Source organism: Mirounga angustirostris, unplaced genomic scaffold (assembly GCF_029215605.1).
Source record: "Mirounga angustirostris isolate CCGP_5_RB_7025 unplaced genomic scaffold, mMirAng1.0.hap1 SCAF_9, whole genome shotgun sequence".
NCBI lineage: Eukaryota > Metazoa > Chordata > Mammalia > Carnivora > Phocidae > Mirounga > Mirounga angustirostris.
In genome coordinates this window covers 130,763,702-130,907,880 of record NW_026991717.1, presented here as the reverse complement: position 1 = coordinate 130,907,880, position 144,179 = coordinate 130,763,702, and the positions used below count along the sequence as shown (strand labels likewise).

Sequence of the window (144,179 nt, the reverse complement as noted above, 5' to 3'; positions counted from 1 at the left end):
ATAATAATGACAGTTGACTTGTGTTAAGTGATTACCACACGCTGGGTGCTTGGCCTGCGTTATCTCATTTACGTCAGCGAGTACTTTTATACCCATTTTACAGATGAGGAAACTGAGGCACAAAGAGGTTGAGTAACTTACCAAAGGCACATAATACGTGGGAAAGTTCAGATCTTTCTGACACAGAGCCCCTGCTCTCAAATGTGAAAGCAGCATAAACGTCAAAAAATACAGGCTCGTATACATGATAGCATCTGACAACCAAAATATCACATTATTGCCTGTCTCTTTCCCTCCCAGAGTTCCGCTACATGAGGCTGGGGACCTGGACCTCCTCTGACTTGTTCCCCAGTGCCTAAAATAGTGCTCGGCACATTGTAGATGTTCAATAAATATTTAGTGAATGAAGGAAATAAACCCATGTAATAGAATATTACAGATTATTAAAATTCATTTCTTTCAAGGAGTAGTTAATGACATGAGAAACATATTCATGATAAATGATGGTGATATTATTTTAAGTAAAAAGGGAAGATATAACACTAAATATATAGTACAGTCCCAATTTTGCTTACGGGCTTACTATACATAAGGGGAAAAAAAAGGTTAAGGAAACACACCAAACTGTTAGCTGGGGTTTTTATCTATCTAAGTGGTAGAACAATTTCTTTTCAAAAGATTATTTATTTATTTCAGAGAGAGAGAGTGTGAGCAGGGGAAGCAGCAGAGGGAGAGGGAGAAAGAGAATCCCAAGCAGACTCCCTACTGAAAACCCTGGAGGGGAGTGGAGGTGATTTCAGTGTAAATGTCTCTGCACGTGGCCAGACACAGTGCAGAACAGTTGAGCAGGACACCCCATTCCTTCAATCAGTAAACAAGGAGGCCCCACCAGGTACCTGGGGCAGGGACACAGTGATACAGGGATATGGGGAGTGAGCAGGAGATGTGGCAGCCAAAAGACAGTGTCTGGGCATTATAAACCTTTGTCCCCAGTAATAATCATCTAACTCTTGTGGGATAAGTGCTCAGAGAGTAGGGTGAGGAGATATGGCCAGGGTAGAGAGCAGATGTGAGGGTCAGGGACAAGAGGTCCTGGGGTAGATGCTGTTGTGGGAGAGGAAGAACTTTGCCTCTACCCTCTTAGATTCAGTCAATGGGGACATGCAAATTAAACTGAAAAGAGACATTAACAGGAGAAAAAAAGGCTTATTTGTATGCATAGCAAAAGGAGCTAACAGAAGAAGTAGGTATCCATGTAGCTCAATACATGGATAAAGTTAGAGGCTTATATACTTAAGCTTAGTAGGAGAAAGTGGGGGGAGAGGCTTCTATGGGAAGAGCAAATAGGTTTCTTTAGAAAAGACAAATGGATTTTTAGGAAAACAAATGGGAGATAGGAAGTTTGTGATGATGTTTGTCTATATGGGTACACGTAGCCTTTCCATCTTCTTCAGGGGCGTGAAACTCCCCCAGAGAGGACTTTACTGTAGGTTTACCTTTGGTCTCTCTCCTGGAAGTAGACTTGTCCCAAAGAGGGAATTCATGGAAGCCTCATTTCCTAGAAGTTGCAGCTGTTAGTCAGATAAGGGAGGCTCTGAGAAGGTTTCTTTCTGCATCTGTTGAGTTTCAAATGTTTTCAGCTTAATCTTCGTACCAACTCTGGGGTTCTGAGTGGATCCCCACAGTGTTGAAGATGAAATCTGAAAGGAGGAGGGAGCCAGGCAGAGATGTTCCCAAGCAAAGGTCGTGGGGTCCCCAGCATCTAAGCAGAGGTACAGAACAACTGGATGGGAAGTTGTAGAATGTGAACTTAGGGTGCATCCCAGTCTGAAAACGCTCTGGATTTTCTAGAGACAAAAAGGCAAAGAAAATACAGGTTGGGAGCCAGAATGTCTAAGTTAGACCCGACGGCCCATCAGCTGTGTGGTCTTTATGTCTCTGAGCGCCAATTTCTCACCAGCAAACTGGGAGTAATTTACCAAAGACCAAGAGCACTTGGCTCTGGGGGGGCCCAAACGGACCGGGTTCGGCCACTTGTCCTAGTAAATCCAGAAGCAGAGAGAGAGCAGTGGTGAAATGAGAAAGGGATTTATTTCGGTGAGGCCGGCTCAGGGAAGAACAGCAGACTAGTGTCCCAAAGGCTGTCTCCAAAGTGCTGTAAATACTTGTAGGGTTCTCTAAGAAAATGGTGGGACGAAGGTCAGTGGATGCAGGCAGCTGGACAGCACAGGTCAGGTCAGTCATTGTCTTGGGGTCAATCACACGGGGTCCTGCTGGCGTCAGTGTAGTCCTTACTGCTGGAGGGGGCAGTTTTGGTTCCCACCACGGGAGGCTTTGCCTGCCTAGCCCCGAGTTAAGAGATGAGCTGGGGAGAAGAACTTAATCAGTCAGAAAGTACAGACTGAGGTAAAAATGGAGGTAGTTAAGGCAACCACTGGGTCCCGTTTACAGGCACACTCATTTTCCTCCCCACCCCCAAGCCCTAGCAACCACAAATCTGTTCTGATTTCCATAATTTTGTCATTTCAAGCACGCTTAACAAATAGAATCATACAGGTTGTTACCTTGGGGGATTTTTTTTTTTTTCATTCAGCGTATACATTAGTTTTCTAGGACTACTGTGGAACCAGGTACCACCAACTGGGTGCCTTAAAATGCCAGAAATGTCCTGTCTCACGATTCTGAAGGTGAAAAGTCCAAAATCAAGGCGTTGGAGGGGCCTTGCTCTCTGGGAGGCTGTGGGAGAAGCTGTTCTATGTCCCTCCCTTAGCCTCCAGCATCCCCTGGCTTGAGGCTGCACAGCTTCTGTCTCCGTCTTCCCATGGCCATCTTGTTAGAAGGACACCAGTCATAGTGGGGTAGAGGCCCACCCTCGTCCAGCCTGGCCTCGCCTTAACGAATTATATCTGCAATGATTCTATTTCCAAGTAAGGCCACATCCGGAGGTATTGGGAGTTAAGACTTAAACATATCTTTTTTGGGAAGGGAACACAGTTCAACCTATAACAACGTCATTCCCTAGAGACTCACTATTCGCTTTTTCTCAAAGACAAAACACAACACACCACACTTTATATAGAATTCTCTGTTCAGGGCGCCTGGGTGGCTCAGTTGGTTAAGCGACTGCCTTCGGCTCAGGTCATGATCCTGGAGTCCCGGGATAGAGTCCCGCATCGGGCTCCCTGCTCAGCGGGGAGTCTGCTTCTCCCTCTCCCGCTCCCCCCTCTTGTGTTCTTTCTCTCTCTCACTCTCTCTCTCAAATAAATAAATAAAATCTTAAAAAAAAAAAAAGAATTCTCTGTTCATGCACCTCTCTCTCCTCACAGATCGTCAGCTACGGAGCTCTCCCTCCTCTGGGCCAGCAGCACTTCCAGCATGCAGGAGGCACTCGGTAAGTGTCTGTGGAGGAGGCATGGCTGAGGCCTCCCCAGACCCATCGTGTCTGTGTCCCGCCCACCAAGCTCGGGAAGGCCCTCGTCAGCTGCCATTCCCAGTGTTGCTGCGGGGCGGGGCACTGGGGATGTGTGCCACCCATCCTTTGTCCTGCCCTCCTTCTTTCCATTTTCCCTCGGACTTCTCCCTCCCTGGCCTCTGTCTTCTCTCTCCCTCCCCAATCTGACCAGTCTCCAAAAGCAGGGGCTGAAATGGAATAGAAAGTAGAAAGAGAGAAGAAATGTGGATGAAAATCAATTTTTTAAAAATAGAAGGAATAAGGGCACCTGGGTGGCTCAGTCGGTTGAGCGTCCGACTCTTGATTTCGGCTCAGGTCTGCTCTCAGGGTGGTGAGATCGAGCCTCTGTGTCGGGCTCCGTGCTCAGCGGGGAGTCTGCTTCAGGATTCTCTCCCTCTTCCTCTGCTCCTCCACTCCCTCACTCTCTCTCTCTCTCTAAATAAATAAATATATATAAAATCTTTATAAAAAATAGAATGAATAACTATAAAAACAACAAATAAAGAAATTTAGGGTATAAAGGCATTCTGCATCCATTTTACAAGTGAACAAAGCATGAATCTGATGCTGATTGTAGGGTGATTACTATGAGGGGCTACATGAGAGTTTGATCCTAAATCTTTCACTTCCAGGTTGGTTTTCATGGCACAATCAGGCCATTCTTGTCAAAGCTCTTGTCCTGGGGTGTTAGCTGGTCTGCCCTCACCACATCCTCTGGGGCCAGGCATTTGCTTGAGGCGAGAGCAGCTCTCTATCACCCCTGTCATAGACTTCCCACAGTCCTGCATTGTTGGCACTATTTGTGGTTCTCCTTGTGCATCTGGATGGCAGCATCTGACAATCACACATCAGCAAGAGACTGAGGATAGACTTATTGACTTGACAGACTGGGAAGAGGCTACAGAGGGGTGGTGACTGGGTGGGGACTGGTTTTATAAGGGCCGCACTCATTAGTAAAATGGTAGCGTGACTTCCCATAGCCTGGGACTGGTGGATGCTGGGATATCAATCACTGGCATAATGAGGACCCCTCTGAGCCCCTACTCAGGGCTTTGTGGTCCAGGTTGCTGGCAGGATGGATCTGCCACGAGCTTCATGTAATCAGAGCAGGGGTTCAGAACATGGCATTCCTGAGACCACCTTGGTTCATGGCCTGGCCCCTCGACCTCTCAGCTGGGTGACCTTGGGCAAGTCACCTGACCTCTTTGGGTCTCAATTTCCTTCTCCATAAAATTAGGTTGTAACTGAGATGATGCATTGGAAGCCCATCCTGTAGAATTTAGTGCATAAAAACCACTTACTCTATATATTCCAGGATTCTAGCTGACTCATTTACTCTCATCTACTCTACATACACCCTGACTTCTGGGCTCAGAGATCTACTTACAGTTTCCCAAAGAACTGTGTTTATTCATTCATTTGTAAAGGGAAGCGGAAAAAGGCATATGGTGGCTGTTTCAGAAGTTAGGAGAAACCCTAAAATGGAGAACAGACACACTCTTCCACCTGCTGGGAGAGATAGACCCCGCAGGGCTGAATCCTATCCACTCCCACCAGCAGCCATAATGGCCCCTCTCCAAGACTAGACATTGGAGAGAGGAGGGCACACGTGGAAGCAGAAAGCACTCCAGATTTTCCCTTCCCCCATTCAAGTCAAGTGAGCAAAACCCAAGTAGTTAGAGACGCGGGCGTTCCTATAATAACAGGGACCGGTGTCTTGCTCCCCAGCTGCAGGTGTGCTAAGTTGCAGACGTGTGTGGGCACCAGGTTGCAGCCTGGGAGGGAGTAATTTTGGTGGGAACTTACATGTGTGCCTGGAGTTGGAGGACCCACTTGGGAGCATGCCCGGGGCAGCTTGCGGTGGCAGTTGGAATGAGAGGACAGTCACAGACAGCCCGTATGTCTGTTGCTCATCATGGAACAAGAGGACGCCACAGAAAGTAGCTGGCTTGAACCTTTAGTGCATCCGGACCAAGATGCTGTCTGCAAGCATGAGGAAACCCTGGCAGGAAGAGAGAGTCTTTGTGACAGCCTCCCAGGGGCAGGAGCTAGGGGTCACGAGAGGTCAGCTGGAGAATGCAAAGCCAAAGTCAGGGGGCAGGGCACTGTGGAGGTATCCGCGGGGAGCCTTGGCAGAACCCTGCTGTGCTTCATAGAAGAGCTGGCATGTTGACCAGGGGATATCAGCCAAAAGAGAATGACAAATAGCCCCAGCCAAGACTCAGTTCTCAAAATGAGATAATATCACTCCCTAGGGGAGCATCTGTAAGTGTGAGGGGCTCCTTTTGTCACAATTATGGGGAGGGAGGCCGTCCTGGCATTTAGTGGGCTGGGATGCTGGACTTCTTGTGATACACAAAACCATCCAGCTTAAGGAAGAATGGCCCTTCCAAAATGCAACATACTCTGGAACCACAAAAGATACCAAATAGCCAAAGCAATCATGAGAAAGAGGAACAAAGCTGGAGGCATCACTCTTCCCGATTTCAAGATACATGACAAAGCAATAGTATTCAAAACAGTATGGTATTGGCATAAAAGCAGACACGTAGATCAACAGAACAGAATAGAAAGCCCAGAAATAAACCCATGCATATGTGGTCAATTAATTTAGCTTCATCAAAGCAGTTAGGAAAACACAATGAGCAAAGGACAGTCTCTTAAATAAATGGTGCTGGGAAAACTGGACAGACACATGCAAAAGAAGGAAACTGGAACACTTACCTTATGCCATACACAACAATGTACTCAAAGATTTGAAAGCAAAAAAAAAAAAAAAAAATTGAATACAAGACCTGAAACCTAAAACTCCTAGAAGAAATGATAGGTGGTTAAGTTCTTTGGCATTAGTTTTGGTAATGATTATTTGGATTTGACACCAAAAACAAAGGCCACAAAAGCAAGACTAAGCAGGCAAAAGGACATAAACCGAAAGTTTCTGCACAGTGAAGAAAACCATCAACAAGATGAAAAGGCAGCCTAGTGAATGGGAGAAAATACTTACAAACAACCTCTGATAAAAGGTTAATATCTAAAATGTATATAGAGGGCGCCTGGGTGGCTCAGTTGGTTAAGCGACTGCCTTCGGCTCAGGTCATGATCCTGGAGTCCCGGGATCGAGTCCTGCATTGGGCTCCCTGCTCGGTGGGGAGTTTGCTTCTCCCTCTGACCCTCCTCCCTCTCATGCTCTCTGTCTCTCATTCTCTCTGTCTCAAATAAATAAATAAAATCTTTAAAATAAAAATAAATAAATAAATAAAATGTATATAGAACTTATACAACTCAATATCAAAAACAAGCAAGCCGATGAAGAATGGGCAAATAATCTGAATAGACATTTTTTCCAAAGAAGACATACAGATGACCAACAGGTACATAACAGGTACTCAACATCACTCATCTTCAGGGAAATGCACATCAAAACCACAATGAGATATCGTCATGCATCTGCTAGAAGGGCCAGTATCAAAAAGACGACAGATGACAACTGCTGGGGAAGATGTGAATAGGGAAGCTTTGTGCACTGCTGATGGGAATGCGAATTCATGCAGCCACTGTGGAGAACAGTACAGAGGTTCCTCAAAAATTTAAAAATAGAGCTACCCCATGATCTGGCAATTCCACTTCTGGTTATTTTTCTGAAGGAAATGAAAACACTAACTCGAAAAGATATCTGTGCCCCCATCTTCATTGCAGCCTTATTTACAATAGCCAAGACACAGAAGCAACCTAAATGTCCACTGATGGATGAGGGGATAAAGATGTATTTATAGTACAATGTGTACACACACAAACATACACAGAGGAATATTATTCAGCCATAAAAAAAGAAGGAAATCTTGCCATTTGGGATAACATGGATGGGCTTTGAGAGTATTATGCTGAGTGAAATAGAAAAAGATAAATACAATTTGATCTCACTTATATGTGGATTCTTAAAAAAAGCCAAACCACCTGAACCCAGATATCCAGAGAACAGATTGGGGGTTGTCAGAGGCAGGGGGTGGGGAACGGGGGCTGTGAAATGAGTGAAGGTGGTCACAAGGTACAAACTTCAGTTATAAAATAAGAAAGTCCTAAGGAGGTAATGCACAGCATGGCGACTGTAGTTAATAATACTGTATTGCATATTTGAAAGTTGCTAAGAGAGTAGATCCCAAAAGTTCTCACCATAAGAAAAGAAAATAATTTTGTCTTTACAGTGGTGATCACCTCACAATATATACAGGTAGAGAATCATTATGTTCTACACCTGAAACTAATACAATGTTATATGTCCATTTTATCTCAATAAAAAGAATAAAATGCAACACACTCCCTTGAGGAGCTCAGATTCAGTAACAGACTTTTGCAGCATCTCTAATCCCTCCGGCAAGGTGCTGTCAGAGCCACAGACTGGGGAGGGTTCTGGAAGGGCAGGAAAGGAGAGGCCCCGCCCCTTAAAAACTGCTGTATGTTTGTGTGGGGTGGTGTCTTGAGCTGTGAATTGGGTCTGAGTTGGGGGATGAGGGATACTTTAGACTGGAGTAGACTTTAATTGGAGTGAGTCTTCTGAAAATGTGACTGTTCCTAATACTAGAAATGACCAAAAATGCTGGGATCTGCCCAAGATATCCAGGGGTGGGAAGGAGGATTTTTCAAGGCATGGGTGAAAGCACAGTTGGAGAAAAAATTTTTTTAAAGATTTACTTATTTATTTATTTATTTGGAGGGGAGGGGCAGAAGGAGAGGGAGAGAGAAGAAGAGAGGGAGAGAGAGAGAGAGAAGCTGAGTGCCAACGGGGGGTGGGGGACTCAATCCCACAACACTCAGATCAGGACCTGAGCTGAAATCAAGAGTCAGATGCTTAGCCGGCTGAGCCACCCAGACATCCCCAGGTTGGAGAAAATTAAAACTATTTCCGGTTTGAACTCAACCTGAATTGTAATAAACTAGTTGTTCATTCACTCATGCATTCATTCAATATCCACTGAGCAATGACCATGGGCCAGGCACTGGGCATATTGCTGGATAGACCAAGCTCCTATTCTGATGGAACATACACTCTAGTTAGTTTGCATTTCATTCCTTTGCACAGGCTGTTCCCTCTACCTGGAGTTCCTGGCTCTCTTCATCTTCCCCCTCCTGATGAGATTCTTCCAGACTCTGGGCAGGCTTCACTCCTGGAGCAGCATCAGGAGCCCCTTCTTCCCAATCCCCTCAGTAATTACAAGTATCAGCCTGCTCCAATCACTGGCTCATGTGCTCGTTCCTCCCCTAACCAAGTTACCTCCAGCTCGAGGAAAACACGCACCAAATTATGACAGAAAACTCTGAAATGACTGTCAGGTGACTGGGGAAAAATCTGCCTCTCTTTAGTTACCACCGGAAGATCCTAAGCATGTCATTCTCCACCATGAAACTCTGGGCCTCACTCTTCCCGTCTGTAAAGTGGGTTTATAATCCTTGCATTCTCAGGTGTCATGGGGATGGAATAGAGCTGGGTGGATGGAAAGCCCTTCCCGGGGGCTAGGCTGCTGGGTGCTTTACCCCTGTGGGTGCAGGTGTGTTCTAGCCGCGGCCTTGGTGGGACCTTGCTAAACAATTACTATGGCTTCTGAATTATCCCTCACACTGCAAAATCAGGACTCTGATGAGCTTGTAGACATTTTCTAGGGCTTGTAGGTTTACGGATTGACTCCTCAGAAGGATGATGATGATGATGATTTATCACCTCTCTAGTTGCTTCTCTCCTAATTTCCTGCTTTTCAGCCAAATGGGACCAGTTCTTGTTTCTTGTACATGCCCTGGGCTTCCCACCTTCCTGCCTTTACTCATACTTCTAACTCTGTCACTAGCTGTTGAACTCCTATTCAACCTTCAAGACCCACCTAGATGCCACCTGTCAATAAAGCTTTTCCTGACACTGTCCCCCCGCCCCCCAAAGTTGTGCTCCTGACTTAGAACCTTTTCATTTGTTGACTTAATTAGGGAGGTTGTGCATGTCTCATCTCTTTTTGGAACCTGGAAGCTCTGGGACTAAGGACCATAACCGTTTTTTGTCTGTGCCCTGCCACGTGTGCCTGACTCAGAGGCTTGTGTATGGGGGAAATGCAAGAAACTTCCCAGAGAATGGAACTGAGATCTTGGGCGACACAGTGGGTCCTGGGACAGAAGCCAAGCAGCCCAACATCTGAACTGACCTCTGTCAGACCATCGCAGTCTGCCTGGGCCTGGCTCCTCATCTTGGCAGCAGAGGCACCTGCCAATGCATGCCCATTTCATTCCCATAGGCTCCCCCCAGCTCCCAGGAGAAATCAGCCGTGCCCGGGGAAGCCCTCGCGGAGGTAAGATTAGGTACACTTTGTTAACAAGAGCGTTTGCTATATGTCAAAACTTGGCTTCCTCTGTCTCAGCAAAACCTTCTTGACAGAGTAGAGTCCCTGGGAAGGCAGCAGTCCCCGTGGCGTTTGAACAGCTGAAAAACCAGCTGCTGGAAAAATTCCAGCCAAACGGCTGCCAGCAGTGGATTGACTAATTTATGGAATCCAATTTGCCATATTAATGGTGAACCTCCTTACTCAGGTGTGTCGTCTCTATGCACCGGGCAGAGAGCAGTAAAATGAGGAACTGATTTCAAAGAGTGGAGAGGCAGGGAGCCAGCTTGCAGGCTGGAGCTGGAGAAAACCCTGACCGACGGGGGTCTCAGGCTCCAGACCCTCCAGGATCCTTTTCCTTTCAGCCTGGAGAGATCACAGAGCTCCACGGCTTGGTATATGCCCACCGGATTTCAGGGTGTTGTTATGGAGCATTTATGGAGCATCTACTGTATGCATGGCACACTGGCTCAGGAATTAGAGAACCTGGCTCTGCCATTTATGGGATGACAACCAATTTTTCCTATCTGGACCTCGTTTCCCTCACTGTAAAGTGGGGATGATGGTGACAGTGACATGAAAGCTTCCGTTTGGTGAGCACTTTCAGTGTGCCAGGCTCTGTGCCAAGAGCTTTCCTGCCGTACCCTAACACAGAACCACCAACAGCACCATTTTACAGATGGACAAGAAAAAACAAGGCTTAGAGAGCGTGCTGGGTTGGATAGTGTGTCTTCTGCCTGCCACCACCTCCTATTCATGTCCTTCCTGGAACTTCAGAACGTGACCTTATTTGGTTATTTGGAAATAGGGTTATTGCAGATGTCATTAGTTGAGTTGGGTGGGTGAACACTGGAGTTAATATTGGAGTGGGGTTGGCCTTTACTCCAGTATGACTGGTGTCCTTATAAAGAGAGGCTTTCTAGCCTCCTAGTTCTGGAGGCTAAATTTTGGTTATTTTAAGCCACCCAATTTGTGGTAATTTGTTATGGCAGCTCTAGGAAACTAACACAGAGAGGTTAAGTTGCCCAAGGCCACACAGCTGGGAAACAGAAACCCTGGGATTCCAAAGCAGATTCGGATTCCAGAGCCCCTGTGATGAGCCGTTAGTCTTGATTAAATGAGTCAGTTGTGTAAATCAGCTCCCTGGATGCAGCAAAAGCTAAAGAAGTGCTAGTTGCTGTTAACAGTTGCTGTTGCTATTAATTATACATTATCATGGGCTCTCTCCCTCCTCTGCACACTTCACAGGGTTGATGTGAAGATCGGGAAGATAATGAATGCTTTGAAATCTTTCAAGATCCAGACAACTGTAAATTATATTATTGTTCATATTCTCAGAGACAATGAGGTAAAGAAAAAATACAGCTAATATCCTTCCACGACCCACTGAAGTGTGTTTAGTCAAAGTGACACCAGTTCATCGTAATGAGAGGGAGGTGGGCGACAAACAATTCTGTTGTCTTCTGGAGAGAACTCGAGATTTTTCTGCTGCCTCATCCATGTTCCTCAGTGCTGCCAACTACAAGGAAAGAGGGTGAGGGAACAGCTCCCCCAAGCCCCACCCTGTGCCATGTGACTTTGCAGTTCTCACTTCCATGGCTGGTGCGTGTTCCCCCTTGGGGTTGGCCAGGTGACTTGCCGGTCAGTAGAATGAGATGGAGGCGATGAAGTGCTTAGTCTTTGGCATTTCTACCTGCCCTCTGGTGCCTCTGCCATCAGCACGAGAAGAGTGTTCCCGGGCAGCTTGCCGATTCCTGGTGGCGGATGAGAGACACCTGGTGCGGAGCCGCCTCCAGGGAGCACAGCCTGGCTCAGCCAATCCCCAGCCATGCACACCTGAGGGAAATCGGTGCTCCTCACTGATGGCCACTGAAGTTTTGAGGGTGTTTGTTAGGCAGTGTTATGATAGCCAAAGCAAACTGATACACACTCCCAAGGACTTTCTCCTTTACAAATCTAGCTGTGCAAATGATGCTATGGTCACCTGGAGCTTTGGCACACAGGGGGACTCTGGAGCTTTAACAGCATCTGGAATGGAGCCATAGTCATAGCCCTGCTCTGAGTCTTCCCTGCAACGGGCCTGTGCTTTTCCCAAACCAACCATCCATCCATCCATCCATCCATCCACCCAACCATCCATCCAACCATCCATCCATCCATCCACCCAACCCTCCATCCATCCATCCATCCACCCAAACATCCACCAACCATCCATCCAACCACCCATCCATCCATCCATCCATCCACCCAACCATCCATCCATCCAACCATCCATCCATCCATCCACCCAACCATCCATCCAACCATCCGTCTACCCATCCATTCACCCACTCATCCTATGTCTGTTTATGGAGAATATCCTATGTGTCAGATGCTCTGCTAGATACTAGCCTCATTGCAGTGAACAAGACAAAGAGCCCACCTTCACTAGAGCTCACATTCTGGTGGGGGGATACAACAGAGAGATAAACCCACCAATAAATACCATCAGGGTATGTGGAAGGCCAGATGTGATCTGTTGTTTCTTAGCTCCATTCCCTCACCTCCTCTTCCCAGTAATGACAGAAAGAGAAGAAAAAGGATGACGACAATAGAAATAATAGCCACCACTTACTGATGGCTCATGCTGTGCTGGACATTTCACATGCATTAGCTCATTGTACCATCATGACAGTCCTATGAGGCTGTGCTGTTGTTATCCCCATTTCACAGTTGCAGAGAAGTTGAATAACTAGCCCAGGGCCATACTGTTGGCGAATCAAGGATGGGAAGAAATTCAAACCCAGGTTTTCTGGACCCCAAAAGCTTTCCAACACATCCTCTCTCCAACCTTTGTGTGACTCATCCCTCCAACACGCCTTTATACATACCCTCAACTTCTTCTTTTTTTTTTTAAAGATTTTATTTATTTATTTGAAAGAGAGAGAATGAGAGAGAGCACATGAGAGGGGGGAGGGTCAGAGGGAGAAGCAGACTCCCTGCTGAGCAGGGAGCCTGACGCGGGACTCAATCCAGGGACTCCAGGATCATGACCTGAGCCGAAGGCAGTCGCTTAACCAACTGAGTCACCCAGGCGCCCCCATACACTCAACTTCTAATGCACCTTCTCCCCTCATGACTGCTAGAACGAAAAGCCTACTGGGCGCCAGGCAGCACCTAGATACTGTATGTACATTATTGTTTCTAATCCTCCCAAGGACACCTCATGTTAGGTATCTTATATGTGGAGTTGCTGAGTCTCAGAGGCTAAATAATTTGTCTCTGGTCACACAAATGGTAAACAATGGAGCTGGGATTGTAGCCTTGGTCTGCTTGGCTTCAACACCCACGTTCTTTCACCGTCTCACATTGATCCATCATCAGCAAACTCCTACACATCCATCAAGACCCAGTCTAAATGTAACCTCTTTGTGAAGTCAACCTTGACTCTCTGAGGCATGGTGTTTCTACTTCTGTACTCCCACTGTTCCTTTAATATGATATTAGTTTGTGGTTATTTGTTTACTTCTGTGTCTTTCTCCCTAGGCAGTGGGCTCCCCAAAGGCAGGGCTTGTCTGGCAGTGCTCCATTAACAATAATCTTGCCTCTTCCTCCAGAGACTGGGGCTCTGTGCATTTCATTTCACTTCTGATTTTAAACTAACTTCACCTGTTAGTCCATTTGTCCACTTATTTCTGCCATTTCCTACTAATCCAGTTAGTGTGGAATAAGGAGTCTGTCCCAGTGGAACTAATGGAAATGCTCAAGGTCAAGTCCAGCCCTTAGCAATATTGTGGACTCTGCCTTTGACCACTTCTGTCCCCACCCCTGTGGGCACCTCAGCCTCTCTGGCTGTATCTTTCCCCTCTTATTAGGAACACCGGCTGATAAACATTCACCCTCAAGTTAAAGTCCCTGGAATCCTGTTCCTCAGGGACCTGCATTATCCAGAGATAGCTAAGAGTGGAATTTCACTTGCCTGCACTTGGAGCAGGGCTGTGGTGTGACTTTCGGGATCTCTTTCCTCTATAAAACATCTCAGAAATTATATTTTATGACTGCATATTGGTATAAAGTCAAATACAATCCAGGGTGATTTATATTCCTTCTTCCCTCCCTCCCTCCCTCCCTCCCTCCCTCCCTCCCTCCCTCTCTCTCTCCCTCCCTTCTTTCCTTCCTTTTTTGGGACAAAAGATAAAACTTTGTTTTGGAAAATCTGAGTTGGTGGAAGTCTCTAACCAGAATGTTTGGCCCATCTATTTACATATGTATACAAGGGCTGGGGTTTCCCATGCACAGCTGGCCATGTCCCCCCTCAGCCTAGGATATATTTGTCTCCTTCAACAACTATCATTTCCTTCCTCTAGCCCTGGGACTGCCACTAGCCACAAAATAGACACAAAATAGACACAGCTTTTCAGGGTGATATCCCGTCATGTAATTCCTGGGCACCATCTCCTAATCTCTCAGGCTTCCTTTCCAGCCTACGGCTCCTGCAGAGCACTCTGGGGACCCGCCTGCTCGGTGGAGGGGTTTCAGTGGGTGTTGTGGGGACACCTCAGACATTGGCTCTTCCCCCAAACCCACAACTTCAGTCTTATTTCGGTCTAATTGTGAGAAAACAACAAAAAACTCAAACCGAGGGACCTTCTGTAAAATACCTGACTTCTTCAAAAACAGTCAAGGACATGAAAAGCAGGGAAAGACTGAGAAACCATCATAGATCAGAGCAGACGAGGGAGGCATGATGACTATATACAGTGTGATTTCAAGGACTTGCATTATGGACCAGAGAAGGGACCTCAGTCGAAAACCTAGTGAAACTAGTGAAACCCATGTAAAAGAGTTAACTGTAAAGTACCAATGCTGATTTCTTAGTTTTGATAATTGCACCAGGATTGGGTAAGACGTTACTATTCAGGGAAGCTGGCTGAGGGGTATATGGGAACGTTGTCCTATCTGGGCAACTTGTCTATAAACCTAAAATTATTCCAAAGCAGAACATTTATTTTTAAAAATATCAAAGAAATCCACAAGTAGGACATTTTTTTTTTTTTGACCTGGGATGCTACCGTTTCCAAAAGGAGTGTTGTATACCAAAAGCTAATCTTGTATGCATTGAATGTCAGGCTCTTTTGATGATTCTGGGCAGTTTGTGGTGTTTGGGGGCAGGGAGGAGCTCTATGACCCCATCCATACAACCCCTACCAGGTGGTATGTGATCACGAGAGCAAGCCTCACTCCAAATTCTGCCAAACATGCAGGCATTTATTAGTAAACTGTCCAGATCGTCTCACAAAAAGTTGAAATTTCAGGAAAGGTGTTTGCCTGTTTCAGGAACACAAATCTACCCCATTCACAAAAGCCTCGAACAATAGCATCCTTATGGCAGGGTAGGCAAGGCCTGTGATCAAACCAGAGGTCCAGAGGTTTCCTGATCATAAGGGCCGGTCAGTATTCATCCTTAATCACACAAGGGATCTCGATACTTCACTTATGACTCCACTAACCAAAATATGCTTCTGTCATTGCTTATGCAAATTAGATAACCCTAGAGAGTTGTTACAGGTTTGGATTAACTTGTGGATGTAGCCTCGCCCACTACACTTCTCCTACCCAAGTATTTTCAATATCACAGGGAGGCAATGTCTGCAAAGAAAGCATCTCCTACACAGGTTGAAACCTGCCTCTTTTTTCCACAACCAGCAGGACAAATGAATGCCATCAATGGGGCTCTAGGGTGCCACGGAGCAGAAGTGAAAGCCAGGTGGGTGCCTGTGAGCAAACCCTGGAGAATGTGTACATGATGGGTGAGGAAGAGAGCCTTGAGGGGCCCCGTGCCCAGAGAAGTAGGGACAAAATGGCAGACACAATTGTAGGGAGGCTGTGGCCCACGGAACTGAATACTTCCAGGAGACCGAGTAAGGTCTACGTCGAAGAATCCCTGGGATCTGGCAATATGGAGGCTGTTGGTAAGCATATTTCGTGGTGTTGGTGACCACAGTGCTGTGCTGGAGGCAAAGCCCGAGTGTGTAGGATGAGGGGAGACGGGTAGAGAAGAGGAATGGCAACCCCAAACCTTGCTTCAGGAAGTGTGGCTCTGAAGGGCAGGGGAGAGATGAAGTGGCATATCAAAGGAATTTCTTTTGTTTGTTTCTTTTTTACTTTGTTTTACTGGGAGCGGACTCGCATGTGGTGCAGTGGTTAAATGTGGTGCATGGTAAGTGCTTAAAGCTTTGGCATCAGCCAGATGTACCTCTTTGTTCCTCTCACTTTGGGCATCTTTAATTTCTTTCTTTCTTTTTTTTTTTTTAAGATTTTATTTATTCACTGGAGGGAGAGAGAGAGAGGGAGTCACGAGAGGGGCAGAGGGCGAGGGAGAAGCAGACTCCCCGCCAAGCGCAGAGCCCGATGCAGGACTCGATCCCAAGATCCTGAGATCATGACCTGAGCAGAAATCAAGAGTCGGACACTCAAGCGACTGAGGCACCCAGGTGTCCCAAGGGGACATTTAATTTCTGTAACCTTGGAAAAGTCTCTGAGTCACCCCAACTGAGTTCCTTGATTGTAAAGCAGGCAACATAACTGTTCTTACATCGTATGGTTATTCGGGGGACTGCATAAAGTAATGTACACAATGCAGTTAGCACTGTGTCTGACGCATAGCAAGAACTCAGTAAGCGTTAGCTGTCCTCACAGATAGAGCCAATCGAAGAAACCAAACGTGCAGGAGAGGAAGGAGGAAGGGATAATGATGGAGCCCAGTCCTCAGCCGTGCCCCTAGATGGTCTCGTGTCTGACCCAGAGATGCTGACCACCTGCTGCTGACTGTTGGTCCATTTCTCTTGCTGAATGTTTTATGTGGAGTGTGGGCAGAGAATGTGAAGGACAGGAGCTGGGACTTCATCACGCTCTCGGAACAGGCTGTATGAACTGGCTTGGGACCTGCATGCTACTAAGTGATTATTTAATAAATGTCTATATGTAGGGTGGCATTTGGTCTAAGAGTTGCTTTCATTAGTTCCCGGTGGTAAGGTTTGGTGGGTGGGGGGAATTAACTCTCTTTCATCTCAGAGTTTCAGGGGTTACTGTCTTTTTGCACAGAGACCTTAACCATTGTAAATGACCAAACTGGCTCAGGTCCGGTCACAGGAGGCACCAAACATGGGCTTTTGAAGTGAAGAGGGGAAATTAAGAGAGTGGAAGAAATGAGGGTTCACAGGGGCTAAGTTGAGTAAGAAAATGGGTCCAGGGGCACTTGGGTGGCTCAGTCAGTTAAGCATCTAACTCTTGATTTTGGCTCAGGTCATGATCTCAGGGTTGTGAGATCGAGCCCCATGTCGGGTTCCTTGCTGGGCGTGGAGCCTGCTTAAGATTCTCTCTCTCTCTCTCTCCCTTTCCCTCTGCCTCTCCCTCCTAAAAAAATCTTGAAAATGGAGTCCAGAGGTGGAAAGGTAACATCTGCCAATCAATCTCTTCATTGCCCTAGCAGCAACAGCCAGAGGATGCTCAGTGGCAGAAATGCACCCAACTGACTGGACTAAGAGTGATGGTGGGAACTGCCCTGTGGTGAGCCTGTCACTATGACTTAGGCTAAGGCACTTACCAAGTGACTGAATTATGACTGTCCAGTGAGTGGCATCCACTTCCCATTATAGCTTTTGTTCACGGAATAATTGAGGGTTCTAACTAAGGGTCCTCTTACATAAGGTTTTGAAAATGGAACTAATTGGGGGAATGTCCCCCAACTCCCCTCACTAATCAGAGAAAAATGTTAAATACGGAATGTTTTGAATCAACAGATAGTTGTAACTGGATATTCCCACCCCCGATAACCCCATATTCGAGAAAGATCTTTGACTTTTAATATATAATGGCATCCTTATGAGCAATAATTTTGAAGAACTCTTCTCCTTTGCGAGGCCAGTTAGAGATATTTATTAGATTCAGCAATATGCCCTTCTCTCACTGAAGGGGTAGAATTCAAAAGGGAAGGGCAATGAAGGAAAGTAACTATTACAATTCACAAAAGGTTAGAATAATTGGTAGTTCCCCAGAATAATCCAGAAAAGGATGAGAATGTGAGGTGGGAAGGAATATTAGTTAGGGTGTCCAGAGAAATGGAACCAATAGGAGATAGATGAATGATAGGTAGATATATAGATAATATATAAAACATACAAAGAGATTTAAAGATTTATTTATTTGTCAGAGAGAGAGAGAGAGAGAGCACACGAGTGGGGGGAGGGGCAGAGGGAGAGAGAGAAGCAGACTCCCTGCTGAGCAGGGAGGCCAACGTGGGGCTCCATCCCAGGACTCTGGGTTCATGACCTGAGCCGAAGGCAGATGCTTAACTGACTGAGACACCCAGGCCCCCCTAAAGAGATTTATCATGAAGAATTGGCACATGGGATCATGGAGGCTGAGAGTCCCACAGTCTGTCCGGTGCAAGCTGGAGACCCAGGAAAACAGTGTAATTTGAAGGCGAGAGAGCTAGGAACCCCGAGAGCAGGAGACTGATGTCCCAGCTCAGGTAAAAGAGAGCAAATCCAACATTCCTCCACCTTTTTGTTCCACTGGGACCTTCAAGGGATAAGATGGTGCCCACCCACATCGGGGAGGCCAGTCTACTTTACTCAGCCTATGGATTCAAATCCTAATCTCTTTTCCAGAAACCCCCTTGCAGATACACTCAGAAAAAATGTTTAACCAGATATCTGGGCATCAGGTGGCCCCATCAAGCTGACACATAAAATTAACCATCACAGAAGAAAGGAGGGAGAGAGAAGCCAGAAAAATACTACGTATGTGCTTGTGAGGGGCACACACAACAGGAACCACACATGTGTTCACACAGGAAGGCATTTAAAGATCCGTTAAAAAAGAAAACACTAATTCGATTACTAAGAGTCTCAGAGCCAGAGATGATCACACAAGCATTAGCACCTCTCGAATTCACAGCAGTCTTGGGGGTAGGAAGGGGAGGGCTTTGAACTGATCTTATCTAGATCTTAAGGGGCCAGAAAAATTCACATGAACATCAATCTAAGCATCTGCAGCCAATCTTTTGACAAGTTCCATACTGTAGAATAAAGTCTCAAGTCCATGAATCTCAAGTCACCCATTCATCTCAAGATGAATATCTTTCTTTTTTTTTTATTTTTTTAATTTTATTTATTTATTTATTTGAGAGAGAGAGAATGAGAGACAGAGAACATGAGAGGGAGGAGGGTCAGAGGGAGAAGCAGACTCCCTGCTGAGCAGGGAGCCTGATGCGGGACTCGATCCCGGGACTCCAGGATCACAACCTGAGCCGAAGGCAGTCGCTTAACCAACTGAGCCACCCAGGCGCCCCAAGATGAATATCTTTCTACCTCTCATGCCCAAGACAGTAGCTGGCAGGCGGTCGATGTTCAATAAATGTTTTCTAAATGAATGAGTGATTGCACGAACCTAGCAGCGCATAGATTTAGCCCTAAAGTCCTTCCTTGAATCAGCTGCCATAAAACCCCAACAGGAAAGCTAGTCATTCTTGCTTAGACCCTCGCTCAGTCTCTCATAACTCATATTTAATAAACAATTTAAAATATATTGGGTACACTGGATACTTGGGTAGGTGTCTATTTTAGGAGCACTAATTAGGGGAGGCACAGCGGAAAGTGGCTGGTCCAACAGGCACAGGGATAGCGGAGAAAGAGAGCTGCCAGGATGACTCTAAGGCAAGAGGGAGACAAATGTTCATAAACACAGCCTGGAGTCTTCCAGAACAGAGTAAGCTAATTCTTTTATTGAGTGCTTACTCTGAGCCAGGAATTTCTGGTCGTTTTATAGTCATTTAAGCTGTGCAACTCAGCTGTAAAGTTAGGGTAATTATTCTGTTTCACGGACGGGGACACTAAAAGTCAGAGAAATTAACAAACTTGCCAATATTCAAATCCAAATCTGTCTTATTTTTCCATTAGTCGGCACTGAACCCGTTGTATTTTATACTTTTAATTTTTGAATATTTTAAAACAGTAGATAACTACAAAGAAGCAATTAAGAGTGAACCATATAGCAACTTAGAATTAATTACCATTAGCATCACAGTCTATTTGTTTCTAGGGTTTTTTTTGTTTTGTTTCGTTGTCTCTTAAGAAAAGTCCCTCTACTGGATTTATAAAAATGATCTCTTCGCATTCACCAGTTTTGTATCTAATTGAGCAGTCTTACTCTGGCATCCTTTCTTCAACACATGGGCCCCATCAAGAAGAGTGTGTGAGGGGCCGCTGCAGGGAATGAGGGACCGATGTCTGATCTGAATCTCGTACTCACACTGTTCTTTCTAGGCTGTCAGGACAACACCACCTCCCTCCTCAGCCAGGCCAAAATTTTCCAAACAAATCTTGCAAAACATAGCTCAGGGAAAATTTAAAAATGTATACAAACACAGAATATAGAGTAAGTTAGAGAGCATAAACTTAGAACTTCATGAAAATCACTCTCGCAACAATTTTGGAAGCTGTTAAAAATCCTCATGACTGAGTACCATCCTAGACCGACGGAGCCAGAATCTCTGAGACAGGAATGGGGCATCACGTTTTCTTAAGGCTCTCAAATCATTCTAACATACGAGAGTAGGGAATGCCTGGTGCAAGGGGAAAGACTGGAGTAGGGAACTGTAGTTGGGAGTTTTCTCTCTTCCTTCCTTTCCCTCAGTCTCCCAGCTATCTCAGGGGAGGGAAAGATCGGACGCCATCGCCTTAGGGCTCTCCTCTGATTTACTTAGAGTCCATTTGGAGAGAGAAACCACACTGGCAGTTTGAACAGGGGAAATTGAACAGAAACAATTGTTAACCTGATGAGAGGTGGTTAACTACTCAAAGCAGAGCAAGAAGACTCGTGGGGGGTGAGGAGGCAGCAATGGAAAAAGCTGCTGTCACCCCTAGAACTGAGGGGGTGGTTGAGGGAGGTCCTTGGAAACTTAGAGGAGGGCTCCTCCCTCCCTCAAAGCTGACACCTGGTCCTCTTGGGCGAGAGTGTGCCATTTGGTGCATTTCTCCTGAAGCCTGACTAGAGAGGGATTTCAGGGCTTAGGATGGTTTCTGAATTTTTTTTTTTTTTTTCCCCAGCCTCTGAGGGGTTTAATGGGTGTGATGGTTAATTTTATGTGTCAAGTTGGCTAGACCAAGGTATCCAGATATTTGGTCAAACACCAGTCTGGATGTTACTATGAAAGTATTTTAAAGATGAGATTAGCATTCAAATGGGTGGACTTTGAGTAAAACAGATTGCTCTCCAGAGCGTGGGTGGGCCTCATCCAATCAGTTGAAGACACAGAACAAATAACTGAGGTCACTGGAGGACGAGACAAGGCAGCCTCTGGACTGTCTTTAGACAAGAGCTGTAATATCACCTCCTCCCTGGGTCTCTAGCCTGCTGGCCTAACCCTATAGATCTGGACTTGCCGGCCCCCACAATTGCAGGAGCCGATTCCTTAAAATAAATCTCTGTCTACGTATCTATCATACTATTGTTTTCTGTTCCTCTGCAGATCCCTGGCTAACACAATGTGCTGCTGCCTGTCCATTTTCCCCGGGTGGTGCCTCTCAGCTTGGCACTCCTCTGTCCCCCTCTTTCTCCTGCAGGAGAATGAGGCATTGGTGCTGGGTGCTGCCCTCCATTCCCACTAGGTAGAGCTTAAGCAGCGCAGGGGAAGTTTAAAGGGTCCTTGCAGTTAGTGAATATCCCAGAGCACCCAGGGTGACCAGGAAGAAAAGAACCAGAGATTCCAGTAAAGGGAGGAGAAGAGTCGGGGCAGATAATCCTTAGAGGAGGGAGAAACAGAATTCCAGAAAACTAGGAGCAAGCAGTTTCCCCCAGCTCTGGACTTGCTTCTCACTCCTGACTTCCCATGGGCATGGGAGGTGCTCACAAATACTCAATATTTAATGGAAGACGCAGTCTCTATCCTTGGAATCCTTGATCTCCCTTCTTCCTTTCTTACCTACCTATCCCTTCAGCAGAGAGCTTTTTACCTCTTGTATCCATTCTGCCAGTCCTAGCTCCCAGCCAAACTCTTCCATGCAGACCTCCCTGACTTTCCCAGGCCACATGGACTCCCACCCCTTCCTGACATAACCCTGGAAAATTTTTAATAGTTTGTTTCAGCCCTCAGTTATATAATGTGTTCTTGTGGTGTTCACTGTGTTCCGGAAGTCAGGAGCTGCCCTGAGATTTGTTCTGTACTTTCAAATAGCTCACCCAGGGCAGGCTTTGATATTTACTGAATATTGAACTGACTTACAAGAGCCTGTGAGAAAGCAGAGGTGAATGCTCGGACAAATGGGTGGGGGTGGTGCCCAGGTTCATGCACAGGTCAGAGAAAGTCAGGAATAAATCAAGTGGACAGGTGCACCATGCAGGTTTTGGATCATCTCAGTGGTCATCAGCCTAACCAACCTGGATGCAGAGAGCTATGCTATAATTATCTCAGGTGTCCATAAATCCTTCTCGCTAGATCTGAGGCAGGTCCTGCATCTTCTTTAAGGCTATCCCGTTTCTTCGACCCCCACCTCATCCCACAAAGCAGCGCTTCCCAAATGTGACTGTGCAGAACAACTGATTTTGTGAGAGGGTGGTGGAACTCCATATTAAAAACGCAGATTCCCTGGTCCGTAGAGATTCTGATTGAGAAGGTCGGGGAAAGGCCTGAAAATCTGCGTAAAAAGTCTCCCTAGGTGAATCTGATGATTTTGAGGAAGGTGGTACATACTTGATGCTCGGCTCCCACCGGCAGGTCATTCTGTAATGACTAAAATCCAAGGGCAGCTTCTGGGAAGACTCAACAAAATGCAATCATCAAATGCCCTAGGAATACACAGAAATCTACCCAAGGACAGCTAGGAGGTGATTAAAAAAAAAAAAAAATCCCTTAACCAAAAGTGCCACCTTCTGCATAAATCCAGGATGCTAAGTCATTACTTTCATCTAATAGCTTACTGGAAGCATAGTTATCAGAGTAGTTATTTTGTATCTGGGCAATTTAAAATAATTAGAATTGGTTCTAAGATGCAGACAAGAGATTCATTTCTGGGCGCCATTAGGATCCAGCAACAAGGGTATAGCCTAATGGCGATGCAGGCTGGACCCCAGGGGAGGGTCTCCTACCTGCCCTTGATAGTTCATGCTCAGGACAGCGTTCTTTACTGGAAAAAATTGCCCTGGAGGACTTGTTAAAATGCAGATTGCCTGGGCCTAACCTCGGAGATTCTGATTCCTGAAGCTGGGCTGAAGCCTGAGAATCTGCATGCCCGACAAGTTCCCAGGGACTCTGGGGTCCCCACCCACTGCTTTAGCTCAACGGGCCAACGCCTGCTTCGGATGTGAGACCTGAACTGGAGTCACAGACGTATGCTGAAATCACAGCCCACATTGAGGTGTGACAGGCTGTGTGCAATCTTGAGAAAAGTCTTGGCGTTTTTCTTCTTAATTTTTTACTTTGAGATAATTTTAGACACATAGCCGAGTTATAAAAATAGTACAAGAGTTTCCAAATATACCTTTTATCTAACTTCTCCTAACGTTAACCTCTTAACCACAGGACAATTGTCAAAACTAAGAATTTAACCTTGGTAGAAGACTATTAGACTACAAAATTAGCCTACAAAATTTATTGGGTTCCACCCCAGTTTTTCCACGAATGTCCTTGTTATGCGCCAGTATCTAATCCAGGATCCTATACTGTGTTTAGTCATCATGACTCCTTCCGCTCCCTGTAATCTATAACAATTCATCAGGGGCACTGGGGTGACTCAGTCGGTTAAGCGTCTGACTTCAGCACAGGTCATGATCTCAGGGTCCTGGGATCGAGCCCCGGGTCGTCAGGCTCCCTTCTCAGCGGGGAGCCTGCTTCTCCCTCTCCCTCTGCCCCTCCCCCTGCTCATGCTCTCTGTCTCTCTCTCCCTCAAATAAACAAAATCTTAAAAAAACAAACAGAACATTTCTTCAGTCTTGTCTTCTCTTTTGTGAGCTTGAGACCTGAAGATTTCTTCTTCCTTGTTTTGTAGGATATCCCTCGGTTTGGGTCTATCTGATGTTTTCTCTTGAGTAGAGTCGTGTTAGTGTGAGGGACGCCCCAGAGATGCTGTGTCCTTCTCTCTGTCTTTGCAGTGGTACCTGGCGTTGGGATGTACTGTTGTGGCTGTTAACTCTGCTCCCTTGATTAATCTGGTATCTGCCAGAACTCTCCACTGAAAAGTTGCTATTTTTCTCTTTGTAATTACTAAACATTTTGGTGAAGATCCTTTCAGATTGTAAATATCCTGATTCTGCTTCAACTTTTACGTCATTAATTTTAGCATCAACAGTGGATCTTCTCTGTGGTGATTCTTACTTTCTCAGGTTCTAAAGGTTAATTCTCTGTTTTCCTGATTCCTTCTATGTTTATTAACTGGAACTCTTCCATATGGAAGAGTTGGTTCTTCTCTCCTGTTGTTTAAAAATGTTAAAGAAAGTTCTTCAACATTTCTTGAACGGTGGGTTTGCTGAAAATGAATTTTCTCAGTTTTTGTTTGAGAAAGTGTTTCTCCCTCGTTTTTGAAATATATTTTTGATGAATGTAGAACTCTGGCTCAAAAGTGTTCTTTTTTAAAATTTCAGCATTCTAAAGATGTCTTTGGACTCTATGGTCCTATGACTTACATGGTTTCTGATGATAAGTCTGCTATAGTTCTTATCTTGTTCCTGTGAATGTAATGTTCTTTTTTTCCCCTCCAGCTGCCTTTATGATTTTCTTTTCCTTTTGTTTCTGCATTTTGAGTGTGATATGCCTAGATGTATGTGGCATGTGTGTGTGTGGTGGGGTGTATATTTATAGATACCACCTGCTAGGCATTCTTTTTTTTTTTTTCAAGGTTTTATTTATTTATCTGAGAGAGAGAATGGGAGACAGAGAGCATGAGAGGGGGAGAGTCAGAGGGAGAAGCAGACTCCCTGCTGAGCAGGGAGCCCGATGTGGGACTCGATCCCGGGACTCCAGGATCATGACCTGAGCCGAAGGCAGTCGCTTAACCAACTGAGCCACCCAGGTGCCCCCACCTACTAGGTATTCTATGAGCTCCTTGGATCTTGGTTTCTGTCATTAATTTTGGAAAATTCTCAGCTATTATTTCTTTGAATATTTCTTCTGCTCTGTTCTCTTTTCTCCTTGGATTCCAGTTACTTGTGTTCTAGTCCATTTGATATTGTCCTGAAGCTCTTGGATGTCATGGTTTGTTAACTTTTCACTCTTTCATCTCTTTGTGTTTTGTGTCTTTCGGGTAATTTCTACGGACCTGTCTTCAAGTTCGTGGATTCTCTTCTTGGCTGTGTCAGTTGACTGATGTACCTATTGAAGGCATTACTCATTTCTCTTATTAAGTTTTATATTTCTAGCATTTCCACTTGATTCTGTCTTGTTTCCATCTACTGAAATTACCCATCTGCTCTTGCATGATGCCCATTTTTTCCTTTTGCACTTTTAACATACCAATCATGGTTATTTTAAATTCCCTACCAGGGTGTTTCCAACATCTGTTTCAAGTCTGAATCTGGATCCAATGATTGCTTTGTTTCCGGAGAATGTTTTTTAATTGCATGCCTCATAATTTTTTGTTGTTGTTGAAAGCTGACATCTTGTGTATGTCAGCAGAGACTAGGGTGAAGAGTTCATGTGCCCAGGTATGAGCATGCCTTTCCTACTGATAAACACTTAATGTGGATATTTGAATTCATCTATTTAGGAGTTGGGCTGGATTTGAGGTTTGTTGGTGCTGTAGTTACCCTCCGTGCACCTCGGGCTTCATGTTCCCTCAGCAATATCTTATGCATAGGATATAACTGGATTTGCCAGAGCAATGTCTGTTGGAGTGAGCTTTCGGTCTTGCACTGTGTCTCAGAGAGGGGTTCTTGGTACACTCTTATCCTCTCTGCAGTATTCTGCTGTTACTTGTTATCTGCAGCTTGTTAGCTTGGTAGGGACGATGTTGGGAGTGTTTCTGTTGTTCTGATTCAGCTTTAGTTTTAGATAGGCACTGTGTCCTTGGGTGTCAGGGGCATGGTTTTCTCCCTTCTCCTGCCTGTCCGTTGGGCTTAGCTGTTGGTGCCACACGTACTCCTGCCTTTCTCCCAGGAGTAGGGATTATTCCCCCCCATTCTCGACCCCTAGCTGCCATGAATTTTCACCAGTGCCCAAAGGAAGCAGACTTTGTTGCCCATCCCTCCTCTCATTAAAGTTTCTGCTCCTTAGAAAAGACAGGAGAGCAAGGTCCTGGTAAAGTTTCTTTTCCCACATGGTGGCCATTCCCCTCCCCCAGGTTTGCACCATCATGGACACTTTCTTGGAGCTCATTCTGGATTTTCTGTGAGTGCCCAGTGAGGTTTATGAAGAAAAGACCTACAAGAAGGTGTAGGTTCCCAATTCTCTATGGCTCTCAGAGGCTTCACACTGTCCCACCAGGCTACATTCATCAATTCATAATTATCCATAATTCATGCTTACTCTAAACTCTTCCACCCCAGGTGAGTGAGCACTTGTGGTTCTTCCCTCTCTGCAGATGCCCGTTTCTCCTCATATTTTGGTCCAATTGGTTGCTGTGCAACCTCAGCTCACCAATGGTTTCCTCAAAAATGGTGAATTTGAAATTAATCCAGCTCTTTTTCATTGTTTGTTCAGAAGTGATGCTCCTTCCATCTCTACATCTAGGAAGAGAGGCCACACACGTCACCAAGTCATTAAATTTTCCTAAGCCTCACTTTCTTCATCAACAAAATGGAAGTGGTGATGTCTTCTTCACAGGACTGTTGTCAGAATTAACTGACTCATGGAACACATGGAGATTCTTCATAAAGTGTGAAAGATTATGCCAAGTAAAGTATTTTTCTCATTAGATCATCATTATCAATAAGATATAATAATTTCTGGAACCCAAGGTAATAAGCTCCCAAGCAGGGGATCTCAACCTTGGCTGCACATCAAAATCACCAATGAGAATTGTTTTTTTAAAAAAATTTTAAAGAGTTTATTTATTTATTTACTTACTTATTCTAGTTCTACCAGTGTGTGTGTGTGTGTGTGTGTGTGTGTGTGTAGTCTTGGATTTTCTACATATAAAATCATATCATCTACAGAGACAATTTTACGTCTTCCTTTCCAATTTGGATGCCTTTTTTTTTTCTTGCCTAATTGTTTTGGCTAGAACTTCCAGTACTATGTTGAACAGGAATAGTGAGAGTGGGAATCCTCATCTTGTTCCTGATCTTAGAGGATTAGCTTTCAACGTTTTGTTGTTGATATGATGGTAGGCTGTGGCCTTATCATATATGACATCTCACCATAGTCCTTCTGCATCCGTGATGTGGAAATGGTAAGAACATCAGATCAAATGAGGTGATGCTCAGGGCAGGGCTTTGTGGCCCCCCAGGAGCTGCCCCGGCAGTGGGCACAGGCTGTCCACATGCTGGGGGGACTGGGGACAGGGATGAGGAGGACATTAAATCCCACAGTGAAGGATTTTGTTTTGTTTTTGCACTGACATCCACTGCTTGCCACACTGTGCTTTACTCCTGGTTCTCGAGTATTAGATGGCATCACTCTTGGTGATGGTTTTATACTAAACCGGTAGACCGTATCAGCTTTATTTCTGTTCCACTGAGTCCTTTCATTTCAGAATTACTGAGTTAATTGTACGATTTGACACAGTGAAATGTTTGGGGAAAGCTGTAATACAGGACTGGGGCACAGAGAGACTTTTCCATCCTCTCTCACATTGGAACTGGTGTTCATGGGCAGGTATTCAAACCTAAGAACTCTTCTTCTCTATGCAGTTAGCCTCACCTCAGAAACTGCTGTACTTTGTGACTTCTACGTAGCCCCCAATGTGGGATGTGCACCAATGGTTTGGTGAACATGAAATGATTTTAGGGGCCCTCAGGCTTGGAATGAATTCACATCAAAGCACAGAGTGAGGAAGTTAACCCCGTTTTCATTCTCTTCCAGTTCTTGTGGTTACATCACCAAGTCTGTTTGGTGTTAGTGTCGTTCACACCTCCCGCACACATGCCAATCTGCATTTGTGACAGAGAGAAAAGGTCTCAGGTGTAGAGTCTTCTCTAGGATATAGGATCTGGCTAGAATTTAGTAACATAGTTTTGTCTTCATTTTATTGATTTTTACAGTGACTGTATTTTCTATTTAGAACAAGTGATACAAGCCCTCCATTTAGTGAGACAAATTTCCTTTTAAGACAAAATTAATTAAAAACTGAGTTGATTAAAATATTAAGAAGATATCATTTCAGGCAGTATGGAAATACCCCAAAACTTGTACAAACAGTATGGGATGAGGGCCCCATGAGACACTCCATGTCTTGACTCTGAGGCCCCCCCATGAAAGGCCAGTTCATATTCATAACATCATAGAGAACTAAAGACAGGCTGTGAGCCTAGCCATGGATGAAGCCCGAGAGCTTCATGGATGTTGAGCCAATGGGTCCCTTCATCACTTAGGGGAGACTCTGTGTTCCTGAACAGAGGGACTCAGGCCAACTTCAATGCCTTCTGCAAATAGTCACTCTCCTCTTGGCCAGTAAAGTGCAAGGGCAGAGGAATGTGATTTCTGATGGGGAGGCCATGTGACACAGTCCAGAGAAGGGGACAGAGAGAATTGGCTGGGAGGGTTAGGGACATGCAGAGTGGGGACAAAGGTGACATGAGGAAATAGCAATAAACATTCTAACTCTAGGGAAGATGGAAGAACTTCCTTGGAAACATGAAGAAAACGGTGAAGCTTAGTATGCAAGACAATGTACATGTATGTACATGTGTGCTCCCTCATTTTATTGCACCTCTCTTTCTTACTCTTTGCATATACCATGGTTTTTTAAAAAGATTTATTTATTTTTATTTTTAGTGAGAGAGAGAGAGCGCGAGCACGTGGCAGGGGCGGGGGGGGGGGGGCGCGGGAGAGGGCGGGAGTCTTGAGCAGACTCCCCGCTGAGTGTGGAGCCTGACACGGGCCTCGGTCCCACAACCCTGAGATCATGACCTGAGCCAAAATCAAGAGTCCGACACCTCACTGAGCCACCCATGTGCCCCAGATACCACATTTTTAATCAATTGAAAGTTTGTGGCAACCCTACATTGAGCAAGTCTATTGGCACCATTTTTCCAACAGCATTTGTTCACTTAGTGTCTCTGTGTCACATTTTGGTAATTTTTGCAATATTTCAAACCCTTTCATTATTATATTTGTGATGATGATCTGTGATCTTTTTTTTTAATATTTTATTTTATTTATTTGAGAGAGCGAGAATGAGAGAGAGAGAGAGCACATGAGAGGGGGGAGAGTCAGAGGGAGAAGCAGACTTCCCACTGAGCAGGGAGCCCGATGTGGGACTCGATCCCGGGACTCCAGGATCATGACCTGAGCCGAAGGCAGTTGCTTAACCAACTGAGCCACCCAGGCGTCCTGTGATCTATGATCTTTGACATTACTATTGTAATTGCCTATGGGTGTACAAACCGTGCCCATAGGAGATGGTGAACTTAATCAGTAGATATTGTGTGTGTTCTGGGTACAGATGTGGAATTGGCAAGAGAACCAGGATTAGAAGGGGGGCCTGAAGATGTGAGTGAATTGTTGCAATCTCATGATAAAAATTTAATGGGTGAGTGGCGCCTGGCTGGCTCAGTTGGTAGAGCAGGTGACTCCTGATCTCAGCATCATGACTTCAAGCCCCACATTGGGGGGAGAGTTTACTTAAAACTAAATAAAGTCTTTAAAAAAAGAAAAACTTAACGAATGAGGAGTGGCTTATGGATGAACAAAGAAAGACATTTCTGGAGATGGAATCTATTCCTGGTGAAGATGCTGTGAAACTTGTTGAAATGACAACAAAGGATTTAGAAACAGTTGATAAAGCAGCAGCAGGGTTTGGGAGGATTGACTCCAGTTTTGAAAGAAGTTCTACGGTGGGTAAAATGCTATCAAACAGCATCACGAGGCATCGGAAATCATTTGTGAAAAAAAGTCAATCCATGCAGCAAGCTTTATTGCTGTCTTATTTTAAGAAATTGTCACAGCGCCCCCTCCAACCTTTAGCAACCGCCACCCTGGTCAGTCAGTAGCCATCGACATCAAGGCAAGACCCTCCACTAGCAAAAAGATTATAACTCAAAGCTCAGATGACAGTCAGCATTTTTTAGCAATAAAGTATTTTTAAATTAGGGTACGTACTTTGTAAAAGGCACAGAGCCATTGCATACTTAACGTACGATAGTATGTTGTAAATATAACTTTCATCTGCACTGGGAAACCCAGAAGTTCATTAGACTGGCTTTATTGCAATATTTACTATATTGTGGTGTTCTAGAACCTAACCCCCAATACCTCCAAGGTGTACCTGTACATAGGCAACAATGTTAAAGGATTTGTGGCCTCCAGATTTTGAACTCCAGCTCTATATTACTACCTAGAAATTCCCTTGTTAACCAGTTCATGCCTAAGAGTAACTACAGAGAGGCTTAACTACATAAATTCCTAGTTTGCCATTTTGGGGGGCAAATGTTATTCCCATCATCCATTGTAAATGTACCACACTTCACTCCTTATGCTGGTTCTCAAATGTTTCCACCAGGGAACCTCAACCCAGAGCAAAACAAACTCATTCTCTAAGACCCTGAGAAGACTCCTCAGGAAAACTCAAAAGTTCAAAAATTTTTTTCATGGTAGCTCAAAAGTTTATTCCAGTTTTGGATCCTACTTAAATAGAGCCACGTGTTTTGATACAACATCTCTCTGCTAAAATCATTCAGTACACTGACCTTCTAGGAAGATGATGCTCACTTATACTGATGGTCCTTGGCGCCCTGGCACACCCCCGAGGTCTAGGGACCTGGGTTGGAGAAGCAAGGACCTTGGGCCAGTCCCTGTACCAAGAATGTGGAGCTCAAGACATCTCCTAGGGTAGGGACCCAGCTCCTCTCCCTATCCCCATGATGCTTCGAGCAGGGCAGAGCCTGGGCGGGGGCGGGGGGTGCTTGGTTTGCGATCAGAGTTTGTTTTTTTTTTTTTTAAAAGATTTTATTTATTTCTTTATCAGAGAGAGAGAGAGCACAAGCAGGGGGAGTGGCAGGCAGAGGGAGAAGCGGGCTCCTGACTCGGGGCTCAATCCCAGCGATCATGACCTGAGCCGCAGGCAGACGCTTAACCGACTGAGCCCCCCAGGCGTCCCTCGATCAGAGGTTCTTAATGAGGGCTTTGCAGTAGCTCCAGAAGGCTTCCCTTTAAGAGCGATACAAGGTAAGACATGAAGATCTCTGACTGTGGAGCCACACAGCCCTTCGTTCAAAGCCCAGGGTTGCTGCCTATTGGACCCCTGCTCTTGAGCACTTTTAGCATTATAAAGAAAATATTTGGGTTTGCCAGCTGGAAGAAAAGGCAACTCAGCCGAAGAAGGAGCAGCGGAGGGAGGTTCTGAAGTCTGAAGCTGTGTGGAGCATGGGCGACAAGCCAGGACATCCCCGTCAGGACACCTGGGTTCCCCTTGCTGTTCACTGTCAGCCTGAAGAGTTCAGACAAGGAGCAGTCCCTTCGTGCCTCTGTTTCCTCCTTGTCTAAAACAAAAGAAAGCTGTATGGGATGGTTCCCAAGGTCCTCCCAGCTCTGATGCTTTCTTCTCAATATCTCTGTTTCATTAGACATAGTTCTCTGCTTTCTTTTCTTTATGATGCCCAACCATCTTCATCGTTTCTAAAATAGCTGTGTGTACCATCCTTATCTTATAAAAACAACAGCTATCTCTTATTAGTGCTGCTCTCAGACCTCAAAATGTTCTCTCCTAAATATATGAAGAATCAACAGCCCTTGTTCCCAGGGATGTTTTACTGGCTCGGGAGGTTATGTAACTAGACTTGTTACAATCCCAGAAAGCAAAACCGAAACCAATTGACACAGGAGAAGCCAAATTTTCTTACCTGACTTAGAATGTTTCTCCAGCCAAGAATCCAAGACGATGCTCATATCCCTGAGGGTTAATTCCTTGTTTCCTTTTGCTCTAATTCTCTGTTTCCTTTTTCTCAATAAATGCCCATTTAATTAGGCACTCCTCCACCCCAGCCCCGCTGTCCATAATGAGCACTCATGTAATCTTAGTTAATAAAGTGAGGATTTATTCAATTTTCAGTTCTAGTAAATAGTCAGCCATTATCTCTGCAATGGGTCCCAAGCCCTGGTTAAAAAAAAAAAATGACATGGTCTCTGTGACCATTCAGAGGGAGAATGTTACGCTATATTCTTTCATTACAAAAGTGAGTCTCTCCACTACTTGGCAGCAATTTCAAGGCCTGAAGCTGACTTTAGCTTCTTACCACATGGAGGTCCCATAGACGCCTTAGCCTGGCATGAGGATCTTAAAAATTAAAGAAAGGAGAAACAAAAAGCAGAGAAGCAGACACAGAGAGTAAAACAGGTGACTTCCCTCTCTGTGGCATTAGGGACACATCCGTTCTGAAGGAAGCCCAGGGCCCAGATGCAGCGTGAAACATTCCCCCCGCTTGTTTGAAGGGGCTGGGACGGGCAGTGAAACTGGATTCACAGAATTAGGGCTCCAGGGGGAACAAGAGGATCTTCGTTTGGGATTTTTATTTCCAAATGAAGAACAGAGCAGCAGGAAATGGAGGCCTACTCAAGCCCTCCCTCCCTTAGGCAGTTAAAACCCTGGAGGAAGATGGGTCAAGAAATAGTGCCAATGTCTTGGGCTGATTTTGTGACTCATTCTTAGGACTGATTTAGACCTTAGAGGAGAAGAGCTTTCTAAGGCTGGGCCTGCAGAGGGTGACGGGACAGCTCCACAGTCAACCTGGGCCCTCGTGGTCCATCTCTGGTCTCCACGCCCAGCGTCTGCTCCTTGCTCCTACCTGTCCCCACTGGTCTCCGCCAGCCTGTTGTTCATGATCGCGAAGGCCCCCACCCCGTCTGAGAACTCATTGTCTTGGGACAGCACGCTGGCCTGGGGCGGGCAGCCGTTGGCCGTCTCCGACAGCTGCTTCTGGAGGATGGCCAGCGAGACCTTGTTGGCGGCCAAGAAGTCCTTCATGGAGATCATCTCCCCCGAGAGCCGCCGCCCATCCGTGTCGCTGTCCATCACCCTGTCTGTGTCTATGGAGATGTTACACTGGTTCTGGACATTGCCCGGCATGATCACGTTCCTCCGTGACCGCAGGAGTCTCCTTTGGCATTGTCGGCAGCACCCCCCCTCCATTTTCCTCAGGATCCAGTTCACGGACTGTTTGATGAGGATGGAGATGACATTGAACAAGGAGTAGATGCAGCAGACGCCCATGAGGATGAACATGAAGTTGGCGAAGCGGTAGAGACCTTGGCTCTCATACTGGGCGTTCTGGCTGCTGACAAGGTCCCCGAAGCCAATGGTGCTGAAAGCCACAAAGCAGAAGTAGAGCGAGTCGAAGTAGCTCCACCCTTCGATGGAGGTGTACATGGCCGAGGCACAGCAGGAGATGAGCAAGGAGGCCACACAGAGGATCAGCATCACGTAGTACACGGAGGGCTTCCAGCCGGCCAAGCTATCCACCTCGCACCTGCCCGGGTTCTTCAGGCTCTCCTGGGGCAGGGCCCCCTGTCTCTGGAGCTGCCGCTGGTGGCACGACTTCATGATGTAGGCGATGACGGTGATCAGGCGCTCCAGGAAGAGGTTGAAGAACAAGATGGTGCTTGCACACCCAATGAGGCCATAAAAGATCAGAAAGATTTTTCCTCCTACTGTCGCTGGAGTTGTCATCCCAAACCCTGCAGGAGACAAAAATCAGAGGAGAGAAGAGTGAGGGAATGCGGTCAGGGTCTTTGTTGTGATGGCTGGCAAAGGACCCGAAGAAACAGTTTCATAAAAGCGCTCAGTCCTAGCCTTTCTAGGAACTAGGGGGAGAACTCTCACTTCCTTTTGAAGACATGAAGTGTTGTTCAGAGCTGCATTGCTGAAAGCTTGTATGGTGCCCTTGCGCAAATCAGAAAAAAGGCACGTCTTCCTCCAGGTGGATACGGGCAGCAAAAAAAAAAAAAACGGCTGGGTGATGAGAACGTGAGCTGGATTTCAGGCCTCCCTTCCGGCCTTGACTAGATGTCCTGTACAGTACACAACAGGAACAACCATACTCAGCAGACACTGTGCAGACAGACAAAGTTTCATACAGAGAAAAGGCTTACACAGACTCATCAGAATTCATTTATTGTATAAATACTTATTCAGTGCTATTCCAGGAAGTGGAATCACCTGTTTGATGAGGATGGAGATGACATTGAACAAGGAGTAGATGCAGCAGACGCCCATGTTGCATCTACTCCTTGTTCAATGTCATCTCCACCTAGTGAGGTGATTACTACATTGTGTAGGGGTTGTGCTGGAGGAAGGACAGTGTCCTGTGGGGACGGCCAAGAGGGGAACCCATCTCAGACTTGAGGTTCTGGGAAGACTAAGCAGGGATACTTGAAAGCTACAGAGGAGTTAGGCAGGCAAGGAGAGGTATGTGTGTGTGTGTGCGTGTGTGTGTGTGTGTGTGTGTGTGGTGGTGATAATAGTGTTCTAGGCAGAGAAACGGCCAATGCCAGCATCTGTAGAAATGAGAAATTTGTTCAAGATGTTCTCATCTTTTAAACAAAATTCTTCAAACATATACCTTCTATTTGGGGAGTGAAAACTGAGGTGTTGATTCTTATAGTTTGATCAAATAGAAAACGTCTCTCTTGCCTTTACCTCTTACTGTTCACAATTTCTACCTTCTTGACATTTCTACCCATGCACACAGACATGTTGCTAAGAATACCAACTCCAGGACAATAGGCATCACTAAGAACACCAAGAAAAAGAAAGGAGCAGTGATTCACTCAGTATTTCTCACTGAGGGGTGCCCAGGGTCATCCCACCCCAAGTGACATGGGATCCTTCCAAGCAAATGATTCAGTAACCATGAGAAATCTGATCTGTTTGAGGGGATGGGCATCAAAGTCTCTGAATACAAATACCATTCAAAAAATAAGTACTGAGCCTGCCTCCCTGGGTTCAGCTTTTCATTTGAATCAATTCTTCTTGTCTCCATTTTTTCTTATTATCAAGTTCAGGTTCCTAACTTGGGCCCCATCATTGGGATCTTGAGGGCTCCCCCTTATCCTCTTTCCTGATGACATCCTGCTCGTCCCCAAGCCAAAACATTTCTTTGTTGCCATAGCTGCGCATGGCTGCCTCCAGCACAGGCTGGGAAGTGGTCAGATCAGAACTTGCCATGTGTGGGCTTCTGGGGTGATGGCCTCCTGCTCTCCTCGGGCAGAGAGCCAAGGGGCCACCCTTCCCAAACACCTAGCTATGCATACTATGTTACCATCTGGTTTTCCATTTCCATTTGATTTTTCTTCTGCAGCACACAAGGGTCTACACGAGTGTAGGCTGTTAACAGCCTATAACCAGGAGACTGGAGGAAGATGGGTGAATCTAGCTTTTTAGCTGGATGGGACAGGATGATGATGTGGGAAGGAAGGGGCGAGGGGCTGGAGATACTGTCATTGGGAGTTAGAGTTATGGACCCTAATGGTAGAGAGAAAAAGAGACCCTCATCTCTTCCCTGGGAATTCCCTCAGCAACTCTTGGCACTGCAGGTTTCATTTATTAAATATCTTCATTATGTAAAGAAATACTTTGTCTTGGGGCACCTGGGGGCTCAGTCGGTTGAGCATCCGACTCTTGGTTTCAGCTCAGGTTGTGATCTCAGGGTCGTGAGATCGAGCCCTGTGTTGGGCTTCATCCTCAGTGTGGAGTCTGCTTGAAATTCTCTCTCTCCCTCTACCTCTGCTTCCACCCCACCCCACCCCCGCCGCTCTCAAATAAATAAATAAATAAATAAATCTTAAAAAAAGAGAAATACTTTGTCTTTGCTATGGTTTCTCTTGTTAGTATCTTTCATTTTAATCCCCAAGCTCAAGTTGAAACGAGGTGGTTGTAAGAGTGGAGAATTTAGAAAAAACTTACTGAGTTTAATGACTGAGCTGAGAGCAATGTCTTTCTCTCCCCGGGCCAAAGAATGCTGAGGAGTAACCAAGGTGTTGAGTAGATGTTGGGGTACCTCCTCTGGCTCAGTGAATGCCCAGAAGCAGTAAAATTTGCAAATCTTTCTGCACTAAGAAATGAACAATGAAAGCTGGAGCCCCTGCCCCAAAGCTGTAGGACCAGATGGGTCTTAGGGCTCTCTTCATTGGAGACAGAACCGAGGCAACAAGCAGAAAAAAAAAGAAACATTTATCCAGGACCTTTTATTGGCCCAACAATATTCCAGAAACTGGATAAAGGCATTGAAAATGGGGAAAGCCCAGAAATAACAAGGGAGGGGGAGGGGGATGGGGAGGTTCTTGCCAACAATCTGAGGAGAACTTTCTCATGTAGCACAGGATTTAAATGGGCAAATTTTTGCTTCTCCAAAGTCTTCCTTTCTGATCCCAGAGGTGACTTAATCATTTTAGTCTTGGAGAATAGGGCCGTTAGGAATAGCTCTCAGCTGAAGTTGACAACAATAATTTATTAAGCACCTGTGAAGTTCAAGGGCCTTCACTAAGCGTTTGGGCCACACAATGATTAGCCGGACAAGGTCCTTGACCTCAAGGAACCTTGCATTCAGGCTGGGACAAATAAACTGCTATCTACAAAACAAGGCATAGAGAGTCAAAGGCCAAAATAAAGGCACAATGGAGTTACCCGGCTTCAGGGGCCCGAATGCCGCCTCACTTGAAATGAGTGACGTATAGATGCGTGACCAAAGCCAGCTGACAAGCTCGGTCAACGGACCTTTCCAATGAATGACACATCTAGTTGATGTGGGGACATGTCCCAGGCATTTAAAATTTCTAGATTCCATCTTATTTGGTTTTAAAACATTCAATTTGATTAAAAGAACAGAGAAGCCACGAGTTTCAATTACCTACTGTATTGGATTGGGCACCGCCATTTTTTCAATCAGCAAAAATGACAGCAAATGGCATACGTGGTAGTGAGGGGAAGCACTGGGAGGCAGCCTCCTACGGTCTGCAGGGAGAGGTGTTCCACAGCTTCTACTACTCAAAGCTTAAAAGTGTGGAAGCTCGGGGCGCCTGGGTGGCTCAGTCATTAAGCGCCTGCCTTCGGCTCAGGTCATGATTCCAGGGTCCTGGGATCGAGCCCCACATCAGGCTCCCTGCTCAGCGGGAAGCCTGCTTCTCCCTCTCCCACTCCCCCTGCTTGTGTTCCCTCTCTAGCTGTCTCTCTCTCTGTCAAATAAATAAATAAAATCTTTAAAAAAAAAAAAGTGTGGAAGCTCATAATACGGGCTTTTTCATAGAAAGCCTCCCCTTTTTTGAGCCCCATAACACTGGACATTAGGGATGCCTGGGATTGGGAATAAGAAGCCTTGGGGTCCCTCTTGGTGGAGGAAAAGAACACAAGCGTCACCAAAGATCTGCCCTCTGCTAGGTATCACTGGCTCCTTGCACTCTTGCTGGGGAGCTGGGTGTTTAGTATTAGTCCACTAGTCCCATTTGACAGATGAGAAAAAGAAGACTACAGAAGCTAAGTAACTTGCCTAGAAGTGTAAAGCCAGAATTAGAACCTCGATTTGTCTCCCAGGCCTGTGCTCTTTCCGCCTGACTGTGCGGAGTGTCAGCCATGGTCAGGTGTATGCATCAGGAGTAGAAGCCAGAGAGGGAAATTAACCAAGTGTCTGTAGTTCCATGCTTTACACAGACACCCAAACCACAGTGGCTGCCAAATCTGGTACCCAAATCAGGGGATTCGCTTGCATCAGAGCCTGAAACCCTACAATTTTCATTTACTAAAACACATGTTTCTGAATGTATGTGTGCCTCTCCCAACAAGTGATGTAATTAAGTCGGTTTTAAAAATGGGCTACACCCCATGCATTTCGGTCTCCGTGTATTTCATAGGCACACAAATGAAACTGATTGTCACAGGTGGTGCTTTTCAGTATATAATTTATTCCCTGAGCTTCAAGCCTGAGGTCATCTGATTCGGGTCCAGCCCCTGAGTCTGGGAGCACATGGGCTAGCTGACTGAGGACCAAGGGTTCATGAGTGTGGTTTGGAGTCCCAGGACTCCAAGGAAGCTTGCCCAGCAGTCTGCTTCATTCTGGCTCCCTTGAACCATTTCAGATCTGTTTCAATGTGACCCCTAGGGCAGCTCCTGGGACCAAACTAGGCTCCCTGGTGCCCTTGGGGCCAGGAATGAAGAGGCCAGAGACTGCCAGGGTCCTAGTCAACCCCAATAGAGCTTTTCTTTTAGACCATGAAGAGAGGAGAGCAGACCTGCAGTCTCCCAGCATTTTATGTATATTCTGTTGACCACCATTCTTTAAAAAAAAATTAATCAAGTTAAAACATTGAAAAGCTTTGCATGATGATATTTTCAAACATACACAAAGGTAGAGAGACTACTATAATAAACCCTCATTTCCTACTTTCAGCAATTGTCAACATCTTGCCAATCCTGGTTCTCCTATCCCACCCCACCACCTTTATTTGCTGGAGCATTTTAAAGTAAATCCCAGACATCATGCCATTTCATCCATTAAGAAGGATGCACTGGGGCACCTGCGTCTGACTCTTGATCTCAGCCCAGGTCTTGATCTCATGGTTGTGAGTTCAAGTCCCATGCTGGGGCTTGAAAAATAAATTTAAAAAATAAGGATGCATCTGTAACTGACAAGAACTTTATTTTCCCAACATAACCACATTATCACACCTAATAAAACGAACACTAATTTCTTTAAACCAAATAATGCCTTGGCCATATTCAAATTTCTCAAAAATATCTTTTTACAGATCTGTATGAATCAGAACACTGGCAAGGTCCAAGCAATATCTTTTAAGTCTCCTTTATTCATTGAGAGCCTTCCCTCCCATTTTTTATGCCATTGATTTGTTGGGTAAATGTGTCCTGTAGACTTCAATCACAATTCTTTCTAGAAACATTTTTTTAAAAGATTTTATTTCTTTATTTGAGAGAGAGAGTGAGCACAAGCGGGTGGAGGGGCAGAGGGAGAGGGAGAAGCAGACTCTCCACTGAGCAGGGAGCCCAACGTGGGGCTCGATCCCAGGACCCCAGGATCATGACCGGACTGAGCAACCCAGGTGCCCCTAGAAACATTTTTTTAAAAATGTCTATTATAAGAGTGTGTTCAGATGAAGCAGAAGATCTCAAACACTCTATGGGGACATATAAATTGGCATAAACTGTCTAGAAAGCAATTTGGAAATGTCTCAGGCATCTTAAAAATACTTGTATCTTTTTCTCTCTCTCTTTTTTTTTTAGGAATATGTCCCCAAAAAGATCAGAAATGTGACTCATTATGTACACTGATGTTCACCATGTCTTTGCTTTTAATAATGAAAATCCTCAGCAACCTAAATGTCAGATAATAGGGAAATGACTAAATAGTCATTAAATTGAAGCCATTAAAATTACATATTCAAAGAGTTTTTAATGACTAGAGAAAATGTAAAGTGGAAAAATGCAGAGCCAAAGTGTGTCTGCAGAATGACTCAAGCCTAGTGCATGGGGTATCCTCATTAAATATTTGTTGGATGAAGGAATAAACTTTCTAAAATGAATTTGTACAGATATATGTATATATATAGTAGCAGTGAAAATTTTGCTTTTGGTTGCCAGTCATAGCAAATCATAAATAGAGGTGGCTTAAACATGAAGGGGATATATTATCTCTTAGAACATGGAATTTGGAGGTAGGGTAGCCCCAGGGATTAATTGGGTGGCTAGTTGGGTGGCTTTCCAAAGGATCTACGAATCAAAAACATTTCACCTTTCTGGCTCTGGCCCTGTCAACAGGTTGGGCATTAACTCCTCACACACGAATGTCCGGAGCCAGAAAATGTTATGTTCCTGCCTTGTGTGTATCTTTCTAAGAACAGAGAATCCTTCCCAGAAACCCCCTGGCAAAATTCCCATTATACATCATTAATTATTACAAGCCCCTTTCTCAAACCAATTATCTAAAAGAGGAATGGATTTCCTCTTAGACTGGCCAGGGTTTACTGGAGTTCCTTGGGAAAGAGACGGACCCCAGGACTGACAAGGTCTGCCACAAACATATACAGAGAAAAACAACATAAAGGGAAAGAAACAAAATTTTTAATCAGGTTATTTCTAGATGGTGATAATTTGGGTGATTTAATTTTTTGTAATGCTTTATATTTTTCATTACTTTATTTTTCTTTTTTTTCTTTCTTTCATTACTTTTAAACTGAGAAAAACACGTTAAAATATTCTGGAAGCTTTCCTCAAATGGCAGACAAACACCTGCCCGAAACAATCATCCCTCTTGATTCATTCTTCTCAATACACTGAGAATCAGTTTGACTTGCATAAACTTTTCATCTTTTTGATTCAGAAATTTTAAGCCTCTTTGTGTGAGATGAAACTACATAGGGGTTTGTGGGTGTTTTTAAACAAGACCTTCCAGTTTTAATTGGGATGGAAAGAGGGCAAAAACAGACCTCATGGTGGGGCACCTGGGTGGCTCAGTCAGTTAAGCCTCCGACTCTTGGTTTCAGCTCAGATCTTGATCTCAGGATCCCTGCTCAGCGGGGAGTCTGCTTCTCTGCCTCACTCCCTTCCCCTCCCCCCACTCACCCGTGCTCTCTCACTGTCTCTAAAATAAATGAGTAAATCTTAAAAAAAAAACCCCAAAACATAAAAGAGACTCCATGGACTATTCTTATGGGGAATGTGGGGGAAGGAAATAGGGCTCCAATGATGGAAGACTTGAGGGTCAGTCTTTATGTGGATTATGGAACCACAACTGTTAGAGCCTAGAGGAACTTCACAGCTTTCTAGTCCAAGCTTTCTATGTTATAGGTGGGGAAACTGAGGCACTGAAAAGCCAGGTAATCTCGAGGGGTGGAGGCTCCCCATCCAGATTGCCCTCCTTGACTCTTATTGTCTGTGGTAAATTGTTTTTCAAAGATGATTTTGAGCAAACTGCTCCCATCCCCGTAAGAGGTGAAGCCTATTTCCCTTCCCCTTGAATCTTGGATGACCTTGAGACTTGCTCTGACCAATCATATGGGGCGGAAGTCATGCTGCACTAGTTCTAGGCTTAGACAGTAAGGAGCCTAACAGTTTTATCTTTCTCTGGACCCCTGAGTCACTGTATAAAAAGTGTGACCATTTAGCTGCAGAGAGAGTCCCAGCCCTCCCCAGCATTCCAGCCTCCTCAGATATTGGGTAAATCCATCTTGGGCATTCCAGCCCCGGTCAAGCCTGAGGTATACCAGGGGGTACCTCGTGGAGCCAGAGAGCCACTAGTTGAACCCAGCAGACCAACAGAATTGTGAGAAATGCCCATGATTGTTGTCTAAGCCATTAATTTGGGGGCAGTTTGCTACATAGTGTTGAATAAGGAAACATCTTCTCTCTGGGGCTTGCAATTTTTTCAACAGGCATCTTCTCTCCACCATTTCTGGGCTGCTCCAGCTCATCCCTTCATGCTTCGTTGATAATTGGGTATAAGGGATTTTAAAGAATGTCAAGAGGAGGTCTGCAAGGCGTTTGGAATTGAATGGAAATTCCACTTGTAAATCAAGCAAATTGTTGAGCCTGTGTGATATTAAGGAACAGACACCAGCTGAGGGCACAGGGAGGGTGGGATGAAGAGGGCATTCTACTGTTGATACATATTTGGGTCATTTCCAGCTTGGAGCTATTATGAATAGCGTTTCTACAAACACTCTGGTGCATGTCCTTTGGTGAACAAATATACACATTTCTCTTGGCTACCCACACTTAGATGTGGAAGTGAGGACTCACATGACATTATATGTTCAGCAAAGTGGATGCCCTGATTTACCCCACCCTCATCAAGGTTTGAGAGCCCCAGCTTCTTCATATTCTTGCCAATATTCATTTTAACCTTCTGGTGGGTACATAGTGGTTTTTTTTTTTTTTTTAAGATTTTATTTATTTATTTGACAGAGCACAAGTAGGCAGAGCGGCAGGCAGAGGTAGAAGGAGAAGCAGACTCCCCGTTGAGCTGGGAGCCCGACATGGGACTCAATCCCAGGACCCTGGGATCATGACCTGAGCTGAAGGCAGACACTTAGCTGACTGAGCCACCCAGGCGCCCCATAGTGGTCTTAATGAGCATTTCCTTGATGCCTATTAAGTTGAGCATCTTTTCATATGTTTTGTGGTCAGGTGGGCATCCTCTTTAGCACACCTATTCAATTACTTTACCCATTTCCTTTTTTGTTGTTGAATTCTAGGTGACACAGAAACAGTGAAGCGCTAGGCCTTGGGTGGGTTCCCAATTTGCTCAGTGAATTTACTGCCCATCTAAGCAAGGGCATTGGTTCACACAACCTGTTGGCCAACCTTATCTTGCACAGCACTCATTTCTCCAATGGAGAATTATTTCTAACATTTCTTATGCTAGCCAATATTCCCTACAGTGTAGATTTTGATAACAATATTTATAATGCTTAAGAGTGACCTCTTGAAAGTAGATTGCAGAGTAAACACTGTCATTGAAGGCTAACTGCCTCTAGGGTATAAACTGAAGTTAATTTACACAAAAGTGCACTTCCCTGTTTACTTATTTTTTTTAATTATAATTTTTTTATTCTGTTATGTTAGTCACCATACAGTACATCATTAGTTTTTGGTGTAGTGTTCCATGATTCATTGCATATAATGCTCCATGCTATATATGCCCTCCTTAATACCCATCACCATGCTCACCTCACACTTGAGTAACCCCCATACACTGGTAAATCGAAGGCAAAGGTACAAGCTAATCACTCAAAATCCTTTTTTCAAGACCTACAACTTTTAAAAGTCACTGCCCTCCTATCCCAAACACCGTTAGTTGGGTTCTGCAAGACAGAATTCTGCCAACAAACAGAAATTTCGTTTTGGCTTGATGGGATTTCACACTGCACCATGTTTGTGTTTACCATAATCTCCCTTATACAAACTAAAAAAAAAAAAAAAAAAGGCAGTCCCTACTAATGATTAAAATCAGGCTAAGAATGTCTCTCCTTGGGCCTGGTTCTTTCTTCACAAACCACCACTGGAAAACTCTCAAGAACAACTGGTGGGATGTAAAACTAGCCTTGTCTGGCCTGTCTGGGTTTTCCTCTGTAGTCCAGCAAATTGCCCTGTGGCTCCCGAGTGCCTAATAAATCAGGTCTCACAGTACAGCTTCAGTGCTCGACTGGGGGCATGGCAGGCCCTTGAGTTCCAGCCAGGCATGGGCATCCAAGCCCCGAACCCTCCCTCACCCATCTGGAAATGAGCTGGCGGGGTAGGTAGTAAGATCAGGTAAGTGAACAGACACTTACTGGATGGTCAGATGGGTAAAACCTTGTCTTAGCAACTTAGCTAAAATGGGGAGAAGATTGGACCCTGTCACTTTAGAGAAAGAAAGTACTGCATGCTAGGAATTAAAAACAAAAAACAAAAAACGAACCAACAACAACACTTCAGAGAGTGCCAGAGTGGTGATGGGGGGGCGGTTCCTTAATAGAAACTTGGGGTAACGAGAAACTGGGACAAATCAGTCCCTTAGGATGCGTGTATAGGAAGTGTGGAGGGAGAGGTGTGCATGCTGCGGGAAGAGGTGGGGTGGCCATCTGTACTTCACAGGCTGTGAAAACGTGGATGAAGCTTTATGAGTCTTCTCAAGAAAATGCTTGGGGGTGCCTGGGTGGCTCAGTTGGTTAGGCGATTGCCTTCGGCTCAGGTCATGATCCTGGAGTCCCGGGATCGAGTCCCGCGTCGGGCTCCCTGCTCGGCAGGGAGTCTGCTTCTCCCTCTGACCTTCCCCCCTCTCATGTGCTCTCTCTCTCACTCTCTCAAATAAATGAATAAATAAAATCTTAAAAAAAAAAAAGAAAAAGAAAATGCTTGAAGACAAGGGTTTATGAGGGTCAAGTGTTCACCATCAAAATTTACTTCCTCTTGGGTCGTTTCTAGATGTTGAGGAGAAAACTGTTGGAGGCAAGTGTTGATGTGACAGTCCAATCAGGCAATATACTTATTAGGTTGCACGCACTGTGCCAAGAGCGTAGGCAGGGTGGGGTGGGGGTGGGTGATTACAAGATAGTTTCTGCCCTCCAGGAGCATCAACCATGGTCCAGGAGATAAAGTACTACAACAATACACAAGAAAGAAACCTGCACTAGGTTGTTTATCAAGTCAAGTAAACTCTTTTTCTTTCTTTCTTTCTTTCTTTCTTTCTTTCTTTCTTTCTTTCTTTCTTTCTTTCTTTCTTTCTTTCTTTTTTTAAAGATTTATTTACTTGAGAGAGAGTGCACAAGAGTGCGAGTGGGGAAAGGGGCAGAGGGAGAGGGAGAGAGAGCATCTCAAACAGACTCCACGCTGAGCTTGGAGTCTGAGGCGGGGCTCGATCCCAAGACCCTGAGACCAGGGCTGCAGCCGAAATCAAGAGTTGGATGCCTAACGGACTGAACCACCCAGGCACCCGAAGTAAACTCCTTTTCTTTCTTGCCTTTTTTTTTTTTTTAAGATTTTATTTATTTATTTGAGAGAAAAGAGAGGGACAGGCAGAGGGAGAGGGAGAAGCAGACTCCCTCCTGAGAAGGGAGCCTAACATGGGCTGGATCCCAGGACCCTGAGATCATGATCCCAGCTGAAGGCAGATGCCCAACCAACTGAGCCACCCAGGCGCCCCGTAAACTCCTTTTCTGAGTCGCCTGCAAACAACATAAGAGAGAGATGGAAAACTTCTGCCAAGCTTCAGGGAAAATGGACAGTCTGATCACACCTTTATTTACAGTGTGAGAATTAACTGAGAGGTGAGTGAATAAGGTAGAAGCAAACCATGGTCACTTAGGACAAAAGTCTTGAACTTCAGTACACATGAATATTCCCAAAGGAGCTTGTTAAAAACTACAGATTTTCAGGCCTCACCCTCAGAGATTCTGATTCAGGAGCTTGAATAGAACCAGAAAACTGGCATTTTAAATTAGTTCCCATAGTGATTCTGGTACAAGGACCACAGGGAGTACTCAGGGAGATACCACTAGCTGGAGTCAGGGCACAGGGGTGGGAGGATCAGACAGAAAGGTCATGTCTGCTTGGGTAAGATTCTAAAGTAGGTTCCCACCAAAACCAGTGAAGGGTGTGATACTTCCGGGATCCTAGAGGCAAAGGCAACCTTAATTTCTTTGGTGTATCAATATATGATGCAGAAAACATTCAGATGGTACATTATATCTGAACGAGCTATCTTCGGAAGTTCTGGAATAACTGTGGGGCCAGGACAGCAGCAGACATGAGACAGCGGCTCCCCTTCCTTTGCATTGGTAGGACTTCCAAAGTAGTCAAGGACTTCCTACTGCCTCCATTACCTACGGCAACAAAGACAATGAAGAGAAGGAAGTGGTACTTCCTTCCCAGCCAATCCATTTTCTGGGATGGAACCAGGTGGGTGCTGTTCTTGGTTTATTTTTGTAAAATGAGGTTTGTTGATTGTTTGGGTTGTGGGGGAGGAGGGAGATGCAGGAGCACAACTGAGGGCTGAGGTGGGCACTGGTTCTAAATCAGCTTTCTGCGTGGGCATTTGCTCAGCACCTGCTGCCATGGTAGCCCCCCCTTGGGAAAGAAATAGACCCAGATTCCGTGTTCTAGGCAGCGCTTCTTGACCGTAGTACCTGAATCATTGGTTCCAGAACTACCCAAGGAGCTTGTTAGATATGGATCCTTGAGCCTTCCCTACTGGATCAGCATCTCTGGGGCTGGGCCCAGTTCCAGGCCTGGATATTAATGATTACCCTAGAGCTGGAGAATCACAGTTTCTAGAGTTTTCCATTCAAGACAGGAGTGCTCAGTGATGTAATAGACCAAAGGAGGGTTGGCAATAACTTCCTACTTTTAGGAATTTGATAACTGCACTCATTATTTGCAGTTATGTAGTTCATACCTTCACCATCTGGTGGTGAGAAAAGCAATGGAAATACTGATTTGGGGAATTTCCTCCTTTGTTCTGTGATCTACGGGTTCATGAGTTCTCTGGGTCCTTAAGCACAAGGCCATTTGACTGTTTATTCCAGCTCCTGGAGCTGGCAGATCAGTGACAAGAGGATGAAGATGATGTTGGTGGTTTAGATGGATGGAGCACTCATTCTGAGCCAGACGCTATGCTTAGTGCTTTACACGAACTCACTTCTTCAATCCTCATACCAGCCTTGCAAAGTGGGAATATCATGTCCCCCCTCTTGTACCTGAGAACCTGAAGCACATAGAGATGACAAAACTTGCTCGGAGTCACAGAGCTAGCTAGTTAGGGGCCTGGGCTCTCGTCCAGACTCTTAATAACCTAAGCTATTGTGATGGGCACAACTTATTCGGTTGTCCCTTTGGTAGAACGAGGATAAGGTGGCCCAGATGAACTCTAGGGACGGTCGGATTCCAGTATTCTGTGACTCGGGTGTGCAGGGCATGAATCCCATCAGCCCAGGACTCTGGGGAGAGCTCACCTTGTGTATCCGAGGCTCTCCTTCTACGGGCCAGGCAGATGACACGATAGGCCACATGAGAAACATTTCTATCTGTAACATTTCTCAATTGCAAAGATGTAACAGGCTGATTCAAAGCATCTCGCAAAGCAGCCCGATGGCTGAAGGGAAATGGCATTTTCACTGTATGCGGTGCTATTTTTCTGTGATGGTTACTGCTGTGGACGCAGAAGTTCAGAGTTCTTACAGTCCCGGATATCTTTGGAATTTGCTATTTTTCAGGTCATCATTCCTCTCTCATTTTTTAACAGTAAAGCATCCTTGACAAAAGATGGTATCATAGGTAGTAAAGATTAAACTATTTTTCAGGTAATTTCTGAAGTGGGGGAAGTTTCTAGACTCCTGAGCAATAAGTCACTTACAGGTCAAAAATGAATTACTGCTCTCCTGCCCATAAAAGCTGAAAACCGGGCTGTGAGACATAAGGATTCTTTAAATCATTTGCATTATTACGAGTCACAGTAATTTCCGTGCTCAGAAGGTGACAGAAATTAGCCTCCCAGGAATCAGAAGAACGTCAGCGCCTGCAGAGGAATTTGACGAATTTTGCTTCCTTGGGAGAGAACACTGAGTCATGGGGGGGCTTTAGCTCAGGGTTTGATGCTTTCTCCAGCCCTTTTCCTCCTCGCCAACACAGAGCTAGTATGATGGAATCGATGCTGTCATTAGTTCTGACTTTGCCCGCATTTGAAAGGGGGGGAATCATTTGATTTACTTCTCTCGGGGAGGCGTCCCCGTTCCAGTGGTTCTTAACTTGTACAGTAGGAAACTGCTCCTTCAAAGCAAGCACCTGTAGTTAGATTCTCTCTCGAACAAAACTGCCCTGCCCCAGGGGCACCTGGGTGGCTCAATCGTTAAGCATCTGCCTTCGGCTCAGGTCATGATCCCAGGGTCCTGGGATCGAGTCCCACATCGGGCTCCCTGCTCAGCGGGAGGCCTGCTTCTCCCTCTCCCACTCCCCCTGCTGTGTTCCCTCTCTCGCTGTGTCTCTCTCTGTCAAATAAATAAATAAAATCTTCAAAAAAACAAAACAAAACAAAAAAAACTGCCCTGCCCCAGACTCTGAAGAAATGGTTCAGTTAAGTAGAATGTCCCTACAAGGCAGGGCTTTTCTTCAACACGAATTAGAAGGTCTGGCTCCGGGACCTGTTGAAGAGTTGCAAAAAAAATCTTCATTTTGATGGGCATCTGGGTGAAACACAAGTCAATCGGAGCGCCTTTTCGAATTTCTTGCTGCAGATGAGAGGGATGTCAGGCTCCTGTGGACGAGGGGCAGATGGTATTCACAATGGACAAAGCTCCCCTCTTCTGCTTGACCCGGGAGGCTCCCAGGCCGCCTTCCCAACACCCTCTCTCTCCCCGCCAGCAGCTTTATAGCTCCCTGGTGGGATCCTGGTGTTTCCAGAAATCCAGTTTGAAAGCCAAAGACCTCGAGAATCTTGGTGGCTCTCTCATCTGTTATGGTTTTACTAGGATGTATGAAGCAACAACAATGAAGCATGGCCTGGGCATAAGAAATCATACATGACTTAAGAAATAAATGTGTCTTTGTAATACCATAACATACTCTCCCCAGTCTATAATTCTTCATGAAATTATAAACTCATGAAATTTCCTATGTGTTATGGACTGACTGTTCAGGAACTCGCCAATTCATACGTTGAAACCCTATTCCCCAGGGCAATGTATTAGGAGGTGGGGCTTTGGGGAGGTAAACGGATTAGAAGTCAGCAGTCTGCAAACCGGAAGGGGGCTCCAGAGCCCGGCCTGATCTCAGACTTCCCACCTCCAAAACTGTGCAAAATAAACTTCTACTGATTATTAGTCACCCAGCCTATGGTACTCGTTACAGCAGCCTAGGACAGTATGTTACTATTGTACCATTATGCACTTTGCATTACCTAGAATCTCCTAGAAACATCTGGCAAACATCCTCATATTTGCTCTGAACATCAGCTCTAGCCCTAGGGAACCAAAGCTCCCTACAGAAAATGAAGTTTTTCTTTCCTTTTCTTCCTTCTTTCATTCTCTTCTGGCCTCCTTCTTCCCTTCCCTTCTTCCATCTCTTTAAAACTCTTTGGAGACATATGACTCACACCTCATTCTTTTTAGAGGCACCTTCTTGGCTGTATCTAAATGAATCACTGCTCTGTAACAAACTATTTTTTGAGGGGGCTCTATTGAGGCCTTTTCTTAAAAACATTTAGTTTTGATATTATTAGTTCCAAAAAGCAGTGATAACTTCCTTTTGCCCAAAGCTGGTAGAGAATGCATTTCAGAAAGCATTGCGGTGCTTGCGGCACAAATAGAATTGATATAATAATTTAACCGCCAGAGGAAATGTTTGAAAATGGTATTTTAGCTAGTCATGGGGAGAGAGAGGGCTGATTCATTAGGATTTATTTTTCCATTGAGGGAACACACACCGAAGACAGACACCACCCATGAACTCAGGCTGTCAGCCCAAACACGAGGGTCTTCTTAGTAAGTTAAGAAATGGAAGTGTGAAGAGTCAGACAGCAAGTCTGAGATGCCCAGTGTAAACCGGAATTCGGGTTCACCCCGAATCTGCTGGGCTTCTTGTCAACCGCACTGTTAATGCCGAGCGGTAGCAGAGCTGGTGGCAAAAACATAAGGCTGGAAAAGGACCACGTCATCGTTGTCCACGGGGGAATGGCAAGAGGAACGAGCAGGGCACATTCAGACAGAAGGCACTGAAGAGAACAGTTTAAAGCCTGAACTTTATCTCAGTGACTCTCCTATCTGGGTGTACGCTCAGTTGAGGCTTTTGGGAGGTAATGCCAAAGGATTTTCTTCTGATGACATCATTTCTAGTTTAGGCAAAACAGGCTCTACAAGAAACATTGACCTAATTTGTCCCTTTGCCCCTTAAAATGGTTTTTTTTTTTTTTCTTCCCTCCACCTTTCCTCTTCTCTACAAGTATCTGAAGGGTTCCTTCTCCTTGACAGGTTGTCTGTGTTCTTCATCTCTGCTTCTTGAACAAACATTTACTGATAGTATTGATCATGCGCCAGACACTCAGCTACTTGTTATCTGTAAATAAGACATCAGCTCCCAGTTTCCTGCAACTATGTTTCTTCCAGAAGTTATGCTTTCTTTCTTCACCATCTTCTGTTTTGTTGCCATTTTTTCACATGCTTATTGGCCTTTTATATTTCTTCATTTGTAAATTCCTATTCACGCTTAGTCTGTTTTCCTGTTAGGATATTTGTTCTTTTTCCTATTGATTCCTAAGAGCTCTTCAAATATTTTTAGAAAATTAACTTGCCACCCTTTATATATGTTGAAATATTTTTCCCAATGTATGTCTGTCTTTTATTTTTATATAAATGTTTTGTCCCTTTGCCGAAGTTTAATTTTTATGTAGGAAAAGCCCTCAGTTTCCATTTTCTTTTGTGGCTTTTGTCTTTGGGAGTCATGGATGGAAAAGTCCTCCAGGAACATACCAGTATTCACTTATGGTTCTAATTTTTAAAAGCAATTTAATAATTAATTCCTCTCCAAGTGCCAGTATCTATCTAAAATTTTTAAAATAGTTTTTCTCAGCACCATTTTTAATGAAAATTTTTATTGAGATAATTGCAGATTTATAAGCAATTGTAAGAAATAATACAGAGATAGTCTGCTTATACTTTCTCCAGGTTTTCCCCAAGGCTAATGTTTTGCAAAACTACAGTGTAATATCACGAGCAGGACACTGATATTGATTCAATCCACTTATCTTTCCCCTCCCCCCAATCACTTGTACGTGTGTGTGTGTGTGTGTGTTCTTTTTTTTTTAAGATTTATTTATTTATTTGTCGGGGTGGTGGGGAGAGCGAGAGCACAAGCAGGGGGAGTGGCAGAGGGAGAGGGAGAAAAAGGTTCCCCGCTGATCAGGGAGCCCGATTTAGGACTCGATCCCAGGACCCTGGGATCATGACCTGAGCCGAAAGCAGACGGTTAACCGACTGAGCCACCCAGGCATCCCGTGTGTGTTCAAGTCTATAAAATTTTGTCCTGTGTGTAGGCTGTTCAGCACCATTTTTAAATAGTCTATTCTTTCTGTACTCTTGATATGCCACTTTTACCCGAGACAAATTTTTTTTATTAATTTTATTTTATTATGTTAGTCACCATCATTAGTTTGTTTTTTTTTTTAAGATTTTATTTATTTATTTGACAGAGAGAGACACAGCGAGAGAGGGAACACAAGCAGGGGGAGTGGGAGAGGGAGAAGCAGGCTTCCCGCGGAGCAGAGAGCCCGATGCGGGGCTCGATCCCAGGACCCTGGGATCATGACCTGAGCCGAAGGCAGATGCTTAACGACTGAGCCACCCAGGTGCCCCACCATCATTAGTTTTAGATGAAGTGTTCCATGATTCATTGTTTGCGTATAACACCCAGTGCTCCATGCAATACGTGCCCTCCTTAATACCCATCACCAGGCTAACCCGTCCCTCCACCCCCTCCCCTCTAGAACCCTCAGTTTGTTTCTCAGAGTCCATAGTCTCTCATGGTTCGCCAAGACAAATTTCTTACATTTGGTTCTGGATTCTGTATTATGTCCCATCAATCTGTCTGTCCATGCTGGGACTGGTACCAAAAATCTCAACAGTTCTCTTTGAATATCCGTGATGACTCCTCTGTCTGTCTTCTCCCCTCTCATCTTCCTGCTCCTTTCTCCTTTTTCTTTTCAAAACTGCCCCGCTTATTTTTATGCTCCAATTTTCCTGATGAGCTTTAGAGTCATTTGGTTAAGTTCCAGAAAAGATTTTTGGATTCTGATTGGAGTCGCCTTATATTTAGAGACTCATTTGTGGAGAAATGACATCCTTACCAAATTGAGTTTTTTTCACCAGGAACACAGTGTATCTCTCTCTGTTTATAGAAATCTTTTTAAAAAATGAGCCTTAGTAGAATTTTGTCCTTGCTTCATATGAATCCTGTCCAAATCTTGTCACACTGATTCCTGCTTCATAGCTCTCTGACCATGCTATGAATGAGCCTTTCCCTCTACCACATATATTTTTTTTTCCCCAAAGATTTTATTTATTTATTTGAGAGCATGCACAAGCCGGGGGAGGGGCAGAGAGAGAGGGAGGAGCAGACTCGCCACTGAGCAGGGAGCCGGATATGGGACTCTGTGGAACTCGGTGAAACTCAATCCCAGGACCCTGGGATCATGACCTGAGCTGAAGGCAGACGCTTAACCAACTGAGCCACCCACATGCCCTGGTTGTGTGTTTTCTTAGTGATTTTTAAATTATGATAAAACATATATAACATAAAATTTGCCATCTTAACCATTTTAAAGCATATAAGTCGGTAGTATTAAATCCACTTGCAGTGTTGGACAACCGTCCCCATGACCTATTCCCAGGACTTTGGCATCATCCCAAAGAGGAACTCTTACCCACGGAGCAGTAAGTCCCTGGTCTCCCTTCCTCCCAAGCCCCTGGCCACCTCTATTCCACTTTCTGTCTCTGTGACTGTGGAATCGGACGGTATTTGTCCCTTTGTGTCTGGCTTCTTGCGCTTAGCATCACGTTCTCAAGGTTCATCTGTGTGGTACCGTGTGCCAGCACCTCGTTCCTTTCTATGGCTGCATCATAGTCTGCGTGTATGTTTAAGCCACATGTCATTCATCCATTCATCATCAGCAGACATTTGGGTTGTTTCTTTTAGCTATGGTGAGTGATGCTACACACATTGGTGTACGAGTATCTGTTTGAGTCTTTGCTTTCAATTCTTTTGGATATATACCCAAAAAGAAAACATATTTCACTTCTTACTATTAGTGGTATACAACAAGAGGAAGGTATTACCTTTTTTTTTTTTTAGAGAGAGAGAGCGGGGGGAGGGGGAGGGGCAGAGGGGGGGAGAGAGAGAGAGAGAGAATCCCAAGCAGGTTTCATGCCCAGCATGGGGCCCTATGCGGGGCTCGATTTCACGACCCCGAGATCATGACCTGAGCTGAAATCAAAAGTCAGACACTTAACCCACTGAGCCACCCAGGCGCCCCTTACATTTCTAATTAGAAAAAAAATATTACTATCCCCCTCCCCAATAAAAACCCCCAAACAAAACCAAAATATTTGTACTCATCCTTCAAGGCCCTGGCCAAAGGCCTTTCTTCCTTCTGTCAGGCCCTGACCTCCCTGACCTCACGGTGACAATTATTGATGAACTCTTGTCCATTCCTAGACCATGAGCTCAGCATACCCCAGATAGCCAAAACTTTAAAATTTAATTGTTAAAAAAAAAACAACAACACAACAATTCTCTGTTTGTGCTTTTGAATGTTCTGGACGGGTTTCTTTGCAAAGGCAAAAGGGACTGGTCAGAGGAGATGCAATAGAGAGATTCTGCCAACCTTGCCCAAGTGCTTCAGGGCTCAAGAGGCAGAAGAATCTATGTGAAGTGGCAGGTTGTCCCATCAATGTCTAGGTATTTGTCCTAGACCTGGCAGCTGACTTAGAACATACTGTATGTCTCTTCTGCTTTCCTCACAGATAATTTCTCTTTCTAAGGTGGGTGTTCTTGTTGTACCCTGGCCTGAAGGCCTGGGTTGGGTTCCTTATCAGCAGTTCTTGTATCCTGTTGGTGTTAAGCTCCTTAAAAGCAATCTTGTCCTGTAATTCCCTATACACGCATGTGCGCACACACGATAGCTAAGAGGACCAAGTCAGGAATCAGACTGTCTGGGTCAGATCTGAGCCCCAGCACCTTCCCAAGGACACTCAGCAAAAAAGGGCTGCAGGGAGGATGTGAGCCCAAGCAGGTTTTGATCATTGCCTTGACCTGGACCAAATTACTGACCCTATATTCTCAAGTGTCTTCATTTGTGAAACAGGATAATAGCAGTACTTTCCTCATAGGATTTTTGTGAGGATTGAATGATCTAACATGGGGAGGTGCTAGAACAATGCCTTAGAGTTGAGGAGCTAATCCTTGAAAAGGGGCAGCTGTCACATGTCTGTGTGGCCTGGAGCACTGTGCCTTACGCACGGGGTTGGCTAAGTAACACTTTCTGTGAACTTGCGCTTTCATTGTGCATCTTGGGAAAATTCCTTACATTATCACAATGGCCTGATCGCATGGAACACACCACACCCTGCCCTCCTGCCCTCACCATGACACCTGGAATGGCATTTCCCTTTGTATTTGACAAGGGCCAGCCCCTAACGACAGACAGCATGCAGTGACCCCATGTGTCCACTGACTGGCTGTGCATATGGCCCTGGAAGCAGCAGGTGCCTGGAAGGAGAGGAGGGCCAGGCACGGAGTCCTCGGGCTCCATTTCTGATCCCTAATCTGAGCAGAGAGGCCCTGGCTCTGCTGGCTGAGGGGTCTGGGAGCTCCCACATATGCACTCCTCCAGCGAGGGGCCCACTGACTCCCACAGGCCCAGCTGGAACAGCTCCAATGTCAAGTGCTCAGAGAGGCCTGTCCCAGTCTGTGGTTATCTTGCATATTGGGCCGTTTCCACGTCACCCCCAATAGAACATAAGCTTCCTGAGGGCAAGGACCTTGTCTGTTACGTTCACTGCTCTATCCTCAGCACCTAGCCCAGAGCAGGCATGCAGTAGATGTTTGCTGAATACTTGGAAAGAAAGAAGGTAGGAAGGCAGGCAGGCAGGAAAATCACCTCCTTCTTCTTCCACGCCGCCTACTCACTTACTCCTGCCTCAAACACTGCCTCTGAGAAGTCTTCCCTGATTCTCCAACCCCCCAGAGAAGTACTACCACGGCACAGGGCTCTGGTCTATATTCTTACAGAGCGAACAGCCTGAATTTCTCCATGTACCCAGCCTTTCCTTACCCATAGTCTTATTTTTCTTTTCTCTAGTTGCTGAGAGCCATGAAAATAAGACTGTCAACTATTCAAAAGCGGAACTGTGCCCATGTTGGAGTTATATCCTTGCCCCACTGGCCCCCAGCGGCCAGCCCAGCTCTGGCCACATTTACAGGTCAAGGCGTGGGTCAAGCCTTGAATGCTTCCTTTTAAGAACCTGGTCTTAGGGGCGCCTGGGTGGCTCAGTCGTTAAGCGTCTGCCTTCGGCTCAGGTCATGATCCCAGGGTCCTGGGATCGAGCCCCACATCGAGCCCCACAATCGAGCCCCACATCGAGCCCCACAATCGAGCCCCACATCGAGCCCCACATCGGGCTCCCTGCTCTGTGGGAAGCCTGCTTCTCCCTCTCCCACTCCCCCTGCTTGTGTTCCCTCTCTCGCTGTCTCTCTCTCTGTCAAATAAATAAATAAAATCTTTAAAAAAGAAAAAAAAGAACCTGGTCTTAGCCTGCTTTCCTCCGCGCGCCACCCCCCACCATCAGTGACAGATAATAAACAAATAATCTTTGTTCTTCCATTTCTTTCCCTGATAAACACCAGCTGAGAAGGCATGTTGGCGGGGGCAGATGGAATACTTTCAACCCTGGTATCTTAGCACAGCCCCTCAAGGGAGGCCCCTGGTGCTCCAGGCCACCTTCTCTCTGGGCCACTTACAGGTCTGCTCTGTCTGTGGCCGGTTACCTCCCTCCTGCCCTGCGGTCATCCTGAAGGCTTGTGCATCTCAGACCAGGGCATGGGACCAATCCTCACTAGAGGCTCTCCCAGGAAGGGGGTTAGTTTATCACTATTCCCATCTGATCCCTAGCAAAAATAAATGACATTTTTCTTGGTTACAGTAAAACTGGATCCTAAGACAGGGTAAGTCTAATGGGATAAAAAGATCCAGCACAAACCTAGCAGCCTGTTTATCGACTCTAGTTCAATTAATATTCTGGTTAACTGGGAATTACGATAGTAGATACACATGTGCACATATCAAAGTTCATCAAAATGTGTTTATCACACAAATTCTGCCAGATTATATTTAAAACTATCTTTGAGGGTACAGATGGTATTTCAGATTATTGCAGTATATCATCAGAATCACCAAAATGAGCACAAATTCTTTTGAAATAGCACCGATGGGAGTGTCTAATTATGTGAGATTTTTCACTGCTTGATATCTAATAAATGTGTTTCTCTACATTTATTTGTACACAGAATAAACTCTAGTGTATCCAGAATCCAAACATACTCATTCTACAACAAGCAAAGGCACAACAGCTGGACTGGAGTGAGATAGAGCCGACTGGAAAGATGCCCCCAGGATGCATGGGCAGGGCTGCAAGGATCCCACAGGGGGATTGAGGGGAGGGGGAAAGTCCTGCACTGTGAGGCAATGGACTCACCTCCCCCCTCTGCCACTCATGTGTGGGTGACCCTGGCTGCGGTTTTTAACCCCTCTGTGCCTCAGTCTCCTCCTCTGTAAGATGGGATGATGATAATAATACTTACCCCACAAGACTGCTGGTCAGACTTCATTAAATGAAGTGTACAAGGCACCCACCAGCCTCCCATAGGTTTCTCCCTGACATTCCCTGAATATTTTCATCCCTGGCTCACGGTCACCAATCTCACTATGTCACAATTCTTGATGGTTTCAGTATTCATATAGAATAGATGCTCCCTACAACACTCTGGTGTGGCCTCTCTTGCCCCAGGCCTCCCCCTTTGGCATATTAAGTCACTTTCTTCATTTGGTTTCTAAGACATGAGTCTTCTGGTTGTCTTCCTAACTCAGTGGTTTCTCCTTCCCAGTCTTCTTTTCTGGCTCTGCTTCATCTTTCTCTTTTAAGTGTCAGAGTGCCCCAGGCCTTAGCCCTTGGGGCTCTTCTCCACTCTGCATTCATTCTCTTGATGAGTTCATCATAGGTGTCACAATTTTAAGTTCCATCTAAATGCTGATGTCTCTTAGGTGATATCTCTAGTTTGAGCCTTTCTCTAGAACTCTAGACCCACATATCCAGCTGCCTGTTTTATGTGGATATGCAATAGTGATCTCCCAAATTGACAAATTCAAAATGGAGTTCCTGACCTTCCCCTCCAATATGGCCCACCCACACTCCTCCCTATTACAATAAAGAGTAACCATATCCTTCCAGTTGCTCAGGCCCAGAACAGTCACCCTGGACTCCTTTCTTCCTCCGACACCTCCCATCCAATCTGTCAAGAAATCTTGTTGAGGGCACCTGGGTGGCTCAGATGGTTAAGCGTCTGCCTTCGGCTCAGGTCATGATCTCAGGGTCCTGGGATCGAGTCCCGCATCGGGCTCCCTGCTCCTCGGGAGCCTGCTTCTCCCTCTGCCTCTCTCTCTCTCTCTGTCTGTCATGAATAAATAAATAAAATCTTTAAAAAAAAAAGAAAAGAAATCTTGTTGATTCTGCCTTCCAAAATAGAGTCAGAATCCAATTATTTCTCATCCCCTTCCTGCCACTGCCCTGGTCCAAGACATTATCTCTTCCCCAGATTCTTGTAGTAGCCTCCAGACTGGTCTCCCTATTGCTTATCCATCCTGCAGCGCCAGAGCCACCCTTCTGAAACATGCCACATACCCTAGGGCCCTAAACCCTCCAGTGGCCCCCCATTTACCTGGGATGAAAACCAAAGTCCGTACAAGAACCTACAAAGCAGACTCAACTTGCCTCCTCCCCAATCCCACCTCTGACTTCTCCAACCCCCCACCGCCCCCTCCCTCTGCTCCAGCCACAGTGGCTTTCCTGTTGCTCCTTCTACAGCCCAAATCCACTCCTGCACCTCTTGCCCCCTCTGTTTTTCCCCTACATAGCTGCAAGATTCACCCCTTCAGCTCTTGCAGGTCTTTGTTCAAGTGCCAACCACTCTATTCTCGTGATAACCCCTTCCCAGGACTCCCATCCCTCCTTCCTTCTTAATTGTTACATAGCATTTATCACCATGTAATATATTGTGTGTTTTACATTTTTCTTTGTTGTCAATCTCTCCCCATTAGAATGCTAGTTCCATGAAGACAGGATTTGTATTTGAATTATTCTGATAAAAAACACGTAACATGAAATCTACCATCTTAAAAAACCTTTAAGTGTATCGTGCAGTGTTAACTATGTGCACATCATTGTACAGCAGATCCTTAGAGCCTTTTCAACTTGCATCACCAACTCTATACCCATTGAAGAGCCACTGCCCATTTCCCCTTTCCCCCCACTAGTCCCTGGCAACCACTATTCTACTTTCTGCTTCTAGGAATTTGACTACTTTAGATACCTCATGTAAGTGGAGTCATCCAGTATTCATATTCTTGTGGTTGGCTTATTTCACTTAGCATAATGTCCTCAAGTTTCATCCATGTAGCATATGACAGGATTTCCTTCATTTTTAAGCCTGAATAATATTCCACTATATGGATATACCATATTTTCTTTATCCAGTCATCCACCAATGGACATTTAGGCTGCTATTGTGAATAATGCTTCTTTGAACACAGGAGTGCAAAATCTCTCTGCGATACTGACTTTTTGCATAAATTCCCAGAAGTAGGATTGCCAAATCTTATGGTAGTCCTAGAGGACAGGGATTTTTGCCTATCTTGTTCATTGCTATATCCCCAGGGCCTAGGACGATGCCTGAAACACAGTAGGTGCTCAATAAATGCAATCATTTTGTCTGCAGCACTGTACATAGCCTGATTACGTTCAACTCCTCCAGTACACCTTTTGCAATCATTCCCACAGTAAGATTTCCAATGCAACCTCTTGCAGGGGAAGGGTTTGCTAAGTGACTTAATAGGGTGAGCAAGTGTGCAAGGGAAAATAATGAAATTAGCTAAGAGAATAAGTGATTTTCAAATATCCTCAAACTAGAAACAACCGTTTATGTGAAGAGTTAAAATTTTTGTGTAAGCTCTCCTTATTGGTGACTCTGGCAGTTCTGAACATTTGGATGGTCCTATTCACCCTTTTTGTTATTATGGCCATCAGCACAACAACAGCTGAACAGGGATGACCAAGAACCAGACTGTAGGCTGGGCTAGGGTAGTGGAGCCTTGTGAGCATGGCACTGTGGGTAGGAGAGCATGGCGGTGTGGGTAGGGGGGCAAGCACAGCGGGTAGGAGAGCAGGTATTGTGCGTGGAAGAGAGAGCATTGTGAGTAGGAGAGCACAGCATTGTGGGTAGAACATGGCCACTGTGGTAGGAAAGCCCACCTGCAATGTTGGTAGAGATCACTCCATACTATTGGCAGAGTCAGAAGATGCCCATGGTTTCAGGCCAAACCAAAGAAAACACGAGCCACCTAATTATATAGCCAGGCAGAAGCGAAGTACAAGAGTCCTGACAGAAGTCAGGGTGCAGGGTCAAATCAGAGATGAGGGACCCGGCAGAGGCCAGCATCCAATTGGAACTAGCCACATGAAGCGGCAGGGTCCATGTGGGGACCCATCCACTTTCATCTGTGCCCCTGGGACAGAGGCCATCTGCCCTCACTCTCAGCACCTTCCTTGCTGGACAGATAAAGGCTACCTGGTGTCACTGCTCTTGGGAGAAAGGCTGGGCACACGGGGTGTGTGGCTGGGGCCGCCTCGCCTGAAGAGAGCCCCCTGCCTCTGAGTCTTCCTCACAGCTCAGAGGCCTGCAGGCTGCAGCCCTGTTGCCTCCCAGGATTCCCCTTTCGGTTCTGATGGCGTCGGATGGAGGACCTTAGGGAGACAGGAACTTTATACCACAGTATTCCCTGCACACGGGCTGCGTGCCAGGCAACGTGCTTCACGCTGACGTCATGAAGAAGTAAGCATGGATCCTGCCTGCAGGTGCTGTGGGGGAGGTGGAACCACATCAAGCAGGGGTGCGTGATGAAGATGATGATGACGACGATCATGATGGTGGCCGCAATAGTTAGCATCTATCAAACTCGAGGTGCCAGGCTCGGTGCTCTGGGCTTTACGAGGATCATTTTATTTAATTTTAGGAGCCTGTGAGGTAGGTAGAGCTCCTGGGATTATTATTCCCATTTTACACAGGGGACATACGGAAGTAAACTGCCCAGAGTCCCACAGCTGGTAAGAGACCGAGCCAGTCTGAGACACACAGCCTTCCTGACTCCAAAGTCGGTGCACTAGTCACTCAGCCCTGCGGACTCTTGAGGTGCTGGGGGTACAGTGGAGGGGGGCACCTAGCTCTGACTGCGCTCAGGGGCAGGCCAGGGGAGGCTGGTCAGGCTCGTCAGAGAAGGTGGGAGGTGGCTGATGCCTGAGCCGAGCTGTCCAGTAAGACGTGACGGGTGAAATGTTCCAGGCCAGGGAACTTCTAGAGCACAGGAAGGAGCCAGGGAGCAGCATTGTACTCCTCACTCAGCCGGGCTCCTCAGGCTCAAAACCTGGTTCTGTTGCTTGTTTAGCTGTGGAAACTTGGGCAAACCGCCTAACCTCTCTCTTCCTCCACACAAGCTCCGCTCCAACTTGCCTTCTTGTTCTCCGTAATGCTCTTCTCTTCTTCTGCCCGCTTCTATGTCGGTTCTCCTCAGGACTCTGTGTTCTGTCCTTTTCCAATTTTCTTTTTTTTTTAAACTTTGGTTTTTTTTTTAAGTTTTGTTTTGGGGGGAAGGGTAGTGGGAGAGGGAGAGAGAGAATTTTAAGCAGGCTCCACGCCCAGCGTGGAGCCTGACCCAGGGCTCGATCTCACAACCCTGAGATCATGACCTGAGCCCAAACCAAGAGTCAGATGCTTAACCTACTGAGCCACCCAGGAGACCCAGGAGCCCCTGTCCTTTTCCCGTTTTCAACATAATCAGACACTAACTAACTAACTAACACATTCTCTAAGCTTTCATTACTATTGGTATCCTGAGGTCATTAAAACTGTATCTCAACCCAGATTTCTGCAGTAAGCTCCAAACCTGCCAGACATCTCCATTTTTAGATGTCACACAGACACCTCAAACTGAACCTCGCCCAAACTGAAGTCAACCCTCAAATCTGTCCCTCCCACTTGGGTAAAGAGTATCACCATTAATCCAAACCAGAACCCCTGAGGTTAGCTTAACCTGGCGTCCTTCATCGGGTCACACTTCAGATCCCATTGATCCCAGCACTGGAATATTTCTCCAGTCCCTCACTGCCATGTCCCCGGCCCAGGAGGTCACCTCCCTTGCCTGGGTGGCACCAGTCTTGCCCCACCCCACCCCCACTGTCCATGCTGCACCCACAAACCCAGCAAGCTTTCTGAGATGTGACTCTGCCATCTGCCAGTGCGGTCCCGTACTGCCCGCAGGATGAAGTCCCGGTTCCTCACCTCATCTGGGCCTCCCTGCCTCCCTGATCTCGCCTCTCATTCAGCCCTCTCAGACTCTCTACCCTGCCACACCGCTCCCCAAGCAAGCCATGTTCTCGCCAACTTCTGGACTTAGGCCTGGGACTCTCTTTTACTTACCCACTTATTCCTCCGGCTGGGTGATTTCTACAGGGTATTTCAAGCCTCAATTTAGACATCACCATTCTACGACATCTCTGATAAGCGGGTCGTGTGTCCCTCCCGTGAGCTCTAGCATATGGCCCTGTGAGCGATACGCGCACACCCCTGGGCCAGCCCTCCCTCTGCGCTGTAACCGGCGTTGCCTATGTGTTTTCCGCCCCCGGATCCCCAGCAGCTGGGGGGCTGGGGGCTGCTTGACCGCTGTGACATCACGAGTGCAAACCTGGTGCATGGCAGGTACTCTGCATGCAGCTGTGAATGCAGCCAGAACCCTCGGTCACCCTCTAGTTTCTCCCATTTCCCAGAATCCTGTGTGCCTAAATGCTCTCTCGCAAAGGCCTCTTCAGTTCTTTTTTTCTTTTTTTCAAATTTTTTCTTATTATGTTCAGTCAGCCACTGTATAGTACATCATTAGCTTCTGATGTAGTGTTCAATGATTCATTAGGTAGTTATAACACCCAGGGCTCACCACAGCATGTGCCCTCTTCAATATCAATTCTTCTTTCTGTTACCGTCATTCGGTTCAGGCCTTCCTCAAGCCTCACCACACCTGCTCCCATCGCCCCATTGCCTCTCCTCCTGCTGAGCAATGGACAAAAGACTTTCCTGACCTCATCCCTCGGGGAGGCATGACTGTAGCCCATCACCATCACTGCACGTTTACAGGGTATTCGCAATTACATGCAAAATGCCTGTCTTTTGTACTTGATTGGGAACTCTCAGAGAGCAAGGACTGTGGCTCTTCATTCATTTGTGCGTTTTACAAGCTGAGTGATGACTACTAAGGCAAATATGATTCCTGGATTACTCCCTTTTGTCAAAACCTCTATGAGCTCCCTGTTGCTTGTAGGATAAAATACACATCTCTTCGCAGGGCCCCATGGGCCTGCCAGAATCCTGCCTCTCCAAGTGTTCCGGTCTCTTCCTGCCCCCCCCACCATGCAGCAGGGGGCGGGCTCTCCCCAAAGGCACTCGGTCACTCTGTATCCCTGGCCTGCTGTGCCCTTCCTTCTTCTTGGTGTTCAAGACCTAGTTCGAGGCCATCTTCTCTGTGAAGCCTGGCTCAGCATCTCCTGGCAGAGCTACTTTTCCTTTCCTGTCCCTGGCAGCATTTGGTATTCGTGTGGAATGATCTGTTTACAGGTCCTTGTCTCCTCTCTGGACACGGTGGGCCTAAAGGCCCTTGAATACAGGGAGAGGATCTCATTCACGGCCTCATGGCTTAGAGCAGCCCCTGTAAGGAAGAGGGTGTCCTGGAAAGGGCTCCTGACTGAAGGATTTGTGTTTTATGGACTAACAGTGTGGTACGAGGGCAGAAATGTGCAGGCGGGCCATAAAAGAATAAAAGCTCCAAAAAGCTTCTCCCCTAGAAGCTAAGATTTATGTGTGGCATTGCAAACGAGGGGAGAAAGGAAGGCTTATTCAGTCAGTGAGGGAAAATTAGATTTTTTTTTTTAATCAAGTTACAACTTAACCATGCAGCATATAATTAAATCATGGGTATGCCAAATTGTTAAATGTAAATATATTAAGCTCTAAAAATACTAGAGATAAATAAACATAAATGCCTCATTGACATACAGATGGAGAGATCTCTCTAAGCCATAAATCTACAGAAGAAATCTCAGAAGAAATATTGTAATAGCCGTGACTACATATCAATTTTAAAATACCGAATACATTAAAAAATAAAACGCAAGCAACAATCTAAGAAAAGTTATTGATCACAAATGTTATAAAGTGTTAATACTTTTTTGGGGCACCTGGGTGGCTCAGTTGTTAAGCGTCTCAGGTCATGATCCCAGGGTCCTGGGATCGAGCCCCACATCAGGCTCCCTGTTCCGCGGGAAGCCTGCTTCTCCTTCTCCCACTCTCCCTGCTTGTGTTCCCTCTCTTGCTGTGTCTCTCTCTGTCAAATAAAGAAATAAAATCTTTTTTAAAAAAGTGCTAATACTTTTTCAAATATTAAGCGTATATAAACTGATAAAAACATGACTGCTCTAGGATATAGGAAAGGATGTGTAAAAATACTTTTTAAAAAAAGAAATAGAAATGTCTACAAATTTAGTAAACTCTTTCCCTTAGTCATTGAAGAAATGTGAATTGAAGCAATGTATAATTTTTGCCTATCAAATTAGTGAATTTTTTAAATGCCAAGAGTCTGTCACTCTTATACACTGCTAAGTGTTCGTGAGAACTACATTTCTGGAAAGCACTCAGGCAACATGTATATATCAAGAGCCTCAAAAACAGGGTGCCTGGGTGGCTCAGATGGTTAAGCGTCTGCCTTCAGCTCAGGTCATGATCCCAGGGTCCTGGGATCGAGTCCCGCATCGGGCTCCCTGCTCGGCAGGGAGCCTGCTTCTCCCTCTGCCTCTCTCTCTCTCTCTCTGTCTCTTATGAATAAATAAATAAAATCTTAAAAAAAAAAAAAAGATTTAAAAAAAAGAGCCTCAAAAACAGCTTGGATCTTCAGGATCTGTTCTAGGGAACTGAGAAAGTGATTGTAAAAATGTTCAGTGCAGCATTATTCATAATGATAATATCAACAGAAGTACCCGGATTGGGATAATAGTAAAGTAAGTAAACAGGCAAGAGATGATGGATTAAGAGGCAGCCAATACTTGATGCTGGTGAGAGTTTTTAATGTTTTAAGAAAATGTCCCTCCTCTCCATCATTATAAGACTATATATAGGCTCAATTATGTGAAAATGTAAACAAAATGATGTAAGGGAAAAATGGTAAAATATTGATAGTAAGATGTGGCTAGAAAACTCTTAGGACTTCTGCTTCTGAGGATGATGGATAACAGGGCCTAGATCCACCCTCCTGTGTTAAACAGCTAAAAATAATGTACAAAATACATGAAACAACAGTTTTCAGACACTGGACAGCAGGAAGCACATATGTAGAAGCAAAATGAGTGACAACCTCAGAATGGAACAGAGTTTGGGAGGGGAGAAATGGAAATACACCATTTTAAGGTAATTATACCATATGTAAAGTGCAATAATACTTATAGACTGTGATAGGTTAAACATGTATATCATAAACTTTAAGTAATCATTAAAATAACACATCTAAGAATTCTGGCTAACAAGCCAACAGAGAAGGCACAAAGGAATCATGAAAAACACTCCATTCAAAAGAAGGCAGAAAAAGAGAAAAAAGACAACAATAAATAGAAGGAACAGAGAGGCAAAAACCAACCAAGTGGTAGATTTAAATTCAGTCATATGAACAATCACATTCCATGTTTAAACACCTAATTAGACAGCACCGATTGTCACACTGGGAAAAAGAAAAACAAGATCCAACTATATGCTGTCTATGAAAGACCCACTTTAAAGACACAAAGAGGTTAGAAGTAAAAGGGTGGAAAAAGATATTCCACATTTACACTAACCAAAAGAAGGAAGGAGTAGTTATATTCATGAAGATAAAGCATAGGCTAGAGCAGAGAATATTGCCAGGGGAAAGAGGATCACTCTAAGGGGAAGAAGTGTAATGGATAAAGGCACCAATTCGTCCAGAGGACATGAAAACCCTAAATGTTTATGTATCTAATAACAGAGATTCAAAATACAAGAAACAAAAACTGCTAGAACTGTAAGTAGAAATAAACAAATCTGTGATTATGGTTGAAGATTTGAACATATGTCTCTCCATAAACGACAGAACAAATAGGATATCGAAGACTTGAACAATACTATGGACCAGTTAGACCTAATTGACATTTATAGAAAACTCCTCCCAATAGGAGCAGGATAGGGATTCTTTTCAAGCGCAATGGAATCTTTACCAAAATAGAGAGTATTCTTGGCCATAAAACAAAACTCAACAAATTTAAAAGCAAATCATAAAACCGTGATGAGCACCAGGTGATGTATGGAATTGTTGAATCACTATATTGTACACCTGAAGTGAATATACACTCTATGTTATCTATACTGGAATTAAAATAAAATTTGAAAAAGCAAATCATTGAAAACCACAAAGGGCTTAAATAAGACAAAATAAGACAAATACAGGCACAAAATCTCCAGTTATTGGAAAACTAAACAACACACTTCAAAATAACCCATGGATCAAAGAAGAAATAGAAATTAGAAAGTATTTCAAATGGAATGAATATCAAAATATGGAAAATTATAAGTTGGATGCATTTGAAACAGTTCTGAGAAGGAAATTTATAGCACTCAATGCTTATATTAGAAAAGAGGAAGGGTCTCAAATCGACATTAGCTTACACCTTAAGAAGTGGGAAAAAGAAGTACAAATTAAACTCAAGGTATGGAGAAGAAAGAACACAGAAAGAGCAGGCACATAAAATAATTAAAAAGGGAAAATAATAGAGAAAAATCAATGATACCAAAAGCTGATTCTTGGAGCAGATCAATAAAGTTGATAAACTTCTAGACAAACTGACAGGAAAAAAAGAAAATAGACACAAATCACCAATATCAGGAACAAGAGAGGGACATCACTGCTGATCCTAAGGATGTTAAAACAATCATAAGGGAGGGGCGCCTGGGTGGTGCAGTGCGTTAAGCACACCCCACTGACTTCTGCTCAGGTCATGATCTCAGGGTCAAGAGATCTAGCCCCGCATCAGGCTCCGCACTGGGCACAGAGCCTGCTTGGGATTCTCTCTCCCTCTCCCTCTGCTCCTCCCCACCCCTGCTTGTATTCTCTCTCTCTCTCTCTCTCTTAAAAAACAAAAACAATAAAACAGTAGTAAGGGAATATTATGAACAACTTATGGGCAATAAATTCCACAAATTAGATAAAGTGTTCAAATTCTTTGAAAGACACAAACCACCAAACCTCACTTAAGAAGGAACAGATAAACATCAATTGCCTGAGTCCCAAGGAAATTCAATTTGTAGGATTAAAAATTTTTTCTCACGGGGCGCCTGGGTAGCTCAGTCAGTTAAGTATCTACCTTCAGCTCAGATCATGATCTCAGGGTTCTGGGATTGAGCCCCACATCGCATCAGGCTCCCTGCTCAGTGGAGAGTCTGCTTCTCCCTCTCCCTCTGCCCCTCCCCTCACTCATGCTCTCTCCCTCTCTCTGTCTCTATCTCAAAATAAGTACTTGTTCACAAAGAAACCCCAAGCCCAGATGGCCTTACTGCTGAATACTATGAAATACTTAAGGAATTGAGAATATCAGTTCTACACAAACTTAGAATCAAAAAGGAAGGAACACTTTCCACCGTCTTCTCTGAGTTCACTATTGCTCTAACACCCAAGGGGGAAAAAAGACATCAGAAGAAAGCTATACACCAATATCTCTCATGAACATAGACACAATTCTTAACATAATTTTAGCAAGTCAAATCCCACAAGGTATGAAAAGGTTATTACATCATAATTGAGGGAGATTTATCCTAGGAATGCTCAGTGGGTTCAATATTTGAAAACCGTGTCATTTATGATATTGATGGGCTGAAAAAACAAAACCATATGATTACACAGTAGACACAGAACCATCATTTGACAAAATCCAACACTGATTCATGGTAACTCTCAGCAAAGTAGGAATAGATGGGAACTTCTTTTGTGTGATAAAGGGTTAATACAAAAAACCTACAGTTAACATTGTATTTAATAGTGAAAGATAATGTTTACCCTCTGTGATTGTGAACAAGGGCTAGGATGACCACTCTCGCCATTTCTATTCAACACTGCCCTGGAGGTTCTAGTTCAATCAGGCAAGAAAAAGAGATAATAGGCAGATTGTAAAGAAAGACGTAAAACTGTCTTTATTCACAGAAGACATGACTGTCTCTGTAAAAAATTCAACAGAATCTAAAAAAAATCAAGAATATATGAGTTCAGCAAAGTTACAGGATACAATTGTCATTTTTATATATGAGCTAAGAACAATAAAAATATTATTTACAATAGCATCAAAAATATAAAATTTGACAAAAAATGTATGAGACCTCTATACTGAAAACTATAGAACATTACTGAGAGATTAAAGAAGACCTCAATCCGTGGAGAAATACGTCACGTTTATGGGTCAGAAGACTTGATATCATTAAGATGTTAATTTTCCCCAAATTGATCTATACATTCAATGCAATCCTAATCACAATCCCAGCAGCATTTTAACAAGTGAACTTAAAAATTTGTATAGACATGCAAAGGACCTGGAAGAGCCACGGTAACTTTGAAAAAGAACAATGTTAGAGACTTTTACTACCTGATTTCAAGGCTTATTATGTAGTTACAATAATCTAGTCAATGTGGTATTAATGTAGAGATAGACACACGGATTTACAAAACTCAATAGAGTCTAGAAATAGACCTACACATACATGTTCAACTGATTTTTTACACAGGTGGCTAGGCAATTCAATTGAGAATCGAGAATGTTTTTAACAGATGATGCTAGGAAAATTGGACAGCCAATAAAAAGGAACACATTATTGATACATGCAACAATATAGATAAATCTCAAAATGACCATCCTGAGTGAAAAAAGCCAGTCAAAAAAAGAGAGCACAAACTATATAATTCCAATTATACAGAATTATAGAAAATGCAAACTAGTTCATAGTGACAGACAGCAGACAGGCGGTCACCTGGCGAAGGGAGAGAGGGATAAATTACAAAGGGGCATAAGGAAACTTTTGGGAATGATGGGTATGTTCATTATCTTAATTATTCAGACGATTTCACAGATGTGTCGATATATCAAAACCCATCAAACTGTACATCTTAACTACATGCAGATTATTGTGTGTCAATTACATGTCAATAAAGTTGCAAAAGACAAAAATCTATGGTTTAAAGCAACTAGCCCTCTGGTTATTCGATCAATCCTTGAAATGTACTGCCACATTCTTGCACGTGTTTGCACTGGGGAAACCCTTTCTGAGAATGTAGTCCATTTTGGAGTCACCTCCTGGACAAGAGGCAAGGGATGAGGGGGAGAGCCACTAGCAGGGGCCAGCTCTTTTGGTTCTGACTGGAGAAACTGCTAAGATAACCAGGAGCACCCCATCTCTGGGAGATGGGTGCTGAGTTGGCGGAGTTATGTCCTCCCTCTCATTCACTCCTGGTGTAGGAGCTTAAATTGGTCCACTGAGAAACAGCTGGCTTTCCCCTGATGTGAGAGGTGGTGGCTAATGCTTCGAGAGACCCTAAAGCCCCTCCCCCACACCACGTGAGGCTCTTAAGTTGCCATTATTTACTTGTTCCCCAGGAAATGTCAGCTCTCTGCCAAAAGTGGCCAGAGGAATGATCATAAAATATTCACTGCGCCCTTTGCTGATTTATTTCTCATTACAGAACCTAAAACCTACAGAAGTCACTGGCAAATTTATCTTCAGTTCTGTTCCAATACCCATAACCCTCAAACTCCACTGGATGTAGTTAATCTTCCTCAGATAATTCAGAGGGTACATCAGGATCTCAAAGGGAGTCCTGTGGGATTTCCAGAGGAGCAACATGAAAATGAAATGGGTTTCAGTTGATCCCCGTGCTTGTCCAGTTTTAGTACCAGACTGACCTCTTCAGAGGGGACTGGCATGGAAGGGATGATGACTCATGATCCCAGTCCCCCCACCAATGTGTAACAGTTAATAATACCATTCCCTACCATTAGATCCCAGGATCTAAATGACTGCTTTGTGGTACGGTATGTTAGAATGTTTAAGTTCATTGCTTCTTAATGGGCTTTCAAGAACCAGAATGTTCTTAATAAGGAGTAGGTCTTCCAAAACCAGAAGAAATGAGCAAGTCTCTCAAGTCTTATACTCGGTAGGTGAGACTAGGTGCTGGGAGAATCTAAGTCTTATGTGAGGAGCTCAGAGGCTCTGGGGTATGGTTTCTTGCTTATCCTCATAACTACCCTTTAACCTCACACCCTCAAGTCAGGGGGCTGTCTTTACTTTACTGCCCTAGAGTCCCTCATGATGGCCTCCAAGACTCCCCCGAGACTGTGGGTCCTGAATCCCTGACACCTCAACTCTGACAACTCTCCATTTGTGCCACCACCCCACAGGTGAAGACCTCCTTGTGCACCTGGATCGCTGAAGATGGTCCTAATGGACCCTCTGCTCTGCCCTGGCCCACCTCTAGCACCATTTCTTTCTAGCACCCAGAATTCATTGCTGTTTTCAGTATGAGGGAGATCATTTAAAAATACAAATTGGATCTTGTCACTCCCTTACTTAAAATCCTTCAGTGGCATCCCACTTCACCAAAAGAAGCTCTAGCTCTTCACCATGCCTTCCAGACAGAGCCAGGCATACTCTAAATCTTGCCTGGTCTCCTCCCCTGTTCTGCTATTCTGTGTCCTTTGCTCCCTGTATTCTGGCTACACTCACCTGCCACAGGGCCTTGATATCTGCTATTCTCTCTGCCTGGAAGGATCTTCCCTAGATCTTCATTCACACTACTGATTTCAGGTCTCTGCTTCAATATCGCCTCCCCAGGCCCTTGGCCACCTACATAATAGCCTGCCACGTGCCCACTTGCAGACCTGGTTTTTGTTTTGTTTTGTTTTTACAGAACTTTCCCCTATCTCAAATTCTCTTTATGCACTTGTTGTAGTAGAATGAAAGCTCCATGAGACCATGGACCTCCTCATCTTATTCTCTGCTATCTCTCTAGGGCTAAGCAGATGTCTGGACCATCCTGGCTCCCATGTGATCTTATCCTTCTAGAGTCCTCTGAGCTACACTCTGTGTGATTAATGGAACCAATCCTTTATGCCTTGCTGGATCTTGCCAACCTCCCTGGAGCCCCATTATTGCCTTCTAAACACGGCTGCCTAGAAAGTGCTTCTTTTGGGCCCCACCACCATCTCCCCTCCTTCCCCAGCATATCTAGAATACAGGAACCCCAAGCCCTAAGAGTGTAAGACCTGGCTGCCTGGGCAAGTCCATCATGTAAATGTTATCCAGCTGTACTCTGGGAGGCCTGCAGCATCGCATTTAGGGGAGCTCAAAATTCCAGAGCAACTTCTTCAGGCTGATAACTGTGCTAGGCCAAAGCATCTAACAGAAACTTAACCTCATAAGAAGCAACTGCTTACTATTAGTCAAGGACATACCACTAGCTGGTATGGGAATTTATGTGCAGATCTGAAAGAGGCTCCCCTCTGAGCAGATGAAGCTCCTTAGGTGCAGGGTGTGGATGCGTGTAGGCTGGGTTCAGCTCTCTACTCAACTCCTCTGCTGGGGGTCTTTTGCAGTGCACACATCACACAGCTGTACTTAGCATCTTTGAATGGTCATCTTAGAGATCCTGTGTCAAGGCCCATATGGTGAATTATTAGCTTCCTTCCTGTGAGCCTCTGTTCTCTGGTATTTTACAGAAACTCCCAACTAGCCATGGTAAACAGGGAATGGAGATACGATAACCATAGATACGCCCCCCAATTACTTTAATAAACTTCACTATACTTGCCAGGCCCTAAATAGCCAGGTGCTGGGGTAGACACTAAGCATGCTGTCATATTTTATCAACCATATGACATCAGCACTTTGGGAAAAGAAAAGTTACAGAATTCAAAAGACACCAATTCAATAGATAATTATCCCATTAAAAACCAAAATGATTTATGTATGGGTGGATAAATAGAACACTTTTACTAGGCAGCGCACCTGGGTGGCTCAGTCGGTTAAGTGTCCAACTCTTGATTTCAGCTCAGGTCGCGATCTCAGTTGAGCCCTTTATCAGGCTTTCCGCTCAGCTCAGAGTCTGCTTGGGATTCTCTCTTTCCCTCCCCCTCTGCCCCCAAATCGCGTGTGTGCTCTCTCTCAAATAAAGTAAATAAATAAAAAGAAAAAGAACACTTTAACAGTAGTTACTCTGGGGGAGCAGGACGATGGGACTTACAGCTGATATATTTCTGAATTGTCAAACTTATTTTTGTTGACGATGAGCATACAATTACTTGTTTTTTTAGCAGGGAGGAGGGGCAGAGGGGGAGGCAGAGAGAGAATCTTAAGCAGGCTCCACACCCACTGCAGGTGGCCTGTGTGGGCAGCAGGGGGCCCAAGGCCTGACTCTGTGCTTCTAGCACCTGCGGAGTGGTTCCATCCGTGCCAGGTGAGTTAAGACAGCAGGATGCATGTTCTTCTCTCTCCTGGGGGAACACAAGTAGATTAGCAGCATCCTTGGCCGTCACAGTGAATGTGGACCCTTCTGATGAGTCATTTCAGGTACTTTGGGAAACTTCTTTAATGCTCCATGAACAATGCCATGCCCCCAAACTCAATCAGAAGTAGAAACTTCAACACAGAACGAAAAAGCCTCCGTTTCTTGAAGGGCCATCAGCACAGTCTACAACTGAAAAGCGAGCCAAGTGCCCTCCAACCTTCCCCACAGGGTCACACGTTTCTCACACCTGCCCGTGACACAGGAGCCAATCCTACCGAGGATATTACAGACCATCTTCTGTCTAATGCCTGCGAGTTGGTGAAAATCACCCACCACATGTCGATGAAGGTGACAAAGGTCTTCTCATACCTGACACTGGGCAGTCATCATCACACAGAAAACAATGGAACCTCAACATCTTTACATTTTGGAAATCTGAAAAATCACGTACGTAGCACCCTTTATCAGCCTTAAAACAGTCTGAGATATGGGTGAACCTCCGCACCTCCCTTCCCTTGGTTCTCAGTGGGATAAATGTTGAGCACACACCATCGCTGGTGAGACAGGCCCCGAGGCAGCCCGAGGAGAGGCAGGCCAGCAACGCACTTCCCCTCTTTCCTTTGCCAAGAAGTCATCAAGCACATGGAGGGTTTTCTTTCATGAAACCCACTTTATCCTTATCTTTGTTTTCCTTTTGAATGAGTCCCCGTTGGAGGATTAGGCACAGATTTGTGTGTTTTTATTGGAAGCCCCAGGTCAGCAGCATGGAGGTGAGTGTCCCCCAAAGGAGCCAGGAGGCCCAATTCCTCTCCGATTTAACAACGTGAAGACTTGAAAGTAAGTCACAGATGACTTTCAAAGGAAGCTGGGAGGCTTCAGGAAGCCTGGCAGCCAGGGTAAACCTCAAATCAGTCCTGTGCATGATGGACAGGCTGTCTCGAGCTCCCCAATTCCCACTGCAAAAGTGTCTTCTCTCAGCAGCTGTCTTGTTTTAATCACGTTTTGTTTTTTTATAATAATATTTACTAAGTGTTATTCCTAATAAGACATATTCACTGTAGAAAATTCAGAACATGCAGGAAAGCAGAGAAATGAAAAACCACGCATGACCCTGACATCCAGAGAAGGAAGGTAACACATCTCTCTGCAAAATTCCCCAGCAGTAGAGCGAGGGACAAACAACCCCACAGGAGGATGAGGGTTAAATGAGTTTATCAAGAATTGAGTAGGGTGGAAGAGCAAAATAATGAGTTTCTATTGTGGCTGATACCTGGATGTATTTCCTTTCATTCTTCATATACGTGTGTCTACACACATCAGTATTACATAAGCTTTGAATCTTTCCTGTGGAGAAATTTAATTTTTCTTAAAATTCCTACCTATGTCCAATTTCAGTAGGGTTCTCACTAATCTTCTGGGGTTATGGCCCATCCACTATAATGGGAAGAAAGACAGGGAGTCAAACATTAAGCAGTGTTACCTTAAACATTTAAGGGAATAGTGTTTATTCTTACCACCTGGACATGAGCTTGCAGATATTTTTCCACAGGCAGTACTGTGTTTTTCCCAAATCATACACATCCTCGCCTCGTCTCCTATCTTATCAACAGCACAGGCTTTACAAGAAGGCTGTCTGAGGTGAGGGTTCATTTTGCAATCACAGAAAAGAAAGCAGTGCTCGCTGACCTGCCTGGAGATTAGACTGGCCACCTTGGCCTCATTAGTGTGAAGCGCTCATCAAACCCAACTGTGTACATAAAAGTGTCCCACGTGGGGTCACTGCACTCGGGAGTCTCCTTTGATGCTGGTGCCAAAGGATGCTTTGTGGGAGGGACTGGCCTGGGAACCGCGATTCCAGCCACAGTCAGGAGTTGGCAGAGGTAATCTGTGCCAGACACGGGCTGGGCCCTGGGGTTCTGTGGCGGAAAGGACCCAATCTCTCTTTTCTAGAAGCATGCATAGTTCTACATGCTTTTAGGAGAGAGAGGGCCCGGGAGCAGGAGCGGGGAGGCTGTGCGGAGATGCGGGGAGCCATGCCCAGGGAGTGGAGTGGTGCTGAGTCCTGAAGCAGCTGTTGGCGTGTGTTAGGCAGACAGCTGGGGAGAGAGGCACCCAGAAGCATCCAGTGTGGGCTCAGAACGCCACCTGCCCAGGTCAAATTCCAGCTCTGTTACTTGCTAGCTCTGTAACCGTGGGCAAGCTCCTTGACTGCTCTGGGCTTCTTTTGCGTTTGTTTTAAATAAGATTTTTTAAAGAAATCAGTTTTATTGAGATACAAGGCATAATTCAGAAGTCATGAAACTCACCCATTTAAAGTGCACAATTTAAATTGTAGGATATTAAAAAGTAAAAAAATAAAATGTAGGATGTTTAAATCCTACCTTAAAATGTAGGATGAGTGGTGCAATCTCATGTCAATTTTGGAACATTATCATCAACCTATATAAAGAGACCTCATCCTATCAAGAAGCCTCATACCCACGGGCCGCCATTCCCCATTTCCCTCTAATCCCCCAGCTCCTGGCAACCACGAGTCGACTTTCTGCTTCTCCAGATCTGCCCTTTCTGGACATTTCCTATAGATACAACATGTGCTCTTTTGTGCCAGGCTTCTTGCACTCAGCAGGAGGTTTTCCAGGTCCGGGGTGATTCTGTCACGTGTCAAAGGAGAGTGGTCAAGGAATCCACCTCTGATGCAGATGTTTGGGTGGGGCCTGGAAGAGAGCAGGCCTGTCATGCATCTGGCACGAAGTGAGTTCTCAGTAACATCAGGCCTCCTCGTGCTGATGCTTCGGGGCGGAGCCAAGCGGGGGAACAGGTGAAACACGTGCGCAGGGTGTAACGGGCCCCACATCGGCGCCCTTAGGTGACCGAGTGACCAGCCCTGGCTCACGCACACCGCACTTCCAAGTTGAAAACGGCGCCCAGGGCCAAAGGCAGAGTATAACTGTTGGGGTGGAGGCCTCTGAGGTGAGGCAGGTGAGGCGGGCGAGCCCCGAATGAGGATAATGGGTGCCACGAGGAGCGGATGTGGGAAGGGGCTTTGCACCAGGGGACTCCCGCAGAAATGGCAACAGCCACTGTTCTTCTGAGGCCTGTCAGAGAGGCGGACAGATGAGGGCCCATCATCCACCAGGAGCTTTACCTCCCCGAGAGTTCTGCAGCCCTGCGAGGCAGGCCGGAGTGATTCCAATCCCACGGAGGAGGAAACTGAGGCACAGGAGGGACCAAGAAATCCTGGGCAGTTCTCACCCTAGGGCTTCGCTGGAGGCGCTGGGATTCAAACTTGGGCCGGGCTGATGGAAGCCAATACTCTTTCTACCACGCTCGGCTCTGCCACCGCGTGAGTGAGTAACTGTACGTCCTGCACGGAGCTGTCCCCTCCCTCTCCTTACTTATTTAATTTTTTAAAAAGATTTATTTATTTTTTAGAGACAGAGAGCAGGGGGAAGGGGCAGAATCCTGAAGCAGACTCCCCGCTGAGCCTGGAGCCCCACACAGGGCTCGATCCCAGGACTCTGAGATTATGACCTGACCCAAAACCAAGAGTTGATGCTTAACCAACTGAGCCACCCAGGCGCCCATCCCCTTACTTCTTTTAAATGTCCTTCTCTATCTCCTTCCCGGTCTGGAAAGCCATAGACTAATCCATCATCACCTTATCTGTCACAATCTCATGAAAGTTCAATCACATCTCTCCTGAGCCTTCCTCTTCTCAAAATGAAGTGCCGTTTGATTAAACAACAACCATACTTGAGCAGGAGAACAGACAAAAATGACTGCTGATCGTCTCGGCGCTCACGCCAGGACCTTCCCCAGCTCTGTTTCGGCTAGCCGAAGGGAACCTAAGTGAGCAAAGCACCCAGCTCTCCGACTCGGGTAAAAAACGTTCTCTTCCAGTTCTAGGAGTCATTCACCATTCACTTCCTTGGCAAACCTATTTGAGCCCATTCCTTTTCTGGTTAAGCCCCGTGAAACATAACCAAACAGTGTAAAGAACTCTGTCTTCTTTTTAGCATACTCGACTCAGGGTATACAGCCTTTCTGACAGTTTGTCGTGTTGATTAGAGAGAAAGAACATGAATAAAACCAAGAACAGTGAAAACGTGGTTCAACGGAATTTTCTATACTGTTGTGGAAAAACGAAATGCATAGCCACGTCAGAAAACCACTGGGCATCCTCTTGCCATAGGGGCCCACCCTGCAGCCCAGCCCCCCCCACCCCCCCGCCCCCCCACCCCCAGGTATTCACCCCAGGAGAGCGGAGCCCAAAGGGGGCCACAGACCAGCAGCAGCACCAGCACCTGGAATCTTATTAGAAATACAAAATCTCTGGCCCTTTCCCAGACCTACTGAGTCAGCAATTCTGAGAAGGGGGTCTGGCATTCTGTGTTTTAACAAGCTTCCAGGGGATTCTCATGCACGCTCGGGTGTGAGAACATCTGCACTAGTAAATGCCCACACGTATGCACCAGGGGACATGTACCTCTTAAGAATGTTCACGGTGCCACCGCTTATAATGGCAAAAACCTGGGAAAAACCCTAGAGGCCCCAAGTCAGGAGAATGGAGAAGTAACCCGTGGAAGTGACCACACTTCCACACTTCTACCAAAGTAAATTGGCTTCTGTATGGTTATAGGTTATACATTACAGATGAATCTTGGAAATAGTACACTGAGGTGATGGAGAAAGTTAACTCTATTCAGTCTGATGCTTCTTTTGTAACGCTCAAAGTCAAACATATGAAACAATATACTGCTCAAGGTTACATACTTAGGTGACGAAAATACACATTTTGAAAACCCGGGGGAATGATAACCACAGAGTTCCGGGCAGCGGTCACCTCTGCGGAAAGGAGGTGGGGGGACAGGTAGGGAGATGAGAGAGTGCAGGTGACGCTCCTGTTCTTAGGACAGGTGGTGGGTTCATGGGTGTCCGTCTCATCGGGAGGATCTGTAAGCTCTGACAGCGCGGAGGTTAGACGCGAGCCGGAGGCGAAGGCGGTGATAAGTAGGTGACACATTAGAAGTCTGATGGCGCAACATCCTGGCTTTGTGGCTTTAACATCCTGGCCTTAAGGTTTCCATTGTCCAGGGGCTGACAGACCAACAGCCACAGGCGCAGAACCCGCATTCTCCTCTATAACCTCTGCCCCAGGGTAACCTAGAGCTTCCTTATAACATACTTACACTGTGTTTTCAATAGCCTCTCCCCACCTGCCTCCCCAAGATGGTCATGACTGTTAGAGCAAGAACCTTATAGGGCCCAAAACGCCCCCTCCCGCCCGGTAGGAGGAGTCCCCTTAGATGATTGGGACCACCTTAGTGAGAGAGCGCCACAGCTCTGACCCGTAACCTGTGCAAACAGAAAAAGAAAAGACACCTATAAGCCCAGTGCGCTTACCACCCCAGGGCAGTGTACAGTCCTTAATAAACCGCTTTGTGTCTGTGACCTGCCTTCTGGCTGTCTTTACTGGAGCCCGGATCCTCCCGTAAATCTTTTGTGGGGGATCCAAGAGCCAAGAACCAAGATCCTCCACTCACCCAACTGCAGACCCTCCCGCCGGTATCAGTTACACGGACGCTACACATGTCCTTCCATCCCTGCCAAATATTAAGTTGAAAAGGGGCAGGGGAAGGGGGTGAATTCTGCCACGTACCACGCCATCTCCTGCTCGGTTAGGAGAAAGATGCTCAGGGAAGGCATTCTGCAAGAGAAAGCACGAGAAAAGTCTCCAGAGGGGAGCCAGGATGGAAGGATTCCTGCCCTCCGAGGAACCCCGTGGAGTGTGATGGAGACTGACACACGCACATTTCCTTCTCTCTCCTCCTCTTCAACCTCTGTCTCCGCAAGGGTAGGCAATGTGCTTATTGGCTTCTTTGCTGCCATCGCGCCTTGTCTGGGGTAGGCGTCCACGGGTCACTTGAAGGCCCACGACGTGCCGGGCATTGACAGGGAAGTCAGTGACAAGGAATGACCTGACCGGCAGTGCGGAGAGGAGTCAAGGGGGAGCAGCTGGTGTAGGAGACCCAGGCCTCCCCGAACAGCAGGAACTGGATACAAAGAGGAGCTTCCAGTACTTAAAAACATTTTTTTTTTACCACCAATTGAATCTTCCCTGGGACTGGAAATGAACTGCTGCTTGGAAAATCGCCAATCTCTCCCTGAATGAAAGAACCAGTTTCATTTGAAGGCAGAACCTAACCACCTCGCAAAGTACTTAAATATTTGCACCATGAAACCCATAGTTAAAGAGCAGATGCACCATTCCTGTTCTCCCTCTGAGCGACTGGCGGGAGAAACCCTATTTTCACTTCCCTGTGCAGACCCACTTCAAACCATGGCAGGCTCTTCTAAATGAGGGGGGCTCCAGCTGGGTCCCTGCAGGCCCAGGGTCAGGCCAGGTTTGCCTTCCACGCTGGCAGCTAGCAAAGCTCCATCTGTTTTCTGCCATGTGTATTTTCCTTAGTTCCCAAAAGTGTCCTCAAATGGTCACAGAATGTACTTTGTTAAATGAAACATATTCTTGGAACATCAAATAGCTTTAATACACGGCGATGAGTTGTATGCGAAGCAGGGAAAGAGTGCACAAAAAATAAAGTATGAAGAGTGCTTCACTTTGAGACTAGCTGAGGCACAGTCGCTCCCCGACCCCCCACAGAACGGCTCTGGGGGCCATGCCCCCGTCCACCCAGCCACATGGTTCCTTTTGTCCCTTCGGAGAATTGCAGAAAGATACTTCTTACTGGACAGAGCATACACGGTACTGTGGAAGAAACATTTGGGAGGTACATAGGATTTTTTTTTTCCACTTAAAAAAATGAGCTTTTATTTTTAGGTTAGTTCTGGATCCACAGAAATATTGTGAGATTTCAGAGTTCCCACAGACCCTGCACCTAATCTCCCCTATTCCTAACAGCTTCTGTGAGTATGGTATATTGGTTAGCACGAATGAACAAATATCAGCACATTATTATTAAAGTCCATGCTTTATTCAGATCTCCTTTGTTCTTATCTAATGTCCATTCACTGTTGCAGGACTCCAGCCAGGACATCAGCTCGCCCTTAGTCACCACGCCTCCACAAGCACCACTGGGTCCGGAACACCCCCTCAGACTTTCCTTGCTTCTGGTGACGTTGAGAGGCTTAAGGAGTACTCGTTAGGTATTGTGTAGAATGTTCCTCAAGTGAGATTTGTCTGATGCTTTCTCATGATTGCGGGGTGGTGGATAGTTCTAATAACCCATCTTTGGGGACGAAGACCACAGAGGGAAAGTGCTATTCTTATCCTATTACATCAAAGCAACTTACTATCCATATGACTCATCACCGACGATGCTGGAACCTCGATCACCTACCTGGCTGAGGGACAGTTTGCTAGGTTCCTTCACTATAAAGTTGCCCCGACCCTCCCACCTACCTCTTCCGTCCAGCGGCGACTTGAGGTAAGTCACTGTGCACCCACATGTAAATGGGCGAGTTGTGTTCATTCATCTTTTTGAGGGCAGAGCATCTACATAAATTATTTGGAATTCATCTTGCCTTCCCCATTTATTTATTGAATCGTTTACTTAAATTAATTTGGACTTGTGGATGTTTACATTATATCTGGGTTACTACCCAAATATTAATTTTTACTTAATTTTATTGCTCAAATTGTTCCAGCTTTGGGCACTAGAAGTTCTTTTGGTTGGCTCTTGTGTTCATTTCACATACCTCCATCATTGTGAGGGTTTTCTTTTCTTTCTGTTTTTTTTCTTGAGCATTTCCTTACATGGTGCATATGATTTTACCATAAGCTTTCATCCTAAAATTAAGCGGGTTTGGGAGCTGACAGTGGGAGAGAATAGGACTTCGTTTGAAATCTGAGCTATTATTATGACATTTTCTTTTTTTTTTAAGATTTTATTTATTTATTTATTTGAGAGAGAGCAAGAGTGAGAGAGCACAAGCAGGGTGGGGGGAGCGGCGGGCAGAGTGGAGAAGCAGGCTTCTCTCTGAGCAGGGAACCCGACTCAGGGCTCAATCCCAGGACCCTGGGATCATGACCTGAGCCAAAGGCAAACACTTAACCTGCTGAGCCACCCAGGCATCCCATGACATTTTCTTTATAAAAAGCCAACCCTTTCTAAATGATCTGTCCTTTCTATATTGTATCTACAAAAATTCCCCTTTTCCTTCAATTGAGAGTAAGAGGCTCTTCCTTCTCCTTTTAGCTGAAGTGTCCACTAAAAAGTGCAGAATCTGGGCCTCACACATCACCTACCACCCAGGGCCCTGGAATAAAAAAACTTCTTGAGCCCAAGCCTTGGTTCCTCACAACTTGATTTGTTTCTCCCCTTATCAGTTCTGCCAACGGGAGGTGCTGAACTGCATGGCAACAGAGAGAAATGCGTTACGTTATTTTTCAGAGTTCAGCTGTATTCATTTTTCTGTTGCTTCTGGAACAAGTTGCCACAAATTTAGTGGTTTAAAGCAACATAAATTCATCAGCTCATAGTTGTAGGGGTCAGAAGGCTCAAGTGTCTCACGGTGCTAAAAGCAAGATGTCTGCAGGGCCACGTTCCTTTCTGAAGCTGCGAGGGGAGACAGGTTTCCTTGCTCACTCGGGTTACTAACCGAATTCCAGTCCTCGTGGCTGTAGAAGCGAGGGCCCCGTGTCCTTGCTGGTTCAAAGCTGAAGGCTCTTTCTAGCTGCCCAGTGTCCCAGCTCACTGTGGCTTCCTGCGCTCCCAGGCTAGTGTCCCCGTTTTCCATCTTCAAAGGCAGCTATGTTGGGTGGAGTCCCTCTCGTGCTTTGAATCGCTCCTGCTCTTATGTGATATTTCTCTGACTTCTGCTAGGAGAGATTCTCGGCTTTTAAGAGCTCCTAGGATGAAAATGAGCCAATGTGGATAATCCGGAGTAATCTCCCTATTCAAGGTTCCGGGGACTAAGGCGGGACATCTTTGGGGAGCACTCTTCGATTAATCCCATCAGCACAGTGTCTGGTGTATCAGAGGCCTTCACCTAAATGACTATGCACTTTAATGAATGAAAGAGCCGAAGAATGCTGCTACCCTAGTGCGCATGAACTAGAGGCGGGAGACCAAGCTGTTGTTCTGCTATGTTGCTGACTGGAAGGTACTCTATGTAAAATGCTAAGCTCTTGCTGGGCAGACTGGCTGATGGTTTAGAATAATGAAAGCAACTCAGGTCTTTCTTTAGTATTTCAGTTAAACAGGGTTCTCAGTTCTGGGTGCACATTTGAATCACTGAGGACTTTTTTTTTAAGATCTTATTTTTATTATTTATTTGAGAGAGAGAGAGAGAGAGAGAGCACACGCAAGCAAGAGAGCACAAGCAGGGGGAGCAACAGAGGGAGAGGGAGAAGCAGATTCCCCACTGAGCAGGGAACCTGTTGCAGGGCTCAGTCCCAGGACCCTGAGATCATGACTGGGGCTGAAGGCAGTCCCTCACTGACTGAGCCACCCACGTGCCCCCACTGAGAGACTTTTAAAAAACACCTTTGCCAGGACCCTCCAAAGACCAGTCAGGTGAGACTCTGGGGGCATTGCTATTTGTTAACAAAGAAAATGACCCAAAACTTCCCAGGTGATTCTAAGTGCAGCTGGGGATGAGCACAAGCCACCGGCTTAGAATTAGCCATATTTTGTAACTGAAGACTGTCCCCCAAATCCATATGTTGAGATCCTAACCCCCAGTACCTCAAAATGTGACTGTATTTTGAAATAGGGTCTTTAGTAAGATAATTATGTTAAAATGAGTTCCTATGCGTGGGCCCTAATCCAATATGAGTGATGTCCCCATAAGAAGACATTAGGACACACACATGCACAGAGGGAAGACCATGTAAGAACACAGTCATCTACAAGCCATAAACAGAGGTCTCAGAAGAAACCAATCCTGCCGACACCTTGATCTTGGACCTCAAGTCTCTAGATCTAGAAGGAAACAAATTTGTTGTTTAAGCCACCCAGTATGTGGTGCCTTGCTGGGGCAGCTCTAGAAAACGAATACAACTTTTAAACATCCGGTGTCTCTGGTCTTTCTTATTAGGTGTTGGCTCCTGGGGGGCGGGGCTTGCCTTTCCTCCCGTGTTGCTCCTAATGTTTGTCTTGCAGAATTGAATATAGCAGGACTTCAGTAAATACAATCAAAGCAGCCACACCCTGTGTTTGTCCCAGCTCTGCTGCTAATGGGCTGTGTGATTGTGGGCTAAGGCACTAAGCTTCACACTCTTCACGGGTAAAATGCCATTACTTCATGTGACTGCAGAGATAACGTGTGATGGAAAAACCTGTATGATGGGAAATCTACCAAGATCTTTCCATAGGTCCGTGTGATTTTGATTTCAATGGGAGGGCTTATTGGGTATATATTCAAAGAATTAACAGAGTGCCATAGAGCGAGTTCATGCAAACTGTTTCTTCTATCAGCCCAGCTGCCCTTTTTTAAAAAAAGATACATGTATTTATTTCAAAGGCGGGGGTGGGGGTTGGGGGGGAGATAGAGTACATGCGTGCATGGGGGGAGGGGCAGAGGGAGAGAAGCTTCAGACTCCCCGCTGAGCACCCAGCCTGATTCAGGGCTCAATTTCATGACCCTGAGATCATGACCTGAGCTGAAACCAAGAGTCTAATGACTGAGCCACAAAGGCGCCCCCCCCAGCAGCCATTTTTTTTCCACTTGAGAATTTTATTTTTTTTAATTTTTTTAAAATTTTATTTTAATGTTATGTCAGTCACCAGCAGCCATTTTTAAAATTAGTTCTGACATTGATCTCCTCTAAGTTACAGCTTCCCCTTTTTTCCATGTTTACTAAATGCTTGTGCCAGTTTGTGAATATCATATTCCAAATACGACCCAACAATTTCATACACGATCCCTAAAATATAAATGGCTACAGTCCTTTTGGAAAACAATGTCAAATTACGGGTAAAAAGCTATTAAAATATTCATATCCCATTATCCAGAAATTTCACTTCTGTTACTCAATTTGAGGGAAAGATGCTAACTAGAGAAATAAGTTTGTTCATAAGCATATTCATAGCATTATATATAATAGTGAGAAATCAACAACCTAAATGCTCAGGAAGAAAGAATAAATAAAATATAGTACATGCTCAACATAGACTATTATGAAACTCAAAAGTGCAAAAAACGCTTATATTTTAGTGCTTACTTAAGAAAAAGATGCAGAATACATATGTTAAAAATGCATAGAGATAAGGCTGAAAGAAAATCCAACAAGGTGCTAGTAAAGTGGACGCCTTAGCTGGTGGGATTGTGTGTGATTTCCCTCTTTCCTTCTACCTCTCTGGAGTTTCTTTTTCTACAACGTATATGTAGAAAAAACTCCATTTATCATGGAAAAAAAACAAAAATAGAGTTAATATAAAACAACCAACAACAAAAACAGAAACAGGAGATCCAAGTCGCTTGGGGATTCAGCTATCCCATTACAGGGCATACAAATCGTCGCATGCCATTTAGCTGATGACGGGGCTCTGGCATGATGACATCCCTCCCAGAACGTTTTCCTGGTGTGGGTGTAAAACACATCCTAAGGAAGTCACGGTGCTTACAGGGAGGCAAAGGGCAGAAGCTGCCAAGTGCTGTTTCAGCAGCTTCTCATCTATCATTTTAACAAAACATTCTCCTTAATTAATTTAACAGAAACCTGTCGATGAAAGTCAATATTTACACAAACCTGCGACTCTGATAAGGCACGTATATTATTCTTTTTTTTTTTTTTTTAAGATTTTATTTATTTATTTGAGAGAGAGAGAAAGCATGAGGTGGGGAGGGTCAGAGGGAGCAAGGAGCCCGATGCGGGACTCGATCCCGGGACTCTAGGATCATGACCTGAGCCGAAGGCAGTCGCTTAACCAACTGAGCCACCCAGGCACCCAGGCACGTATATTATTCTTACCCTTTGCAGCACGCTCTGCAGAGTGGTCCCTACCTCTGCAGTGAGCGACACAGCCACCATGCTGGTCCATGAGCCAGAAGTCTGGGTGTTGACTTGCCGCCTCTCTCACCCTCAGCCACACGCTGGTCCTTCAGGTCCTGCTGATGAAGGACTCTGAGTCTCTCTCTCCCTCGGTCCACTTCTCCCTTGGCTAATGCCATTGCCATCTCTCCCTCAACAAGTGCAATCACCTCCAAGCCGGAAACTGGTTTTCCTGCTAAATTCATCCTTCTCTCCTTCTACAGTAACAGTACCTCCTAAAAGAGCTGGCGCACGGTACTTAGGAAAAAAAATGACATGTCCCTGTCTGCTTGCAATCAGGCAAGGCTATGTGGCTATAAGAAGTGATTGGCAACCTCTGCATTATGTGTGTCCTCGTCTTCCTCTGCCCCCTTCCCATCAGCAGGAATGAGGACATGGTAGTCATGGTGTCAAATTCTTTACTTACTAAGAGGACATCACTGAGCTGCCAGGTGATAGGCTGGTGTATGAGGTCCTGTCAGCTACAGTAACAAAACACTGCAAGCTTAGCGGTTTAAAACAACACAGATTTGTTGCCTTAGAGTTCTGGAGGTCAGAAGACTGAAAACAGTTTCACTGAGCTAAAGTCAAAGTATGGGCAGAGCTTGTCCCTTCTGGAGGATCTGAGGGGAGAAAGCTTTCCCTTGTCTTTTTCACCTTCTAGAGCTATGTTCCTTGCATCCCTCGGCTCACAGCCCCTGCCCAGTGTGGCATCTTCAAAACCTTCTGCTTCATGGTCACATCTCCTGCTCACAGGACTCCTCCTGTGTCCTTCTTGTATGGACTCTTGTGATTACAACAGTCCCACTCAGACAATCCAGGTTATCTCCCCATTTCCAGATCCTTAACGTGATCACATCTGTCTAGTCCCTATTCCAATAAAAGGTAATTTTCACAGGTTCCAGGGGTTAGGATGTGGAGCTATGCTGGTTGTGGGGGAGACATTATTCAGCCTACCACAGACATTAAATATAATCTCTGATGAAAATGCACATGTGATTTTTGGCATATGACTCAGAAGGCATTCAAAGAATCGAGTGGCAATGCTTTAACAAAATTTTCTTCCATTCTCATTTGCCTATTCATATAAATAAGGCTTCTTGGATGCTTATATTCAAATGAAAAATAGGAATAGAATTTATTCTAAACCCATCTCTTTCTAGCTTTTAGTAACATTCATTCATTGATACATCAATTGGAAAAAATTATAAAGCCCCATTCATCTCATTTAGAAATATATTTCCAATAAAATCTCACTTTTTATGTCTAAGAGTCTAAGTATGTTACATGTTCATGTGGTCTTGGTCAATTGTGTACTGCTAATATTTGGAAAATAAATCAGAAAGAAACTTAAAAATATTTTTAAGCCTGATGATCACTGGTAATGAGTAAAATTAAATTTCAGTTTATGTATGTACTTTTGTTGTAGAAGAAGGATGATCAAGAAAGACTTAGCTATAAAATGTATTTACTAGTATAAATTTCTGTGGGGAAGAGGAATGGATACACAGGTTCCAAGAGAAAATGAAGCACTAAAATCTCTGACAGCTAAAGAAAATCTTATTCGTGTATTTTTAAAATAAATGGCAGTTGGTAGATATCAAATTGCTATGGTATTCAGAGTCCATTGGGTACATTTACAAGAAAGACATGATAGTTTTGTTTTTAAATATCAATATTTATTATGTATCAAAAATCCATTTTTACTATTTATATTTATGAAGAAGTTCTAGACGTCAACTTACGAATGTGTTAGTTTTCCAAAATTCTTTTGGAAAGTATATGATCAAAAAGTTTGAAGACAACTGCTTATGGGTGTCAGCTTGTCAGGAGACCAGCACCCACTCCAGCCATGGTAGGGCGTTTTGCTTGAACCACAATGTCGAGGAGTCTCCTTGCATCCTTAAACAGGAGAGCGGCTCAATGGCTATGGCAGCTTGATCAACATAACAAGGAAAAATACCTGGACTCCTCTACTCATCAGCTCACTCATTCCCTTCCCTATGCTGCTCAGCCAGAGATATTTGTTTGAGTTGATCAGCCTCAAGAGCTTACATTCTGGTTGCCAACACTGTGCCTGGATGTAAGAAGAGACCTCTTAATGCTTCCAAGTATTAAGTCCTGACCATAAGCTGCCACAGAGCTAAATACAGATTTGCCAGCTTCACCATCAGAAAAACAAAGCAAGACTCCAGTGACGCACATTCACAGCCTGTTATGAGACTACTTTTAGGAGTGGAATCTATATAAGGTGATTCTTTTGGATAAACAGAAGAGAGATAAAACTCGAAGTGAATTCTTGGAGGGATTGGTTGTCTTCACTGGAATGGTGCAAGCATGCACACAACACAACAGCACGCATCCACATGAGGAATGAACAGAACAGAAACCAAGAATCAGAGTGTACCCAGCCGTGGGCGCTCTGAGAGCACAGTGGGAACATGATGCATACTTGGTTGACTTGAATATCATATGTCAAAAAGTAATAAAAGAAAATGGATGGCCAGTAGGAATCAAAAGGAATAAAGAAAGAGGGTGAGAAATTTCTAAGCAAAGGTCAACTTCCTGAATCAAAGCAGACTCCATCGTGGTTTGGGCAGGAGTGGGAAGGACAATGGGGCTCTAAGCCATCCCATTTAGGCCTGTCTCTTGGCTCTGTCATTTGCAACCTCTGTGACCTTGGACCAGAAACCTAATTTCCTTGTGCCTCAGTTTCTTCAAATGTAAAATAGGAATTCTACCTCATGAGGCTGTTGTGAGGGTTGAAAGAGCACCTCAGACAATGCTAATGATTACTGAGTTATTATTCTTAAAAATGAACACTTCTTCAACACTGAATTCTCATCACTGACTAGGCCTTGGGACAGAGCTGCCAGCCCAGATGGGTGTGTTCTAAAGGGCTTTCCTGGGGAAGCCTCAGATACCTCAGCCTGGAAGCACAGCCAGGGGTGGGGTGCCTCTGCAGAGGGACCCAGAGAACACTCATTAAGGGGCAGGGTCTAGGGGTGACTGGGCGTGACCAAACCCACCTGGCCAGGTAAGGAGTGCACTGGGGGCAGGCAATTCAGATGCCCTGCGAGGAATCTTTTTTTTTTTTTAATACACTTTTTTTTTTCTAAGAGAAAGAGCGCACATGTGCAAGGGGGGGGGGGTGTTGGGGGCAAGGGGCAGAGGGAGAGAATGAATCTTAAAAGGCTCCATGCTCAGCATGGAGTCCTACATGGGGATCGATCTCGCAACCCTGTGAGATCATGACTTGAGCCAAAATCAAGAGTTGGATGCTTAACACACTGAGCCACCCAGATGCCCCAGCCCAGCAAGGAATCTTAATCAAAGATGGAAATCTAGCATCGAGCTGGCTAAATGAGTTTGTTGGGGGATTATTTTGTTGCTTCTCTGACACCAGTTATGAGCCCATTGCTATTACTGAATTTATGAAAACTTTGGGGAACAGAAGACCACAGTGGGGCATCACCACATTTCTCAGGACTCAGTCACTTGCAAGAAACGGACTTCCAGGGTGCCTGGGTGGCTCAGTGGGTTGAGCATCTGACTCTTGATTTCGCCCCAGGTCATGATTTCAGAGTCATGAGATCGAGCCCCTCCGGGCTCTGCACTCAGCAGGGAGTCTGCTTGAGATTCTCTCCCTCTGCCCTTCCCCCCCCCAGTCGCTCTCTCTCTCAAAATAAATAAATAAAATCTTTAGAAAAAGGAAATGGACTCCCAGTTCAAGTCAATTTAAGCTGGAAAGGGGAGAATGCCTTATATGAGCAGACCACAAGAAAGTAGTCCTTTGGGGCAGCCGGATCTAGCCCGTGAACTGGTATAAAGACTATTTTCATCTTTCCCCTGTCTTTTTTGCATGTTAGCTTGTTGGGAGATAATGCTAGTGTTTCTGCAATATCTCTGAGCTTTGTCCAAAGATGTTTCCAAAACTGCTCTGAGGCAGGGAGCAGACTGGCTTATATATTCTAGGATTTGGCAATGCCATCTTAGATATGATACCAAAACCATAAACAAAAAAGAAAGAATAAACTGAATTTCCTCAGAATTTAAAATTTTGGTCCATCAAAGGACATCTTTGCCAAGAAAGGGGAAGGACAGCCTGTAAAGTGGGAGAAAGTATTTGCAAATCATATATCTGATAAGGGTCTAGTGATCTAATGATTTTGTATCTATAACATATAAGGAATTCTGACAACTCAACAACTAAAAGACAAACAACCCAATTAAAAAATTGGCAATGGAACTGAATAGACATCTCTACAAAGAAGATATACAAGTGACCACTAAATACATGAAAATATGTTCTACATCATTAGTTAATAGGAAAATACAAATTAAAACCACAGTGAGATACCAGTTTACACCCACTAGGATGGCTATAATAATAAAAAAAGGAAAACAAGTATTGGTGAGGGTGCAGATAAATCAGAACCCTTGTACATTTCTGGTGGGTTATAAAATGTTGCAGCTGCTGTAGAAAACAGTATGGTGGTTCCTCGGAAAGTTAAATACAGAATTACCGCATGACGCAGGACCCGGCAAGTCTACTTCTAGGTATATATATATGTATCTATAGATACACCCCCAGAATTGAAAACAAACAAATATTTGTAGGTCAATGTTCACTGCAGCACTATTATAATAGCCCTAAAAGTAGAAACAACCAAAATGCCCATGGAACATCAAGTACTGATCCATGCTACAATGTGCATGAACCTTGAAAACATGGTTACCTGAAAGAAGCCAGACCCCAAAGGTTGCATATTGTATGATTTCATTTCTATGAAACATCCTGGATAGATAAACCCACAGAGACAGAAGGCAGATTGGTGGTGGCCAGGGGCTAAGAGGAGGGACAGATGGGGGGGTGGTGGTGACTCTTAATGGGTACGATTTCCTTTCAGGGTGATGGGAAGGTTTCAAGAACGACATAGCGGTGGTGGTCGCACAACACTGTGAATGTACTAAATGCCACTGGATCACTGGATCGTACACTTTAAAATGCTTCATTTTGTTTTGTAAATTTCATCTCGATTAAAAAGAAAATAAAATTGGGCGCCTGGGTGGCTCAGATGGTTAAGCGTCTGCCTTCGGCTCAGGTCATGATCCCAGGGTCCTGGGATCGAGTCCCACATCGGGCTCCCCGCTCAGCGGGGAGCCTGCTTCTCCCTCTGACCCTCTCCCCTCTCATGCTGTTTCTCTCTCGCGCGATCTCTAAAAAATAAATAAAATCTTAAAAAAAAAAAAAAAATAAATAAAATAAAATGAATGTCCCCCCGTGGGAGAAAAGTTGAGCTCGTTGGCTTGTAGGAACCCATGTGCACACAGAGCTCGTGCTTCCTGTGAGCTGAAAGAAGTCGTCTAAATCCACCTGGGTTTGTTGTGTTCTCTCTGGCAGAATCTAAAGAAGTGCGGTAAGCTGACCCAGCAGGGTCCTGCTGCTTACAACCTGCTTGCTGCTTGAAAGGCCTCAGTATCCCCTGATGAAGACGGACCAAGAGGGCATGTGAAACTTCCTTCCCACGGGGTCGGTGCACCACAGCAACAAAATGTGCGATCGCAAATCCGGTCACACCTAATGCTTGTTTTCACCCACATCATGCCCAGTAATTCTGTGCGCAAAGAAAGTGCCAAATACTTCGTGAGTTAGGGACACCTATTCAAAGAGAATATAGATTTAAAAGCAGGCTTCCCCAAAACATCAGGAGGCTACAGCCTGGAAGGAGAACAAGGGCTTAAGTGTCTTATATTTTGATCTGAACTATGGTTACATGGGTATAATTTAACATGTGAAGAGTGCAAACAATAAATGTAAAAATTCATCAAGCCATATACCTAAGATTTGTACACTGCGTATATGTCGTATCTTGTTTAAAAACTGGGGAAGGGCAGGGAGGGAACAATATACTTGGAATCCTTCCATTTAAACAAATAAAAATCCTTCCAGAGCAGACTAAACATCGCATCAGAGCAAGATTCTGCTTTTTAGAATGATTTGCACAACGATAGTGCATTATAGCTCTGGTTCCTAATCCTGGCTGATTGGAAACTCACCTGAAGAGTTTTCTATAAATACCAAGGCCTGGGTGCCACCCATGGAGAATCTGATTTGGTTGGCCTGGGGTAAGAAGGTCATTTTATGGTCCCCGGGTGGTTCTATCAGAGTGGACAAACTACGATCTGCAAGCGAAGTCAGCCTGTTGCCTGTTTTTGTAAATAAAGTGTTGCTAGAACACTGGATGTTTTTACATTACAACGGCAAAGTTGAGCAGGTGTAACAGAGACCATTAGGAGTGCAAGCTTAAAATATTTACTAGCTGACCCTTTATAGAAAAAGTCTGCCAATCCCCAAATCAGACCCAGACCACACATTTGAGTCACCTGGGGAGTTTATAAATCACTCAAATGCTCAGTACCACCTGGAACCGTCTGATGCCGACTCTCCAGGGAAGGGGCTTGGACATGATTTCTTTGTAAATTCCAGGAGATTTTCATGAGGAACCCTGATTTCTGAACCATTGTCCTCGATGCTTTGGGATAATGCAGTTCCTAATGGAGCTCAAGAACCAGCAACAGTGGAAGGGCTCCCCGCAAAATCATGTGAGGAACTTAATAAAACTCAGATTCCCAGCCATCCCCCTTCAGAGACTCTGAGTCAGTACGTCTGGGGGAGGGTCCATCAACTGCTATTATTAAAAAATAACCACCTCCCCCCCCAACTCCTGTGCCTGGGAACATTAACGTTTGGAGGCTGAAACGAGACCAGGCCCTAGCCCCAATACTTTGAAGGCACAATTCTGGCTGGCCACCCGAGTGTGCTGTGGGTTGGTGGGAGCCAAGTGTCTTTGATTTGACTTTGGCTTTAAGTGCAATCAAGAGAGTAGGTTCTGCCAAGCCACACTTGGAGAGCACCCGAATGTCTCCGCTCTGCACTGCAAGGGAAGTGATCAGAGGAGGACCAGCAACTGCATGCAGAGATAAGGGCCACTTAGCAGAAAAGGAAACCGGCACTTTGGGGCTGCTAATGTGAGGCCGGTGATCACCTAGCAATGAACTCCCTCAGGATGGTGGTGGCCGTCTGCTTCCAGAAAAGAAACCAGCAAACTCACTCACTCTGGAGGATGACTCACAAGAGTACCCCAAGAATCAGGAGCACACACCTCCTGGTGGTGGAGACACAAAGAAATCTGCCAAAAAATCCCGCCCGCAGGGTGTTGATTAATGTACAGGAAAGAAGAGTGAGTGAAATACACACATGCAGGTTTCTGTGTTTGAACACGTGCGAAGAGCTGCTGTAATTAAGGCAGGCATTAGCTGGGCTGTGCAAGGACCAACAGGACTTATAGTTGGTGACACCAGTGGTGCTCAGACTTGGCTGCACTTAGAATCATCTGTGGAGGTTTTTTAAAAAAAATCCTAAAGTCCAGGCCATCCCCCAAACCACTTGAGGCAGAATCTCTGGGTGTGGCAACCAGGTGCCACCGAGTTGTTAAAGCTCCCCACATGATTTCAACAGGCAGCCAAGTTTTGGTGCCCTGGTCCACACATTGGGAGGTCCCAGGGAGCCAGTTCAAGGGATGAGCAATATTAGAAAGCTGTCTGAAACTCAGGGAAAGAATTGTGGGGAGAAGCCAGTGGCTGAAGGTGCCCAGGCTACAAAGGGGTGTGGAGGGGTGGGCATGGATGAGAAATATGAGAATAGGCACAACCCAGGGGATCCACTGGGAAGTGAGCTGTGGTGCTCATGGGAGAGTGGCAGTGGGAACTCTGATTTGCTTTTTCCATTGGTCTGGGGGATTGTGACCCCACCATATCTTGGGGAATAATTTTAGACTTACAGAAAACTTGTGAAGATAATGCAGAAAGTTCTTGTATATCCCTCACCCAGTTTCCCCTAATGTGAACATCTTACATTACCATAATATATTTGTCAAAATGAAAAAAAAACACTACTATTGGTACATAACTATTCATTGAAATCCAGACTTCATTTGGATTTCACCAATTTTTCCACCAATGTCCTTTCTCTGTTCCAGGATCCCATCTAAGGGCATTTGGTTATATGTCTCATTTGGACCCCACCACTTTTGAAGACTTTAAATGCTTTGCCTTTAAACTCATTTTTCATTCTGCCTTTATGAATGTATAGATTTTAATCCGAATTTTACCAAGACTGCAGAAATTTCCTTGAGAAAAAAATTTTCCTTAGTGAATTCCGTTATAAGCCATTTTAATTCCTCAACAATTGTTCCATTCTGTGCAGTTAAACTATTACCATGTTTCACCCCTTTAAAATTTTTCAAAATTCCAAAATTTTTTTCAAAACAAATTTTTTTTCTCATCTAAAAATATTACCAAAAATACATGGTTCATAAATCACTTCTTGTCTTTGAGTGCTATCTATCATGGCTTCCAATGATCTGAGTTTTCCTTGATGACCATGTTTCTACCAAGATCATTTTCCTGGATCAAAGTACACATATCCAGATTTTGCCAACATTATAGGTTGATTTTTAAAAAATCCATTTTAGAGATACCACCTCACACCAGTCAGAATGGCTAAAATTAACAAGTCAGGAAATGACAGATGTTGGCGAGGATGTGGAGAAAGGGGAAACTTCCTACACTGTTGGTGGGAATGCAAGCTGGTGCAGCCACTCTGGAAAACAGTATGGAGGTTCCTCAAAAAGTTGAAAATAGAGCTACCATACGATCCAGCAATTGCACTACTGGGTATTTACCCCAATGATACAAATGTAGTGATCCAAAGGGGTACATGCACCCCAATGTTTATAGCAGCAATGTCCACAATAGCCAAACTATGGAAAGAGCCTAGATGTCCATCGACAGATGAATGGATAAAGAAGACGTGGCATATATATACAATGGAATATTATGCAGCCATCAGAAAAATGAAATCTTGTCATTTGCAATGACGTGGATGGAACTAGAGGGTATTATGCTAAGTGAAATAAGTCAATCAGAGAAAGACAAGTATCATATGATCTCACTGATATGAGGAATTCTTAATCTCAGGAAACAAACTGAAGGTTGCTGGAGTGGTGGGGGGTAGGAGGGATGGGGTGACTGGGTAATAGACATTGGGGAGGGTATGTGCTATGGTGAGTGCTGTGAATTGTGTAAGACTGATGAATTACAGACCTGAAACAAGTAATACATTATATGTTAAAAAAAATAATGAAAGTGAAACAAATAATACATTATATGTTAAACAAATAATACATTGTATGTTAAAAAAAAGAAGATAGTAGCAAGGGAAAAATGAAGGGGGGAAAATCGGGTGAGATGAACCATGAGAGACTATGGACTCTGAGAAACAAACTGAGGGTTCTAGAGGGGAGACGGGTGGGGGGATGGGTTAGCCTGGTGATGGGTATTAAGGAGGGCATGTATTGCAATGAGCACTGGATGTTATATGCAAACAATGAATCATGGAACACCACATCAAAAACTAATGATGTAATGTATGGTGACTAACATAATAAAATAAAATTAATAAAAATAAATCCATTTTACATGTGCATGTTTCCTTCTGTTGGTGGTATTTTGTGTGGGGTCTTCTTTCACATCTCCATTTTCCCCAGTTCAACTGGGGCACTTTTCACCCTTACCAACAAGTTTACATTCTTTAGTTTCTCATGTGTGATGAATTTTATCATGTGCTGTGTGAATACTGTTGCCAGTTTCATTTTGCATTGGCTTTTTCTACCAATAATATTTACTCATAACTTGGGTAAAAGATAATTCGTTTTTTTTTGTTGTTGTTGTTAGGTAAGCCATGGCAGAATTGAGGGGTGCTTCTCAAATATTCCAGGAGCTCCCTACTGTCCAGCGGGGATCTATTGTACTGCTCATCCAGTTCTTCTGAATGCTGGAGCTCACTTGACCTGCCATGGACTGGAAGAGCAAGGACAAATGGCAGGTCAAATAGGTCCAATGACCTGCTTCGTAACAATTGTTTTTCTTTTGATGCCTGTATATTATTAGCCCCACTTTGCCTCTGGAATACGGTGTAAATGGCACCCTTGGAGTTGTGCAGGATGGCAGCCTGGTATGCCCAGCTGGGGAAGATCAGCAAAAGAGAGGACACAAGAGCAGTGTAGACCAAGTAGGATGTTGGGCTGAATACTGAGCAGAGACAAAGCACCAGAAATGGGGCGGAGGCAGAGGCTTCATCAATGGGGAATCCTAGTTCTTGAAATCAGTGTCCAAAGTCAGGCTGGGGTCAGCCCCCTGGCTGATTTACTACGCTACTTGTGTGGGCTCCTGAGACACCCCCCAGAGCAGAGTCTATTTCAGAGTGTGGAGGATGGCCTTGTGCCCCATCTGTGAAAGTTGCATAGACAAACGTGGAGCCAGGAAATTACTAGAGAAAGTGATTCATCTGAGGAGATCGGAAGCCTATTTTGGTAAAAATGTTCTCTAAAGGTTTAATTGCAATGCTCTTGCGGTAGCCAACTACCTGCACAGAGGGAAGGTGGCTTTATTGCTGCGGCCGAGCCACCCAGGGCCATGATACTGTGGTGAAAAAGAAGGGGCAGCAGCCTCTGGGCCCTCAGCAAAACTGAACTATTGGGACTTCATCAGGATAAAAAGCTTTTGCACACCAAAAAGAAATCATCAACAAAACTAAAAGGCAACTCACGGAATGGGAGAAGATATGCACAGATGACATATCAGATAAAGGGCTGGTATCCAAAATCTATAAAGAACTTCTCAAACTCAAAACCCCCAAAACAAAAAATCCAGTCAAGAAATGGGCAGAAGACATGAACAGACATTTCTTCTGCGAAGAAGACATCCAAATGGCCAACAGACAACATGAAAAAATGCTCAACATCACTTGCCATCAGGGAAATACAAATCAAAACCACAATGAGGGGCACCCGGGTGGCTCAGTCATTAAGTGTCCGCCTTCGGCTCAGGTCATGATCCCAGGGTCCTGGGATCGAGCCCCACATCGGGCTTCCTGCTCAGCGGGAAGCCTCTTCCCCCTCTCCCAATCCCCCTGCTTGTGTTCCCTCTCTCGCTGTATCTATCTCTGTCAAATGAATAAATATATATAAAAAAAAACCACAATGAGATACCACCTCACGCCAGTCAGAATGGCTAAAATGAACAAGTCAGGAAACGACAGATGTTGGCGAGGACGCGGAGAAAGGGGAACCTTCCTACACTGTTGGTGGGAATGCAAGCTGGTGCAGCCACTCTGGAAAACAGTATGGAGTTCCCTCAGAAAGTTAAAAATAGAGCTACTCTACAACCCAGCAATTGCACTACTAGATATTTATCCAAAGGATACAAAAATAGTGATTTGAAAGGGCACATGCACCCCACTATTTATAGCAGTAATGTCCACAACAGCCAAAATATGGAAAGAGCCCAGATATCCATCAATAGATGAATGAATAAAGAAGATGTGGTGTACATATATATAGAATGGAATATTACTCAGCCATCAAAAAGAATGAAATCTTACCTTTGCAATGGCATGGATGGAAGAGGGTATTATGCTAAGCGAAATAAGTCAGTCAGAGAAAGACAAATACCATATGATTTCACTCATAGGTGGAATTTAAGAAACAAAACAGATGAACATAGGGGAAGGGAAAGAAAAATAAAATAAAAACAGAGAGGGAGGCAAACCCTAAGAGACTCTTAACTATAGGAAACAAACTGAGGGTTGCTGGAGGGGAGGTGGGTAGGGTGATGGGGTAACTGGGTGATGGGCATTAAGGAGGCACATGATGTAATGAGCACTGGGTATTATATGCAACTGATGAATCACTAAATTCTACCTCTGTAACAAATAATACACTGTTTAACTTAAATTGAATTTAAATGAAAAATTAAAAAATAAAGAAATAAGGGGGACATTCTGCATCCAGAGAGAGAGAAAGACTCAGCCCTTCTCCAGATGCCCCTTTCCAAGCCGTACAGGTCAACATCTATCTCTCTGCTTAGTCTCAGGACAACAAAAGGAAACATTCCACTGTGTCTTCCGTGCTGCTCTCTCCCACTGACTGGCAGATTGGGATAAGTGAAACTAACAGAAAAAGGGCACAGCTGGGAAATAAAGGATAATTGGGCTTGAGTAGTAAATAATAATTCCCCTCATGCTTTCCCTGGGCTAATCGACATCTACTAAATCCACTGAAGGCGAGGTCTTATCTATATGAGAGATGTAACATTCAGACAAAAGTGAATAAATGCATAAGTGACTTGAGCATCTATTCAGCAACCACCCATTCAAGAAATTGAAATTTTCCAAAACCTCAGATGAACGGTCAGCTTTCCAACCTCTATCTGATGTCCCAGGACAGTTTTATGACTTGCACAGCATCTGAGATTTGGAGGGAGAAACATGGCTTTGTTTCATAAAGATCCGCAAGACTCAGAGACATCTAGATACGTATTCAGGAGTTTTCAGCTTTGGTGGTTTTAAGGCAATACTCAGGGAATTAATTATTAAGATGGAGATGCGGGGAGTTCCTGATTCAAGACATCTGGGGTAAGGCTCAGGGATATACATTTTTTGACAAGTGCCCCAGAAGATTTAATAGCAGGTGGTTCCCAAAGACATCATACTTCGGAGGGAGATACATGGTATCTACAGAAGCTTAGCTTAGCACAAGCAAGTGCCACATGAGTTCTTTAGGTCCTTGATACTCAAAATGTGGTTCTGGATCAGCAGTCACAGTGGCCCCCAGACACTTGCTGGGAATGCAGAATCCTGGGCCCAATCCAGAGCACCTGAATCAAGTGCATTTAACTAAGATCTTCCAGGTCATTCGTGTGCACATGGAAGTTTTAGCAGTACATCTCTGGGTTCATCAAAGACAGAAGTCTCAATAGGAGCAGCACTGCCCCTACAGGCCATTTAGGAAACAGGTGTGTGGCAAGTGGTTTGGCTGTCATCATGATTTGGCATTCTCTGGGCAGCGGCCAGGGATGCTAGATGTCCTGTCACGTGTGGTCAGCACATTAAAGGACTGTCCTACATCCTGCATGACTTTCAAACATCCTGCTGGTACCCATGTATACAAAACACCTGCCTATCTTTACCTGAGCCTAGAACCTAATTCTTGTTTTACACATAAAAAATCTTTTTCTTTTTTCGCATAATGTTAATAGACACTGAAATTTCCAGGAATGCAACTGCCATTTAAGTTGAGGGAAGATTCAACAAATGTTGAATTTTAAGTGTTATCAAGAGCTAGTCACCATCTGTGATGGTTAATTTTATTTGCCAACTTGACTGGGCTAAGAAATGCCCAGATAGCTGGTAAAACATTATTTTTAGGTGTATCTAGGAGCATGTGTCTGGAAGAGATTAGCATTTGAATCAGCAGACTGATGAAAGAAGAGGGCCCTTCCCAATGCAGGTGGGTATCATCCAATCAGTTGAGGGCCTGATCGGTGGGGGGAAAGAAAAAGGTGAGACAGGGAGAGTTTGCTCGCTCTCTTTGAGCTGAGACATCTATCCCCTCCTGTCCTTAGACATCGGTGCCCCTGGTTCTTGGGCTCTTGGACTCAGATCGGGACTTACACCATCACACTCCCAATACTCAGGCATCTGGACTCCAACTGAATTATACCACTGGCCTTCCTGGTTCTCCGGCTTGCAGACAGCCGACTGTGGGCCTTGTTGGCCTTCATAACCCCATGAGCCAATTCCTATAATAAATCACTGCATATCTATATCTATTTGTCTCCGATCAGTTTAATTTCTCCAGAGCACCCGAACACACCACCTCAGACGTCCCATCACCAACAGTAAGCAGGTGAAGTGATGTGCAGTGCACCTGAGTTGGTCGACCAGTAGGTGCAAGCACCTCACTGCTTCCTCAGATTCAGACCCTAGCATTTAGTCGCTAACATCTATATTATTTTACCATAAACTACTTTCCTTTGTTTCTTCTATTATAAGTAGGTCTGTGTGCTGTCTTTTTAAAATTATGCGTATTGACAGCTTGTTTTATCTATCAGGTTTCATCTCAAAATTGTGAAGGAATATTTCATTTAAAAACTTTCATTTCAGTAGCATAAGAAAATTTTTGATATAAAAAGGAAGTTGTTGGGTATGACCGAGCTGAGAAGGGCTGTTCTGGTGGATTTGCTTCATTTTTCAGACAAAGGATCTGAGCCCCAGGGAGGCAGAGGGTTTGAGGTCACAGGGGCAATTTGGATCAGAAACCCAAGAATCCGGCTCCTACCGGACTGACCTCCTACCCCCAGCACTGCCCGCCCGGCCTGCCCAGCTGTCTGGGGAGCTCCTCATCTCCACTGCAAGCCTCCTTTTCTGCCCCTGCTCTTGCCAAGGCCCTGGGCAATTATTTATAACATCATGCAGCCTCACAAGGAAGCACAAAACCTTTTCTGGACTCTTGATTATTATTTTTTTTTTTTGACCCAGGATTTTTTCCTTAGAAACAAATTATAAATTACAAAATAAATGCAGCCCTTGTTCCTGCCTCTCTTTGGACATGAATTGCCACCTGTCCTTATCTGTTTGGGGTTGGAAGCGTCTTCAGGAAACATGGCAAGAAGAGAAATAATTCCTTCCATGAATTTGGAAGGCAATAGATTTTGTAGCTAAAGACCCAAAGCCTAGAATTTTAAGCCTATTAGGACACTAGTGCTCTCAATGACAACAATCCAGGGCCCCAGGATGGGTGGCACCTAATCTGCGTATACAGAGTGTCGCCACAAATGTATAAGAACTTGTGTTGCTCAGACATCTGTTGTTCTGCCACTTGCTTTGTTCGGAATATGAACATCAAGTGACACCTCTTGCCCCTAACATACATCATTTCAGGCATTGGCTACACAGGAGATAAATTCTCACAGGTGGTAAGAGAAGATCTCATGTCTTCAGGGGAGGCTGAAGGATGGTGACCCAGTTTCATAAGGAGCTGAGAGAAGGAAAGGGAAGTCAAAGGTCCTGAAGCTGGAGGGAGCTTTGAGGACTGGAACAGAAAGGAGACCCTTATAGGTGCTAGACGGCATTGTTGAATGTCTTGGAGGTGGAGGGGGAGAGATGGACCCCCCCACCGAGCCCCACCTCCACTGTTGTAAATAGCAAAATGGAGCAGGAAAGTCGTCAATGCCCAAATTTAGGATGACAACATCTCACAAGGGAAGGGATTCCTTGGCACTTCCCACCTTCCTTGCTAAGCCTGAGTAGAGCAAAGCTTCCCTTGGGCTTTTCCAGTCATCCTATGAGGACACATGGCTGGGGAGAGAAACAGAGAATGGATATCATCCTTGTGAGACAATTCTGGAAGAACACTTCAGATTATCACACAAAGGCTTCCACAAAATTTCCAAAAGATAAAATGACCAACCAAATTATAAAAGTCCCCCAACATGGTAATACATGTTGTGACAAGGACACTGAGTCCTGTTGCCATCTGGGGGCTTGCCATGTGCAGGGAGGAAACTGGCTTCAGACTTGTGTTTTCAGTGAGGCTGAAACTCATCAAAGACTCACCTGTAGAAGGATGGATTTGAACGAGTGTCTACAAAAAAGAATGGCATTGCTTTAAGGGAGGAACGTGTCCAGAGAAGAAGCCCCAGGCTGACTCCGTTCCTGACACCCAAGAAGAATGCAGGGAGGGGCCAGACAGTGTGAAAAGGAGAAGGCTTGAGGGGTTGAGTGAGGCTTTTATTCTGTGGTGTTCTTGAGGACGAACAAGATTGCAAGGTTCAACTAAGCAGAGGAAAAGATGTTGAAGGGAAACTGGGCAGAGGAGGGAGGAATGTGAGCTGTCAGAAGGGGAAAGATCAGGAGAGGATCTTAAGGGTGACACTGGACCAAAGAAGCTGACTCCCGCCAACCAGATGTGTGCAGAGACAAAGACAGGGTCTTCAGGAAGCTGGGAGGCTGAGCTTCAGCATCTGGATAAAATCTGTGCTTCACTCAAGCTACAGAAGAAGGAAAGGAGAGTCTTCAGAGTTAGGAGATGCATTATAGATCTCTCTGGCCCAAGAGAGGGACAGGAACTCCTTACTCTCCTTGGGGTGGAGAGGATGTGCTGGTCTCCATGTATTTTTCAATCTCCAAAAACACCTGCATTGTTTTTCATGGGAAGAGCTCCTGGATAAAATAATCCAGGTCACCTTTAGGATTCCCAAAGTGTTAACAAAGCTAAAATTCCTCAAACTTGAATGTCTAACATCATAAACTAAAGCTTTCCAATTCAACTGGAAAATAGCAACCAAAGAGAGAGAAACTTAGTGTGAACATCTAAGGAAACACATCATACTGATTTAGAAGCTCTGTGGAAAGGCTCCAGTTTCCAAAGACTATGTATAGACAAGGGGAGGAATTTCATAGGAGGATACAGGAGACAATATACCGTCCATGTCATTGACTGCCAATAACCAGGAAGAGGGCAGAACTGAAGACAACATTCTGAGCGTGTCCGTGTGAGGGTAGGGGTTGAGTTTATAGATTCTGGGGTCCGACCATCCAGGACTGAATCCTGCCTTTACTACCAGGCATTTGAACAAATGCAAGAGTTTTGCTTCACTCCTTTAAGATACTCTAGTAAATGGAAGAGCCGTGTGCTATGTCGGGCATCCAGCGAGCTTTCTCTGTTGGTGGTTATTATTACTAGTACCACACCAAGGTGTGCATCTTTGCCTTCAACCTGAATTAACGGGGCACCCACAGATCCGGAGTCCATTTCAATGGGCCATTCTTGAATATACGACCCTGCCCCCTTGTCTCAGTACTGGTTTTGACATACAAGGACAAGACCCACTCACTGGGATCACTGACCCAGGACAAGATATCAGAGCAGGGACATGCTGGGACTTCTGATGAAGATTGCAGAAAAACAGCTTCCTGCTTGTTCTATACTGACAGTGATTTCAAAGAGAAAGGACAGTCAGGGCCGAATGCCCACCATCAGGCAGACATGGTTCTAAACACCTTACCTATGTCACTCCTTTACGGCTCGGCACAACTTGGAGGTGTCGTTATTATTGCCCCCGTTTCAGGTGGGGAAACTGAAGCACAGAGGACCCAAGCCCCCTACAGGGCTAATTCCAGCAATAAGCTGAAGCCCGCCTCCTTGTAAAGAACATAGAGGCATCTGCTGGAGTCAAATAGCTTAGGTCTCGGATGCAAATGTGATTTTAAAAGTGGCAGCTCTTCAGAATATTTTTCCAAATCATTCCACAGTTTCATGAGTACAAATGAAAGCTATAAAAGTAACTACTACTAATTTGACGAAATGACTGTTTTCCTTTGTTCAATCTGCTGCTTCACACATAGAGACCTGCCTAATAACCTTGGGGCTGATTAGGCCTTCGTCTTTCATGAGGCAGGCAATTTTCCCTCTTCTACTCAGGTGAAAAAGCAATGACAAATCACTGCAAGAGTACACGTCATAAGCAAAATACAGAGAAGCTCATGGCCAAGCAAAGAAAGGAAAAGAAGCAGAATGAGGCTGAAGAAAGAAGTTCTAGGTGACTGGGGGAAAGGGGAAAGACTTCATTAGAAATTCATTTAGGGTCCAGTTGATTTGTGTATTTTTGTTATCACTTAATTTGTAATTTTTGTTTCAGAAGCAAATATTCATGTTGTACAAATTTCTGATTGCCCTTGATGTGGAAAGACTGGTGGGAAAAGTATGATGGGTTTGATTTTTATATCAAATCATCAGGCACAGAGAAATATCTTTTAGAAGTGTTAAATGTTCCTACTGTATATTTAAAATACAAAAAAAAAAAAAAAAAAAGGAAAAGCCTTATGTCCTGAAGGTTGCCAGCACCAGCTAGCAAGTGGCTTATTAAGTGTAATTTCATTATGCAGAATCTACGTCCAGCTCAAATTTCATTAAGGATCAAATACCACTGAGGCTTGAGAACTGGCCATTGACAAAAAGATTAAGTCACAAAAATGTAGCCATAGCACTTCTTACGGAGTTTTTAGGGTGGAAAGCAAACTCGCTGCTTTGCATCAGGGTTCCTACACGAAAGCTCTTTTTAGTTTCATTTAGTTCTTTTTGTACTATGGCTAATACCTAAATGTCCGTGTGAGATTATCTACCCTATTTACGCCAAAGTGGGATTAACGCCAAAGAAACTTTATCCAAGCCCTTAGGCCCTTCTAACACAGAAAAAGCAAATGAATTTTAATATTGAATGGTGAAGAGAAAGGCAGGAGAAATCTAAGCCTGAGGTAATATGCTAATAAAACCGCAGCTCAAGAAAAATCCCACGCTGCACCATTAGTCAGGTTGTCTGTACCTATCAGAGAAGGACATTTGCTGCGGGGAAGAAACCATTCTGTATGTCAAAGCCAAATACACACAATTTTGGGGGGACTGTTTGTACTGCTTGCCTCCTCTGGAAGGAAAAAACATATTTATTTGGTAGGAGAAAGAATGTGCTTCTGGGACTTTCTCCCTTAAAGCAGATGTTCCAAACCCTTCTGAATAATTCTGCAAACATCACACCCAAGTGTATTTTACTTTTCTGCTCTATGGTCAGGTTTTCACAAATGCTGATGTGCTGTGTTGATGACACGGAGTTTACTGTGCTCTATGATATACCAATGCTTTTCATCCAGGGTCCTCAAAACTTGCCTCAACAATCAGCACCTTAACTCCCAGTTGTGCCGAACGGAAAACTCAATGATACGTACAAAGCCAGTTGTTGAGCTGGAAACAACCCGTCTAAAAGCTCAGAGAAATAAATCAATCCTCCATGTCCTAGAACCCAACTAATGGACATTCTCTTTTTCTTGGGATTTCTCATACCCTCGACTTTTAGGAGAAGGAGGCCATTAACAAGAAACGAGGTGTATCGGAGATTTATTTAGAGCATATACTGAAGTCACCAAGGGGATGGCTTGAAAAAGAGTGGAGAGAGTTCCATTTCTGATCCTGTCTACACTTGGCGGCTATTCATAACAGTGCTGGAGGCAGTGCAGAATCCCGAACAAAACTCTACTTACTGAGACAGGAGAATGGACTCATGTATTTAATGAAATTAATTAATTAATTTTGGTGCAAAAAGGTGTGGACTAAAGAATTTTAGAAATATTTCACCTCAACTATGTGAAAACCATACAAAGAACATTTGGAAGGAAATCCACAAAAACAGAAGTGGTGACTCTGCTTAGGGAGATAATAGGCGATTATTTTAAAATTCTTTTATTTTTTTAAGGATTTTATTTATTTATTTGACAGAGAGAGAGAGGAGCGCACAGAAGCAGGGGGGAGCAGCAGAGGGAGAGGGAGAAGCAGGCTCCTGGCTGAGCAGGGGGCCCGATGCAGGGCTCGATCCCAGGACCCCAGGATCATGACCTGAGCCGAAGGCAGGGGCTTAACTGATCCACCCAGGTGCCCCTATTCTTTAATTCCAAAGATGAATACAAAATTGTTTTCTAAAGATTTGGAGTGGGATCCTGGTACTTCACAATGGCAAGAGAAGCCAATCAATGAGACCAATTGCATTCCCAAAGCAATTCGGATGAGACTTGTATTGTCTCCAGAGAGCTCTCTCCTTGATGTAGTCATTTGACCCCCAGTGTGAGTGGTCATGGACCTAATAGAGTTATATAAATTGCAACATTTTAAAACTCTAAATTTCGGGGCACCTGGGTGGCTCAGTTGTTAAGCGTCTGCCTTCGGCTCAGGTCATGGTCCCAGGGTCCTGGGATCGAGCCCCGCATCGGGCTCCCTGCTCTGCGGGAAGCCTGCTTCTCCCTCTCCCACTCCCCCTGCTTGTGTTCCCTCTCTCTCTGTGTCTCTCTCTGTCAAATAAATAAAATCTTTAAAAAAAAAAACACCTCTAAATTTCATCCTAAGCAATGAGAGCAAGAAATCACAGAGGTTTTTTTGTATGTGTGCCTTTTCAATAACTACACATTAATAAATGCCAATTAAATACCTGTTAAAAATACAATGTTTTCCATATGGTATCACCTAAAATTATGTGTAGGCCCAGTGGTACTCGGAGAACCCTGCAGTAGTAATGCCTGGGTCCTCTAAATTGTTTTAAAGCCTATGAGGGGGGCGCCTGGGTGGCTCAGATGGTTAAGCGTCTGCCTTCGGCTCAGGTCATGATCCCAGGGTCCTGGGATCGAGTCCCATATCGGGCTCCCGGCTCGGCGGGGAGCCTGCTTCTCCCTCTGACCCTCTCCCCTCTCATGCTGTTTCTCTCTCGCTCGCTCTCTAAAAAATAAATAAAATCTTGGGCGCCTGGGTGGCTCAGTTGGTTAAGCGACTGCCTTCGGCTCAGGTCATGATCCTGGAGTCCCGGGATCGAGTCCCGCATCGGGCTCCCTGCTCGGCAGGGAGTCTGCTTCTCCCTCTCCCACTCCCCATTTGTGTTCCCTCTCTCGTTGTGTCTTTCTCTGTCAAATAAATAAATAAAATCTTAAAAAATAAATAAATAAAATCTTTAAAAAAAAAATAAAAAAATAAAGCCTATGAGGAACCTCCATGTTAGAGCCTGACACATAGAGAAGTAGAAAGGGAAACGTGAAGCAGGTGCAGGAGGCTCAGAGAGAGACCGAGAGAGTGATCCTCTCCTGAGGATCTTCCAAATTTTCTGTCCCGGGACATCGAGAGGGGGCTCGGGTCTTTGTGATATATTCTCCTTGTCTGCTTAAGTCAGTCTGAGTGGGTTCTGATAGGCATGTTCTAAGGAGTGGGGGGCTTCACCTTCTCCCTGGCGGTCAGACGCTGTACAGACTCTGTGCCCGTACAAGTGGGTGATCACTGAACATGCTACAACAGGGTTTCCGATCTCCCATTCCTTTTTCCAAAAGGGAATTTGTGTTGCAGTTTTGTCTTGTTTTCCTCCTAGTGCTGCATACTGGGTCTGGTCTGATGGTCTGACCTAATTGCTTGCTCCATATATGGCAGCCGGAGGGTGGTCCTGCTTAACAGGACTTTGAATACTCTCCCATCCAGGATGGTCAATAACATTTGTAGCTGCCAGTTAGATGGCTGGTTATATGGGGTAGAGGTGTGTCTGCGTGTATGGGAAGTGGGGTTTGCGCTAAGTGGTAAAATACAAAGTAGGGTTTCATCCTGCCCACCCCACACGCACCTACACCTCTTCCCTTGGCAGCCATGTTTCTCCGACCGGATCCACACCCCACCCCCAGATTCAGCTGATTGGATGAGGCCTACACACCTGACCCACATTTGGCCAATCAGAGTCTCTAGAGAAAGTAGAGGCGGGATTGAGAACCAGGAGGCAGCCCTCGCTCCTTGTTTCAACTGGGGAGATGGTGAACGCCCTGGTCTGAGGGGTGGCTGATGACAGCCAAGAGTGGGGAGAAGCAGAAAGCAAAAGTGAAAAGCGAGAGGAAAGAATGAAGCAGATGTGAAGAGAGAAGCAAAGGCAAGAGATGGAGAAAACAGCTGCCGACTCCATCTGACTTTCTACCTCTGGTTTTAGAGCTTTTATGCTTCCTGCGCCAGTTCCACGAACTACCCCCGTATCCTTATCGGACTCTGCCTTTTGTCTTGAGCTCATCCAAGTGAGTTCCTAGTACTTGCAAGCCAAAGAGGCTTGACTGAGGCAACACAGAAAGCATGCTCTTACCTCCTAATAAACTTGTGCCCAGTTTTTATAGGAGAATCACGTGTCGTTGTGTTTCATTGCATCCTGCAAGAAGGACTAAAAGTTCAGGTATGACATCATCTGAACAAGTGTGAGAAAAACTGCTCCTACTTGTTGGGAGAAACAAGAAGTCCTTCTTGGGGTCCTCATCCCAGTGCATCTGAGAAAAATCAGGCCGCTGATTAACAACAGCAGAAGATGGTGACTTGAACACTGGCTCTCAAGGAGGTGCAAGTGTCAGAATCACTTAGGGAAACTGTGGTGTCTTAAATAGAGCCACTAAGGACCCACCTCCGACCTACGGAATCAAAAACTCTATTGCAGTGGTCAAGGCAGTTACACATTTTTTTTTTACGTTTCCTAGGAGATTTTAACGTGCACCCCTGTTGGGAAGAGCCACTTAATCCCAAAACAAAGGCTCATCTGAGAAAACGAAGGGCTCTGGAGCTTACGGATTAATACAGGGACAAATAATGGTAACCGCAGTGGTTCCTTGACAGCCTTGCCTCTCTGTACAATGTAGTAATAAAATGCCTCTCTAGCTGAGGAACAGTGATTTTCTTGCCCATAATAATGAGCTCTAAATCCAAAATGGCTTAATTTATGCTCAGTATACACTTTTTGAAGACATGGGGAAACAGTGTAATCCATTTTTTTAAAAAATAGGACTTAATTTAAGTTTGCAATGTGTGTAAAATTTTAAAGTAACTTCTACACAGTAGGAAATTGGAAAATAAAGATAATCGTAAGAAAAATACATCTTATAATCACATCACCCACTGTTTTGTGATATCTATCACACTGTTTAGATTCATATCTTTATCTATCTTATCAGACTATTTATGTATTTTTTTCCTTATAGAAATGGGTCCATATTATTTTATAATATTTTCCATCCCATATATTATGAATATATTTCTATGTCAAAAATACTTCTTATATACTTCAATAATTATACACACACACATATATACTTCTACAGCTTCATAGTATTCCATTTATGGATGGATTTGTGAGGGTTAAATGAGACAATGCATATGAAGTATGTGGTAGGCACTCAATAAAATGGTGACACTTAGTATTGTTACTAGAATGTACTGTTTCTTTATTGATGGAATATTAAGTTGTTCCCAGGAGTAGGGGTATTGATTTTTACTTTATTACATACTTAATAGACATTTAAATGACTCTTTTCATTAGCTGGAAACATTTTCCTTATCTGATTGTTTTTTCTTTTTATTTAAGTGTTAAATATATAAAAGTTTTGTATTTTCACATCTGTCAGTGTTATCCTTTGTGATTTCTAGGCTTAAAAAGCTAAATTCTCACTAGGATACCATAATAAATCTTAATACATGATAAATATCCATATGATAAGTAATTAACTTAAATGCTTCCACCAACGTGGTTAAGTTAAACACACGTTTGGGACAGACACATTTCTGGATAAAACTTTAACTTATAGAAAAAGTCTTGATAATGAAGCTTAACCCGACAGTACCGTGGCCCATGTGCAATGTGGACAGAGTCCTGCTTCCTTCCAGCTGACCAGGGAAGAGGACTCCCATCTCGTTAAGACACAGGAAAAGGAAGCAAGTTAAGCAAGAACGCCACACTCTAATGGTGTTTTTCCTTTCACAGACGACAAGAAAAAGAATCGGTTTTATTACTGAGATAAGGCACTTTGTACTTGCCTCACCTCTGATGATTCCGCGGAGTGACAATTATACAATGCTATGATGGTACTCTCCAGCTGTCAGAAGAAACAGTCATTTTGAGAGGTCATACAAATGCCTAGTTCTCATCTGGTGGCAATGAAGGAAGGGTATAAGGACGTCATGGTCAAAGCGCATGGTAGATAGTTTCCATTTATTAATCACTTGCCCAGCATTTTCTGAGGGCCTACTGTGTGCCAGGCACTGGGCTAAGTGCAGACACACACAAGTGAGAAAGACATGGGGCTCATGGTTCCATATAGGCAGCAAAACTTAAGTACCTGGGAGATTCCCCACCCTTTTCCATAGAGGGAAGGCTGAAGCAGACATGGGGTAACAACGTAATGAGAGACAGAAGCCAGAGGGGAAAGTGGCACCCACTGAATCCCATTAAAACAAATCCCAGTACAGCCAAGCCAATCATATAATAAATCAGTATTTCTAAAAGCCAGGTACTAATTCATTTACAGAATAAGCACATTCAAAATATCACAAAAGATTTAGGACTGTATCTCAGAGCTCCATTAATGAAGATTTGCCATAAATCTCCACCCCTGGGCAAGGAAGCCATCAAGTCTTCTGGGGGGGAGGGATGGGAGATACGGGAGGGATCCCACCCTACAGAGCTAGACAGCTCATCATGTCCTCCACTGGCAAATGGGAGACAGAGAATGGAAACCTCAAACAACCCCACTCCTGTCCTCTCTCCGTGGGGCCCTTCAGTCCTTTAGCAATATTCATACCACATCTGGTTTAGGCTGGGCACACTGGAGTGGATCAGGGGTTCCCTGGAATATAGCACTTAAAGCATCCACCATTCTCCCTGACTCACCCTTGATTTGTTGAAAACGCAGAGCTGGCAACGAGAAATCAGGGCATGGTAACAGGTTCTATTAAAAAAAACTATCGAGGACGAATAAAATCAAGTGGAAATGGACCTGAATCCATCTTCACTGACATAATTTTGAATGAATTTTTCTTCATCTGTGCTTGGCGAACAATAGCAGGTCTACACCATGTTTTGGGGGAGTGTTATGCTCAACTAATTAGTTAGTTCACAGTAGAATCTGATGCTTATGAAGGTGACACGGCAGTCTAGAAGCAGCATGGGCTTTTCTAAAAAAAAAAAGCCAGATGGACCTGCACCCCCTTCTGCTGCCTGTGGGACAAGGACCAAGTTCCCTAAGTCTCCGTTTCTTCATCTGTGAAAATGGGAATGCCACCATCTCTCTCAGAGGAATGTTCTGAGGCTCAGATGGGAGGATTACATAAATCTGCACTTAGTACAGTGCCTGGTGCACTGAAGGGCTCAACACATTTAATTATTATAATCAGGGCTTGGAGTGTGTGCCCAGTGCCCAGAGGAGATTCAGCACCTGGCACAAAGTAGGTCCCTAGTAAATGGTCACTGTTTGGTCTCCTCCTCCTGTTTCAGAGCATTAAGATGCTTCTTTAAAGATAAAGAAATGAAATGCTTGCCTTCTATATCTCGCATCCTACCCGTCTTCTTTACTCATTCACAGGTTTTCCTACTACTTCTAAATGTTCCTTTCAACATCTGTCCACCATGTTTCCTTATCTTCTGCCTGCAGACCTCAGGATCTATCTTTCCTCTTCACTGTGGCTTTACTGCATCTGTGTTTAATAAGTTCCATTAATCAGTTAAAGACCCTCTCCTCTCTTCATTTAATACAAATTGTTGGAAAGAAGAACTTGAGTGGATGGATATGGTGTAGCACTGGGTTCCTATCTCCCTCCCAAACACACACCAGCTTATAAAAACTGAGAGGGTTTTTACAGAGAGGAGATGTTAAAAACATTTCAGTATCGGGGCGCCTGGGTGGCTCAGTCGGTTAAGCGGCTGCCTTCGGCTCAGGTCATGATCCCAGGGTCCTGGGATCGAGCCCCACATCGGGCTCCCTGCTCGGCGGAGAGCCTGCTTCTCCCTCTCCCTCTGTCTGCCGCTCTGCCTACTTGTGCTCTCTCTCCCTCTCTGTTAAATAAATAAAAATCTTAAAAAAAACCAAAAAACAAAAGAACATTTCAGTATCTTTTAGACTGGGGCTCCCTTTTCCAAAATGAAATTGATTTTATTTGTAAATAACACCCTTGCCAATGTTTAAGTAAGTACATACATAAATGCAATTCTTAACTGCCTTTCGGATCGACTTTCCATATCCCCCGGCACTGGAAATTCCAAAACTCTCTCTGAACCCCTTTTCTAAACCTCATATTCCTAAATCACCTGCAGAAGCACTCCACCCCACCCAAGAACAGGGTATTAAAATGTCCAATATCCTTTATGGGTCCCTTAGTATCCACAAATAATGAGGTATTTATGGTACAATCACTCTGGCAGGGCTGACATCTGTAGATGTTCTACATTCCAGGTTTAAGATCAGTTCTCCCCCCAGACCCTGGGGCATTATCCAAAATCAACATGGACAGTATCCAACAAGACCTCAGAGATGCTGTTTTTCTTTTACTATATTGTTACAACTGCCTACTGTACGGGGCTTGATACATTTTTAATTACTCAACTGAGTTTCCTTTGAACTTGTCACTTTTCACCATTTCCAGTTAATGGATCTTAATTTCCCATAGGAAAACCTTTTTAGCCTGCCACAAAGTTCAGGCTTTTCTGGCTCAATTCTCATTTATCAAATATGCTAAGGAGAAAAGCTCTTTTGCCTCCTGATTTGAGATGACCAGAGGGAAATCAACAAGAATGGAATAAAATCTTCATGCACCCCATCAGAAGAGATGGGACCGCCCTGTGATCAAACTAGAAGCAATTTATATATATATATGTGTGTGTGTATATATATATGTATATATGTGTGTGTGTGTGTGTGTATATATATATATATATACATATATATATACACCCAATGGAGGACTCAACTTCACAAATCTTTTTTGATAAAAAGCTAGGTGACAAGATCACTTGGTTCTTAAATCTTAAAAAAAGACAAGATGAATGTCAGCACTTACACGAAGGGAAAGGAAAGAAGTCAAACACAGTGATGAATGGCAGGTGACACCCAGCCTAAGTGGAGTGGGACCAGGGGACTTTGGGGTCACCGAGAGGTGCATCTAAAGCTCATCGTCAGTGAGTAGTTGATATATAGGAGCGGTGGCCTGCATAGCCAGCTTTCCATGAGAATTCAGAAATCAAGACTCTTTTTTACTAGAAATCTGATTTTAAAAGTTGACAACGAATTCACATTTTCTCAAACACTGTATCCTGGAGCTGGCTGGTATAGGGTCACGAGAGTCGATCAGCGCATCTTTTATTCACTGACTTCACATTCATAGCTTGAAACCAGCCATTTGGGGGAATATCTCAACCACAGAAATAGGCAAATGCTACAAATCAGGGTTTTGTTTGTTTTCAGCCAACTGTTAAACATTAACCAGCATATTACCATCTGCAGGTCAAATAGATCGTGTTGCCTTTGGCCCAAATTGCAACTTCTAATTTAAATATTAAGCAAGAAGTAGGGTTAAATAACCATGAAGAAGTATTCTATATTCCAAGACCAGTATACATGTGCCATGGCAACTATAGGGGAAGTGTGAGCTAAGAGTCAGAGGAACATCCCAAGCAGTTGAGAACACAGAGATAAAGACACAGGGAGGCATCTCTGAACCAAGTCCACCACCCTATAAAAAGAGCACTCTAATAAACAGGACATTTCTAAATGCTGCCCTGGGGGTAATGGTCATTGGTGCTCCCAACCATGACCTCTCAAGACATCACTACATCCTGAAAGGTTTTCTGAATCATCGGGAAAAGCTGAGACTATGCACAGTGATTGAGCAACACAAGCGTCCACGTCCATGTTCAAACAACTACACCACACAAGGAGCAGGGATGACCGAGATTAAAGGTTCCCCTTCTTTTTTTTTTTTTTTTTAAGACTTTATTTATTTATTTGAGAGAGAGAGAATGAGAGACAGAGAGCATGAGAGGGAGGAGGGTCAGAGGGAGAAGCAGACTCCCTGCCGAGCAGGGAGCCCGATGCGGGACTCGATCCCGGGACTCGAGGATCACGACCTGAGCTGAAAGCAGTCGCTTAACCAACTGAGCCACCCAGGCGCCCCTAAAGGTTCCCCTTCTGTCTTCATTCAGAATCAGCCTAATCTCAGTCTGGTTCTCAATTCCTGTTTTCTGTTACATGGGGCCTTTGCCAGCCTCGGGAAACCAATGGATCCCTTCCCAGAATGATTTTTTAATTTTTATTTATTTATTTATTTTTTAAAGAATTTATTTATTCATTTGAGACACATAGAGAGAGAGAGAGCATGAGCAGGGGAGAGGCAGAGGGCGAGGGAGAAGCAGGCTCCCAGCAGAGCCAGGAGCCAAATGTGGGGCTCGATCCCAGGACCCTGGGATCATGACCTGAGCGAAAGGCAGACCCTTAACCATCTGAGCCACCCAGGCGCCCCTCAGAATGACTTTTCAAATGAATGAAATACAATGCATAGGATTACAAAAGCAACTATATTAAAACACAGTGATTAAACCGTGAAACACCCATGTGATATAGCACATGTACTTCTTTATTAAATCTTCAAACAAGAATGGGTCTAACAACTACCATGATTTTGAAGTTGCAGTGAAGGGGCCTTGGGGGCATCTGCTGCACTACACAGTGAGAGCGATACATCTGATTTCTCCTGGAGACCAGTCTACAGGGGCTGCTCATGTGAGCCCTAGGTGTTTGCCTGCATTCCTTACTGAAGGAAATGCTAGAGGTTGCCAAGTTAAAGGTGTAAACAGAAAGGCGGAATTATTTTTCCCATCCAAGTTTATAGACCCTCTGCATTCTATCCATGGCCCCAGGTTAAGAACCCCCATAGTCAGGTTGAACACTGTAGGGACTCAATACATTTCGACTGGACTAAACTGAATTTTATGTTTGATATGGGATGGGTGCTGGGTGTGGTTCTAAGGGGATCAGAAGGGAGAAAAGACACTGTCCAAACCTAGAGTGGGACAACCCGATGTCTGCCTTATGATACCGCCTGGCAACCCAGCTTCTTCAAGACAATAGCTTGCAGAAAATATTCATTGGTAACATCAAATACAAATCCATTAATGACAAAAATAAATACAGAACCAGGGCCATGGGTTTTATTTCAGTTTCACTAGAATTCTATCTCAGTCAAACTAACTTCTCTAAAATTTAGATCGTGGCTGAACAAAATTTGAATCAAAGTTCTCCTACTTCCTAGTTGTGTGGCTTTAGGCAAACTGTTTAATTCTCTGGGCTTCAGTTTTCTCATCCAAAGAATGAGGAAAATAATAGTGCAACCTCACGGGACGGAAGATTATGTATCTAGAGTGTTCAGTACGGTACCGAGGAAGACTACAATACATGCTAGCTGTGGAAATCACAAGATTCTTGCAAACTGGTTGAGAGAATATTTAAAGACTATCCAAAATTTGGCAGTCCCTATACATAGTTAAAATTTAAAATATGCTTTATGGAGCTGTTGTCCTAGCAAATAATTAGAAATAAATGACATGTCCTGCAATAAGAAGAGTTAAAAGACTGAACATCCACACCATAGTTGTATATCTGGGGAAACTGCAGAAAGATCTATAAGAACCATAGCTGAACACTTCTCAACACATCCTATAGGCCAGCATTATCCTGATATGAAAATAAGGTGAAGATACCACAATGAAGGAAAAAAATAGGTCAATATCTTTTTTGCATATGAAGGTTTGCAAAAACCTTCAACAAAATACTAGCAAGACAAATGCAGCAACGTATGAAAAGGAGGAAATGGGATTTATCCCCGGAATCCAAGTTTGGTTTAATATCGAAGAATGCATTAATTCAATATGATAATATCAATAGCAGGAAAGATAAAACCACATGATCACCTCAGGTGCAGAAAAAGTATGTCACAAAAATCTAATGCCCAGTTGTGATAAAAACATTCAACAAATTAGGAAGAGAAGGGAACTTCCTCAATCTGATAAAGGTCATCCTATCAACAAATACACCAGAACTAACATCATATGGAATAATGAAAGACTGAAACATTCCGCCCAAGTTCAGGGCCAAGGCAAGGATGTCCACTCTCACTGCTTCTATGCAACATTGTGCTGGAGATTTCAGCCAGGCAGGAAACAAAAAAAAGGCATCCAGACTGGAAAGGGAGAATTAAAACTCTCTCTATTCATAAATGACAGGATCTTGTATATAGGAAGTCCTAAGGAATCCTCTAGAAAACTATTAGAAGTGATACATGAGTACAGCAAGGTCACGGGATATGACATCAATCCATAAAATCAAGTGTATTTTATTTTATTTTTAAAGATTTTATTTATTTTATTTATTTGTCAGAGAGAGAGAGAGAACACAGCAGAGGGAGAAGCAAGCTCCCTGCTGACCAGGGAGCCAGATGAGGGACTGGATCCCAGGACCCTGGGATCATGACCTGAGCTGAAGGCAGACGCTTAACCAACTGAGCCACCCAGGCGCCCCTCAAGTGTATTTTATACACTTGCAAGGAACAACCCAAAATAAAGTCTCATTGTCAATAGTGCTAAATACTTAGCTTAACAAAAGAAGTGAAAAACTTATACCTTGAAAATTATAAAACATTGTTGAAAGAAAATTAAATGATCCCATGTTCCTGGATTTGAATGCTTGATATTTTTAAGATGGCAATATGCCCCCAATTGATATACAGAGTCAATGCAAGCCTTCTTTGCAGAAACTGACAAACAGACCTTAAAATTTACCTGGACATTCAAGGGACTCATAATAGCCAAAACAATCTTGAAAAAGAACAACGTTGAAAGTCTCACATTTCCTGATTTCAAAATTTACTACAAACCTATAGTAATCCAGACAGTGTGGCCTTGGCATAAGGACAGATATGGAGATCAGTGGACTAGAACTAAGAATTCAGAAATCAACCCTCCCATTTATGGTCAACTGATTTTTGACAAGGCTGCCAAAACAATTCAATGGGGGAAAGAATAGTCTTTTCAAAAACTAATGGTGCTGGAAATGGATATCCATGTGCAAAAGAATTAAGTTGGGCCCATATTTCACACTATATACAAAAATTAACTTAAAATCAATTAACCACTTAAATGTAAGAACAAAACTACAAAATTCTTTGAAGAAAACATGGGTATGAATCTTTCTGACCCTGGATGAGGCAGTGGTTTCTTAGATAGGACATGGGAAACAGCAGCAGCAAAAGGAAAAACAGATAAATTGGACTTCATGAAAATTTTAAGAACTTTCATGCTTCTCAAGACACCATGAAGAAAGTAAAAAGACAACCCACAGAGAGGAAGATAATATTCACAAATCATATATCTGATCAAGGACTTGAATCCAGGAGTGTTCTATTAAGAACACTTATAACTCACTAATAAAAAAGACAACCCAGGGGAGCCTGGCTGGCTTAGTCGGTGGAGCATGTGACTCTTGATCTTGGGGTTGTGCGTTCACACCCCATACTGGGTGTAGAGATTACTTAAAAATAAAATCTTAAGGAAAAAAAGACAACCCAGTTAAAAATGGGCAAAGGATTTGAATGACATTTCTTTCAAGAAAGTATATAAATGGCCAACAAACACATGAAAAGTGTTCAACATCGCTTGGCAACAGAGAAATGCAAATCAAAACCACAAGATACAACTTCGCATCCACTTAGAATGGATATAATCAAAGAAACAAATAATAAAAGTGTTGGTGGGGATGCAGAGAAATTGAAATTCTCAGACAGTGTTGGTGGGAAGATAAAATGGTATGGCCTCCTTGGAAAATAGTCTGGCAGTTCATCCACATATTAAGAATAGAGTTTCTATATCATCCAGCAATTCAAAACCTAGGTATATACCCAAGATAAATGAAAACATAATGTCCAAAAACCTGTACACTTATTGTACAGCGTTATACACAACAGCTAAAACATGAAAATACCCAACTGATTAACTCATGGGTAAAATGTGGTACATCTGTATAGATTATATGTCAATAAGATGAAGTATTGATACATATTATGTGGATGACTTAAAAACAGTATACTAGGGGTGCCTGGGTGGTTCAGTCGTTACGCGTCTGCCTTCGGCTCAGGTCATGATCCCAGGGTCCTGGGATCAAGTCCCACATTGGGCTCCCTGCCCTGCGGGAAGCCTGCTTCTCCCTCTCCCCCTCCCCCTGCTTGTGTTCCCTCTCTCGCTGTATCTCTCTCTGTCAAATAAATAAAATCTTTAAAAAAAAACAAAACAAAACAGTATACTAAATAAAAAAAGCCATGCATAAAAGACCACATTTTATCATTCCATTTATAAGAAATGTTCAGAATAGGCAAATCTATAGAGACAGAGGTGGATTAGTGGTTGTCAGGGGCTGGAGGGGAGGGTGGGTGTGATGGGTATGGGGTTTCATTTTGGGATGATGAAACGTCCAAAAATTAATTGTGATGATAGTTGTGAAATACTAAAAATCTTTGAATCATACCCTTTATTTTTTTTTTAAAGAATTTATTTATTTATTTGACAGAGAGAGAGCATGAGCAGGGGGAGGGGCAGAGGGAGAGAGAAGCAGGCTCTCCACTGAGCAGGGAGCCCACACGGGGCTCAATCCCAGGACCCTGGGATCACGACCTGAGCCGAAGGCAGACGCTTAACTGACTGAGCCACCCAGGAGCCCCGAACCGTACGCTTAGGTAGGTGAGTTTTATGGTATGTGAATTTCAGCTGAACAACTTTGTTACAAAAAAAAAAGAACCACCAGTAAATACAAAAAAGCAGTGGTTACCTCTGGAGAGTAAGACAGGGAAGTAAAAGGAAACTTTGATTTTTCACTTTAAATACTTGGAATTGGGTGCCTGGGTGGCTCAGTTGGTTAAGCGTCTGCCTTTGGCTCAGGTCATAATGTCCTGGGATCAAGTCCCTCATAGGGTTCCCTACTCAGCGGGGAGCCTGCTTCTCCCTCTCCCTCTGCCTGCCACTCCCCCTGCTTGTGCTCTCTCTCCCTCTCTCTGTCAAATAAATAAATAAAATCTTTAAAAATAAATAAATAAATACTTGGAATAATTTGAAAATTGATATAAATATGCATGTATTACTTAAGGAATTTTTTTAAAGTGCAAAAAATATTTGTGAAAAAGAAAAAGAAAAAAAAGCCACCTTGTAGTTAACAATGCTGCTGAAGGTGGCGTGTGGGTGTGTGGGTGAGGCAGGGAGAGGGGCAAACAAAATAAAATAAAAAACACCCTGTGTTTCAAAATTTTGTCTTTGGTCTGGAACTCCTCTATTAATGGAAATGCTCATGTACTTTTGCTTTCTGGAACCCAGGTCCCGCTTGCTCCTCTCCAGGGTCCCAGCACCCCTCATAGCAGACCCACACCCAGCAAGGCTCTTGGAGAGAAAAGCCACAGAATCTGTCCTCTTGTTCCTTTTAAGGCAGTTGTTGGATTTTGATCCCAGGGGGCATTTAGCAATGGCTGGAGTCAGTGTGGGTGGTCACAACTGGGGGCCCTACAGGCAGGGGTCAGGGATGCTGCTAGATAGCTTAGAATACACAGGACAGTCCCACAACAGAAGATCATCTGGCCCAGATGTCATAGTGACCAGCTGGAGAAATGCTGCTCAGGGAGTTTTTAAGGAACTGGGCACGGGCAGCTTAGGTTTTCTGGGTGGAAGCAGAACTGATGGGAGTTTCCTCTTAGCCCCAGGGGAATGCAGAACAGGACCTCTTAGACAGAGGGAAGAGCAGGGGGCCAGGCCAGGAAGCCCTGGGGCCCCAGGATCATGGATGCAAAAAGACAGAGACACAGAAGAGCCTCTTATAGTTGCTGTTGTTAAAAGGATGATGGCAGCAAACATCAAAGGTGAGTCTGACAACGTGACTCCTGACCCCACTCTCCTGACCCAGGAACTTTTATTTATTTATTTATTTTAAAGATTTTATTTATTTATCTGACAGAGAGAGACACAGCGAGAGAGGGAACAGAAGCAGGGGGAGTGGGAGAGGGAGAAGCAGGCTTCCCACGGAGCAGGGAGCCCGATGTGGGGCTCGATCCCAGGACCCTGGGATCATGACCTTAGCCGAAGGCAGTTGCTTAACGACTGAGCCACCCAGACGCCCTAGACTGGATACTTTGTAAAAATCATCAAACCAACTCTCTTTCTCTTTCCCTCTCTCCCTCTCTCTCTCTCTCACACACACAGTCATTTTCTCAAAAGAGTGTACACTTCATGAAGGCAAGGAGATCTTTTTATCTGTCATCAGCTGTATTCCTGATGCCTAGAAGAGTGTGAGTATGAGAAATACTCAAATAGAGAGGGAGAGGCAAAGGGAGAGGGAGAAGCAGACTCCCCGATGAGCAGGGAGCCTGATGTGGGACTCGATCCCAGGACCCTGGGACCATGACCTGAGCCAAAGGCAGATGCTTAATGACTGGGCCACCCAGGCGCCCCAGGAAATTTTACTTTTGATGTCGGAATCTCTAGTCTTAACCTCTCTCCTGAGCTCCAGACCCCTCCCCACCTCCCCCTACCCTAGCTGATCCCAAAGGTTCCCTGAGGTCAACAATTTCAAAGCTCAACTCAGGGTCCTTTCAACTGTCCCCTTCTCTGGAATCCCGTTTCTGACCCACACTGGTATGTATCTGGGGACCATCCTTGCTCCTGCCCTCCCTTGTCTACCAAGAATCTTGGGAATTTGGAGTATTGTTCACTTTTTTACTTTCAGTTGCATGCAACCCCTCCCGCCCCCCCCCCCCCCCCCCCCCCGCTGTCCCACCTACACCAGAGGTGGGTGTGTGACCCTGACCTCCGCTCTGGTTAAGTGTTTGTCTTGTAAACCTGACCCATGCAGGGCCCTGCAAAGCTCTGTTCAGGGGCTCTGGAAAGACAGGGTATTTCTTCTTCTGAGGTCCAGGATGCTAAGGACCATGCCAATCTGCTGCTGCTGGGGCTAACTTCACTCTCTGAAGAAGGCCCCGAGACTGACCCTCGTAAGAAAAATGAGAAGCCAAGACAGAGACAGACAGACAAAATGATACCTGGTGACATCATCTAAGCCCAGATCCAGCCTGTCTGAGGTGGACATTTCAGTTAACAAATTATCAATAAATTACCTTTTCATTTTCATGAAATATGTTTTTGTCAGAGAACTAACTTTATCAACGACCTTAGTTTAACAAGAAATAAAAAATTAAATATTCCTTTTCATCTGCATTATTGGTTTTCCTTTGGAGACTAACATTATTAACAACCTCAGTTAAGAAGGGAAGGAAGGAGGGGAAGGCAGGCCGGCCAGCCAGGCTCTGGCCGGAGCCGTGGCACCTGCCAGGCCCAAAGGACCCCCCCACCCCTGCAGGGCCAAACCTGCCACGGGTTCTGCTCCCCGCCTGCCTTGGGGAGCTCCCCTGCATCCTGCCCTCACCACACTCTACTCCATTTCCTGTTTGAGGCAAAGAGGCCCTTGGTTCTGAGATCCGTGTCAGGCTCTCTCCATGGGACCTCCCACCTGCCCTTTGTCAGCCTCCTGTTTCCTCCCTGTCCTGGCCTTTAGACCCTGTGGGGACCACCTCACTCTCTTCCTGCCTCATCTCTTTTTATTATGCGATTCTTCCCCAGTCTCTCACAGCAAGCCAGCCCCACCGTGCAGAGTTCCTGCCCTATGGCCCGACAGTCAAGGCTCTTGGTGACTCCTTCAAGGATCAGGCTCCTGTGGCAAGCACTGTTAGATGCCTCCGACATTCTTTCTCTCATTATTCCTTAGTAATTATTCTCTGACATGTTACTAACTGGAATAAGGAGCCCACTTCCCAGCCACTATTGCAGCTGGGTATGACCATGTGACAAAGTTGTGGACAATGAATGTCAGGGGAAGGATTATCTGGAATTTCTGGGAAGCCCCCTCTAGTGGACATGGCTGTTTGTGCCCCGCCCAGCTGCCCTTAAGACCCCTGACCAGCTGTGTGTGCCCATCCCCTGGCTGCTGCAGGGTTTACTGCTCACAGCTTACACCTGTGACTGTAAAACTGCCAGGGGTCAGGCAGTTTTAGACCCTTCCCACCCCCAGCCAAAACCAGTGACTGGTGTGGGCCTATAAAAGCCCAGTTCCTTTGCCGGAAGGTGGGACAAATTACAAGGTGTAATTTATGCTCCAGAGCTCCATAAAATAACCTCCTACTTGGCTTCTCTTTCCACCTCCTCACTTCCTTTATTCTTCCACTAGCCTCTTCTGAGAGCACTACCTTGATAAATCACTTCCACCTAAATCCTTAGCCCAAAGTCTGCTTATTAAGGAAAGTGGACTAAGACATCTCTTTGAAAGAAAAAGGACACACCCTTCCTCTCCCTTTCCTTCATCCTACTACCTGTGGTGTGGATGCGATGGCCAGAGCTCCAGCAGCCACGTTGAGCCCTGAGGACCAGAGAAACATCCTAAGGATAGCAGAGCTGAAGAGGCCTGATGCTTTATTGATATCATACAGTCACCGTACCAGGCCTGAATTGCCTACATGCAGTGCAGTGTCTTTCCTAGCACAGAGTAAAACCTTGTGTGCTTTACCACTGTTTTGGGTCTTGCTACTTGAAGCTAAGCAAAATTCTTAACTGATGGACTCCCTTACTTACCAACTGTATGGAGTTTGGAAAATTTCTCTATCTCTGAGCCTTACTTTCCCTAACTCAAAAGAGAAGTTGAGAGAATGAGCAGGTCATCATCTCTTCCCAAATAGCCATTAGATTCCATCTTCTCTGGGAAATTTGTCTTAATTAATTGAGTAAGAAGCGATGTGGTCGCTTTCAGTTATCAATTCTGTGACATGAAACACAAGTATATCCCTGGGTGGTCAAAGCGGGCTTTGTACACATTTCTTTTCACAGGTGTTGGTATTAGGTCACAGGCTGTTAAATAAAAGAAACTAAGTCTAAAAATATAGCAGGCCAAGAAATAGTATAGCATGCCTCCATACCAAATACCAGGAATATGACATCTGGAGCAGAAAATATCAACAGCCAGAATAAATAAAACAGGCCTTAGTGAGGATAATGCTAAATGTAGCATAAATTCAGCTTAAAAATTTTAAGTCCCAAAGAAAGATTTCCAGATTCCACTGGGACTGAGAGTGGTTTACAGGACCTATCCAGGGAAACTAAGAAAAGAAGAACCCCACAGCCAAGCAAACTTGGATGAAGAAAATCTACTTTGGGAGAAAAGAGAGAATAGTTATAAACTATTCAAAGCAAAAGCCAGAAAAGCAAAAATAAACAAGTGGGACTGCATCAAACTAAAAAGCATGGGCACACGAAGGCAACGAGAAAAGGCAGCCTACTGGATGGGAGAAGATAGTTGCAAGTCACATATCTGATAAGGGGTTAATATCCAGAATATATAAAGAACTCATATAACTCAATAGCAAACAAACGAACAAATAAGCTGAGTAAAAATGGGCAGAGGGGCGCCTAGGTGGTGCAGTTGGTTAAGCATCTGACTCTTGGTTTCGGCTCAGGTCATGGTCTCAGGGTCGTGAGATGGAGCCCTACCCAGGTCAGGCTCTGCGATTAGCAGGGAGTCTGCTTCTCTCCCTGTCCTCTGCCCCTCCCCTATTTGTGAGTGCGTGCGTGCACTCTCTCTCTTTCTAAAATAAATAAATCTTTTTTAAAAAATGGGCAGAGGATCTGAGTAGACATTTTCCCCAAAACGACGTACAGATGCAGACCAATAGGCACATGAACAGGTGCTTGACATCACTCACCATCAGGAAAATGCAAATCAAAACCACAAGAGGGGTACCTGGGTGGCTCAGTTGGTTAAGCATCTGCCTTTGGCTCTGTTGTGATCTCGGGGTCCTGGGGTCGAGCCCCACGTTGGGCTCCCTTCTCAGTGAGGAGTCTGCTTCTCCCTCTCTCTGCTCATGCTCTGTCTCTCAAATAAATAAATAAAATATTTTAAAAAAAGCCACAACAAGATAATCACCTCACACTTGTCAGAAGGGCTATTCTCAAAAAGACAAGAAAAAAACAGGTGTCCTTGAGGGTATGGAGAAGAGGGAACCCTCGTGCACTGTCGGTGGAAACATGAATGGGTAGAGGCACCATGGGAAACAGAACAACGGAGTTTCTCAAACAATTAAAAATCTTGCCTTTACCTTCTCTTTGGAAGCAGAAGCAGGGCTTAAGAAAATGCAGTTGGTGTTGAGTGAATAATCACCCAAAGCCTAAAGGTCCAGAGGCAGGAGAAGAAGAAATGGACTGGAAATGAAGAGGAAGATATCGGGAAAAGAGACGCACTAAAGATTGCTAAGAGAAAAAGATTATGGCTTTGGTGTGCTCTCAGCAATCACATGTGATGACACAAGGCAGGTTCCAAGGCGAAAAATATGTGATGTGAAAAAGTGTTTCCAGAGAACAAGATATAACAACAAGGGACCTGGGAGACAAGGCGGTTGGAGGGAGTGGAGCTGAACCCAAGCACATAAGACTCACTATCATCCAGAGGAAAGGGTCTTAATTTTATTTATAAACATGAAAAATAATGGCAGATGTAGTTTTTATCCCCAGGAAGTTTAGATAAGCTTTCATTCTGATCACACTTAAAGTGACAAAAAGAATACTCAATCCACTGTAATAGAAGGTATGGCATTAGAAAGGGAACAGAAAAACAAGAGAAATGCAGAACAAAAAAGAATATTGCATATGAGACCAAATACTAAATGTGCCAAATTCCCCTACAAAGAGAAAAGTCTAAAACTGGTTTAAAAAGAAAAATACAAAATGTATTAAGTGGTTTCCTTAAAAATAAAAGTTACAACTAAAGAAATGGTCCAAAAGTCAGCAAATATCTACTAACATAATGCAGGAACTTAATCATATCTACGTTTAAAAATAGATGTTAGTATATAAGGCATTAAGAGGTAAACAAAGGTATGTATTATTAATAACATAAGTTATGCAAGTGATGACATCAATAATTCTGAATTTATATGCCCCGACACACACAACCAAAATGTTATTTTGCGTGTGTTTACTAGGTTTAGAGGGTGTTTGGGGGTGATGTTCCCTCCTGCTCCAAAATTCTGTAACAAGAGAAAAGCCAGCTGAAACATATATAGATACCAGGATACAAAGAAACACTCAAAACAGAAAAGAGAATTCTGGAAAATGCACATTCTCAAATTATGTGATAATTTTAGAAATAAATCAAATCATAATTATATAGCCAACCACACAAAACCATTTAAAAAGCAATCTTTTTGAATAACATTTGAGATGAGTTAGAGCTAAACAAAGAATGGATGAGAATATTTATCTCAACCACAGAGAGGATCCGGCTTGATGAAAAACCACAGAAAAAATTGCCAGTAAAATTAATGTATTCGGCTATATAAAAATCTCTTGTACATGCCAAAAAAATGTAATAGTCAATAAAAAGACAGCAGAACAAGATAAATATTTTGGGCATATATAGATAAACACATATAACAGAGAAAAAAGTTCAGGACCTCAGGATAGCTTTTTAAGATACCACCAAGAACCCTATGGGCTCCTTAGCGCACAGTTTGAGAACCACTGCTTTGGCTCCTCTGTAAGGTTAATGCCTTGTGATCTTCATCAGATCTTTAACAAGAGGGAAGACCCAAGACACACAAAACCTTGGTGTGAATAGGCCAAGAGCTCACAGGCAGTCAGCAAGTGACTTCTGGATCAAATATGTCGGTATTAGAGATCAAAGTCCTGGGCGCCGGCACATTCTAGGCACACCAGTTGTCAAGGTGATGGGAGGAAGGTTGCAAGTTTGCAAGAACTGTGAGATACTGCAACAGGAGGTGTAAGTCTCCATTTGCATGGACTCCTGGGAGGCGGGCAGAACATTACCCAAACCTTTTACCCATGCAACCACAGATAATACAGTATCACAAACGTCCTCTGAGATTCTGCTAGCCAGACCGTTTCTGTCTTCTTATATGATCCCAAGTCACCCAAGAACCACTGCAACTGAAAAAAGAGGTCACAGGCTCTTCAGCTGACCATTCTTCCCACAAAAAGGACCCCGGAGGAAGAAAAGGCAAAGCAGTTCAAAGCATAAGCTTTGAAGGGGGCCTCCAGGTTTCTTCCAGCTGGGTAACTTAAGACACCACATGAAAGCTCTCTGGGCCCCAGGATCCTAGACTAGCACATGGGAATATTAATAATAATCACCCTCATGGGGCTCTTATAAGAAATAAACATATATAAAGATGTGTGCTGTGTTTAACCCATGGTAAGCACACAAGACATTTCATAAATTTTATTATACACAAGAGTAAAAAAAAAACTTATATAACTCCAAATCCAACAATTTGAAGATAATTAAATAAACTATGCAACATTAATAGGAACACATGAAATTCCTGAGAAAGTGTATAAAAAATAATGTAAAAGGAGAGAAACAAGCTGAATAGTATGTACTGATAGATTATAACACCTAAGTGTAGACATGTGGATCAGAGGAGTTAAGAGAACATAAGTGCCCCACGGGGGTCCTTTAAGAAATTAGTGGGTGCATAATGAAACAGCTAATAAGCAGTGCACCCCGGGTGCTGATCAAGCATCTTCCACAAATAGGTACACAAATGAACTGTAAAAATCAAGATGTTGCTACTGACCAAGAAGGGTAAAGAGTTTGTCAGAATTTTACCTGGGAGGCTCAAACTCTTGAGTTAAGCCATTGTCAGACCTGCCTGGCCAGGCAGATGCTGTTTTACAGTTAGAATCTGAATGCCTGTGGGACACAGGCCCCATTGTCCCCAATGTCCCCTACCCCAAGTTACCCTCATGTCATTCATGGCCTGACCCCCAGGTTCACTGACCCTGATAGTGTTTCGCTGTAAGGAGAGGTGGTGGAGAGAAGAGATGCCAGGGGTGGATCGGAGAATGGGGCCAACAGAATCTGAGTGCTTAGGCTTCTAAAGATGGCTCTCTGGCCAAAGGAAGATGCGGTGGGAATGCTAACGGTGCAACATTTCAGAAAAGTGATATGATATCTAGCGATTCAGACAAACTGAACTGAAGGAGGCAGAAGGCTGGAGGGTAGAGGGAGAGCTGCTTAGTTTTGGAGACACCTCCCGACAAGGTGCATTGCCCCACTGTCCTCAGTGGGCTGTGGGCTTCTGGGTCTGAACACGGTAATGTCCTCCTGCACAGGCTGGGAGTGTCCCCTTGTGTAAAGCCATTAATGTGTGATGATCATAATCTTGCCCTGCTCTTCTCTACATCCTCCTATGGGACAGCATTGCTGCTTGCTGGGCCAGTCCCCAGGGCTATCCTTCACTGGGGAGAGAGCGGGTAACAGGCTGAATGAGAAAAAGCTAAAACAAGTTAGAGAGGTGAAGTCACTTGTGATGACAGAGAACAGACAGAGATGGGGTGGGGGGAGTACGCAGAGGGGCAGACGGGCTGAGAGGATCTGAGATAAGAGGCTCCAGAACTCCTTTAAGATATAGGAGACTAGGAGAGGAGAAGAGAAAGAACATCCCTTTGTGTTATAAATGGGAGACTCTCAGATTCTTTAGAAACATGCAAGCAAAAATTAAATTTACTTTCTCGTTACTTCCTTGAATGGAACGTCACCCTTAGCACCCCAAGGGGGGCAAGAATGATTTGGGTTACATTCATGCCAAATCTCTCTCCTTTGTGGAGAAAGGTATGGGGGGTGGCGGGGAGAGAACAGGATGGCATTTAGGATAAAAGAACGGGAAAGCACCATGTTTCCTAAGAGAAAAATCTAAAGAAACAAGTTGAGATGAGTATGTATGTGGGCTAGCTGGTGTGCTGGACAGCAGAGAGTAGAGGGGTGTCCTGCAACGGAACTCTACTTTCAAGATACTGAAATTTTCCAAGAAGGAAACAAATGACTGAACAAGCCCAGGGTTCACAGGATGGACAGTGTGAGCTTCCTCATGAAATTTTAGAAGATAGATCCCAAGAGAGATGGCCCTCTCACCTGACCTGGGGGAATGCAAATGCCGACCAGTCACTCTGTGCCCTCTCTTTCCCCATGACCATGGAGCATCGCTCCTTAAATATCACCTCACAGTACACTGTCATTGTTCACATGAGACAATATGGTGAAGGGTTTTAAAAACTGCTATGATTGGGGGGGCGTGTGTGGAGCACTTGGAAAAATACTAAACAGAAACTAGCGTTCTTATAACATCTGGATGGAAAGTTATTTTTTAAGCATGAACAATGGAAAGACATCGCAAGGAAAAGACTGGAATACAAAACTGCACAGAAATTAAAAATGTTCCTAAATCTAATAAGTGCTGAATGGAAAACAAAAATGCATGGAAAGTATGGCCCAACCATGACAAAGGGCCAAAATCCTTAGAATCTAAAGCACACATACACAATGATTAACACGACAACCCCTTGCTCCCGATAGCAAAATGGGGGAAGGATTAGCTAGCTGATGCAGGGAAGATGAACTGTAAGTGTGTGGGGTTTTTTTTTTTAAGATTTTATTATTTATTTGAGAGAAAGAGAAAGCACAGGAAGGGCGAGGGTCAGAGCAAGAGGGAGAAGCAGACTCCCCAATGAGCAGGGAGCCTGATGCGGGGCTCGTTGATCCCAAAACCCTGAGATCATGACCTGAGCCGAAGGCAGACTCCTTTTTTTTTTTTTTAAAGATTTTATTTATTTATTCATGAGGACTGAGAGAGAGAGAGAGAGAGAGAGGCAGAGGGAGAAGTAGGCTCCCAAGGAGCAGGGAGCCCGATGCAGGACTCGATCCCAGGACCCTGGGATCATGACCTGAGCCGAAGGCAGACGCTTAACCATCTGAGCCACCCAGGCACCCCCGAAGGCAGACTCTTAACCGACTAAGCCACAGAGGTGCCCCAAACTATAAGTGTATTTAATAAGTATTTAAAATTAATCAACTTTAGTATAAATCAAAGAAATTCTAATTATGAGATTCATTTTTACCCAATTACAACATATGCTCATGTCATAGTGGTTATGCGGGAAATAATCAGATACAAAATATAATCTATTTCTGTGACTTTAAGATGTACCTTTCCCCAACATTTTAATATCTTGGAAATTGAGGTGATCTCACAATGGCTAGCATGTCAACATTTAATTGGCAGCATTCTTTCTTTCTTAATGGTACACAAAATAACAAAGCATCTTAGATTCAATGAAATAGCACTTGAAGTACAATATAATATGATACACCAAAACATTAACAGTGATTCTTGTCGGATGGTGGAATTATGGGTGTTTTCTACTTTCTTATACTTTCCCATATATTTCCAGTCTTCTCAAATGAGTATGTATTTCTTTTATCATCAGACAGTAAACAAAACAAAACTTGGTTCTAACCTTGACTTTGCCACTTTATAGCAGAGTAAGTCCCGAGTAAGGTAACTCTGCTTTCTGTCCTCAGTTTCCTTACCTGCAAAATGGATAGATAACTTCTCTGCCTACCTCATAAGATTTGTGCACAAATGCTTTGTAAAATATAAAGTGCCTAGTCAATGTGTGATTTAAATCCTGACACATGTATGAGAACCACTAACATGTGATGATCATTAATGTACTCATGAGATGTTTTTATTCTTTCTCAATACCTGTTCATGATGTTAGTTTATAGCTTTATACTGTAGAATGGTGACTCCCAATATTCTGTTTGAACCTGATATAATTCGATTTCATAAGCTCTTTCCTCAACTTTGTTCCCACGTAGGAAAAAACAGATTCCAAAAACAATATTCAGTTCAGCACCACACAGATTTGCACGCTGACCAGGCCAAATCAGGTACTCGTCAGCCCAGCTCCTGAGCCCCACGAGCCTTCGAGCCTTGTAGAATACTGCTGCACGCACTTGCCACACACAAGTCACACCCAGGGCCAAAAAGGGGGTGGAGCCTAACTACTTCTGTTTAATTAAAATGAACACAACCGTTGCTGCAAATCTGGAAATCTACCTTCAGTGTTCCGCCATGGAGGAGGGGCTTGGCACCTCTCTGTCCGAGCCTCTCAGATCGGCACAAGCCACGGTCCCCTTCTTAGCCCAATCCCAGTGCATCCCTGCATCTGGCTGGGCTGCTCTTGGCTAAATCAACTTGTTCCTCGTGTACTTAACGACCAGCTGGAGAGGAGGTTCACCAAGACAAGAGATGAGCACATTTCCCCTCCTCTCCATTCCAGCCTGGCCACTGGTTTGTCTATGTTCTAGAGCACAGGGGGCCTTGCCCTCATCAGCAACATCACGAAACACCTTTCATGTGCCTATGACTCACCTGGGCGTTTTGTTAAAGAACAGATTCTAACTCAGGTGGTCTGGGGTTGGCCTGAGATTCTGCATTTCTAACAAGGTCTGAGGTGATGCTGACAACACGGCTTCATCAGCCACTCTTTGAATAGCAAGGATCTCCACGGTCTTCAACCCTATACCCACTTCCATCAGACATGCCTCAGTGCGCTCCCTATACTGCCTACATCAGGGCCATCTGGGGAAGTTTCTGAAAATGCAGATTTACTGCATCAGGATCTCTGAAAGGCGGGCCCAAATCCCTACATTTTAACAAGCACCATACTCCCCTTAGGTGAATTCTTGTAGGCATTGAAGCATGGGAACTGACAGCAGAGAATTTTTTTTTTTTAAAGATTTTATTTATTTATTTGATAGAGTGAGAGAGCACAAGCAGGGGGAACAGTAGAGGGAGAGGGAGAAGCAGGCTCCCCGCCAAGCAGGGAGCCCGATGCGGGGCTCGATCCCAGGACCCTGGGATCATGACCTGAGCCGAAGGCAGACGCTTAACCATCTGAGCCACCCAGGCGCCCCGACAGCAGAGAATTTTAAACAATCTTAGTGGACCACAGCACTGGGAGCTGTATGTCCGCCCAATTTCCAGAGGGGCTTTTGCTGAACTGCACCTTGCACTGAAGGATGCGATGCTATGCAAGAGCACACAGTTCTCTTTCATATTGATGGCGCAGATGCTGGGGAGGAGATTACTCATCGTCTTAAGTACTCCCATTCATAACAATCTGTAGAAAAAATTTTATTCCAGTCTGAAGAAGTTGGGTGTTTTCCAAACAGGCAGCCTGGATAAGAGGGGCCATTTAATGGTTGTCCTTGCCTCTTTATTTTGACAACTGGAAACTCAGAGCCAAATCTGGGGCTCACTTTTGGCAATTATGCAGGTCTTTTTGACATAAACCTCTGTGTATGAACAATATGTGGCTAGGGGCGCCTGGCTGGCCCAGTCAGTTAAGCACCTGACTCTTGATCTCAGCTCAGGTCTTGATCACAGGGCATGGAACTATCCTATTCATGGTTTCTCATCTCCCCAATGTCTTAAATCCATTATCATCCATTTCTAGTGCATCGTACATATGATGTGTAGTAGGCCTCTGAGCTGTTCACCAATATCGAGTCTTATCCACTTCTGGACTCGGGGGAGCAGTGTGGTTCCCCCAAGTCCTTGAAGTTGGGTGTGGCCATGTGACTTGGTTGGGCCAATGGAATGTGTGTGGATGTGACTTGGGTCACTTCCAGGTGATGGCCACTGATTGCTGGTACTCCACACTTCAGCCCTTCCCTCCCCTGCCTGGGCAGTCCTGGAAGCATGAGCTGATGAAAGCAGCCTGAACACTGGGCCAACAAAGGAGACAACCGCCCTGGGGAAGTCACCACACACACCACAGTGAGCTTGGGGTGAGTACGAAGTAAGCCCCTGGGATGTGTTAAGCTACAGAGATTTGGGGGTAACCTAAAGCCCAAGCCTACCTTGACCATATCATATGCAAATGACCTCAAGTCCTTTTTGGCGAGAAGCTGAGTTATGAATACACAGGCGGATACAGAAACAAACTCCTAACAAAAGCCTATTTGAGAGAAAAGATATTTATAGAAGATTATTTACAGGATATACTATCAATCTACTTCTCTGAGTACTTCAAGTTTATTCTTGTTTCAATCTGATCACCAGCCTCTTTCAGAACCAGCATCCCTGACTTGTGTTTTCATATTCTGCTCCTCTTAAATTGTGGCAAAAGAGACATAATATTTACCACTGTAACCATTCCTAAGTGTATAATTCAGTGGCATTAAATACATTCACTCTATTGTTGTTTAATCATCACCCCTATCCACACCCAAACCTTTTTTTATTATCCCCAACAAAAGTGCCATACTCATAAAACAACCCTTCTCCTCTCCCAGCAAGCCTCTGGTAACTTCTGCTCTACCTTCCATTCCTCTAGAATTTGTCTATTCTACGTACCTCATATAAGTGGAATTATATAATATTTGTCCTTCTGTGTCTGGCTTATTTCATTAAGTATAATGCTTTCAGGGTCCATCCATGTTGTAGCATACATCAAAATTCCGTTCTTTTTGCGGCTCAATAGTACTCCATTGTACGTATCTACCACTTTGTGTTTATCCATCCATCTGCTGACGAATGCTTGGGCTGTTTCCACTTTTTAGCTATTATAATAACACTGCAACAAACATGGGTGCACAATATCTGAGCATCTGCTTTCAGTTCTTTTGAATATGTGCCCTAGGAGTGGAATTGCTGGGTCATATGTTAGTTCTCTGTTTAGCCTTTTGAGAAACTGCCAAACTGTTTTTCATTCTGCTCTTTCTATTCTTTAAAATTTTATTTAAGTTCAAGTTAGTTCACATATAGTGTATTATTAGTTTTGGGGTAGAATTTGGGGTTCTGCTCTGACTTTTTTTTTTTTAAGATTTTATTCATTTATTTGACAGAGAGAGAGAGAGAGAGAGAGAAAGCAGGGGGATCGGCAGGCAGAGGGAGAAGCAGGCTCCCCCGCAGAGGGACCTGATCCCAGGACTCCAGGATCACGACCCAAGCTGAAGGCAGACACTCAAACAATTGAGCCACCCAGGCGACCCTCTGCTCTGACTTTTAAATCAAAGATCTCAGACAACAGGTGCATGAAATCCTCAATTACATTTTCAGGAAAATGTTGTCTGTGAACCTCACCCACTATCCTATGCAATCCTTCCTATACAAAATCCCAAGGGGAAACTCTTTGAGGATTAGGTCCCGGGATAAGGTTGATGCTTCCTATTGATAATAAGGATTCCAGTATGGGTCCTGACTCGGCCGTGGGGCTTGCAACCAAATTTCAAGCTTGAATAGTCCTTGTTGATGCCCCACCTACACCTTTTGGGACCTGCTTTACCATTTCTGGGCACACTGGCCTGACTTCAGATGGCCAGTGCCTATATCTTTGTCAGAGGACTGCCCTTGCGCTGTCTATGAAAAACAAAAAAAAATCAGGCCAGAAGTACAGGTTTCCCCCATTATCTTCGAGTTTGCTTTATGCCACTTTGCTTTAATGAGAGGCCTAGGTTAGTATTACGTGTAATTGCTAACCGAAAGAAATCTGAGGATTTTCACTTTTAGGAAATGGCACTTGCTTCATCCTTTCATGCCATTTCAGTTTACAAAAGGTTCCACAGAAACTACTTTTGGATGGCAGGAGAAATCTGTACCTGGGAATTATCCTTGTGCTTCCCCTGCTCTCCAAACAGCTTTGAACCAGCTGCTGACAGGTGTGGGTGTATAAATACCCCAGGCCCCTTACCTAGGATAATTCTGGGTCATGAGCTTTTTGCATTGATTCAAGCTTCCACTTGGGAGAAAGTACCAGTTGCCCACTACAGTTCCTGCGAATAGCAGACCCTATGGTGACTGACTTCCCTTTCTGTATCACTTCCTCCTTCCCTTGCCTGTATCCCTTGCACCTGCCAATCAACTCAAATTCTTGGCTCAGTGTCTGCTTCTGAGGGAACCTAAACTAAGACAAAGCTCATCTCTAGCAACTTCCTCGATCCGTTTGCTTTCCATATTTCTGTTCTTCTTTTTCCTGGTTCTCAAGTTTTATTTACATGTTTTTCATTGTTTTACCATATGCTTTCTTGTTGTCTGTTACTTCAAAGTCTTTGCAGAATAAAGCATAGTGGAACTATTTTAGATGAAAAACATCATGTAATTGTTACACCTAAAATACAAGATGAAAGGCTTATTGAATATGATCCCAATTTTAAAAAATATGTATGTACTTATGTGTATGCATAGAAAAAAAAGAATAGAAAGAAATGCACCAGAATGTTAACAATGATTAAATTGGGGGTGATGTCTGATGGCTTAACTTGCAGTTACCAGATGACTGCAGATGGCTTAACTTTTTTTCTTCTTTATACATTATTTTGCAAAGAACATGAAGCCTTAGCTCCCTTGTCTATAAAATGAGGATAATCATACCTACCTCATGGAGTTGTGTTGATGGGAATTAAGTGTAAATGTAATGCGGTAATTAGCTGCATCACATATTCACATAATAATCACAGTATGTGCCTAATATGTATCCTAATAAAGGGGAGTGAGTGCCGTAATTACAACAGCAATTAATGAAACAATTTAAAAGGAAATGTTAGAATTGAGAAAGTAAAAATAAGCCTGTGCTTTGTACTTTGTAAAGAACATTCACTTCCATGAGCTCATCAGCACTCGAGAATCCTGCAAGAGGAGCAGGCTTAGGGGGAGGGAGTGAGCAGGAGACAGAATAGTTGCTGAACAGCAAACACATGCCAGGGCCAAGGTGGCCGCTTTGTGGACATCTCAGGTGAGAAGGATGGGGCTCAGCATGGTTAAGAAACTTGCCCAACTACGGAGACAGGACCAATAGCTCCGACTCCAGACTCTCAGTCCAGGATTCCCTTCTTTCCAACAGGCCACATTATTACATGCGTGCCTCAAAAGCCCCTGCTCCTTCCTACCTCCATGTCCACGGGGAGGACCAAGGGGTGGCTTGTGGTGGGGGAGCGGATTTAGCTCCCCCAATCTCCCACCAAGATCACCTCCAAATGAATCATCAGTCTGAATAAAAACACTACTCGCGATGCAGACACAGAGTCGAGGTCAGCTCCACAGCGACACTTCTCAATCAGGCTGTCTACCCCAAGTCCTCCCTACACAGAAATTCTGGAACCGTCTTCAGAGACAAAGGAGTTGACACAGCGGGGGATTTAGGGAATTCTGCTAAGACAGCCCAGCAGAGATTGTGGGCTGGGAGAGAGAACCGTGATGGGCATTATTCCCTCTCTGTCCCCCTCAGGGCCTCGCGTCCTAATCATCCTAGGAAATCCTAAGAGAGCTTTTCTTGCGGCCCCGGTAACTGTGGTGTCATAACGGCCCGCTGATGGGCAGCGACAGGGTATGGAATGGGGTGGGGGTGGTGAGAGCCCGTGTGTCCCTAACCATGCCAGTCCTCCCTGCCATGCCTCCTACTCACCAGCTGAAGCCCTGGGCTTCTAGACTAACCTTGGGAAATCTTTCTGGACTAATCATTCTCCTGGCAGAATGTCAACCTGAGACAGCCATGCGTGGGAGGTTCAAGCAAGTTTGCCTTGTCACCCTGCCTCACTGACAAGCTCTCCTCCCAAGCACAGGGGCCAGGGCTGAGAGCACCCGTTGCGCCCTGAGGGCCCTGTTGCAGTTCCTGGGCCCTGGCACCTGGCAGCTACTCTCTTTCTGGGTCGTCTTTCAAAACCTCCCCTCCGCTTCAGCTCTCTCCTTCCCTCAGAATTTATATAGCCTTGTCCCCAACCCCCTTCTCACTTGATTATGCTTCAAAGAGGAACAGTCTCTAGAGGTGTAGTACAAAGACTCCCAACGTTTTCCTTCTGCTACAAATAAAGGTATAACCGACCATAACTGTGCTGTCACACCCTTGCTCAAAAACTCTCAATGGCTCCCAATTGTCTCAAGATAAGTTCTAGCTCCTTAGTTTGGTGGTAAAGGTTGCCCTTCATGCCCTGAGCCCGGAGACCTTCCTGGCCTTCCCTCTACTACTCCATCTAGACCAGGTAGCTCCTGGGGCACCCTCAAACGAAATTCTCCTCTACAGCACAAAACACTTGAGTCCCCAAACCACACCTAACACTACCTGGCTCAACCCAAAGGTCACTCCTCTTTCTTCCTGGTAGGAAATTATTTCCATCCTCATCAGCACTTTTGCCTCCTTACTTCCAATTTGGTATTCAATCTGATTTTTCTCTCTGTAAGTCTGAAGTCATGGACAGTCTTAAAATTCGTGCCTCCCCCTCTAACCATTGCCTCCCGCATGGCGTTAGGTCAATAAATCTTCGTAGGTCCCTGTTCGGATTTGTAAGCTTTCTCCCCTAAAGTTCCGGGAACTCAAGCTCTGTCTCCTTACCTAGATTGAAAATCCTCCAGAGCCCTCGAAGGCTCATTCAAATCCCCCGAGCGCCGTGTTAACGAGCCGGCCCTGACTCAGGAGGGCAGGGCGAGGCGGAGACGGCCTTTAGAACGAGCTCCCAGGGGCTGCCCGGGCAGCTGCTCCGCGGGCCGCGTGCAGAAAAGCCGGGAGGCAGAACCGCCGGTGGACGGGGCAACAGCTCACCTCCGTGCGGCCCGGCTGAGCGCGGAGGTGGAGGATCGCAAGGCTGAGAAGCGGCCCACCCTTCGGCCACCAGCGACGCCCACTTACCTATGGTGGACACGACTGTGCCCACGAAATAGAAGGCGCCGGTGAAGTCCCAGCGCGGCCGGGCGCTGTCCACGCGGATGCCGGCCTCGGTGGCCTCCTCGTAGTAGCGAAGGAAGCCGCGCAGCTCGTCGCGGCTCAGGTTGTGGCGGCGGCTGAAGTTGGCCAGGCGCTCCTCCCAGCGCTGCTTGGCCTGACGCTCGTGCGCCAGCTCCAGCGCCGAGAAGACCGCGGCGCCGCCCAGCAGGTAGAGCACGATGAGCGCGGCGAGCAGCAGGAAGCGCGCGTTGTCCTCGTTCAGGTAGCCCGGGCCGCAGCTGCAGCCGCAACCCCGGCCGGCCGTGGCCGGGTCCCCGGGGGCAACCCCGCGCTGGAAGGCCGGGGCCACCGGCCGACTCTCGCCCAGGCCCCCCCGGGGGGTCGCCGCCCAACCCGCCCCCGGACGCCCGACGGCCGGCTCGCCCATGACCGCTGGGCGCGCCCCCAGGCCGCACGGCTCCCCAGGCCGCCGCCTCGACCGCTCCCGCGGCGCCAGCTCCCCACGTCCGCCTCGACTCCTGGTTTCAAATCCGCTTCGAGGCCGCCGTCCGCCTTGAGTTATCCTAAAAGCTCAAGGTCCGAGTGCCCGGGAGCAGAGTCCGCTGCTTCTTGGCACGGGGGTGCGGTCGCTGTTTCCACCCCGGGACCCTCCCTGCTCTGCTCAGATTGGGGAGGGGGCGTGGCGCGTCCTCAGCGCACATTGGGGCGGACTTGAATTTCCCCCGAAGCAAAGGTCTTCCGACCTCGGAAGCTGGCGGGTTAGAGGAGCCCGGCGGGCTCAGTCTCTTTGACCATCGCTTCTCAAGCCGCCGACGGCTAGGACGCGGGGTGTCGGTGTGCTGGCGCAGGTGGGGCCTCCCCAGATGGATCCGTGGTGCTGCGTGCCAGTCGCGCGGAGCCTCAGGCCTCGGGGGTTACTCCCCCGGCTGCCGGGGTGTAGAGGCTGGAGCAGGTCCCGGGGGGCGCGCACCCCGAGGGACTGCGCGGAGTCCACGGGTTCCTACCTCGCGCCCGGCCCCTGCGCTGCGCCCAGACCCGCTGGAGGAGGAGACCAGAAAGGGCGGACGGAATGAGGGGACGAAGGGAGTTAGGGGCATCTCCCCCAGGCAGCCTCCCTCGCCTTGCCCCGACCAGAGAGCCCTTGGCCTCTGGGTCCAGCGCGGGGGCGTCTTCCGACGCGCGCGTCCCTAGGCAGCCCCAGCTCCCGGAGAGGTGGCCGAGGACCGGGGGCTGGCTCCCTCCGGGCTTGGCCGCCTCAATGTGCTCCAGAGATTTTGCGCTGCCAGGACACAGCGCGGAGTGCTTTCCCCCCACCCCGTGCAGAGCAGCGGCCAGGCTCCCCAGCAAATGGCCAGGGGCTCCCTCCCCAAGACCTCGCCTTTCAGGGGGCGCTGGCGCAGCCTCTGAGCTCGACTCCCACCTCCCAGGGACAGCCCCTTACGCGCCGCTCTGTCAGGACTGTCCCCAGGTCCCCTCCTCGCCGTGGCCCCGCTCCGCAGAACGGCGCTGGGAGCAGATCTCCCAGGGCTCGGCCCTGCCTGGCGAGAGCTCCGAAGCTGCAACAGGTGGAGCCAAGAGGCTGCCAACGGCAGCGACTCCACCGGTTCCCAGCCTGCCGGCCGCGCGGCGCCGCTCCCAGCGCTGTTCTCCGCCTGCAGATGCAGTCTCTCGGCGGGCCCACCCGGGGGCTCAGATCACGGGGAAGTGGGTGCTGTAGAGGCAGGTTGGATACTTAGCGGGCTTGAGTGGGGCCCCCCCCGGGCCAGAAGAGGGCGCTCCGTCTCCTCCAGACACATGTCGCCCCCACCTGTGTACCCAGCCACACACTGCCCCTCCGGAATCACCAGCCCCTGGCATGTGGGAGTGAATACGGATAGAGGAATGGACGCGTGGGCATCTTCAAACTAAGTAGAAGTTCCCCGCCTTCCGAGAGAGTAGTCCCAGGCTCAGAGCCCACCCACCACCCACTTATACTCGCCAGGAGCAGAGCATAAAGAAACACAGAGCTCTGGATTCCAATACATCTGCCATCCCCTCAGCTCCGTTATCTACTCCTGAATGCCCCTGTTTTATCTAATTTATTGGGGGCAAGAGCTTTAGGTGGCAGTGCATATGGAGACGTGTATATAACGAGGGTAAGTCCAGCAATTACTCCCCTCCCCCATTTTATTATGAAAAATTTCAAAGTTGAAAGAATTTTATATACTCACCACCTAGATTCTACAATGAACATTATACTATACTTGCTTTATTACATATTTATCCATTCCTCTTTCCATCCCTCAACTTATCTTATTTGGGTGCATTTCAAAGTAGGTCCCCAATACTTTTCCCTATATATCATTAACGAGAGTCCAATATTTACAGATTTTTTTTCTTTTGGGGTAAAACTTGAAGTGAAATGCACAAATCTTAAGTGTGCTATTAGATGAGTTCTGACAAAGGCATATACCGGTGCAAATTAAACCCCTCCCTATCAACCAAACATCACCAGCAGGTCAATGTTCCTCAAAGCTTTGTCAGCAAATCCCCACCCACATTCCTCCAGAGGAAATCACTGTTCTGATTTTTTTCCCTACCACGGACTGGTTTTGTCTTCATATAACTTGGTTTTGTTTGTTCTAGATCTTCATGTAAATGGAATTCTACCACTCTATACTTTTGTATAAAGCATTTTTTTGAGATCTATCCATGATCTATGTCTTGGTCATTTATTCCTTTTTATTGCTGATTTTTTTTTTCAAAGATTTTATTTATTTAACAGAGAGAGACATAGCAAGAGCAGGAACACAAGCAGGGGGAGTGGGAGAGGGAGAGGCAGGCTTCCCGCAGAGCGGGAAGCCCGATGTGGGACTCCATCCCAGGACCCTGGGATCATGACCTGAGCCGAAGGCAGACGCTTAACGACTGAGCCACCCAGGCGCCCTTTATTGCTGATTTTTAAAAAAAGATTTATTTATTTGAGAAAGGGAGAGAGCATGAGAGGGGAGAGGGTCAGAGGGAGAAGCAGACTCCCTGCAGAGCAAGGAGCCTGATGCTGGACTTGATCCTGGGACTCCAGGATCATGATCTGAGCTGAAGGCAGTCACTTAACCAACTGAGCCACCCAGTTGCCCCTTTATTGCTAATTTTTAATTGTTTGAATATTCATTCTCCTACTGATAGAAACCAGGGCTGTTAGAATTTTTTGGCTATCATAAAACTATTAGGAATATTATTGTACAAATTTTTGTGGATCTGTTTTCATATCTCAGGTAAATACCTAGGAAAGGAGTATGTATTTAGTTTTATATGAAACTGCTTAACATTTTTCCAGAGTAGCTGTACCAACCAACAATGGACAATAGTTCCATAACATTGTAAACATTTGGCAGTATTAGTCATTGTGATTTTATTTTTAATTTTTAAAAAGATTATTTATTTGAGAGAGAATGAGCAGGGGCGAGAAGCACAGGGAGAGGGAGAAGAAGCATACTCTCCACTGAGCAGGGAGCCCGACTCGGGGCTCTATCCCTGAGATTATGACCTGAGCTGAAGGCAGACGCTTAACCAACTGAGCCACCCAGACACCCGGTATGATTTTGAACATACTGGTGGATGTGCAGTGCTATCTGATTGTGGTTTAATTTGCATTTCCCTGCTTTCTTAATGTGCTATGGCCATTTGTATATCTGCCTTTGTAAATTTGTTGAATATTAATGTTGAAATTACCTCTTGAAATATAAGTTATCGAGTATCTGTTTAAAAATTGATTTCTCTTTTTTATTATTGAGGTGTAGGGATTCTTTTTATGTATCTAGGAGATCAGTCCTTTCCCAGATACCTATCTTGCAAATATTTTCTATCAGTCTCTGGCTTGCCTATTTATTTTCTTAATGAGTTTTTCTGATGCCATGTTTTTAATTTTGGTGAAGTCCAATTTGTCAGTCATTTCCTTTATGTTTGGTGCTCTTTTTATATTAAGAAATCATTTACTTCCCCCAAGGTTGCTTAGGTTTCATGGGGTTTTTTTCTCTAAATTTTATAGTTAAGCTTTTGTATTTGGGTTATGATCCGTTTTAAGTTTGTTTCTGTGTGGCATGAGGTAAGATCATTCAATCTATGTGGATATCCAGTTATTCCAGTGCCATTTGCTAAAAAAACAAGAGTGAATTTATTTCAGGAACCTGAATCTTGCTCAGGTTTATGCTAATTCCACAGTACCTTGATTACTTGTAGCTTTATAATAGGTCATGAAATCAGGAACTGTGAGCCCTCCAATTGTGCTCTTCTTTTTCAAGATTTTCTTTGGGTATTATAAGACCTTTACGTTTTCATAAAAATTATAGAATCAGGTTGTTAATTTCATCAGAAAAAGTCTTGTATGGGATCTTCATTAGAACTGTGTTGAAACTGGGCGCCTGGGTGGCTCAGATGGTTAAGCGTCTGCCTTCGGCTCAGGTCATGATCCCAGAGTCCTGGGATCGAGTCCCACATCGGGCTCCCTGCTCCTTGGGAGCCTGCTTCTCCCTCTGCCTCTGCCTCTGCCTCTCTCTCTGTCTCTCATGAATAAATAAATAAAAAATCTTAAAAAAAAAAAAAAGAATTGTGTTGAAACTATTCTGGGGAGTACTGACCTCTTAATTCATGAATGAGGTTTATTCCTCCATTCATTTCAGTCTTACAGGTTTTCACATAGAAGTCTTGCACATCTTTTGTAAATTCATCGTATTTTAGGTGTTTTGATGCTATTGTAAATGAAATCTCAAGATTTCATTTTCCAGCTGTCTGCTGAAGTATATAAAGTTTTATGAACTAATTTGGTTCCTGCAACCTTAGTAAATTCACTTGTAGTCGTTAATTCCTTTAGGGTTTTCTGTATAATCATGCCATTTGAAACAGAGTTTTACTTCTTCCTGACATCTATTTATTTTTCTTTTCTTACTGCAATGGTTAGGACCTCATATAATGGTGGATAGAAGAGGTGGAAGCAGATATCTTTGTCTTGTTCGTGATCTTAAGGGAAGGCCTCCAGTTTTTCACTGTTAAATATATTAACTGTGGGTTTTTCATAAATACTCTATCAGGTTAAGTTTCTTTTATTTCTAGTTCTCTGAGAGTTTTTTTTTTTTTTAAGATTTATTTATTTATTTGAGAGAGTGAGAATGAGAGAGAGTACCTGAGAGGGGGGAGGGTCAGAGGGAGAAGCAGGCTCCTCGCTGAGCAGGGAGCCCGATGCAGGACTCGATCCTGGGACTCCAGGATCATGACCTGAGCCGAAGGCAGTCGCTTAACCAACTGAGCCACCCAGGTGCCCCTGAGAGTTATTTTTTTTTTAAATCATAAATGAGTGCTGAATTTTGCCAAATGCTTTCTCTGCATCTTCTGCAATGATCTTACAGTCTTCTCCTTTATTCTGTTAATGTATTGAACTTCATTAATTGCTTTTCTACTGTTAAGCCAACCTTGCATTTCTGGGATAAATTCTACTTGGGGTTCCTACTCTTATTTTCACTCTTCTACTTGTTTCGGGTTTGCTTTGCTTCTTTCCCCTAGCTTCTTATGTGGGCACTTAAGTCACTGATTTTAGACCTTTCCTCTTTTCTAATGTTAGCATTTTAAAGCTCTATTTCCCTGTTTTCCCTGTGCTAGCTGCATCCTAAAAATTTCCGTATATTTTCATATAATTTTCAAAATATTTTCTAATTTTTTCTTCTTTGACCCATGAATTATTTAGAAGTGTGTTGCTTAATTTCCAAATATCTGGTTTTTTAAGACAAATCATTTATTTCTAACATTTTCACTGTGGTCAGAGAACCGTATTCAACGTGTTTCAATCTTTCTAAATTTGAGACTTATTTTATGGTCCAGCATAGGATCTATTTTTGTGAACATACCATATGCACTTGAATATGTATTCTGCAGTTGTTGGGTAAAGTGTAGACTCTATATATGTCAATTAGGTCAAGGTACTTGACAGTGTTTTTCAAATCTTCTGTCTTTACTGATGTTTGTTCTAGTTATTCTATTGACTGGTGAGAGAAGAGTGTTAAAATCACCAACCATGAGGTACCTGGGTGGCTCAGTTGGTTAAGCCTCTGACTCCAGCTCAGGTCATGATCTCAGGGTCCTGGGATGGAGCCCCACATCCAGCTCCCTGCTCAGCAAGGGGTCTGCTTGTCCCTCTGCCCCTCCCCTCTTCTCGTGCTCTCTCTCAAATGGATAAATAAAAAATCTTCTTTAAAAAAATCACAAACCATGATTATGGAGTTGTCTATTTCTTTAATTATGTCAATTTTAATTTCATATACTTTGAAGCTCTGTTATTAAGTTCAAGCATTTATGATTATCACATCTTCCCAATGTAGTAACCCTTTTATTTTTATGAAATGTCTTTATCTCTGGTAATACCCTTTACATTAAAGTTTATCTGATATTAATCTAGTCACCACAGGCTTTTTGTACTTAACATTTGCATGTATCTTTTCCATTTACTTTTAGCCTGTGTCTTTACATATTTAAAGTGGATTAGTTGTGGACAGCATACAGTTGAAAGTTGGTTGGGTGGTTTGGTTTGATTTTTGGTCAGGTCTGACAATCTGCACATTTTAACTGAATTGATCAGATCAACGCTATTCAAAAGAACTTCTGCAATGATGGAAATATTTTGTAAATATTTGTGCTGTTCAATATAGTAGTCTAATATGACTATTGAGCTCTTGAGTGCCACTGAGGAACTAAATTTGTAATTTAATGTTAATAATTTAAGTTGAAATATCACATGTGGCTAGTGGCTATCATCTTAGAAAATATAGGTTGAGACCTTTTATATTTAATGTAGTGATTTAGGGGACTGGATTCAAGTCTACCACATTACTATTTGTTTTGTTTGTCCCCGCTGGTTTCTGATCCTCCTTTCCCATCTTCTTTTGGATTAACTGAATATTTTTTAGAATTCCATGTTATCTATTGACTTTTTAGCTCTATCTCTTGGCATTTTTTAAGTGTTTACGCTAAGGGTTAGCTTTTCACAGCCCTCTAAGAGCTACTATTGTATGACTTGGTGTAAAATACAGAAACCTTGCAACTATATTCATTTCCCATCTTCTTCCCCACATCGACTATGGTTGTCATTCAAATCACATTCCCATATGCTAAAACCCAACAATACAATTTTTTATTGTTTAAATGGCAATATATGTTTTAATGTACAAATTCAGGTTTTATTTTTACTTATTACATTGGTTGGAACTTAGGAACTAATTACTTTTGTTTTCTACCTCTTAGCTGAACAAAAAATACCCACACAATGTGGCATTATCATTAGACAAGACTTGCTTTTTCACATTTCACACAAGAATGTATATTATCTTTCTTGAACAAAATGCCTAGATTACCAAGGAAACCATCTTTGGAGGAAGTGTTTAATGAATCCTCCAGTAGGAAATAGGAGAATTCATTGCCTTTAATTAGAAGAAGGCTGTGTAAGTAGTTATCTGTCCAACTTCTCTGTGCAGCTCACCAACATTTCCTTATTGGAAACATCAATTTGTCCACATCACAGTTCCCAAAATGACTTTAAAGTCTGAAAAAATTCTGTATCTCCTTTGGCTTCTCTCTTGATTCCACCCAGGCTTTATTAATGGTTTGTGTCATATCATCATCTCCATCTTTGTAAATTTTCTTTAGAACATTCATCAATCCCTCACTAGGATCTGTTTCAGTGTTGTAAGAGGGCTTTTCTTTCTCTTCTCATTCTTTTTCAACCTGAGTCAAGTAGTCCCACTGCGTGTTTTCTGCTTTCTTTCTACATAAGATAAGAACTGTGTCTGTTTGACTTCTTTTTGAACTGCCTTTCACAGAGATGGGTTTCAAGAGATTGTTCACAATCATGGGAGTAACTCTTCTTATTTATATTCTTTACCAAAAGATCAAATGACCTCTCTGTGAAATGCACCTGCACATTCTCAGGAGTTGATGAGCTCTAGTTAAGTTTGTGAAAATCTACTTTACCTTATCTGACTTATCCCATTTGTAATTACCAATTTTTACCTTATATCCTGTTCTGATGGGAGCAACCACAGCATCAGCTTTTCATTGTCAAGTTCTGCTTTTCTCTGTGATTTCTGCTGCATCATGTTCTTGATTTCTGTCTCATTCTTGGATGTTTCAGCTGGATGTTTCAGCAGCACCTTCACCTCTTCCAGATCTTTCTATAGCTTCCAACCGCCCTCTACAGTGGAGTAACCCTGGGTTTCTGCAGTCAGTATTGATTTAAAGAAGCTTCCTGTCCTCAGGCTGGCATAGTAGGAGCTGAGGGAGCCTCGTCCAAACCTGAAGCTGTGGTTGGGCTGAGTCAGGCAAGGCCCCAGCTGCAGCCGGGCAGGGGAGAGAACAGGAAACCGTGCACCAAGTGAGTAGCTCACCCAGGTGGGCACAGAGCCCACCCGCTCCAGTCACAGCTCCCACAGACTGCACCAACACCCACCAGGTGCAAGACCTGGCCCACCTCTATAATCTAGATTTCTTAGGAGAAAGGCTTCTATATTTGCAGATATTTGCTCTTTCTGGTGGCTTTCCTTCCTTCCTGAATATTTGAGCTTCTCTCTGGTATGTTCTTCCTTCAGCCTGAAGAATGTCCTTTAGCATTTCTTGCAGTGCACGTTTGTAAATTCTCTTCATTTTCTTTTATCTGATAATGTGGTTATTTTGTCTTCCTTCTTTAAAGATGTTTCTACCAGATATAGATTTGTGGGTTTTTTTTAAAGCAAGTTTTGACTGCTTTTTTTTTTTTTTAAGATTGTCTTTATTTATTTGACAGAGAGAGACACAGCGAGAGAGGGAACACAAGCAGGGGGAGTGGGAGAGGGAAAGCAGGCTTCCTGCAGAGCAGGGAGCCCGATGCGGGGCTCGATCCCAGGACCCTGGGACCATGGCCTGAGCCGAAGGCAGACGCTTAACAACTGAGCCACCCAGGCGCCCCCAGATATAGATTTCTGAGATGACCTTTCTTTCTGCATGTGAAAGACATTTTGTGCTGTCTTCTGGCCTCATGTTTCTGATGAGAGGTCAGCAGTCATTCAAATTACTGTTCCTGTTCCTTCTAGCTGCTTTCAAGATTTTGTCTTAAGCGTGGTCATCATGAGTTTGACTAGGAGGCACCCAGTGGAGTTTTGTGTTACCCTGTTGCTTATTCACTGAGCTTCTTGAATCTGTAAATTTATGTCTCACCAAATATTTAGCCATAATTTCTTTAAATATTTTCTCTGCCCCATCCTTAACTCATCTCCTAGCATTCCAATCGCATAGAACTTAAACCTTGAGATACTATCCCACAAATCCCTAATTCCCATCCCATTCCCACTTTTCAGTGTTTTCTGTTTGTTCTTCAGATTGGATAATTTCTATCTACCTATCTTCAAGTTCCCTGACTCCTGTGTCCTCTCCATTCTGCTACTAAGCCCATCTACCGAAGCCTCTAATTTCAGATTGTGAGATAATAGAAAATACACCTATTGGTTCATGCCCCCAGTTCCTGACACAGAGCTCCTGAAACCCTTGTAAACTCCTAAGTGGTAACAGTACTAGGAACATCTTATATTCTAATGGGGTGACTCTGGGGGTGGGGGGGGCTTGGTTCCTGGATTGGGGCTGGTCACCAGAAAGACCAAACCATGATTAGAAACTTGGAATTTTCAGCTCCCTCTCCCCATTTTCCAGAGAGGGGAAGGGGCTAGAAATGGAATTTATGATTGATCATGCCTCTGTGAGGAAGCCTCCGTAAAACCCCAATAGTACAGAGTTCGGGGAGCTTCCAGGTTGGTGAGCCCATCCACACTGGAAGGGTTATGCACTCAAACTCCACGGGGATACATGCTCCTGTGCTCGGGACCCTCCCAGACTTCCCCCTATATCTCTCTTCACGTGGCCATTAATCTGTACCCTTGATCGTTCCTTTAACAAACTGGTAGTGTTCTCCTGAGCTCCGTGAGCTGCTCTAGCAAATTAATCAAACCTGAGGAGGGGTAATGGGAACCTCTGATTTACAGCAAATGGGTCAGAAGCACAGGTGACCACCTGGACTTGTAACTGGCACTGGGGGGTGGGGGGTGGGGTGGAGACAGTCTTGTGGGACTGAGCCCTTTACCTGGGGGATCTGACGTTATCTCCAGGTTGTGTGCATTTAAATTGTAGGACCCCCAGCGTGTCTCAGAATTGCTTGGCAGGGAAAACACCCCCACACATCTGGTGACCAGAAATGCTTTGAGTGTGGTGGTCATGTGAGAGGATAGGAGGCACACAGAGGGGGGAAGAACTGCCCCCGTCAGTATTGTATTTTTCAGTTCTAAAATTTCCACTCAGTTCTTTCAAAAGAATTCCTACTGCCCTGCTGAGATTTGCTATCTCAATATAAGATTTTTTTTTTTTTACACTCTTGAACACAATTTTATTAGCTGTTTTTAAAATCTTTGGAGATTCTTTTGGTCTCCTTTGCTTGTCTTTTGAGAATAAGCCATGTCTTTCTCTTTATTTGTATATTGAGTAATTTTGGATTATACCCTAAGCATTGTAACTGATATATAATTTATGATGTGTTGTAGAAACTCTGAATTCTGTTCTTTTCCTTTGAAAAATAATTATTTTTTAAATAATTATTTTTATTATTTTTTTTATTTTTTAAAGGTTTTATTTGACAGAGAGAGACACAGCGAGAGAAGGAACACAAGCGGGGGGAGTGGGAGAGGGAGAAGCAGGTCCCCTGCCGAACAGGGAGCCTGATGCAGGGCTCGATCCCAGGACCCCGGGATCATGACCCGAGCCGAAGGCAGACACTTAACGACTGAGCCACCCAGGTGCCCCTAAATTATTATTTTTAAACAGGCAGTTAACTTGGCTGCACTCAACTGCAAAGTGTCTCCCCTGCAGTGGGAAGTAGCTTAAATTTTAGTTATTTTGGCCTTGGCTGTGCATGAACAGCTCAGAGATCAGCCAGAGATTTGGGCAGAATTTATATACAGAATCTGGTAATCCTCTCTCTGGTTCTCTCTTTTCTGTTCTTTCCTTCCTCATACTCAGACTGTGTTTGCTCCAAACCCTGTCCTCTGGATCTTCTAGCCAGCAAGACTATAGATTTCCCCTGGAGGTTTTATGGTGCCGCTGACCTCAGGCCCGAAGTGGTTAAACAAACAAAACCAGGAAACTCACCTAGCGTGGTGGCTTTCTTCCAGTGTTAACTCTCCTTCATTTCTGCAGCTTTCAGTCACTTTCAGTAGCTGGTTTTTTAAAGACTTTTCTCCAAGTTTATATTTTCTATTTGTGAAAGAGTTGGTTCAACTGGGGCTATTTGGTCCTGCCAGAAACCTGAAGTTATGTGGTTTCTCCCACAACATTATAAAATGAAATTTTCAAACATACTCCAAAG

The 144,179-nt window shown here is 44.6% G+C and overlaps 1 protein-coding gene and 1 pseudogene across 1 annotated transcript; both read right to left on the bottom strand.

Moving 5' to 3' along the window:
- Positions 1-32,708: 32,708 nt before the first annotated feature.
- On the bottom strand, positions 32,709-133,205 carry KCNK13 (potassium two pore domain channel subfamily K member 13). Its single transcript, XM_045901816.2, has 2 exons — positions 132,743-133,205; positions 32,709-33,610 (listed from the first exon to the last, which is right to left on the bottom strand). The coding sequence occupies exons 1-2, from the start codon at positions 133,203-133,205 to the stop codon at positions 32,718-32,720; spliced, it is 1,356 nt and encodes a 451-aa protein (XP_045757772.1). The 3' UTR covers positions 32,709-32,717.
- A 7,110-nt stretch (positions 133,206-140,315) lies between these two features.
- On the bottom strand, positions 140,316-143,367 carry LOC123862220 (calcyclin-binding protein-like; annotated as a pseudogene).
- Positions 143,368-144,179: the final 812 nt, after the last annotated feature.

Excerpts from the sequence above, each read along its gene's own strand:
- KCNK13 (XM_045901816.2), bottom strand. The coding sequence starts at position 133,205 with ATGGGCGAGCCGGCCGTCGGGCGTCCGGGGGCGGGTTGGGCGGCGACC. Across the intron at positions 33,611-132,742 it reads CACAGTCGTGTCCACCATAG|GGTTTGGGATGACAACTCCA; the intron begins GTAAGTGGGCGT and ends TGTCTCCTGCAG.